Source organism: Salvelinus alpinus, chromosome 15 (assembly GCF_045679555.1).
Source record: "Salvelinus alpinus chromosome 15, SLU_Salpinus.1, whole genome shotgun sequence".
Taxonomy (NCBI): domain Eukaryota; kingdom Metazoa; phylum Chordata; class Actinopteri; order Salmoniformes; family Salmonidae; genus Salvelinus; species Salvelinus alpinus.
The window spans coordinates 46,205,525-46,335,745 of NC_092100.1; the positions used below are offsets into that span (position 1 = coordinate 46,205,525).

At 44.7% G+C, this 130,221-nt stretch overlaps 2 protein-coding genes and 1 pseudogene across 7 annotated transcripts in view; all 3 read right to left on the bottom strand.

Moving 5' to 3' along the window:
- The window catches only part of LOC139540174 (chaperone Ric-8B-like), a 24,336-nt gene extending 6,496 nt beyond the window's left edge, over nucleotides 1–17,840 (bottom strand). The window contains exons 1-10 of one of the 4 annotated variants that reach the window (XR_011668110.1): nucleotides 17,602–17,840; nucleotides 16,811–16,858; nucleotides 16,082–16,702; nucleotides 13,978–14,072; nucleotides 13,157–13,307; nucleotides 12,241–12,339; nucleotides 9,286–9,430; nucleotides 2,983–3,127; nucleotides 2,689–2,846; nucleotides 2,340–2,459 (exon numbers count right to left, since the gene is read on the bottom strand). Coding sequence is in view for 3 of the 4 variants with exons in the window: in XM_071343773.1 (XP_071199874.1) it covers nucleotides 2,340–2,459; nucleotides 2,983–3,127; nucleotides 9,286–9,430; nucleotides 12,241–12,339; nucleotides 13,157–13,307; nucleotides 13,978–14,072; nucleotides 16,082–16,702; nucleotides 16,811–16,858; nucleotides 17,602–17,781 (1,604 nt within the window). In the remaining variant the exon portion in view is untranslated. Of the gene's footprint in view, nucleotides 1–2,339; nucleotides 2,460–2,688; nucleotides 2,889–2,982; nucleotides 3,128–9,285; nucleotides 9,431–12,240; nucleotides 12,340–13,156; nucleotides 13,308–13,977; nucleotides 14,073–16,081; nucleotides 16,703–16,810; nucleotides 16,859–17,601 lie in introns of those variants that run through there. The other 3 variants (XM_071343774.1, XM_071343773.1, XM_071343775.1) reach the window with 3 other exon arrangements.
- Nucleotides 17,841–38,551: 20,711 nt separating this feature from the next.
- LOC139540175 (transcription factor RFX4) lies at nucleotides 38,552–67,079 on the bottom strand. Of its 3 annotated transcripts, none has more exons than XM_071343777.1 (18): nucleotides 66,837–67,079; nucleotides 64,409–64,495; nucleotides 63,823–63,883; nucleotides 61,603–61,726; nucleotides 58,792–58,853; nucleotides 58,159–58,372; nucleotides 54,938–55,015; nucleotides 50,939–51,102; nucleotides 50,226–50,326; nucleotides 49,989–50,047; nucleotides 49,718–49,862; nucleotides 48,857–48,951; nucleotides 48,103–48,220; nucleotides 44,984–45,103; nucleotides 44,422–44,583; nucleotides 43,911–44,037; nucleotides 43,489–43,627; nucleotides 38,552–40,292 (listed from the first exon to the last, which is right to left on the bottom strand). In XM_071343777.1, the coding sequence occupies exons 1-18, from the start codon at nucleotides 66,877–66,879 to the stop codon at nucleotides 40,020–40,022; spliced, it is 2,172 nt and encodes a 723-aa protein (XP_071199878.1). In that variant the 5' UTR covers nucleotides 66,880–67,079; the 3' UTR covers nucleotides 38,552–40,019. The 3 variants fall into 3 exon arrangements, with proteins under 3 accessions (XP_071199878.1, XP_071199877.1, XP_071199879.1); XM_071343776.1 differs by having other exon boundaries at nucleotides 43,911–44,076; XM_071343778.1 differs by lacking the exon at nucleotides 64,409–64,495 and having other exon boundaries at nucleotides 43,911–44,076.
- A 4,919-nt stretch (nucleotides 67,080–71,998) lies between these two features.
- LOC139539335 (DNA-directed RNA polymerase III subunit RPC2-like) lies at nucleotides 71,999–119,915 on the bottom strand (annotated as a pseudogene).
- Between the last annotated feature and the right edge of the window lie 10,306 nt (nucleotides 119,916–130,221).

The following is a 130,221-nucleotide window of genomic DNA, read 5'->3' on the forward strand; positions in this document are numbered from 1 at the left end:
ACCTGCGCTGTTTTGAACCTCAAAACCCTTTGTGTCACGCATTCTACACCTTCTAAAGAGGCCCGTTGTTGAGTGGTGGTGGCACGTCTTTTCTTACATCTGGCGCTCAAGAACCCTGGATGATGACCCGTCCCCCCTTCATTCACTCAAACACATGTGAACACACACACAAACTCTTATTGTTGGTCATCTCCCCTTCCACGCTCTCCTCTGTGGGTCAGTTTAATTACAGGATCAGTGCTCTGTGTAATCTCCTCAAAGCCACACCAGGCCCTCTATCCTAATCCAATTATATCTGCACTGTGTGCCACCAGCTCCCTCTCAGATGTGTTATCACAGAATTAGCCAATCAAAGTCTTAAAACCATGGCTACATTTGCATTCATTTGCACAATTCAAACACAAATTAACATAACTCCTCATTCCTGGTTCCTCCCCCCCAAAAAACAGTAAAGCTCTGGAGGAGGACTATGATAAAGAAGACTTGGAGGTGAGCCATGTAATATGATTGTGCGGTATGAATACGGCATAAAGGAAATTTGAAGATCTTATCTCATGTCCTTTCAGTGAAAAGCACTAAATCATTTGTTTTTATAAAAAAAAAGATACGTAGGCTGGGGCGAGTTCTGACGACTACGCACAACCCTGTTTCACGGTGCCACATCCTCTATCAAATGCGTAATGAAACCATCAACAATAACCAAGAACAAAAAATATTAGAAACACTTGCACTTTCCGTGACATAGATTGACCAGGTGAATGCTATGTTAAATCACCTGTTAAATCCACTTCAATCAATGTAGATGAAGGGGATGAGACAGGTTAAAGAAGGATTTTTAGTGAGACATTGATTGTGTACTGTATATGGCAGGCTATGACGGAAAGATGGCAGGTTAACGGTTATGGGGTGGTGTTGACAGATACGTTTTTGAGGTTTAGCCTCCTTCAGGACACTTCAGTATCTCCAGACAGAGAGAGCCATTCAGCCATCCACCTGTCCCAAGCCAATTCCAATCACATCAACCAGAGATGGGTTTTATAAAGATATAATAAGTTCTAACAGGGTGAAAAACAAGATAATGAGTCTAGAGAAGAAGAAAAAAAACACCCACTCACTGACAACACTCCTACATTGTAGTCCGTTCTACCAATTAATCCCATGGTGCATCCTGTCCTGTTCCCCACTCTGCAGGATCTGAGGACCCAGGCTGAGGACCCAGATATGGTTTGTGTAGGGGGTCAGATTCAGAGCATGTGCTAATTGGAGGAGCAGGTAAGCTGCGAGGGGAAGCACATTCTTGCAGGGCCCTGAGCCATCTCCTGAGAGCCCATCGTGGCATGTTGGATAGGAAGGGCAGCAGCTAGCGACTGTGGTTGCATCACAAATGGCACCCTATTCCCTATATAGTCCCAGCTCTGGTGAAAAGTACTCCACTATATAGGGAATAGGGTGCCATTTGTGATAAAACCTGTGTCATCACCCTCTCCCTTTCACCATGTCTACTTGACACCGACCGACACAGCAGAATAGAGAGCTGGAGGGTTACAGGAGGAGGATCTGGCTTCAGAGGAAAGGATTCAGCCTCTTGTAGACAGGCACACGCGTCTCATTACGACTCAACCCCCTCTCTGTGGCTGAACAATGACAACATCAGCTTTTCTTGTGTCTGTAAACATATTCACCCCTCCACCCCAAAACCAATGCCTCTTCTCTCTAATTGTGCCTATGTCTCAGTCCTACTCCCCTGTCAGTTAGCGTACACTGTTTGGCTCGTGGGCTGAATGAGGAGAAAGGTGAATAAAGGGAAGTAGACACATTATTAAAAACCCTGACATAAAGTACCACATAAAGGAGTAGAAAGGAGCCGAGGGCTTCCGACCCCATAGTGTGGGCCAATTAGGACGCTAATTAACGGCGTTCTGGTAATGATGCAGCAGCGGCACGCCAACGGCGGCGGCTTCCATTGACTCGAGCTGAATGCAGCGGCGGCCGAGGTGGTATGGCCGGGGCCTAATTGAGCACCGGGGCTAACGGCAGGAGATTCTTCCTCAAATGAAATGGTTGGCAGGGAGCGCGCTCAGTGTCGCATCCACATCATTCTCTGAGTAGCGCTAGGTGCTGCTTGCTAAGGAAAGGCCAGTATGAATGAAGACAGCAGACGTTCAGGTTCAGGGGGACAAATAATAAGCCATAGGGAATCATTCAAACAGGATACAAAGCTATATAATTCAGAAAGGTTAATAATCTGGCATTGAGGGTTACAATGAATAGAAACACTGCTGGCAAACACAGTTGTTGTTGCATTCATACATGATGAGGTTGTGTGGTGGTTGGTTTACCTTGACAACTTGTCAAACATGTTGACCAGTTTCTGGGCCTCATACTCTTTCTGCTCCTCAGTCATGTCTTCGATGGGGTTAGGCATGGGCTCCTCCACGTGACCCGTGATGGGGTTGATGCTGAGACAGACAGAGATAGGACAGAGAGAAGACGTAATATGTGTAACCTAGTCAGTTAAGAAGTCAGTTAAGAACAAATTCTTATTTACAATAACAGCCTAATAATGATGGTGAAAATGACCCAATGCTTGACTGTCCTGAATGTTTGGCTAGAACGCAGGGCTGTTCAATTCTGGAAGGCCAAAACACTTCTGTTTTTTGTTAATACCTGGAAGATAATGGCACTCACCTGGTGTCCCAGGTCTGAATAAGTCCCTTTTTAGAAGGAGAGGATGAAAGCCAGAAGTGCACTCCAGAACCAACATCGAACAGCCCTGGCCACTAGAGTCGCACTTAAGTGGTGTCACGTAAAAGTGATTGATGAAACACCCCTTGGTCCAATGGATTCTGTTGTATTAAATAAATGTTGTGGCACTCCCATGACACACCCTAAAGCCAACCCAACATTGAATCCATACATTTAGTAATTCAAAGCAAGGCATGCGAGTCTATGGTCATGTATTCAAAGCTTTTGCCTACTCACAAAGGTTTAGCCGATTTGTACTCTTCGGTGTCAGAGTCTTCGTCGTCTGAGTACAGAGTCTCTCCTCGCCCCCCTGCCAGCAGGCCTCGAGCTACCAGGAGTCCTGCTGCGTTACCGTACCCAGTGTACTTCAACAAGTGGTCCACTGAAGGATTAGAGGGGGAGAAATCAGTACAACACGATGGACAACTGTACTTTATGTAGGGATGGGGGTTTGAAATAATTTCACTATTCGAATAGTATCATGAATATTTGTTGGATATTCGAAAAACCGTTTAAAGACTGTCATAACAAGGATAGTTTTGGTATTTGATTTAGAATTTTAAGACCCCTTGAAGTATATAAAATAGAGTTTCATACATTTTACTTGGCCTTACTGCCATTAGCCCATAGAAACACATTCACTACATGGAACAGAAAAAAATTCCTTTTGATTTTTTTTGGGTGGGACCGAAGTGTCTGTCCTACAGTGCATTCAGAAAGTATTCAGACCCATCGACTTTTTCCATTTTTTTTTTACCTTACAGCCTTATTCTAAAACAGATTAAATATTTGTTTTCCCTTGAAAGTGATTGCCAATTAAAACAAATATATATATATATATAAAAAAAAAAAAACTATTTATATGTATTCAGATCCTTTGCAATGAGACTCGAAATTGAGCTTAGGTGCATCCTGTTTCCATTGATTATCCTTGAAATGTTTCTACAACTTGATTGGGGTCCACCTGTGGTAAATTCAATTGATTGGACATGATTTGGAAAGGCACTGTTTACATAAGGTCCTACAGTTTACAGTGCATGTCAGAGCAAAACCAAGCCATGAGTTCGAAGGAATTGTCCGTAGAGCGCCAAGACAGGATTGTGTCGAGGCACAGATGTGGGGAAGAGTACAAAAACATTTATGCAGCATTGAAGGTCCCCAAGAACACAGTGGCTTCCATCATTCTTAAATGGAAGAAGTTTGGAAACACCAAAACTCTTCCTAGAGCTGGCCGCCCGGCCAAACTGAGCAATCAGCGGAGAAGGGCCTTGGTCAGGGAGGTGACCAAGAACCCGATGATCACTCTGACAGAGCTTCAGAGTTCTTCTGTGGAGATGGGAGAACCTTCCAGAAGGACAGAAATCTCTGCAGCCCGCCACCAAATCAGGCCTTTATGGTAGAGTGGCCAGATGGAAGCCACTTTCAGTAAAAGGCACGACAGACCACTTGGAGTTCGCCAAAAGGCCCCTAAAGGACTCTCAGACCATGAGAAAAAAACATTCTCTGGTCTAATGAAACCAAGATCAAACTCTTTGGCCTGAATGCCAAGCGTCACGTCTGGAGGAAACTTGGCACCATCCCTAAGGTGAAGCATGGTGGTGGCATCATCATACTGTAGCGATGTTTTTCAGCGTCAGGGACTGGGAGGCTAGTCAGGAACGAGAAAAGATGAACAGAGTAAAGTACAGAGAGAAATCCTTGATGAAAACCTGCTACAGAGCACTCAGGACCTCAGACTGGGGCGAAGGTTCACCTTCCAACAGGAAAATTACCCTAAGCACACAGCCAAGACAACACAGGAGTGGTTTTGGGACAAGTCTCCTTGAGTGGCCCTGCCAGAGCCCGGACTTGAATCCGATCGAACATCTCTGGAAAGACCTGAAAATAGCTGTGCAGCGACAATCCCCATCCAACCTGACAGAGCTTGAGAGTATCTGCAGAGAAGAATGGGAGAAACTCCCCAAATATAGGTGTGCCAAGCTTGTAGTATCATACCCAAGAAGACTCAAGGCTGTAATCGCTGCCAAAGGGGCTTCAACAAAGTAAAGGATCTGAATGCTTATCCAAATGTGATATTTCAGTTTTGAATTTTATTACATTTGTAATTTTTTTGGTTGAAAAACCTGTTTCTGCTTTGTCATTATGAGGTATTGTGTGTAGATTGAGGAGGGAAAAACAATATAATCCATTTTAGAATAAGGCTGTAACATAACAAAATGTGGAAAAAGTCAAAGGGTCTGAATAGTTTCCGAATTCACTGTATATCTGAGAGGTAAGAAAGATCAGGAAAAATGTGTTATTATTATGTTATTTTTTACATGTCTGTAACCCCTTATTTCTGCCACTAAACAGTCTCCACAGTACCAGTCAAAAGTTAGAATACCTTTTTATTCTAACTTTATTTATTTGTACTATTTTCTACATTGTAGAATAATGTTGAAGACATTAAAACTATGAAATAACATATATGGAATAATGTAGTAACCAAAAAATATTGGATTAGATTTTAAATTCTTCAAAGTAGCCACTCGTTGCCTTGATGACAGCTTTGCACACTCTTGGTATTCTCTCAACCAGCTTCACCTGGAATGCTTTTCCAACAGTTTTGAAGGAGTTCCCACATATGCTGAGCACTTGTTGGCTACTTTTCCTTTACTCTGCGGTCCAACTCATCCCAAACCATCTCAATTGGGTTGGTCGGGTGATTGTGGAGGCCAGGTCATGTGATGCAGCACTCCATCCCTCTCCTTCTTGGTCAAATAGCCCTTACACCGCCTGGAGGTGTGTCGGGTCATTGTCCTGTTGAAAAACAAATGAGAGTGGGACTAAGCACAAACCAGATGGAATGGCGTCTTGCTGCAGAATGCTGTGGTAGCCATGCTGGTTAAGTGTGAATTGAATTCTAAATAAATCAGACAATTTCACCAGCAAAGCACCTCTAGACAATCACTCCTCCATGCTTCACGGTGGGAACCACACGTGGAGATCATCCGTTCACCTACTCTGCGTCTCACAAAGAGACAGCAATTCGAACCAAAAATCTAGACCAAAGGACAGATTTCCACCGGTCTAATGTCCATTGCTCGTGTTTCTTGGCCCATGCAAGTCTCTTCTTCTTATTGGTGTTCTTTAGTAGTGGTTTTGCAATTTGACCATGAAGGCCTGATTCACGCAGTCTCCTCTGAACAGTTGATGTTGAGATGTGTCTGTTACTTGAACTCTGTGAAGCATTTATTTGGGCTGCAATTTCTGAGGCTAGACACTCTAATGAACTTATCCTCTGCAGCAGAGGTAACTCTGGGTCTTCCTTTCCTGTGGTGAGCCTCATGAGAGCCAGCTTCATCATAGCGCTTGATGGTTTTTGCAACTGCACTTGAAGAAATATTCAAAGTTCTTGAAATTTTCCGTATTGACTGGCCTTCATGTCTTAAAGTAATGATGGACTGTCATTTCTCTTTGCTTATTTGTGCACGACCGGCTCAAAATCGGTCAATTTTCTTTTTCTTTTTAAGTAGAGACTCAGAGCTACAAAATGGTATATCATACACTACAGTTGATGAACAATGGGAAAGTTATTCTGCTTTGAAAGTTAATTAACTTTTAAACTCACTTTTGAGAAAATGGCCTTTGAATGTTTTGTTACTACTATTGGAGAGCCCTTCTTTGTCTACACCCATTCAGCATCGTTCACACCCTCTTAAGCTTTAGCCCCACCCATCTCTTTAAGGGTGGATCCGAAAGTACTAACAGCAGCAGTCAAGCATCCAAGCTAACTTGCTAGCTACTTCCAGACATCTAAGTGAGAGAGAACAGCTCACAGAACATTACTCACCCTAGCAGAGCTGGTTAGGCTGTTATGTTATCCAGAGCGTTGGGGACTGCAACTGTGCTGTCAGATTGTCCGTTCTTAAGTTCAGAACGTTTCGCGTTGAGCAGGGTTGATCCGAACATTCTGACCTCACAACAGCGGTCAAGCACCCAAGCTAACTGGCAAGCTACTTCGACACATAACTAGAGAACACCCCACTCTGACCATTTTACTCGCCCTAGCAGAGCTGGGTAGGCTGTTTTCATGTTATTCAGAGCACTGGTGACTAACTGTGCTGCTGGCAACAATTTAACTACGCTTTTTTGCTGACATTTACTGACACCGGTCATATTCAACGGGTGTTGAGCGTTTGTAAATTCATCAGTTATTCAGCGCTCTGTGCCACACTCAGACTAGAGTGCTCTGAAATCGGAGTAGATGGCCAGACTGAATTTACGAACACACCCGAAATGGTTACTTGCATAGTGGAGTCTTTTATTAAGACCTGTAGCTAGCACGCTAGCTTGGTAATGAACCATAATCCCTACTCATGACATTACTACCCTGCATGAATCTGCAGGTAGCTAACCAACCAGGTTCAATGTTAGCTAGCTAACATTAGTCTATAGCTAGCTAAGTAAATGGCTCTGAGATACAAAAAATAAGGTCATACACGTAACATTAGCTAGCTAGCGAGCCAGCCAGCTAACTTTACATAGCTAGCTAGCTAGGTAAACAATGAACCATAATCACAACTCATGACGTTACTACCCTGCATGAATCTGCAGGTAGCTAACCAATCAATGTTAGCTAGCTAACATTAGGCTATAGCTAGCCAGGCAAATGTCTCTGTTAAAATTAGAAACGTGTAATATCTGAAAACGTAGCTAGCTAGACTATCTTAGCCCTATACATCATTCATGGTTGGACGCGTCTCCTGTCAGATGCCATCGTTGCCCTTAGTTTGAAGATGTAATCCGGAGACAGGTATTTTCTCCCATCTCCTTTGCTATCATACTCAAATTCCACTGATTTCAGTCCTCCAGAATGTGGTGAGCAACACTTATGCAGTTTTAATACAAGATACATGTTTTTTTTTAAAAGCCGTGTTAGACAGGATTACCTAGACATACTGACATACCTAGACATAGCTCAAATAGACAAAAGCATGCTATATGGCAGACCAATCCAAAATCATCTCTCGGCATGTCCAGCCCACTCATCTCAGCCAATCATGGCTAGCGGGAAGGTTGCTCACTTTTTCTGTGTCTAAACCAACTAGGCTCGTAAATTAACAATTGTATTAGTATTTACAGATGGCATACAGGTTTGTTATTAAGGCACATGAAAGTTCACAAGTTTGAGAAGGCATTCCTGGCAAAAAAAATACACATTTTGATAATTAAAGAAATGACGTTCAAACAATTCTCCTCTGAAGTAGTGACCCGCGACATATGCCTATTTTCCTGAAACGGGTCACATTTGAGCTGTTCTTGTCATAATATGGACTTGGTCTTTTACCAAATAGTGCTATCTTCTGTATACACCCCTACCTTGTCACAACAACTGATTGGCTCAAATACATTAAGGAAAGAAATTCCACAAATCAACTTTTTTAACAAGGCACACCTGTTAATTGAAATGCATTCCAGGTGACTACCTTATGAAGCTGCTTGAAAGAATGCCAAGAGTGTGCAAAGCTGTCATCAAGGCAAATAGTGGCTACTAAAATATATTTGGATTTGTTTAACACTTTTTTGGTTACTACATGATTCCATGTGTTATTTCATAGTTTTGATGTCTAAACTATTATTCTACAATGTAGAAAATAGTAAAATAAAGAAACCCCTTGAATGAGTAAGTGTGTCCAAACTTTTGACTGGTACTGTATACTTACATTAATTTTTTCAACTGGTACCAGGGGACATTCAGATGAGTCTTGTGAGGCCTGTAGGCGTCCTAGAGCATAACAACCGACATGTACGTCTCACCTTCCCATAGAGGTGTCATAAATAGTTTATAGGCCAAACCGTTTGGACCCTACAGACAATTTTGTGAAAAGACCAATTTGTGGGATGTCCATGGTCTGACAAACACCGCATTCGATGTAGGATAGCCAGCTATCGATAGCCAGGATAGCCAGCTATCGATAGCAAGGATAGCCAGCCAGCTATCACTAGCCAGGATAGTCGGCTATAGCTAGCCAGCTAACGCTAGCCAGGATAGCCAGCTATCGCTAGCCAGGATAATTGAGGCCACATACTGCACTTTCTCCGCCACCCCATTCAGTTAAATCAACAGCCTACCTGTTGGTTAATTGTTGTAGCCTACTCCTTCTCATTTTTGCTAACTTTTAATTCCGTTATTTTATTCCATCATGCATTGCATTAAGTGAACAGTCACTCCACTTGCTACACATTAAGCATCTTTGCCGCTTTGATTGGCCAACATAAACAACAAGCTACACATTTACGGTGCGCACGTCATAAAACTATGACGTTTGTCGTTTTCTTAAATTATTCATTTTAAAATGTAATGGTATATCCCTGTATGTAACATTAATATTTTAATTTAGAAAAAACCTTTTCAGTGTTAAAATAGGTAAATCATTATTATATATTTTTTATTCTGCAAAACTGAACTCACACAAGTATTCGAATACTAACGTCCGTTCGGCTATTCGAATAACCGTGCACATCCCTATCATACAGCCTGCTCAGTGTCTCTCTCACCACTCTCTTTGCAGAGGACGAAGAGGAACTCTGCAGCGCTCTGCTTCACGCCCATGTCCACATGGGTCATGAGGCGCACCAGCTTGTTCCTAACGGTGGACCCTATCTCCGGCCTGACCTTGACCTCCTTCAGCGGGGGCAGCACCTGGAGACAAATACAGCCAACGGGGGCAGAGCCACAGTGAAAATTAACGCTGTAGTACACTAGACTAGTGAACTGAGTGATCAGGCCAGCTAATGATCCATCTGCCACTGCTGGAGGATATGTTAGAAGAAATGTAATCTAGACAGATTTTATAAGGTATGTTGTAAAATAAGTGAAATAAATACACTGAACAAAAATATAAATGCAACAATTTCACTGAGCTACAGTTCATATAAGGAAATCAGTTAATTTAAATAAATTCATTAGGCCCTAATCTATGGATTTCACATGACTGGGAATACAGATATGCATCTGTTAGTCACAGATACCTATAAAAAAAAAAGTAGGGACATGGATCAGAAAACCAGTCAGTATCTGTTGTGACCAACATTTGCCTCATGCAGCGCGACACATCTCTTTCACATAGAGTTGATCAGTCTGTTGATTGTGGCCCATGGAATGTTGTCACATTTCTCTTCAAAGGCTGTGCGAAGTTGCTGGATATTGGAGGGAACTGGAACACGATGTCATACACGTCGATCCAGAGCATCCCAAACAGGCTCAATGGGTGACATGTCTGATGAATATGTTGTGAATATGATGCAGCTGAAGAGCTACTGTCCCCTTACCCGGGAAAGCACCAAACAGACAGAGACGTTGGACCATCGAAGAGGCGCAAATATGATGAGAACTACATTGATTTGGGGTTCACTTATATTGGGAGTAGTGCCTTTCCTCAGCAACAGTGTGTTATATGTGCAAAAGTACTCTCTCACAACTCAATGAAACCTTCACTCTTGCACAGACATTTAGAACGAAACATGTCAATTTGAAAAATAAGCCACTGGAGTTTGAGCGAGAATTAAGACGACTTTCGAGTAGTAAGACATGTATAAAAGCAACACATACCATTAATAAGAAGGGGCTAAAAGCATCTTATATGGTGAGCTACTGAGTGGCTATGACAGGCAAGCCCCATACTATTGTGAAGGACTTCATTCTTCCTGCTGCCGCAAATATGGCTGGGACAATGCTGGGGGAAAAGGCACAAAAAAATATATACAGACAATGCCTTCAAACACTGTTTCACGACACATCAGTGACATGGCAGGAGATGTTTTAAAACAATTACTGCTTTGCATACAAGCCAGTGAATTCTATGCGTTACAGCTGGATGAGTCAACAGACGTGGTGGGCCTGGCACAGCTCCTGGTACAGTTGAAGTCAGAAGTTTACATACACCTTAGCTAAATACATTTAAGCTCAGTTTTTCACAATTCCTGACATTTAATCCTAGTAAAAATTCCCTGTCTTAGGATCACCACTTTATTTTAAGAATGTGAAATGTCAGAATAATAGTAGAGAGAATGATTTATTTCAGCTTTTATCTCTTTCATCACATTCCCAGTGGGTCAGAAGTTTACATACACTCAATTAGTATTTGGTAGCATTGCCTTTAAATTGCTTAACTTGGGTCAAACGTTTTGGGTAGCCTTCCACAATAAGTTGGGTGAATTTTGTCCCATTCCTCCTGACAGAGCTGGTGTAACTGAGTCAGGTTTGTAGGCCTCCTTGCTCCAGCTTTAACTTCCTGACTGATGTCTTGAGATGTTGCTTCAATATATCCACATAATTTTCTATTTTGTGAAGTGCACCAGTTCCTCCCGCAGCAAAGCTCCCCCACAACATGATGCTGCCACCCCTGTGCTTCACCCCCGTGGTTGGGATGGTGTTCTGCGGCTTGCAAGTCTCCCCCTTTTTCCTTAAAACATAACGATGGTCATTATGGCCAAACAGTTCTATTTTTGTTTCATCAGACCAGAGGACATTTCTCCAAAAAGGACGATCTTTGTCCTCATGTGCAGTTGCAAACCGTAGTCTGGCTTTTTTATGGCGGTTTTGGAGCAGTGGCTTCTTCCTTGCTGAGCGGCCTTTCATGTTATGTCGATATAGGACTCGTTTTACTGTGGATATAGATACTTTTGTACCTGTTCCCTCCAGCATCTTCACATGTTCCCTCCAGCATCTTCACAATGTCCTTTGCTGTTGTTCTGGGATTGATTTGTACTTTTCGCACCAACGTACGTTCATCTCTAGGAGACAGAACATGTCTCCTTCCTGAGCGGTATGACGGCTGCGTGGTCGCATGGTGTTTATACTTGCGTACTATTGTTTGTACAGATGAATGTGGTACCTTCAGGCGTTTGGAAATTGCTACCAAGGATGGACCAGACTGCTATAAAACAACGTTGGAGGCGGCTTATGGATGGTAGAGAAATGAACATTACATTCTCTGTCCAACAGCTCTGTTGGACATTCCTTCAGTCACCATGCCAATTGCATACTCTCTCAACTTTAGACATCTATGGCATTGAGTTGTGTGACAAAACTGCACATTTTAGAGTGGCCTTTTATTGCCCCCAGCACAAGGTGCACCTGTGTAATGATCATGCTGTTTAATTAGCTTCTTGATATGCCACACCTGTCAGGTGGATGGATTATCTTGACAAAGGAGAGACACTCACTAACAGGCATGTAAACAAATTTGTGCAAATAATCTGAGAGAAATGTGCTTTTTGTGGGTATGGAACATTTCTGGGATCTTTTATTTCAGCTCATGAAACCGACACTTTACATGTTGCATTTAGATTTTTGTTCTGTATATATGTATTTCACACTGATGAAGTAGTTTCACTAATTTTGAAGATCTTAATTTTGCATCACTTTTTATGTATAAGGATAGGATAGATTAGAACATGCCCATAAAGTGTATGTTCAAACTCAAGGCCCCTCTAGCTCCAGCACCCTACCTGTGTCTTGATGTATCTGCGGATCTCCCTGTGGTACCTGGAGCCCTCGGTCAGCAGGCTGAGCACTGGGGTCAGCCCCTCTTTGTAGTTGGCACCCTGCTTGGAATGAGACACACATGAGGCGAGTGACGACAGGCATGCCCACAGAGGCACTGTAGCAGTTGGATTGTGGACCATTAGCAAAATAACTATTCAGGAATGTATTAGTAATTAAATTTCTATGTTGTGTGGACAGCTTCTAATAGGATGGCCAGGATTTCCGCATCATTTCATTGGCTTGTTCAGTAGAGAATGACGTTACTACATAAACAGCCATATGAATTTCTGAATGGCCTCTAACAGTTAGATAGTCAGTTCCTTAAATGGTGGGTGAGAAGCCACTGGTGGACTGCATCATTGAGGTTAATTCTACTTTGGCTTGAAACATTGTTTTGTTTAACTTGTTGGTCAAGAGGAAATGCAAAAGTGTTGGCATGGTTTGTAATAGCAGCCACGGAGATCAAGCAATCAGTTTGAAGAAAGACGCAGAATCGGCAAGGCTTGGTTTGTAGATAAGTGATTCTGTGTAGTCTGATATCTCAAACACACACAATGGGGCGAATCCTAACTTCCACTGAAGTCAAATTTTCACTTACACGTGCATTGATGTCAGTGAGAGACATTTAAGTTATTTAACAGATGCTCTTTTCCAGAGCGGCTTACAGGAGCAATTAGGGTTAAGTGCTTTGCACAAGGGCACAGACAGATTTGTTACCTAGTCAGCTCGGGAATTTGAACCAGCAACCTTTCGGTTACTGGCCCAATGCTCTTAACCGCTAGGCTACCTGCCGCCTCAGTGAAAATGTAAGTGACTTTAAGTGAACATTTGACTTAAGTGGAGGGATTCGCCCAATGTCTCTGGTCCACCAGTTCTTACCTTGTCTATCCTCTTCTCCATAAAGTCCAGTAGCACCTCCACAGCGTCCATGTTTTTCCCGCTGTACTCCTCCTGGCCCCCCTGGACCGGCAAGTCAATCAGCACATCCAGACATGACACTGGCAGGTTACTCAGCAGGTTGATGGCGTGGCTGGAGGAGAAGAAGGAAGACATGAGGAAAAATAATGAGAAAGGACAGTGGTTAAGTTGTTGGTTATAGCATGTAGGAAGGATTAACAAATGATAAATATGGTTTCGTTCTTAAGAATAGGCTACATCCATGTCATTGTTTTCTTCCAATCATGAAACTTTTTAAAGACTACTTGTTTGTTAAAAGCACTTTCATCTAGCATGAAGACACGTTTGGGTAGTTATCCCTCTTATTGTTGTGTTTGCGTCAAGACCACAGGGCATTCCATCAGTCTAAACAGACAAGGACCTAAGGTCTACTTTGGATTCTGGACAATGGGCTAACCTCGTGACCAGAGGCACACAACAACATAATCCATAGGACCACAGGGAGTATTATCAATCACTTTTACATGACACATTCTTTACATTCTCGCATGTCCTTCAAAAGAAAGCTTTGTAGTTAATTCGCATCAATGAGATGTCCAGAAAAGACATACTGCCATATGACTTCTAAAAACAGTCTTGGCTTAAAGTTTTAACTTTCTCATGAGCTGGATGCTGTCACTGTTGACTAAAGAGAGTAATCATTGGATGGTGATTAATTCACACAAACCAAATGATGAATGTGTACTTTCAGGATGCAGTTTTGCCCTGTTATGTGGAGAGCAGTGAGGAGAAGGGTTGCCAACCTGTGTGCTTCCTCTGTTTTGTCCTCTGTCTGAGTCTTTAGCATCAATAGATGGCGCATGATGGCGGTGACAAGGCGGAGCTGGTGGTCACCACCCTATCAAATGAAGGATGTAAATCAAATCTAATTTTATTGGTCACATACACATATTAAGGAAGTATTTCATTGCTTCAAACAAAAGGATGGGAGGGACTAAGCAGGTAGGGGTAAGAAGGATCAAATTAGCTATGGAAGAACCGGGAAGGGGAGGCGGTCATGTCAACAAAAAACACATAGGAAGACATTGGTCATAGCTCATAACCTGTATCATTTAGGTAACGTTTATTATGCCAATATAGGGGTAAAATGTTTTTTTTTTTAATTAAAAGACATGAACAGAGAGAGCGAGATTAAGGAGAAAGAGGGAGAGACTAACTATGGAGAGATTGAGGAAAGATGGATTTCCGGACCTGGAAGTCAGACCTAAGAGCTGTGACTCACTGAGCACAGGCTTTCCATTCCATGCAAATGACCATGTGGGATTGACTCATGAGATAAACACAGGGATTTTCTGATCAACGCCACAGATTATCCATTATATTGACCATATACTCAAGTGGCCGCTCTGACAATGGAAAGAAATGGAAGGTAGTCGGGAGGAGGCAAGATCAGGTGGAGCCAATCTAGCCAATGAGAGGGCAGATACGTGTGTGAACAACAGGCACACATTTTTTCTCAATGTTGCCGGGATGTCACGTGTTCCTACTTATATCAGTACACTCGTAACAACCTAAGCGTTACAACATTTCTATTCGATTAATAAGCCATGCGTAGCAAATAAGCCATATTTTTTTGTTAACCAAATTCGACACTCATTGACCTCCATACAAAAACTCCTCGCTTGGTGAGCAAAAAAACTAAACAAAAACGCCACCTGCTGCAGAAGACAGATTTTGGTCCCAGTTATCCCTCTAGCTTCGCCTTTTCCTCTCTGCCAACGATAGGATGGGAGGGACTCAACAAGATGTCAGCTACAATGGTGAGAGGCAAGGGTGACCAGTCCCAATCATGAAAATCCACAGGGTAGCCTAGTGGTTAGAGCGTTGGACTAGTAACCGAAAGGTTGCAATTTCAAATCCCCGAGCTGACAAGGTACAAATCTGTCGTTCTGCCCCTGAACAGGCAGTTAACCCACTGTTCCTAGGCCGTCATTGAAAATAAGAATTTGTTCTTAACTGACTTGCCTAGTTAAATAAAGGCAAAATAAAATAAAACAACTAACATGGAGAAAAACATATTTGGACCAATAGCACTTTGAGGCACAATACGAGCCAGTAGTTAAAGCAGGCAGCTCTCCTGACCAGCCTGAATTAGAGAACTCTTTGCAAATCAATAAATATCAATGACACTTTTTGCGTGTCAAATTATCACCGATAGACATTCAGTACCGGATCCGACAGATTAATATATTTGATTTAGCAGCGGGATGTGCCCCTCTGCTTCATGATGTGATGCTGTGACATTATAGGCTGAGCGAGCTTTGAGGGGAGTGAGCAACATACGATTATTTCATTAACTCCCCCTGGCTAATCAAGAAAGCTGTAAAGGTGCCAAAGGAGCTTAAGCGAGGTCAGATAGCTGATAAACCTCTTATTGCTGCACAGGCTTAGTTAAGGCTTTCTATTTAAGGGATGTCACTCAGTAAAGGCAAGTGTCTTGCTGTTAAACTATCTGTAAATAATAGCCTTCAACCAAAGCATGCAAAGTTTGGTGACTTCAATGCTGAATTCAACATATGCAAGGAGATGCAAAGAATGTATGTTTATGCAGTAACTCTAAACGCTGTGTGATGCTGTGACACTATAGGCCGTGCTCATGGCTGCAGCGTCTAGCCCTCTTTGAGCTCTGAATAATAATAATAATAATAATAATAATAATAAATGCCATTTAGCAGATGCTTTTATCCAAAGCGACTTACAGTCGTGTGCATACCTTCAACTGAGTCATACAGGACCACGTGACTGCCATGTTACAAGTACAGCATACATATCCTCTTTAAAAAGGAAAAAACTCCAAAAGGAGAAAAACATTCTGTAACAGACAGAGGGTGTAACAGTGTAACTCACCTCATCGCTAGTGTCAGACAGCGTGAGGTTGAACAAGGCTTTCAGGGCCTCCATGGCCCTCTCGTTGTCTTCAGCAGGGATAGGCAAGGCCTGGAGGCCTGGATGGGCCACCTCGTAGGGGCCCACCCAGCGTAGGTCCAGGGTACGCTCCAGCACCTCTGTGAGGAGCCCCACGGCATGCAGCTCCCTCTGGAGGCCCCCCCTGACGTCTGGCCGCAGAGCCGAGAGCAGGAAGAGCAGGCGCAGGGAGAACAGGCCCACCTCGTGACACCCGGCACGGGCGGCGTGCATGCGGGCACACAGACCACGTGCCAGCTGCACTTCGGCACCCACCTGCTGTGCTGCCACGCTGTTAAACACCACGTTACACAGGCACTTAAGGGCCTCCACCACCACTCTCTCTTCCTCCTCTGTCTGGGCATCCTCTTGCAGACTGTCACCTCCCTCCTCTCCAGCCTGCAGCCGAGCCAGCCCGGCCAGGACCAGCATGCCCTCCCGGGTGCCCACAGGGCCCAGGACCCGCTTGTCCCGGGACAGGATGCGAAGGGTCTCCAGGCAGGTGCTCTGGCAGCAGGACCCAACCTGCCTCCCCAGCACAGTCAGCAGACCCTGACACAGCCTCTGCACAGTGAGAGAAGGTTGGTTCATCATAAAACACACAGGGGGCAGAAGCATTATCTAGGCTATAAGTGAAAGTGAAGCACCAGACAAGGCAGAGTGTTTACTTACACTTCGTAGGTCCTCCTCTTTTGGGTCAAAGGTGAATGTGCGACTATTCTGAAAAAGATAGTATACATTAGTCTTGCTGAAACAAACTCAGTGTTCCTGGCAGGTCTCCCTCGCTGTGTACCATGTCAGTAACGTCAGCAAAGTTAAGTACTAATGAGAGAAAAGTCAAATGCATATGCTAAATATGCTTTGTCACCTTCATCTGTGCATGACTAAAATATTCTCAGAAATGTTATATAGAATTCATTTGTTTCTATGATACAGTAAATAGCTTGTGCAGACAGATTATACGTATGAGTGCATTAGATAGGATATACGAGTGTAATGCAAAGTATATCGCCATTAGGCTCTGGTCTGGTTATCAGTGACAGCAGCTAACGACGTTAGCTAGCAAACCTACCTAGCTAGCTAGCTCAAGTTACAGCAGGAAGTGCAGCAATAGCTATCACCAAATGGGAGCTAGCTAGAATTGTTCATTATATACGCATGCTGTCATTGTATGCATAGCTAACTACAGTACATGATTAGAAAGTTATACCATACAATGTTTGGCCACAACACTAGCTAACGTTACCTAGCTAGCAACCCAGCTAGCCAGGATGAAAATATGCTTCCTGCAACACAGCAATAGGTTTTAAACTCGTTGATGCCTTTCAAAATGAAAGTTCTAGATAGACATAGTTTTAGTACTAATTTTAGCAGCTATGATTATGTAAACGTTTTTAGATGGCTGGCGAGCTAGCTAATAACTTTGTTTTGGTTGACGTCAAAGCCAGGAGAATTACACCCACCTCTCCGTTGTACTGGTGCAAAAGCCTTTTAATTTCCTCTTCATTGTTAGTCTCGAGCTGAGACAGGATACTGTTTAAATCCATTCTTAAAATATGTCGATAACAATTCAAGAATTGTAACGTTAGAGTACGTTTCTGAATAATTTGCAGCACCCTATTTGTTTCGTATTCGTCTGACATACAGTACACAGCTGGTTCCGGCTACATACACCCTTCTTCCTTGTTTCAACTTTCACCAGTAACGTCACAATCTCATCGAAACCGTGCGAGCACAGCGTGCAAGGTCGGTGATCCGCCTATAGTCCCCCAAAAGTGGACTCGTTATAATACTTATACAACCTAGCATTCAAACAGAATTGGTTCCAATCGTCTTTCCAACATTAATTTTTTTCACATAATGAATTTTACAAATACTTCAAATAAAGTATGTGTTTGGTGTAGGCTTACCTTGGCTTTAGGTTTTGCTAACCGTTTAATTCTCTCTCAGACAAGGTAAGGTTTATCAATATATACGCCTCAATTTACTCTTAAAAATCCAAAATGATAATTTGCAACAGAGAAGACCTCAGCAAGACTACAAATGCCAGCAGGAAGCTCCTGCGCTTCATATTTTATTTTATTTAACTAGGTAAGTCAGCCCTGTCTCCTGGTAGCGCCTCCATGCTCTGGACACTACGCTGACAGACACAGCAAACCTTCTTGCCACAGCTCGCATTGATGTGCCATCCTGGATGAGCTGCACTACCTGAGCCACTTGTGTGGGTTGTAGACTCCGTCTCATGCTACCACTAGAGTGAAAGCACCGCCAGCATTCAAAAGTGACCAAAACATCAGCCAGGAAGCATAGGAACTGAGAAGTGGTCTGTGGTCACCACCTGCAGAACCACTCCTTCATTGGGGGTGTCTTGCTAATTGCCTATAATTTCCACCTTTTGTCTATTCCATTTGCACAACAGCATGTGAAATGTATTGTCAATCAGTGTTGCTTCCTAAGTGGACAGTTTGATTTCACAGAAGTGTGATTGACTTGGAGTTACATTGTGTTGTTTAAGTGTTCCCTTTATTTTTTTGAGCAGTGTATATATATATATATATACCTAACCAGAGTATTTTGTTTCTCATTGTCACGGCTTTCTTCCTGGGATGAAGGAGAGGACCAAAATGCAGCGCGGTTATTGTTCAACATGTTTAATAAGAAGATAAACGATGAACAATTAACAAACAACAAAATAACAAACGTGAAAGCCGAGACAGTCCTATCTGGTGCAGAACACAAACACAGAGACAGGAAACAACCACCCACAATCCCCAACACAAAACAAGCCACCTATATATGATTCTCAATCAGGGACAACGATTGACAGCTGTCTCTGATTGAGAACCATATTAGGCTGGACACAGAAACAGACGAACTAGACACACAACATAGAATTCCCACCCAGCTCACGTCCTGACCAACACTAAACAAGCAAAACACATAAGAACTCTGGTCAGGACGTTACACTCATGGTCCTTTAGGGGCCTTTTGGCAAACTCCAAGCAGGCTGTCAGTGCCTTTTACTGAGGAGTAGCTTCCGTCTGGCCACTCTACCATAAAGGCCTGCTTGGTGGAGGGCTGCAGAGATGGTTGTCCTTCTGGAAGGTTCTCCCATCTCCATAGAGGAAATCTGGAGCTCTGTCAGAGTGACCATCGAGTTTTTGTCACCTCCCTGACCAAGGCCCTTCTCCCCCGATTGCTCAGTTTGGCCGGGTGGCCAGCTCTAGGAAGAATCTTGGTGGTTCCAAACGTTCAATGCTGCGGACATTTTTTGTGCCTCGACACAATCCTGTCTCGGAGCTCTACGGACTATTCCTTCAACCTCATGGCTTGGTTTTTGCTTTGACATGCACTGTCAACTGTGGGACCTTATATAGACAGGTGTGTGCCTTTCCAAATCATGCCCAATCAATTGAATTTACCACAGGTGGACTCCAATCAAGTTGTAGAAGCATCTCAGGGATGATCAATGGAAACAGGATGCACCTGAGATCAATTTCGAGTCTCATAGCAAAGGGTCTGAATACTTATGTAAATAAGGTATTTCTGTTTTAAATTTTTAATAACTGTGCTAAAAATTAAAAATAAACCTGTTTTCATGTGTCGATTGATGATCATTTTTTTCTATTAAATCAATTTTACAATAAGGCTGTAACTTAACAAAATTTGGAAAAGTCAAGGGGTCTGAAAACTTTCCGAATGCACTGTAGGTAGGGGTAAAGTGGCTTGACAATAGGATAGATAATACGCAGTAGCAGCAACGTATGTGATGAGTCAAAAGGTTAAGTGCACAGGGGCTGTGGGGCTGCACAGTAGCAGAGAGAACAGTATGACCTGGGTGGCTGGAGTCTTTGACCATTTATAGGGCCTTCCACTGCCTGTTTTAGAAGTCCTGGATGACAGGGAGCTCGGCCCCAGTGATATACTGGGCCGTACCACTACCCTCTGTAGCGCCTTGCAGTCGGATGCCAAGCAGTTGCCATACCAAGCGGTAATGCAGCCAGTCAAGATGCTCTCAATGGTGCATCTGTATTACTTTTTAAGGGTCTGAGGGCTCATGACAAATATTTTCAGCCTCCTGAGGGGGAAGGGGTGTTGTCGTGCCTTCTTCACGACTGTGTTGGTAAATGTGGACTATGTTAATTCCTCAGTGATGTGGACACAGAGGAACTTAAAGCTCTTAACCCTCTCCACTACAGCTGTCGATGTGGATGGAGGCGTACTCGGCCCTCCATTTTCTGTAGTCCATAATCAGCTCCTTTGTCTTGCTGACATCGTCGTTGGTGATCAGGCCTACCACGTTGCGTCATCAGCAAACTTAATGATGGTATTGGGGTTGTGTGCAGCCACACAGTCGTGGGTGAACAGGGAGTACAGATGGGGACTAAGTACGCACCCCTGAGGGGCCCCTGTGTTGATGGTCAGCGTGGCAGATGTGTTGCTGCCTACCCTCACCACCTGGGGGCGGCCCGTCAGGAAGTCCAGGATCTAGGTACAGAGAGATTTATTCAGTCCTAGGGTCCTGAGCTTAGTGATGAGCTTGTAATCCGTGATAGTTTGCAAGCACTGCCACATCTGACATACATCAGAGCCGGCATAGTAGGATTCGATCGTATTATGTTTGATGGCTTGTCCGAGGTCAAAGTGGGATTTCTTTTAAGCATACGGATTTGTGTCCCGCTCCTTGAAAGTGGCAGCTCTAGCCTTTAGCTCAGTGAGGATGTTGCCTGTAATCCATGGCTTCTGGTTGGGATATGTACATACGGTCACTGTGGGGACGACTTTGTCAATCCACTTATTAATGAAGCCGGTGACTGATGTGGTAAACTCTTCAAATGTGTTGGATGAATCCCAGAACATATTCCAGTCTTTTTCTAGCGAAACAGTCCTGTAGCTTGAGCATTTGCTTCATTGGACCACTTCCGTATCGAGCGCGTCACTGGTACTTCTTGTTTTAGTTTTTGTTTGTAAACAGGAAACAGAAGGATAAAGTTATGGTCAGATTTGCCAAAGGGAGGGCGAGGTAGACCCTTGTCTGTTGCGTTTTTGTGTTTGGAATAAAGGTGATCTAGAGTTTTTCCCCCTCTAGTTGAACAGGTGACATGCTGGTAAAAATGAGGTACTAACAGATTTCAGTGTCCCTGCATTAAAATCACCGGCCACGAGAAGCGCCGCTTCTGGATGTGTATTTTTGTTGGTTACTTATGGCCATGTACAGCTCGTTGGGTGCGGTCTTAGTGCCAGCATCGGTTTGTAGTGATAAATAGATAGCTACGAAAATATATAGATGAAAACTCTCTTGGTAGATATAATATCTCATGATAAGCTGCAGACCATACTAACTCAGGTGAGCAAAAACTTGAGACTTCCTTAACATTAGAGATTGCGCACCAGCTGCTGTTAACAAGGAGACACACCCCTCCGTTAGTCTTACCCAAGGCTGCTGTCTGGACTAGACAATACATTGAGAAACCCGCAAGATACAGTTGAAGTCGAAAGTTTACATACACCTTAGTCAAATACATTTAAACTCAGTTTTCACAATTCCTGACATTTAATCCTAGTAAAAATTCCCTGTTTTAGGTCAGTTAGGATCACTACTTTATTTTAAAGAATGTGAAATGTCAGAATAATAGTAGAGAGAATGATTTATTTCAGCTTTTATTTCTTTCATCACATTCCCAGTGGGTCAGAAGTTTACATATACTAATTGAGTGTTTGGTAGCATTGCCTTTAAATTGTTTAACATGGGTCAAACGCCTTCCACAAGCTTCCCACAATAAGTTGGGTGAATTTAGGCTCATTCCTCCTGACAGAGCTGGTGTAACTGAGTCAGATTTGTAGGCCTCCTTGCTCGCACACACTTTTTCAGTTATGCCCACAAATTCTCTATTGGATTGAGGTCAGGGCTTTGTGATGGCCACTCCAATACCTTGACTTTGTTGTCCTTAAGCCATTTTGCCACAACTTTGGAAGTATGCTTGGGGTCATTGTCCATTTGGAAGACTCATTTGCGAACAAGCTTTAACTTCCTGACTGATGTCTTGAGATGTTGCTTCAATATATCCACGTAATTTTCCATCATGATCCTCATCATTTTCCTGGAATTTTCCAAGCTGTTGAAAGGCACAGACAATTTAGTGTATGTATACTTCTGACGCATTGGAATTGTGATACAGTGGATTATAAGTGAAATAATCTGTCTGTAAACAATTGTTGTAAAAATTACTTGTGTCATGCTCAAAGTAGATGTCCTAACCTGACTTGTTAAAACTATCATTTGTTTACAAGAAATTTGTGGAGTGGTTGAAAAATGAGTTTTAATGACTCCAACCTAAGTGTACGTAAACTTCCGACTTCAACTGTATATATTGTCCATGTTATTGTTCAGCCAAGACTCAGAGAAACATAGAATATTACAGTTCTTCATGTCCCGTTGATAGGATAGTTTAGAACGGAGTACATCCAGTTTGTTTTCCAGTGACTGCACATTCGCCAACAGAACAGAGGGCAATGACAGTCTATTTGTTCGCCGACATAATCTTGTTAGGAGGCCGCCTTGCCTGCCTCTTTTTCACAGCCGCTTCCTTTTTCGAGTCCCTGGGATCCTAATGGATTGTGTTTAGCCGGTAACAAGTTGAAATTTGGAGGAATATGAGTGTTGAAATCATAGGTCAGAGGAATCCCTCATTCTTTCATTTTCATGAGAACCTGCGAGCTGACTGCTCTTTGAAGTAGAAATCTTCATCTAAATCGAGGTTAGTGATATCTGTTTTGATGTTCAGAAGCCAGTCATAGACAAATGATGTCGGAGACATTATGTAAAATTGGTCAGGAGCCCATAAAATGGTCGCTATCCACAGCAATGCCAACAACAACAAAAAACACACAAAATAGCAGAACATCTTTTAATGACAAACATACCCCTCCCCATCTTCACAACAATATGACTTGACCATGATAATTGACCATCCAATGTTATACCTAGGAGATTAGCTTCTTCAACAGAGTTGGTCGCCTCGCTTTGCGTTCCTAGGAAACTATGCAGTGTTTTGTTTATTTATTTATTATTTCTTACATTGTTACCCCAGGAAATCTTAAGTCTTATTACATACAGCCGGGAAGAACTATTGGATATAAGAGCAACGTCAACTTACCAACATTACGACCAGGAATACGACTTTCCCGAAGCAGATCCTCTCTTCGGACCACCACCCAGGACAATGGATCTAATCCCAGCAGCTGACCGAAAACAACGGCGACGCAGAAGGGGCAGACGGAGAGGTCTTCTGGTCAGGCTTCGTAAACGGGCACATCGCTCACCCCTCCCGAGCATACTACTCGCCAATGTCCAGTCTCTTGACAACAAGGTAGATGAAATTCGAGCAAGGGTTGCCTTCCAGAGAGACATGAGAGAATGTAACAACAATTTCAAGGAAACATTGCTCTCTCGGGATATGTTGTTGGAAGATAAATACCTTTCTGGGAAGAGGAAGGGCGGGGGTGTATGCTTTATGAATAACAACTCATGGTGTGATCATAACAACACACAGGAACTCAAGTCCTTCTGCTCACCCGACCTAGAATTCTCGTCAGTTATAGTCAGAGCTGTGTACACAGTACAACATTTAAACATGTTAACCTTCGCAAGGCTGCTGGCCATGAAGGCATCCCTAGCCACCTCCTCAGAGCATGCACAGACCAGCTGGGTGGTGTGTTTACGGACATATTTAATCGCTCCCTATCCCAGTCTGCTGTCCCCATATGCTTCAAGATGGCTACCATTGTTCCTGTACCCAAGAAGGCAAAGATAACGGAACTAAATGACCAGTAGCGTGCCGTGGGCCTGGCGCCTGGGCCTTCAGTGAGGTCCTACACAGTCCCACCCGAATTAATCCACCTGTTATTACCATCATTTAGATGCCATGGCTCTAGACACTATACATTTAGACAGAAACGCAGTATAACCAGGCGTTGCGTCACCTTGAAATTGACATTTTTTTCAGAGAATTGCAGGGGAAGAGTACAATACAGTACAGTTCAACTAATAGGCAAGAACATAGTCGAGTGCAACAGAGTTATATTAATATTCTTCTTCTATCCATTTCTGGTCCACAAACTTTGAGCTTTAAGTCCCCCAAAAAATAAATACAGTGTGTTCACTAAACAGCGCATTGTCGCACCCAAAGCAGTTTCACCGTGATGATAAAGACACATAACTATTCACTGAAAATAAAAGAAAACAAATAATTTGCAACATAGGCTATTTGCCATTTTATTTTGTTAATATATAGGCTATTTAATATTAACGAAATAAAATGCGAAACATACATACACATTTAATAAAAAATAACATGCATTGTATGCCTACTCACCAAAGACTGATTATTAGACAGTTGCGTGCGCTTAGGGGATCGTGAGAAAAATGCTGCAAGGCCATTGAGGTTGGCAAAGAAGACCTTGCATTCTTTAAGCTTTGAGGCTCCTTGAGTCAGTACTAAATTTAGTCGATGTGCATAGCAGTGAATGAATAAGGCCATCGGTGCCCTCTCCTTAACTTTAGCCTGCACCCCATTGAGTCCAGATGCCATGACTGCTGCGCCATCAAAACACTGTGCCACAACTTTATCCAGACTACATTCATTTTCCTCCAAGAAACGGAAAATAAGAGCGGCAATGTCATCAGCTCGCTTGCCGCTTGTCACATCTTCAAACCGGATAAATCGCTCCTTGACTCCCGTGTCCGTCACATAACGCAGGACGAGTGAGAGCTGTAGCTCCACTCTGGTGTCCCCAAACGTTTTCAAAAGCACCATTGCTTGTAAGTGCCCAGCCGTACTTTGGTGTCTCGTTGCTGCCTTGGTTAGACAACTCAAGTTTGCAAAGCCAGTGTGGCTCCAAACACCAAATCGATCACTTGCAAATAATAGGCATTCCCAGCAGTACAGTTTGCAGTGCTTCTCGGAGCCTGTGAGCCATTGACAGCGCTCATAGTTGAAACTTTGAAAGTGGCGAACGAACGAACCCCTTTCCCGCCTGTGACAGGCTTTGTGGCGTCGGGCGACCTCTCCTTACAATGTCTAACTTTTCTTGAAAAGTCCGTCTTGAGAATGGCGTTATAATTATATCCTCGACCAAATCGATATCTTCTCCTCCTTCCGCCATTGTGGGTTCAAAAAACAGTAGAACGCGAATTAATTCGTTTATCAAATTTAGTTTCCTAGATCTGCATAGACCTGCCCATAGGACCTGCCTCTCAATATTGGTAATCCAATCAAAAGACGTGGACGCCCTACGCCTGCTAGCTGGCTCCTGTGTAACACTGGAGCCAGCCAGCAGGCGTACAATAGCCAACTCTAAAGCTGATTGGTTGACACAAAATTTTAATTTCCATTCACTTTAAGCTACAAGCGCCCGCACTGTTGATTCTGAAGGCCTGAGGGCAGATTTTAGACCCCTGGCAACACATGATGGCTGAATATGATTGGATAAAAGATCTAACGTAAAGACCAGCCCTCCAAATCTCAACCTGGGGCTGGAAGCAGTGCAACCAAGAGGAAAGCTATGAAATGAAGAGTATAACTCTTACTCTGGGGAATAATTTAATACATATTTGTGGGAAAATATATTTAAAAAAAAATTATATTCTGATGATGTTTAGGCCAGCAGAGAAGGCCTTGCAGGCCCTGACGGCCCACCACTGTAAATGACTACCGCCCCATAGCACTCACTTCTGTCATCAAGAAGTGCTTTGAGAGGCTAGTCAAGGATCATATCACTGCCACCTTACCGGCCACCCTAGACCCACTTGAGTTTGCATACCGCCCCAACAGGTCCACAGATTACGCAATCGCCATCGCACTGCACACTGCCCTATCCCATCTGGACAAAAATAATACCTATGTAAGAATGCTGTTCATTGACTACAGCTCAGCATTCAACACCATAGCACCCTCCAAGCTGGAGGCCCTGGGTGTCAACCCCTCCCTGTGCAACTGGGTCCTGGACTTTCTGATTGGCTGCCCCCAGGTGGTGAAAGTAGGAAACAACATCTCCACTTCGCTGACCCTCAACACTGGGGCCCCACAAGGGTGTGTGCTCAGCCCTTTCCTGTACTCCCTGTTCACCCACGACTGCGTGGCCATGCACGCCTCCAACTCAATCATCAAGTTTGCAGACAACACAACAGTGGTGGGCTTGATCACCAACAATGACGAGACAGCCTACAGGGAGGAGGTGAGGGCACTCGGAGTGTGGTGTCAGGAAACAACCTCTCACTCAATGTCAACAAAACAAAGGAGATGATTGTGGACTTCAGGAAACAGCAGAGGGAGCACCCCCCTATCCACATCGATGGGACAGCAGTGGAGAAGGTGGAAAGTTTTAAGTTCCTGGGTGTACACATCGCAGACAAACTGAAATGGTCTACCCACACAGACAGTGTGGTGAAGAAGGTGCAACAGCGCCTCTTAAACCTCAGGAGGCTGAAGAAATGTGGCTTGTCACCCAAAACCCTGACAAACTTTTACAGATGCACAATCGAGAGCATCCTGTTGGGCTGTATCACTGCCTGGTATGGCAACTGCACCACCCTCAAGCGCAACGCTCTCCGGAGGATGGTACGGTCTGCACAACGCATCACCGGGGGCAAACTACCTGCCCTCCATGACACCTACAGCACCCGATGTCACAGGAAGGCCAAAAAGATCAAGGACAACAACCACCCGAACCACTGCCTGTTCACACCACTATCATCCAGAAGGCGAGGTCAGTACAGGTACATTAAAGCTGGGACTGAGAGATTGAGAAACAGCTTCTAGCTCAAGGCCATCAGACTGCTAAACAGCAATCACTAACTCAGAGAGGCTGCTGCCTATATTGAGACCCAATCACTGGACACTTGAATAAATGGATCACTAGTCACTTTAAACAATGGCACTCTAAATAATGCCTGTTTAATAATGTCTACATATCTTACATTACTCATATCACATGTACAGTTGAAGTCGGAAGTTTACATACACTTAGAGTCATTAAAACTCCTTTTTCAACCACTCCACAAATTTCTTGTTAACAAACTATAGTTTTGGCAAGTCAGGTTAGGACATCTACATCTACTGTGCATTACACAAGTCATTTTTCCAACAATTGTTTACAGACAGATTATTTAACTTATAATTCACTGTATCACAATTCCAGTGAGTCAGAAGTTTACATACACTGATTTGACTGTGCCTTTAAACAGCTTGGAAAATTCCAGAAAATTATGTCATGGCTTTAGAAGCTTCTGATAGGCTAATTGACAACATTTGCGTGTGTGAGCAAGGAGGCCTACAAACCTTGACTCAGTTACACCAGCTCTGTCAGGAGGAATGGGCCAAAATTCACCCAACTTGTGGTGGGAAGCTTGTGGAAGGCTTCCTGAAACGTTTGACCCAAGTAAAACAATTGAAAGGCAATGCTACCAAATCAAAGTTTATTTGTCACGTGCGCCGAATACAACAGGTGTAGACCTTACAGTGAAATGCTTACTTACAGGCTCTAACCAATAGTGCAAAAAGGTGTTAGGTGAACAATAGGTACGTAAAGAAATAAAACAACAGTAAATAGACAGGCTATATACAGTAGCGAGGCTATAAACGTAGCGAGGCTACATACAGACACCGGTTAGTCAGGCTGATTGAGGTAGTATGTACATGTAGATATGGTTAAAGTGACTATGCATTTGTGATGGACAGCGTAGCAGTAGTGTAAAAGAGGGGTTGGCGGGTGGAGGGTGGCGGGTGGCGGGACACAATGCAGATAGCCCGGTTAGCCAATGTGCGGGAGCACTAGTTGGTCGGCCCAATTGAGGTAGTATGTACATGAATGTATAGTTAAAGTGACTATGCATATATGATAAACAGAGAGTAGCAGCAGCGTAAAAGAGGGGTTGGGGGGGGGCACACAATGCAAATAGTCCGGGTAGCCATTTGATTACCTGTTCATGAGTCTTATGGCTTGGGGGTAAAAACTGTTGACAAGCCTTTTTGTCCTAGGCTTGGCACTCCAGTACCGCTTGCCATGCGGTAGTAGAGAGAACAGTCTATGACTGGGGTGGCTGGGGTCTTTGACAATTTTTAGGGCCTTCCTCTGACACCGTCTGGTGTAGAGGTCCTGGATGGCAGGCAGCTTAGCCCCAGTGATGTACTGGGCCGTACGCACTACCCTCTGTAGTGTCTTGCGGTCAGAGGCCGAGCAATTGCCGTACCGGGCAGTGATGCAACCAGTCAGGATGCTCTCGATGTTGCAGCTGTAGAACCTTTTGAGGATCTCAGGACCCATTTTAGTTTCCTGAGAGGGAATAGGCTTTGTCGTGCCCTCTTCACGACTGTCTTGGTGGGTTTGAACCATTCTAGTTTGTTGTTGATGTGGACACCGAGGAACTTGAAGCTCTCAACCTGCTCCACTACAGCCCCGTCGATGAGAATGGGGGCATGCTCGGTTCTCCTTTTTCTGTAGTCCACAATCATCTCCTTAGTCTTGGTTACGTTGAGGGATAGGTTGTTATTCTGGCACCACACGGCCAGTTCTCTGACCTCCTCCCTATAGGCTGTCGCGTCGTTGTCTGTGATCAGGCCTACCACTGTTGTGTCGTCTGCAAACTTAATGATGGTTTTGGAGTCGTGCCTGGCCATGCAGTCGTGGGTGAACAGGGAGTACAGGAGGGGACTGAGCACGCACCCCTGTGGAGCTCCAGTGTTGAGGATCAGTGTGGCAGATGTGTTGCTACCTACCCTCACCACCTGGGGGCGGCCTGTCAGGAAGTCCAGGATCCAGTTGCAGAGGGAGGTGTTTAGTCCCAGGATCCTTAGCTTAGTGATGAGCTTTGAGGGTACTATGGTGTTGAACGCTGAGCTGTAGTCAATGAATAGCATTCTCACATAAGTGTTCCTTTTGTCCAGGTGGGAAAGGGCAGTGTGTAGTGCAATAGAGATTGTATCATACTATTTGAGTGTGTGTAAACTTCTGACCCACTGGGAATGTGATAAAATAAATAAAAGCTGAAGTAAATCATTCTCTCTTCCATTATTCTGACATTTCACATTCTTAAAATAAAGTGGTGACCCTACCTGACCTAAAACAGGGAACTTTTACTAGGATTAAATGTCAGGAATTGTGAAAAAATTAGTTTAAATGTATTTGGCTAAGGCGTATGTAAACTTCCGACTTCAACTATATACAGTATATTGTATTGAGACCCAATCACTGGACACTTTAATAAATTGATCACTAGTCACTTTAAACAATGCCAATTCAATAATGTTTACAAATCTTACGTTACTCATATCACATGTATATACTGTTTTTTATACAATCTACTGCACCTTGCCTATGCCGCTCGGCCATCGCTCATCCATATACTTATATGTACATATTCTCATTCACCCCTTTAGATTTGTGTGTATTAGGTAGTTTTTGGGGAATTGTTAGATTACTTGTTAGATTTGTGTGTGTTAGGTAGTTGTTGGGAATTGTTAGATTACTTGATATTACTGCACTGTTGTAACTAGAAGCACAAGCATTTAGCTACACTCGCATTAACATCTGCTAACCATGTTTGTGACCAATAAAATCTGATTTGATTTGAATGGTCACACCCTTTATGCACAACTCCAGTTGATAGGCCTACATGAGAGACAAAAAGCCTGTGTCTGTGATATTTTTCTGCATGTCCTGTTATCTGCAGCTATGTTCACTTAAGGTCCAATTTGATTTGATCAATTGTCATTTTCTTTGTCTATCTACACATTGGCATTTCCAATACAGGTCAGTTGACCACTGAATAATAAGGGCATAACACATAATCATTCATAATGTCTGAACAAAGTCAACTTTACACTTATCACCATGGACACAGTTGTGTAGTTTATGATAGCCAAGCATGATAATGATTTACGTCAGCTGTCATTAATTACAGCTTCATGTTTTTATGAATAAAGTCAGAGCTGCCGGAAAACATGTGGCGTGGCGGCATTTGACCCAGTACTTTAAAACTTTTGATTTAGTTTTATCAAATATATCGATGTAAAGTGTTAAAAAGAGTGACCAAGTGCTGTTTTTTTATTTCCCTCTATTTGGGTCATTCCTACAATGCGGGGCCTTTTCTGTACTCGGGAAATATCACTTCTTATTTAATGTAAAATGTGGATTCCAAAAGGCTTTAAATATAAGGTCAGGTGTCTTTTACTTTAAAAATAAAAATACAGTTTTTTTCATGGTTATTGTAGTTTTTTTAGTTTTTAAAAAAGATTTTATGTGTGTCCCTAATATCACTTTCCACCTTTTTTAGTTTGTTGTAATTCTCCATTTAAGAAAACAACACCTTCCTACAATGACGCCACATTCAGGAACTGGCTTTGTTTCCTTGGTGGGAAAACAATGGTGCAAAGCTAAATAAATATAAACACTCCCGTTTGTATCTATTTGTCCATGTTTCATGTTGTTAGTCTGTATGTCCCACTCATGAGCTAAATTATAGAGAAAATTAGCACAATTAAAAAAAAAAATTAAATCTGTTTGATAGAAAAGTTAAAATCCTGTTCAAGTGTTCACCATTATGCTAGCTCAATCTTGTTCACTAACAGAGCTATGGCTAATTTAGGCTCCACATTTCCACTTCGTTAGGTTCCCCCACTGAGGTATAATAAGAACTAGAGACTGCCTCCAAGATGGCCGACCTTTGTTTTCAACATAATTTACTCAAGTTCGCATACATCGTTTTGTGGTTGCTGCCATCTTTCTTACTGTGATTAATCTGCCTGCACACTAGCGCTCAGTGTGCATTGGACAGACAGCAGTATCTTGCTAATGTGCTCTGGGAACTCTGTCAGAGCGTGTGGACAGATTAACAAGCCAACCGGCACTTCCCCTGGCTAGCTGAGGTCATGACCTCATGAATATAAAATGTTAATATCTTCGTCTGTGAGTGATAGAAGAAGAAAAAAAATCGGCCTCGGCAACAATACGTTGAATAATTCAATGGATGTTTTGTACACAAAGTTGATGACTAAAGTGTTACTAGGAATAATCAAATTTGAATTCTCTATGGGGTCGTCAATGAGAATTGTCTTTCTCGGACGTGATTCAGTTAAACTGCAGTACAGAAGCAATACTGTAGGTGCAGTCAAAACTGTGCTTCCAGACTGGAACCCTGGCCCCTTGGGTTCCACCCATTATCTTACATCAGATAGTGCATTCCGCCTGCCCTGATCTGTCTCATATCTCGCAAAGTAATGGGAGAGATCAAAAGTAGTCCGGCTACAATGGGCTGCCATAGCATTCTGAAAATATAACCTAGGTGACATTGTCTGCTGAACCTCATTTCTGCCTCAAAGCTGTCTGAATTAATCTACGCTAAAACAATACATATGTCAATAATGTTGATGGTTTTTTTGGTGAGGAAGTCTTAGTTGCCCCATTTCACATCTAGCTAAGGATGCTGCTACATGCTTCTACATCTGCATTGCTTACTATTTGGGGTTTTAGGCTGGGTTTCTGTATAACACTTTGTGACATCTGCTGATGTAAAAAGGGCTTTATAAATGAATTTGCTTGCTTGATTGAACACTTGATTTGATTTGATTGTTGGGCTACAATTAGCAATATTATTGAGGTCGGGCACAGAAAGCTACTATAAATCTGTCCAACAGCTGAGCCAATCACTGAAATCATCTTTGACTCAAACAATGCTGCTCACCAACCAGCTACAGTGCCTTGCAAAAGTATTCATCCCCCTTGGTGTTTTTCCTATTTTGTTGATTTACAACCTGTAATTTAAATTGATTTTTAATTTGGATTTCATGTAATGGACATACACAAAATAGTCCAAATTGGTGAAGTGAAATATAAAATAAAGCTTGTTTAAAAAATGTCATAAAAATAAAAAACAGAAAAGTGGTGCGTGCATATGTATTCACCCCCTTAGCTATGAAGCCCCTAAATAAGATCAGGTGTGACCAATTACCTTCAAAAGTCACATAATTAGTTATATAAAGTCCACCTATGTGCAATCTAAGTGTCACATGATCTGTCACATGATCTAAGTATATAAACACCTGTTCTGAAAGGCCCCAGACTCTGCAACAACACTAAGCAAGGGGCACCACCAAGCAAGCTGCACCATGAAGACCAAGGAGCTCTCCAAACAGGTCAGGGACAAAGTTGTGGAGAAGTACAGATCAGGGTTGGGCTTTAAAAAAAATATCTGAAACTTTGAACATCCCACGGAGCAACATTAAATCCTTTATTAAAAAATGTAAAGAATTTGGCACCACAACAAACCTGCCAAGAGAGGGCCGCCCACCAAAACTCACAGATCAGGCAAGGAGGGCATTAATCAGTGAGGCAACAAAGAGACCAAAGATAACCCTGAAGGAGCTGCAACGCTCCACAGCAGAGATTGGATTATTTGTCCATAGGACACCACTTTAAGGCGTACACTCCACACAGCTGGGCTTTACGGAAGAGTGGCCAGAAAAAAGCCATTGCTTCTGTAAAAAAATAAGCAACATGTTTGGTGTTCGACTCCCTTAACATATGGAAGAAGGTACTCTGGTCAGATGAGACTAAAATTGAGCTTTTTGGCCATCAAGGAAAATGCCATGTCTGGCGCAATCCCAACACCTCTCATCACCCCGAGAACAACATCCCCACAGTGAAGCATGGTGGTGGCAGCATCATGCTGTGGGGATGTTTTTCATTGGCAGGGACTGGGAAACTGGTCAGAATTGAAGGAATGATGGATGATGCTATATACAGGGAAATTCTTGAGGGAAACCTGTTTCAGTCTCCCAGAGATTTGAGATTCAACTTCCAACAGGACAATGACCTCTAAGCATACTGCTAAAGCAACAGTCAAGTGGTTTAAGGGGAAACATTTAAATGTCTTGGAGTGGCCTAGTCAAAGCCCAGACATCAATCCAATTGAGAAGTTTTGGTATGACTTACAGATTGCTGTATACCAGCGGAACCCATCCAACTTGAAGGAGCTCGAGCAGTTTTGCCTTAAAGAATGGGCAAAAATCCCAGTGGCTAGATGTGCTAAGCTTATATAGACATACCCAAGAAACTTGCTGCTGTAATTGCTGCAAAAGGTGTTTCTACAAAGTATTGACCTTGGGAGGGTGCATGCTCAAGTTCTGTTTTTTTGTCTTATTTCTTGTTTGTTTCACAATAAAAAATATTTTGTATCTTCAAAGTGGTAGGCATGTTGTGTAAGTCAAATGATACAAATCCCCCCAAAATCTATTTTAATTCCAGGTTGTAAGGCAAAACAATAGGAAAAATGGCAAGTAGGGTGAATACTTTCGCAATTCACTGTACCTATTTAAGGCTGCACACACAATGCTGAATCTTTCAACAGAAGCTAGTAAGCTACTGTAGCTAGTAGTGCTAATGCTTACATTATTAGGAGTTTTCATGGAGCAGCTGTTCTTCTTCCATGAGTCATTGCAGTAGCCTGTGTTCAGCTGGCCCAATGATACAATCGTGGAGAAACATACTGATCCACGGACTTATCTGATGTCCGAAAGGCACTGCATAGTGGGAGGAATGACCCATTTGTCAACTTGTGCACACTTTCTCTGTTGTTCACGTCAGTGCTGCTGCAGGCTCTTTGGGAATCTTGACCAATCAGATTCACGGAAATCGCAGGTTGCGCAGGCGTGGCAAAATGCACAAAGCTCAAGGCACGCTTTCCACTTTCCTCCGGTATTTATTTAGCAAGCGTGAATGATAACACATCACCTGACAGACACAAGCATTCACCCTTACGTAAATGTAGCCACCTACACACCTAAACATTAGTGATCCGATTACACACCTGATTCAAATTATCAAAGCTGGATTATTAGTTGATTATTTGAATCCGCTGCGTAGTTGTGCTTGTGCAAAACCCCAACATGTCCACCACTTAGGGTCCCCAGGTTCGAGTTTTGGAAACGCTGCTATAGGTCCTTAGCCGAGGCAGCAGTCCAATCAAACAACTCAGAAAGGTCCTGAAAGATACAGGTGCTTGACAAGTGGGGAGTTGCAGTAGGGTCCAAAAGCAGCTGGTCAGTGGTAGAACAGGACAAGCAGGGTTTTCTTAGATTGACTCAGAATGGACAGCTCTGTGGGAACAGTAGGAATATAATAACAATATTGAGTTAGATGTCAACTGGGCTGCCCAAACCACTTGTTACACAGAACAAGACATTTAAAATGGCATGTTGTTAAGCTATTTCATCAAGCTTATAAACAGGAGTCACACAGTAAAAGGAGGCAAGAGGACTACATGCTGGAACCCAAGCCAATAGCACACGGTTTTTGTTCCTGATTACTTGTTAACTCCTTCCTTGTGCGTGTGTGAATGGATGACAGTGTGTCAATGTGTGTGAATCAGTGCATGTAGTGTTTCTGACCAATATCCCATCATTATGCAGTTTTACATATTCATACGCTTGATCAAGTTGTCACAGGTTTACTTTCATACTTCAAAACATTTTCTTCATACTAATGATCAGATTATCTTGAAACATCATCATAACATGGCCTGTGCACTATTACACAATTAAACCCTCATGTTATTATAGTCAGATTAATGATTTTTACTGATAAAAGTCTTTACAGTATAACTTAGCCTTTTTTTTTTACTGGTAACATTGCCCAACCCCTCAACCTAATGGTGCAACACAATACAGAGAGAGGGAGGGAACTGACAGTAATCATACACGGAATGCATGCATTAACTAGGAAACAAATGTAGCTAAGGATTCACAACAAATGACTTGACTAGCTAGCAATGGAACAGAAAACAGCTAGCTGAATTTGTAACATTTTCAATAAGATAATGTTACAATTTCTTACGCCACACCAGTTGGGAAAGAGTGCTTTGTCCTGCCAAAGCATCAATTGCTTTGTTTAGTCCCTGAAAGAAAACAGATTGAAATATATGATTTGCAACACTTCTCATTAGCTGGCTAGCAAGATCACCAATTCAGGATATTAAAACTGAGTGGTTCTTCAAAATTGACAAATTCCTGAATTAACAAAGCTAACGATCGTCTGCTAGCTAACGGTAGTGTCCAACATTAGCTAGTTAGCTAGCTACAGAGCCTTCAGAAAGTATTCACACCCCTTGACTTTTTCCACATTTTGTTGTGTTTCAAAGTGGGATTAAAATGGATTTAATTGTATTTTTGTCTACGGTCTACAGAAAATACTCTGTAATGTCAAAGTGGAAGACAAATTCTAACATTTGTAATAAAAAAAAAATCATGTAAAATGTAACCCTAATATATTGGTTACATAAGTATTCAACCCCCTGAGTCAATACATGTTAGAATCACCTTCGGCAGCGATTGCAGCTGTGAGTCTTCCTGGGTAAGTCTCTAAGAGCTTTCCACACCTGGATTGTGCAACATTTGCCCATTTTATTATTTAAAAAATTCTTCAAGCTCTGTCAAATTACTTGTTGATCATTGCTAGACAACCATTTTCAGGTCTTGCCAGCAGATTTATGTCAAAACTGTAACTCAGAAACATTCACTCTCTTCTTGGTAAACAACTCGAGTGTAGATTTGGCCTTGTTTTAGGTTATTGTCCTGCTGAAAGATGAATTTGTCTTCCAGTGTCTGGTGGAAAGCATACTGAACCAGGTTTTCCTCTATGCTTTTGCCTGTGCTTAGCTACATTCCATTTCTTTCTTATCCTGAAAACCTAATCAGTTCTTAATGATTATGAACACCCATAACATGATGCAGCCACCACTATGCTTGATAACATGGCGAGTGGTACTCAGTAATGTGTTTTTTTTAATTTTTAATTTAACTTTATTTATCTAGGCAAGTCAGTTAAGAACATATTCTTATTTACATCGACGGCCTACCCGGCCAAACCCGGACGACGTTGGACCAATTGTGCGGCGCCCTATGGGACTCCCAATCACGTCCGGATGTGATACAGGCTGGATTTGAACCAGGGTCTGGCTGCGCCACTCGGAGCCCAAATTTGTAGCCAATTTGTTTGTGAGAGAATGTGATCAAATGTGGTTTATATTCTAACTTGGGCTGACTAGAGTACATAGACTTTTTCAATCCAAAATGATTAACTGGAATTAAGCAATAAACAAAATAGCGTACATAGACTGAGTTAATTTTTCATTAGACCTACAGTTGCATAGGGCAGGAGTGGACTACACAATGCAAACCTGCATAAAGCAAGCTCAGCCCTGTGTTTTATTGTCCAATCATGTTGCTTTCTCTGTGTCTGTGTATAGGAAACCCCCCTAGTACTTAAAAATATAATTCATATGAACAAATACAAGGTTGGTGCAGTTTGACAGGGTTTTAATCCTCCCCAAGGCCAGGAGTTTTTCTAGGAGTTTTGTAAAACCATGTGACCTGATTAGAAAAACAATGGTCCCATCATAGCCCATAATAAACCTTTTTACAAAATATGAATCATGTCAAACCCTATAAGTTCCAGAGTTTTACCTGGTTAGGTTACCAGATCAGGAAAAACTACAGGCCCCAGAATGTTGTTTTCACCACACCACTCTGGGACCTGTGTTGCCACCTCTGGCTCAAGTTAAGTGATGCCTTAATCCTTTCCTTGCGGTCTATTGGCAAGATGTATAGTCAGTCATGAATCATTCCAAGCACTGGAAACTGAATTCAAACCCCATTCTGGAACTGGAAATAGAGATTCTCACAGCTCTAACGTCTACATTAAATCTTGAATTTGGAATTACTCCTCAGAATGCTCCTCTGCATTCTGACACTTCCCAAATGGTCTAAGCTGGTATCAAGTGTTTTTGATCAGGCTTATAGTCTTTCAGAACTGTGTGGTTTTCCCGTGTTCATTGCATTTGTATCCTTTGTATCAAACGAGCCTACAGCATGCAAAGCCTTGGTTGTGAACTTTTATGGTGTGCAGGAAAATGGGCTCACAGCACAGGGGATCTGCGTTCAAATAAATAAAAGAAACCTTGAAAGGGTTAGAGGTCAAAGGTTAAGGGACAGAGGTGCGATGACCCCAGCAGGATCTGCTCTCTATAGAAATGTAATTCTTTCCGCAGTGTCCCTCTCGCTTCTCGCCCAGCCCCCACTGTGTTCCCAGTCTTCCCACTGCTGGCAAGTGATTGGAGTAAAAATCAGCTCAGAGGATTTGAAAAGATTTGGGCTCCTTTGTTTACATCAAACTCAAAATGTAGGTTTAAAGTGGCAATCTGCAGTTTCTACATCCAATTTTGGACTTATAAATTAATGATATGTCCTTGATTTTTGAAGAATATAACTTATAAATGCGTCATTATCTCAGTTTAACTGTCATACATCATTAGAACACAAAATATAATCTTGTTTTACTCCAATGTTAAAGTAAATATAAACAAACACTAAATAGCCTCAAAACATGGTTAAAACTACAATTGTAATATCATGCATGGTCAGTCTTTGCATCCATAGATATGTTTATGAATTTGAGAGGAGTTACATTTCTCCAGCCCCATCCCTCAGCTTTTTACCGAAACATGGGCGTGGAGAATGCTTTGTTATTGTTTCAACTGCTGATTTCCGCTTTAAGGCAGGGGGAGTTGTGCAATGACATGCTACACCAAATATTGAACCAAGAGCTACTATGTGGTGATACTTTCACGCAAGCCAAACTGCAAGTAAATTAAGATGTGTCACGCCCTGACTTTAGTTATATTTGTTTTCTTTATTTTTTGGTTAGGTCAGGGTGTGACAAGGGTGGTTTGTTTAGTTTTTGTTTTTCCTTGTCTAGGGTTTTTGTTTATCTATGGGGATTTTGTATGGTCTAGGAGTATGTAGGTTTATGGTGGCCTGAATTGGTTCCCAATCAGAGACAGCTGTTTCTCGTTGTCTCTGATTGGGGAGCCTATTTAGGTTGCCATTTTCCATGTTGGTTTTGTGGGTAGTTGTTTTCTGTTTTGTGTGAGTACCTGACAGAACTGTTGCGTTTTGTTCCACTTTTGTTTTTTTGTTTCAGTGTTCAGGTTATAATAAACATCATGAACACGTACCACGCTGCGCTTTGGTCTACTCCTTCTTCCTCAGACGAACATCGTTACAAGATGTGTGGTGTCATTGCATTGTAATACTGAACACTCCTCTGAAAATGTATTGATCAACATTTCCAAAGCACGATCAGTGTATCATCAATATCAAGAAATAATAGCAACATTTGTATCAGTCAGGCAAGTTCGTTTGGAGAATTCCAGTGGAAAGAAACTAGCCTGGCCAAAACTATGAGGTTGAACAAGGTTTCTAGGCTATACACAGACTGCAGAACAGTGACATGTTTATTACCAATGGTATGTGTTTGAGAGAAGAGAAGAATGAAGAAATAAGAACACGGTCCACATTTTGATTGGGGTTTTCAAAATTATTTATGTGGCAGCAAATAATTCCACATACATATCAGTTTAAACTGGAACAGTTGTCACCACAGAAGTTGTCGAGTGCTTTTATTTACAGAAAAAAAGTGACTAGAGTTCATATATGTTACACTTTGATATTTGTTCCTTTTTATTCCTACCCATAGGGTAATAGGTCCACAGTAGCTTTGAGTGCATTATGAAACACACAAACCTAGGTTAATGTTTCCTTCACTATCCATACAGAAATGAACAAAATACCAACCGTAACACAGAAAACCAAACAAAAAAAGAACACCATGTTACAAAGTTACAGAAAATACATCTATAGTATCTCCTCCTCCTCTCACAAATACAGCAACAGAGCTTGTGACAAAGCACACAAATAATCTGGCTGAGGCACAGCACTCCAGCGGTGAAACAATAAGGCAATCCATCCTGGGTTGTATTCATTAGCCACCAAACTGAAGAAAACAGACTGAAATAGGGAATGACAACCTGAACCCAATAAGAAACACTATATTAATTTTCCGTTGCAAAATGTATTGCTCTGTTGTGCCGTAATGAATACGACCCTGGTTCTGCAGCAGGCTGAAGCTTGTCTTCTGAACAGCGTCTGAGAGGCCTGCTCTGAGCCCACACAGGCAATGAGGTGGTGCTGACCAAGTGAAAACAGCGTACGTCGTTAAGAGACTGTACTGATGTCAGCCACAGTGGACAACGTTAACAGAGTTACATTGGTTGCGTACATTAGTGGCTGAGTACAGGGAGGGAGGGGTGATGAGTGTTTTTTGACTTGGTACAGATGTAGGATCTTAATTTGACCAGTTTCTCACTGCAGGAAAATAATCCTGCAGCATTTCTTTAAGGTTTGATACATTTTTTTGTTAAGGCAAATCATTTTGAAGTGGAAATTACAAATTCTAGAAGCCTTTTAAAACCTTTTAATACACTACACATTTGCATTTACTACTGTGCAGGATATCTCCTGCAACAACAGGGTGATAAAACTAAGATCCTACATCTGTAGGTCGACTGCAGGGATGGGGGTTCATCGATTGCAAAGGCACAGCTGTGTAGTCCACACTGCACACTTCCATATGTGAGATTATTCCGACTGCCTCCGTTTGCACTGCCATTTTCTGCAAACAGCTCCACCATTGAGATGATTGCTGCCCTGAACAGACTAGGCCTACGCCACAATATTCTGATTGTGTAATGTGAGAAGAAGTCCTGAATCTTAGCTTGGTTCTCTGTGCTGTGGCCTGTGGCTCAGGTAACCCAGTGTTGCTACTCTGCAGCCTCTCTCCCCTACCATTACACTTATACTCCTGATTAGGTGCCTCTGGGTCGTGTTGGAGAAAGGCAGTGGAACGTTTGCATCCATAGGCTTGGCAGGCAGGCTGCATGGGCATGACTGTGCCCAGGGTAGCTCCTCTCTCTGAGGGCTGAATTGAAAGCCTACTTGGCCCAGCCTGTAGTGGCCTCTCCGTTGATGTAGGCGAAACCGGGAAAGTGTTGAGAGTGTTCATACTCAGAGTTCCTGCGAGGGGCCAGGGGGGAGTACATGTCTCCAGAGGCGGCGTAGCGGGAGGAGTGTATAGGGGGACTGGTGTAACAGCTGTTGGCCGGTGAGACATCAGCCCACCGGGGGGTCACAGGCGTAGGGTGCAGCCGAGGAGTACCTCCCATCAAGCAGGGCTCCATCCGTGACATCTGGCTGTTGAGTGGGTACTGCCAAACAGAAGAGAATCTTGGGTGTTAGGGTTATGGTATTATACTGTATGTAACATGTATGTATCATATCTAGGGCTGGGTTTTTCCCTGAACACATGACCTGACCGAAGAAACCCCCCGCCCCTAATAAGGCTATAGCTGGACTCCAGAGTTTTTCCTGGTCACGTAACATTACTGGGCAAAACTACTGGCCCTTATGTAATAAATGATATGTAACATAATACAAATCTTTGATTTCTCTCTAACACTATGAAGTTTATAATTCATAATAAACGTCAACAGTAGAACCCCTATGCACACCAAAACGTTGTAAATGATGGACATAAATAAGTCACTTCCTGAAACTGAGATGAGCGTTGGACTAGGATAAGTGGTCAGCCGGTAGTATTTTCGTTGCCCAGGGTGACTGACGACTAACAGCAAGGACAGAATCAGCTCCTCTTACAAAATATTTGGGACTGGTCAAGAAATCCAACAAAGTGTCCCATTTGTGTCTTCTCCTTCCCTTCCTCTTGAGAGATCCTCTCAGACCCACTCAGACAAAGCGCACACATTGTGCCCGATTTAAGTTCAGAGCAGGGCGGACAAAAGTGGAAGTAAAACTCTTTCCTCTTTATCCCACTAAATATAAACACACAGGCAACAGTCGGTTTGATTATGAGGGATGGTGGAACGGAAAAAGGCTGTCATCACGGGTCAGGGTGGCTCAGCGACCTCTTGTTCATGCTGAAAAGAGACCATTGAATAACAATATTTTAATAAATACCCCCCTAACCTGGTCTATGGGGTCTATGGCCACTGGCTCAGAGAGGTGAAGAGACTATTGAGTGGTGGGAAGGGGAGGCACAGCAGAGCAGAGAACAGGGACCCGGGCCACTGGCTAGACCATCTTTCACTGTCTGCTGCTTCCGCTGGTGTGGATTAGAGGAGAGGGGAGGGGCGGCAGGTTTGAATCGCCAAGCCGACTTGGTGAAAAATCTTTAGATGTGCCTTTGAGCAAGGCACTTAACCCCAATTGCTTCTGTAAAGGTGTCAGCATGCTTCAGTTCGGCTAGGTGAACCGAACAAGTGTGCTTGCATAATCCCTTAAAAGGGAAAATGAGAAAAAAAGCGGCAATAGTACTGTTTGTCCATTTTGAGACGCCGTAGCCAGTATACACTTCTTCGAAATAGTCCAAATTAATCTAAGATAACTCAAGAAATCTGTCATTAATTATGACGTTTCTGCAGAGGAGATCTTAGTCACGCAATTTTACATTAAGTAAGATGTTTGGTGCAGTATTTCTCAATGAAAAAATTTGCATGAAAACGAGTCGTCTCTTGTTGAATGACAACAAAGACTTTATTGAAGAATCCCTATTGTTGACCAATCACCGACGAATGGGCGTAGACTTCGGCTACCACTTCTTGTGTACCTGAACAGCTGAAAAAAACATTACCTAAGTCCAAAACGAACAGAAACGTCACAAAATGTTTTCATAATATATGCATGAACTCTTCCGAACTGTTTGGGCTTGGAAGCATGCGGACGCCTTAAGTCGCTCTGGATAAGAGAGGAGAGGGGGATTCAGACTACTGACGACCAGCTGATCTCCTCCCACTACAAAGACGGGGGAGGCTGGAGGACCCTTGACAGGAAATTACCATCAGAAGGGTCAACTCACACCACTCGCTGCTATGGCTAAAGGCATCAGTATGCTTCAGTTCGGCTGGTGCCTAGCTGAAATCGGCTAGCAGAACTGAGCAAGCGTGCTCGCATAATCCCTTAAAAGACATTCGCTTGAAATATGAGAAAAAAGTGGCAATAGTACTGTTTGTCCATCTTGAGATGCCATAACCACTTCCTCAAAATAGTCCGAATTAATCTAAAATAACTCAAGAAATTGGACCAACATTTTTACGTTTTTTGCAGAGGATTTCTTAGTCGCGCAGTTTTACATCTAACTAAGATGTTTGGTGCAGTATTTCTCAAAGAAAAAATGTGCATGAAAATGAGTCGTCTCTCATTGAAGGACAACAAATACTTTATTGAAGAATCCCTACTGTTGACCAATCACCGATGAGGGGGAGTAGACTTCGGCTACAGACTTCGGTTTGCCTCTAGAAAAAAATGTGTGTGCCCGAACATCCGAAAAAACCCTCACTGAAGTCCAAAATGAACAAAAACGTCACAAAATGTAATCATAATATATGCACAAACTCTTCCGAACTGTTTCAGCTGGGAAGCATGCGGACGCCATAACAGTGTATGAGCTCCACCGACACCAACACCACCACAATGCTGCTGCACCCTCCTCCTCTCTCTCTCTTCTTTCACACTCACTCTTGTATACCCCCCCGGCATGCCATGCTATAGAGTGTGTTTTGCATACTAACGAGCCCCGTTCTCATTTACACATCCTGTTCATATTAACATTCCTCTCTGATTTACCGCCTTGTGTAAAATTCAACCTTACAAAAGCTAGGATAGAATTGACGCCTCGCCTACAACCCAACCAGGAATATCACATCTATATTACATAGGGATGTGAATAGATATCAGAGGGAGGTCTTTAGTGGCACGTTGAAGAAAAATAAACAAGTATGCCTTCTGTGTCATTCTGCCTGATTCAATGCCACATATGTCAGTGGGTATAGCGCCTCTGTAATAATGTACTATGGTTTTTACGTGATTTCACAGCTTTCCTCTGTCAAATAACCCAGCAGACTGTCTAATTTTTCTCTTTGTAATGGATTTGATACAGTGTTTCACTGGCTTTCTTCCCTCTCTGCTCTGACGTCAATGAAATACAATTGAGTCCACTCCAGGACCCAAGCCAAGAACAACTATTGTCACCAACAAAGTCTTGCAGGTGTGGTGAACTGTGTGAAAAGTTGGAATTGTTGACTCTGTGGCAAAATTTCAGCATTATCAAACAGGCCAGAAAGATATATGTTGGATGACAAAGGGTCTAAAAGTGTTGAGCAAATATAAAGTCAATCGGCAACCAGAACCAAATGTTGTGTGTGCTCTGAGAGACTAATATCAAGCTAATGTAAGTTAACGCTTTTCAACTGGATGTGCGTAGTACAGTATAAAGTTACAGAATTTTCTCCACTGTGGTTCCATCCAGTATACACCGTTAGCAGATTCTCAGGTGAATGTAGGTGATATGGTCTGATTTGTAATTTGGGAGTCCAAGTTTGGACTGACCTGTGTAGAAGTGCGGTGGTAGGCGGGATAATGGAGGGGGGCAGGAATGCCCGGTTCATGGGCCAGACTGGGGTACTGGCTCTGGATGGAGTGGGGGTGCTGGTTGGAGTAGCTTCCGTAGTTATAGCTCCCAGTGAACCTGGAGAGCACGCACAAAAACAGGTCAACATCATGTATTCAATGTAGTACTTTAAATGTTTTCCATACATTTTTTTGTAAGAAATCAGATAACCCCTCTATGAGAGCTCATAATGCCCCTATAAGACCTTATAACCACCCTATGAGAGCTCATAACCTCTCTATGACAGCTCATAACCCCCCTATGAGAGCTCACTACCCCTCTATGACAGCTCATAACAACCCTCTATGAGAGCTCATAACAGCCATCTATGAGAGCTCATAATCCCTCTATGACAGCTCACCCGTGCTCATCCCTGTGTGCGTAGACTGGCAGTCGATGGGCGGAGGAGGGAGGGGGCACTGGGGCACCACTGCGCATGCAAGGCTGCTGCTGTCCGCCCTCAGAAGGGGTGCCGCCTGACGTTGTCACTGTGTACGTAAGGGACCAGGTATATGACTGAACAGCTCCTGGCACACACACGTAACACATACACACACAGAGACAAAGGGATTGGCACAGAGGAATCTACCTTGCCATGACCCTTAGAAACCAACCCAATGCATGAGCACAGGCAGGATATGCCCATTCTAATAAATCATTTAATTAAACTGCTATGTATTAATTAATTAATCTGACATGATGTACTTTGTTGGATATAATCGTAACATTACCTACAGAACATGACCACAGACATGTGGGATTGCTTCTATAGTATTGTAGCTCCAGTCTAGTATTAGCTCAATAACCAAGCAACACTCCCCACTTACAGATTCCCTCCCCAGTCCCCCAGTGTTGCTGTCTGTCTCTCTCACCTGTGGTGGCTGTGGCCCCTGTGTACTCTGGGGACTGGGCAGCAGCGGGGGAGCTGGCGGCTGGGACCCCCACTGAGGTGACAGACTTGGCCGGGGAGAAGGGCCCTGGGGACGTGGATGTGGGCGTGGTCTCCGTCAGCATCATCTCTTCCGCTTGCTCAGCTATAAGAAGGGGTCAGAGGTCAATAAACTATTCGAGAGACAGCAGGTTCTTATGTCCTCAAGAGTCAGTGTACTTCATACAGCATTCAATATCAGTACTGTCAAAATACATGTAGTTTTTGTTGTTGTTGTTGTTGTTAAAATGCATTTCTGGTTGTTTTTGTAGCAGCAGCAATACTGATGGTAGTATGACAGGTCATTCCCAAAGTCCTATACAGAAGTATTAGTAATATTATTATTAGTAGTAATAGTAGGAGTAAAAGGTAAAAGTAGTAGAAATTGTAGTACTAGTAATTGTGATTGTAGTAATACTAATAGTTGCAGTGGCAATGCAGTGCTGTAGTAGTAGTAGTATTGGAAGCAGTTCCCTTAGTAGTTGTTGACAGGGTGGGGGTCTGACCTGTGTTGCCCTCTGCCTTCATGGACATCATGAGCTCATTGGCCCTCTCCTGGCAGTGCAGGGACTCCAGCAGGTACAACACATAGTCATCAAACATCAGGTGGATCAGGTGGAACGAGCCTACAAACAGGAAGACAGAGAGAGAGGTGATATTAAAGTTTCTGTATATTGACATACGCAGCTTAACAAAGCTAGTTTCAAGGGCACATTTCAATTATTCGCTTTTATCATCTAGACAGTACAGATGCATCAAAGCTGGGACCGAGAGACTGATAAACAGCTTCTATCTCCAGGCCATCAGACTGTTAAACAGTCCCCACTGGCCGGCCTCCGCCCAGTACACTGTCGTGAACTTTCGTCTATGTTACTAGCCAGCTACCACCTGGTACTCTACCCTGTACCTTAGAGACTGCTTTGCCCTATGTACAGTACGGAAGTTTACATACACCTGAGCCAAATACATTTAAACTCAGTTTTTCACACTTCCTGACATTTAATCCTAGTCAAAATGCAATGTCTTAGGTCAGTTAGGATCACCACTTTATTTTAAGAATGGGAAATGTCTGAATAATAGTAGAGAGAATGATTTATTTCAGCTTTTATTTCTTTCATCACATTCCCAGTGGGTCAGAAGTTTACATACACTCAATTAGTATTTGGTAGCATTGCCTTTAAATTGTTTAACTTGGATCAAACGTTTCGGGTAGCCTTCCACAAGCTTCCCACAATAAGTTGGGTGAATTTTGGTCCATTCCTCCTGACAGAGCTGGTGTAACTGAGTTAGGTTTGTAGGCTTCCTTGCTCACACACACTTTTTCAGTTCTGCCCACAAATTCTCTATAGGATTGAGATCAGGGCTTTGACATTGTTGTCCTTAAGCCATTTTGCCACAACTTGGAAGCATGCTTGGGGTCATTGTCCATTTGGAAGACCCATTTGCGACCAAACTTTAACTTCCTGACTGATGTCTTGACATGTTGCTTCAATATATCCACATAATTTTCCTACCTCATGATTCCATCTATTTTGTGAGGTGCACCAGTCCCTCCTGCAACAAAGCAACCCCACAAAATGATGCTGCCACCCCAGTGCTTCACCCCCGTGGTTGGGATGGTGTTCTTCGGCTTGCAAGCCTCCCCCTTTTTCCTCCAAACATAACGATGGTCATTATGGCCAAACAGCTATATTTTTGTTTCATCTGACCAGAGGATATTTCTACAAAAAGTATGATCTTTGTCCCCATGTGCAGTTGCAAACCGTAGTCTGGCTTTTTTGATGGTGATTTTGGAGCAGTGGCTTCTTCCTTGCTGAGCGGCCTTTCAGTTTATGTCGATATAGGACTCAATTTACTGTGGATATAGATACTTTTGTACCTGTTTCCTCCAGCATCTTTACAAGGTCCTTTGCTGTTGTTCTGGGATTGATTTGCACTTTTTGCACCAAAGTACGTTCATCTCTAGGAGACAGAACGCGTCTCCTTCCTGAGCGGTATGACGGCTGCTTGGTCCCATGGTGTTTATACTTGAGTACTATTGTTTGTACAGATGAATGTGGTATCTTCAGGCATTTGGAAATTGCACCCAAGGATGAATCAGACTTGTGGAGGTCCACAATTATTTTTCTGAGGTCTTGGCTGATTTCTTTTGAATTTCCCATGACATCAAGCAAAGAGGCACTGAGATTGAAAGTAGGCCTTGAAATACATCCACAGGTACACCTACAATTGTCTTAAATTATGTCAATTAGCCTATCAGAAGCTTCTAAAGCCATGACATAATTTCTGGAATTTTTCAAGCTGTTTAAAGGCACAGTCAACTTAGTGTATGTAAACTTCTGAACCACTGGAATTGTGATACAGTGAATTATAAGTGAAATAATCTGTCTGTAAACAATTGTTGGAAAAAATGACTTGTGTCATGCACAAAGTAGATGTCCTAACCGACTTGCCAAAACTATAGTTTGTTAACAAGAAATTTCTGGAGTGTTTGAAAAAACGAGTTTTAATGACTCCAACCTAAGTGTATGTAAACTTCCAACTTCAGCTGTATATAGAGTCATTGAACACTGGTCACTTGAATACTGTTTTCCCCACTTTATATGTATATACAGTATTCTAGTCATGGTTCATCCGATATAACTACTGCTGAACACACCTTTGCTCTGACCTTTCGGGCAGGCTTCGCAAAACTGAGGTACACCATTGATTATTATAGCAGCACACTCAACTGAACAGGCAGTGTGAGGGAGCAGAAAGACTGGGCAGTCATTGTCATCAAAAGAGACGGGGGGCTGTTTCTTGTTTCCTGGTACAAAGTCACTGCCCCAAATATGACAGCTGACCCCTGGGTCTGGTATGGGAGATGACTGAGACTGTCGCTGGGGAAGGAAAGGAGCGTGACACAACCGTGACATTGTGCTGGTCACTCCAGCCATCGTGAGCATAATAAACACCAGCAGCTATTCACGGAATGGAGCAGTGTAATACTGCTTGGTCATAAAATTGAAAAGATAGGCAAACACATTGGGGAAGAGGGGGAGGGGGGGGGTAGCCATTGTTAATTAACTGTTTTTGCACAGAGAGCTGCTTTATCAAAACACTGCAACCAGCTGTGGCTTTGATATTTACAGACAGGCCTGAAGGGGAGAGGATAGGGAAGGGGAGTCATTTTTTAAACATTTTACAGCCCCTATATATTTCAGTGCCTTGGTCATGCACCGCTAGCTAGTAAAGTAAAGGCTAGGGGTGCCATGCCAACAACGCAGCCATCTTACGACCACGCTTTCCCCCTGTTTTGGATTGGGAGAACAATCGGAGGGGATTCTCTGCTGAGTCTGCGCACAACTTTTCTTATTATCATTTCCCAAAAATGGGGTGAGGGCTTAAACTACTTTTGGACCTATGTCCATAGTAGCATATTCATATCTCAGTTCAGCACGTTTTGGGACAATGCCCTGGGTAATCTGTTCGTGTTCTTCAAAGTATTTTCTAGTCAACTACTGTCTGACACTAGTGACACCAGCAACATGCTCCAATAACATTACATAACCCCCCTATAACAAACTTTTTTCCTGTGTCGGCTGATACATGCCCCAGCCCAATGCTAGATCCAACCACTCACCGAAGCTAGGCGCACTGTGGAGGGTCATATCACGGATGACTCGTGTCCCGAAGCACGACCACATGAGCAGGAACTGCTGGGCCACCTTCTTCAGGCACCCAGGCCTCTTCCCTGCCACCTAAAGGGGACATTTCCATGAGAAAAGAAGGGGAAGGGTTGGGGAGGGAGAGAATTAACCCCTGGGTTCGTATTGGGGCTTAACCCTCAGGAACGAAAAACATGTCAACAAGTTAACTATTTAATTTGCCCCTGGGGACAAGCCTTCCCATTGAACCATTGTCTGGGGAGTCCAGGACGTTGCCAGGGCAACAACATTTTACAAGCCCATATCTGGAGCATAATGGCCGCAAATGGGAGCCATGAAGACATCATTAACTAGGAGAGTGGCTCTGCGTCAGCATGGAGAAACGGATGTCATTCAAATGCATAGTTTATTTTTAAAGGGCCATAATCCTTACTGATTTGCTGTATAAATATACTTCAACAATAAAATAACACATCGTCGTCCAGAATGGCCTTGGTAAATGTACGTCACTTACACATACGTCACTGTGGAAATTTTTAGGGGGACAATTGAAGAGGTTATTTCTATAGTTTCCACTTACAAACATCATACCCCATGCTGTAGCAATAGTAGAAAGCACATGCCTCAAGAGGATGTCTGGATGTTTTCTGATGATATATCCTAGATCTTAACAGGGCATAAAAAAATATGTTTTTGTGGAAATATGAAGTCATGAGTTCTTTAACTGACCTTGACAACACAGCGGTCCACCATGGAGTCCAGCCACTCTATGTAGGCCTCTATAGGAGACTGCTCCTCCAACAGACGGTCAAACTCCTGGTACACTGAGAGAGGAAGGAGACGAGAGCTGCATCTAGCCACAGTTTGTCAACACATAGCCTATGTCATCATTCAGGCCACATACATTTGTAACTGGTGAAGAAAGTCCCATACTTGTCTACACAGATGAGAGCCTTGACAGATAGCAATTTGGATCAAATGAAGAAGTGGAAAATTGTAGTGGGTGGACCTAAATAACCATTACTTAAATCAATCAAACTACCAAAACCAGCAGCATATACAGTATGTCTTGTATGTGGCTATGCATCTTATTTGTTGCTATAGTGCATCATTTCTCTCTGTCTAATAGAACAGAATGAGAGTTTTTTATGCGACACCAGCCAATCTGTGACCTGTGACCCTATCACGGCCATTTCAGAGGGATACTGCTGAAATGAATTTGAGATGCTCCACGGGGTGTTTCAGAGCAGAGTCAACTTGCTTAACCTTTCAGCCTCCATCATTACGGCTTGACTTTCCTGGCCGTGGGAATGATTGTCCAATGGGTGACATCTACTGTGTGTTATTGGCAGTTGTGTTGTGTGGGCGTGTGGGTGGGAATGAAGTGCATTTCTCTCCTACAATGCATGAAGGAGAGCAAGCAATTTAAGTAAAGTGTATTGGAGCTCAAGAGGGTTGTTTAGAATGTGGATTCTAGACTTTGGGACTAAACGTAACTTAATGTGAATGCTGTTACAGGGATTGTGTGTGTGTGTGTGTGTACATAAGTCTGTGTCTGCATCCCTACGTGTGTACTTGTCTTGCCCTTACAGTGGATAATGAGCCGCCGTTGCTCCTCCCGTGTGTCCTCCATGGTGTAAAGTGTCTGCTTGGTGATGCTGTTCAGGTCCACGTTCCTCCAGTCCTCCATCATCTGAAAGGTGATGTCTGCACTGTGGATCACCGTCCGCGACGCCTTCCCAGAGACGCAACACACAAATTATTAGATAGTGCATTATTAGATAGTGATACACAGTGCATATACCTTTATCAGTCATATCTTCATATGGATTTCATTACATTGATACAGGGATATAGCTACCTGACATAGATGGTTCAAAGATGTCTGCCGCTTGAGAACCTGAGAAAATCTTCTAGATACTGTGGATAAAAGGGAGAAGAAATATGAACTGTTGTGCTTTATACAGAATACCATTTAGCTATCGGAACCAGTATTCTAAAATCGGCGCTTTATTCGTATTCTAAGACTCAGTATATCATCGTTGTTGTCATAATAGGAGTAAGAGTAACAATGTTATTTTTCAATGCAGACACCTACATTCGAACTTGATATTCCTCAGGTTTTCAGGCAGGTCGTGAAGTGCTACTTTAAGCCACTCATCCAGCTGTTTGGCAAACTTCCGGATCACCTGGGTCAAACTGGATCAACACACATAGAGTACATCTAAATTTCATCACAAATAACGAGGCAAAACGAGAGCTTGGGACTATGAGGTTCTATCTGCATTTTTGCCAAAAAAATGTGTTATTGACATAGCCTTGTTCTGTTCAATGTTCTTTACCCATATACTCTAAATACCCCAATTCATGTTGTTAAGTTAAAAAGAAGATCAAAATCGCTGACAACATTCAAACCAATGAGGGTTCAGAACTTTAAAGCCAATTGTCTCAGAATCATCTTTAGGCAGATAGAACCTTATAGTCCCAACCCACTGGGCACAGATGTAATTTCAACTTCTATTCCACGTTGGGTCAACGTAATTGTATAACGTGGAAACAACATTGATTCAACCAGTGTGTGCCCAGTGGGAAGCTCTCAAAATGGCGCGTTTGCCATGACAGTCTTTTTAAACAAACAATATACAGGTCAAAGTATGTTTAAAACAATTGTGTGGATCTCATGGACTGTCAGTCTTTGCATTCATAGATCTGTCTATGAATTTGAAATGTTGGGCTAAAACACAGGATTGTGGTATTACTCATCCCTGGGATAGGTGGAAAGGATAAGTGGATAGGTGCACACTCACTCACCTATCAGGCAGTGCTTGAAGGACTGTGGGCATGAGAACCCCAGAGATTGCCTTGTAAAGAATGGAGTCACAGACGCCCACAATGTTGACCACAGTGGAGGAGCCCAGGACAGGGAGCATGTGCGGGGGCATGCCCTGCCAAAAGTGCAGCAGGAAGCTCTGGACCTGGAGACACCCAAGAGAGGAGGGTTATAGGAGGGCTATTGTCTTAACATCACATACAATACAACTAAAGAGACTGAGAGACTTAAACAATATTTCTCATGAGATGAATTCAGGTTAGAAGCAGTTTCTTGTGATAGGCTGGTAACATAAACATTTGATTAAGGGTTATGAGATTAGATCATGAAAATGGGAGGTTTTAATTTGGAAGCTCATATTTTTTTTATTTTTTTTACCAATTTCAACAAGTGAATAAAAAAAGTCCACAAAAAAATAACCACAAAGGCCTGTTCCATTTAGTGGGACTGGTAAATAAAGGGGCATAATTTATTTTATTTATTTATTTCACCTTTATTTAACCAGGTAGGCTAGTTGAGAACAAGTTCTCATTTGCAACTGCGACCTGGCCAAGATAAAGCAAAGCAGTGCGACACAAACAGCAACACAGAGTTACACATGGAGTAAACAAACATACAGTCAATAATACAACAGAAAAAGTCTATATACAGTGTATGCAAATGAAGTAGGATAAGGGAGGTAAGGCAATAAATAGGCCATAGTGGCGAAATAATTACAATATAGCAATTAAACACTGGAGTGATAGATGTGCAGAAGATGAGTGTGCAAGTAGAGATACTGGGGTGCAAAATAAATAAAACAAATAACAGTATGGGGATGAGGTAGTTGGATGGGCTATTTACAGTTGAGCTATGTACAGGTGCAGTAATCTGTGAGCTGTTCTGAAAGCTGGTGCTTAAAGCTAGTGAGGGAAATATGAGTCTCCAGCTTCAGTGATTTTTGCAGTTCGTTCCAGTCATTGGCTGCAGAGAACTGGAAGGAAAGGCGGCTGAAAGAGGAATTGGCTTTGGGGGTGACCAGTGAAATATACCTGCTGGAGCGCGTGCTACGGTTGGGTGTTGCTATGGTGATCAGTGAGCTGAGATAAGGCGGAGCTTTACCTAGCATAGACTTATAGATGACCTGGAGCCAGTGGGTTTTGACGACGAATATGAAGCGAGGGCCAGCCAACGAGAGCGTACAGGTCGCAGTGGTGGGTAGTGTATGGGGCTTTGGTGACAAAACGGATGGCACTGTGATAGACTGCATCCAATTTGTTGAGTAGAGTGTTGGAGGCTATTTTGTAAATGACATTGCCGAAGTCAAGGATTGGCAGGATAGTCAGTTTTACGAGGGTATGTTTGGCAGCACGAGTTAAGGATGCTTTGTTGCGAAATAGGAAGCCGATTCTAGATTTAATTTTGGATTGGAGATGCTTAATGTGAGTCTGGAAGGAGAGTTTACAGTCTAACCAGACACCTAGGTATTTGTAGTTGTCCACATATTCTAAGTCAGAACCGTCCAGAGTAGTGATGCTGGATGGGCGGGCAGGTGTGGGCAGCGATCGGTTGAAGTTTTACTTGCATTTAAGAGCAGTTGGAGGCCGCGGAAGTTGAGTTGTATGGCATTGAATCTTGTCTGGAGGTTAGTTAACACAGTGTCCAAAGAAGGGCCAGAAGTAAACAGAATGGTGTCGTCTGCGTAGAGGTGGATCAGAGAATCACCAGCAGCAAGAGTGACATCATTGATGTATACAGAGAAAAGAGTCGGCTCGAGGGTTGAACCCTGTGGCACCCCCATAGAGACTGCCAGAGGTCCGGACAACAGGCCCTCCGATTTGACACACTGACCTCTCTGAGAAGTAGTTGGTGAACCAGGCGAGGCAGTCATTTCAGAAACCAAGGCTGTTGAGTCTGCCGATAAGAATGTGGTGATTGACAAAGTCAAAAGCCTTGGCCAGGTTGATGAGTACAGCTGCACAGTATTGTCTCTTATCGATGGCGGTTATGATATCGTTTAGGACCTTGAGCGTGGCTGAGGTGCACCCATGACCAGCTCGGATACCAGATTACATAGCGGAGAAGGTACGGTGGGATTCGAAATGGTCGGTGATCTGTGTGTTAGCTTGGCTTTCGAAGACCTTAGAAAGGCAGGGTAGGATAGATATAGGTCTGTAGCAGTTTGGGTCTAGAGTGTCTCCCCCTTTGAAGAGGGTGATGACCGCAGCAGCTTTCCAATCTTTGGGGATCTCAGACGATACGAAAGAGAGTATGAACAGGCTAGTAATAGGGGTTGCAAAAATTTCAGCAGATCATTTAAGAAAGAGAGGGTCCAGATTGTCTAGCTGAGCTGATTTGTAGAGGTCCAGATTTTGCAGATCTTTCAGAACATCAGCTATCTGGATTTGGGTGAAGGAGAAATGGGGGAGGCTTGGGCAAGTGCTGTGGGGGGGCGCAGGGCTGTTGACCGAGGTAGGGGTAGCCAGGTGGAAAGCACGGCCAGCCGTAGAAAAATGCTTATTGAAATTCTCAATTATCGCAGATTTATCGGTGGTGACAGTGTTTCCTAGCCTCAGTGCAGTGGGCAGCTGGGAGGAGGTGCTCTTATTCTCCATGGACTTTACAGTGTCCCAGAACTTTTTGGAGTTTGTGCTACAGGATGCAAATTTCTGTTTGAAAAAGCTAGCCTTTGCTTTCCTAACTGCCTTTGTATATTGGTTGCTAACTTCCCTGAAAAGTTGCATATCGCGGGGGCTATTTGATGCTAATGCAGTACGCCACAGGATGTTTTTGTGCTGGTCAAGAGCAGTCAGGTCTGGAGTGAACCAAGGGCTATATCTGTTCCTGGTTCTACATTTTTTGAATGGGGCATGCTTATTTAAGATGGTGAGGAAGGCACTTTTAAAGAATAACCAGGCATCCTCTACTGACAGAATGAGGTCAATATCCTTCCAGGATACCCGGGCCAGGTCGATTAGAAAGGCCTGCTAGCTGAAGTGTTTTAGGGAGCGTTTGACAGTGATGAGGGGTGGTCGTTTGACCGCAGACCCATTACGGACGCAGGCAATGAGGCAGTGATTGCTGAGAAGACAGCAGAGGTTTATTTGGAGGGCAGGTTGGTTAGGATGATATCTATGAGGTTTCCCGTGTTTACGGATTTGGGGTTGTACATGGTAGGTTCATTGATAATTTGTGTAAAATTGAGGGCATCAAGCTTAGATTGTAGGTTGGCCGGGGTGTTAAGCATGTCCCAGTTTAGGTCACCTAACAGCACGAGCTCTGAAGATAGATGGGGGGCAATCAATTCACATATGGTGTCCAGGGCACAGCTAGGGGCAAAAGGTGGTCTATAGCAAGCGGCAACAGTGAGAGAGACTTGTTTCTGGAAAGGTGGATTTTTAGAAATAGAAGCTCGAATTGTTTGGACACAGACCTGGATAGTAAGACAGAACTCTGCAGGCTGTCTCTGCAGTAGATTGCAACTCTAACCCCTTTGGGAGTTCTATCTTGTCGGAAAATGTTATAGTTAGGGATGGAAATTTCTGGGTTTTTGGTGGTTTTCCTAAGCCAGGATTCAGACACGGCTGGGACATCCGGGTTGGCAGAGTGTGCTAAGGCAGTGAATAAAACAAACTTTGGAAGGAGGCTTCTAATGTTAACATGCATGAAACCAAGGCTTTTACGGTTACAGAAGTCAACAAATGAGAGCGCCTGGGGAATGGGAGTGGAGTTTGACACTGCAGGGGCTGTATTAACCTCTACATCACCAGAGGAACAGAGGAGGAGTAGGATAAGGGTACGGCTAAAGGCTATAAGAACTGGTCATCTAGTACGTTCGGAACAAAGAGTAAAAGGAGCAGGTTTCTGGGCGCGATAGAATAGATTCAAGGCATAATGTACAGACAAAGGTATGGTAGGATGTGAATACAGTTTAGGTAAACCTATGCATTGAGTGACGATGAGAGAGATATTGAGATGGACAGATATGAAAAGTGGCTTGCCTCGTCAAAGTTTGCGCGTATTACTGTATCCAGTATCCTCTGGCAGTGAGTTCTGTACATCATGATGAACGTTGACACCTGTGGGAAAATGCAGAGAACGCTGAGTACACAGTGCATTCGGAAAGTATTCAGACTTTTATTGACTTTTTCCACATTTTGTTATGTAACAATCTTATTCTAAAATTGATTAAATGGTTGTTTTCCTCATCAATCTACACACAATACCTCATAATGACAAAGCAAAAACTGTTTTTTAGAAATGTTTGCAAATGTATAAAAAAATTAAAACTGAAATCACATTTACATAAGTATTCAGATCCTTTACTCAGTACTTTGTTGAAGCACTTTTAGCAGCGATTACTGCCTTGAGTCTTCTTGGGTATGACCCTACAGGGTTGGCACACCTGTATTTGGGGAGTTTCCCCCATTCTTCTCTACAGATTCTCTCAAGCTCTATCAGGTTGGATGGGGAGCCTCGATGCACAGCTATTTTCAGGTTTATCCAGAGATGTTCAATCAGGTTCAAGTCCGGGCTCTGGCAGGGCCACTCAAGGACATTCAGAGACTTGTTCTGAAGCAACTCCTGCGTTGTCTTGGTTGTGTGCTTATGTCGTTGCCCTTAGGGTTGTTGTCCTGTTGGAAGGTGAACCTTCGCCTCAGTCTGAGGTCCTGAGCGCTCTGGAGCAGGTTTTCATCAAGGATCTCTCTGTACTTTTCTCCGCTCATCTTTCCCTTGATCCTGACTAGTATCCCAGTCCCTGCCGCTGAAACACATCCCCACAGCATGATGCTGCCACCACCATGCTTCACCGTAGGGATGGTGCCAAATCAAGGCTTGATTACCAACAACGACGAGACGGCCTACAGGGAGGAGGTGAGGGCCCTCGGAGTTTGGTGTCAGGAAAATAACCTCACACTCAACGTCAACAAAACAAAGGACTTGATTGTGGACTTCAGGAAACAGCAGAGGGAGCACCCCCCTATCCACATCGACGGGACAGTAGTGGAGAAGGTGGAAAGTTTTAAGTTCCTCGGTGTACACATCACGGACAAACTGAATTGGTCCACCCACACAGACAGCGTTGTGAAGAAGGCGCAGCAGCGCCTCTTCAACCTCAGGAGGCTGAAGAAATTTGGCTTGTCACCAAAAGCACTCACAAACTTCTACAGATGCACAATCGAGAGCATCCTGTCGGGCTGTATCACCGCCTGGTACGGCAACTGCTCTGCCCACAACCGTAAGGCTCTCCAGAGGGTAGTGAGGTCTGCACAATGCATCACCGGGGGCAAACTACCTGCCCTCCAGGACACCTACACCACCCGATGTCACAGGAAGGCCATAAAGATCATCAAGGACAACAACCACCCGAGCCACTGCCTGTTCACCCCGCTATCATCCAGAAGGCGAGGTCAGTACAGGTGCATCAAAGCAGGGACCGAGAGACTGAAAAACAGCTTCTATCTCAAGGCCATCAGACTGTTACTAACATTTAGTGGCCGCTGCCAACATACTGACTCAACTCCAGCCACTTTAATAATGGGAATTGATGGAAATTATGTAAAAATGTATCGCTAGCCACTTTAAACAATGCCACTTAATATAATGTTTACATACCCTACATTACTCATCTCATATGTATATGTATATACTGTACTCTATATCTACTGCATCTTGCCATCTTTATGTAATACATGTATCACTAGCCACTTTAAACTATGCCACTTTATGTTTATATACCCTACATTACTCATCTCATATGTATATACTGTACTCTATACCATCTACTGCATCTTGCCTATGCCGTTCTGTACCATCACTCATTCATATATCTTTATGTACATATACTTTATCCCTTTACACTTGTGTGTATAAGGTAGTAGTTGTGGAATTGTTAGGTTAGATTACTTGTTGGTTATTACTGCATTGTCGGAACTAGAAGCACAAGCATTTCGCTACACTCGCATTAACATCTGCTAACCATGTGTATGTGACTAATAAAATTTGATTTGATTTGATTAGAAGTTTCCTCCAGACGTAACGCTTGGCATTCAGGCCAAAGATTTCAATCTTGGTTTCATCACTCCAGAGAGTCTTGTTTCTCATGGTCTGAGAGTGCTTTAGGTACCTTTTGGCAAACTCTAAGCGGGCTTTCATGTGCCTTCCGTCTGGCCACTCTACCATAAAGGCCTGATTGGTGGAGTGCTGCAGAGATGGTTGTCCTTCTGGAAGGTTCTCCCATCTCCCAGCTCTGTTAGAGTGACCATCGTGTTCTTCGTCACCTCCCTGACCAAGGCCTTTCTCCCCCGATTGCTCAGTTTGGCCGGGGGGCCAGCTCTAAGAAGAGTCTTGGTGGTTTCAAACTTCTTCCATTTAAGAATGATGGAGGCCACTGTGTTCTTGGGGACCTTCAATGCTGCAGAAATGTTTTGGGTCTGAATACTTATGTAAATAAGGTATTTATTTTAAAAATGTTGTCTAAATTTGCAAAAATGTCAAAAAACCTGTTTTTGCTTTGTCATTATGAGGTATTGTGTGGAGACTGAGGGAGGAAATGATTTAATCCATTTTAGAATAAGTCAGTAACGTAACAAAATGTGAAAAAGTCAAGAGGTTTGAATGCTTTTTAATGTACTCTAAATGCATGGCAATAACGTGGTCCAAGTCGGTAACACACTGCTACTTATCAAAGGGACATACTGTTTCTTAGTGACTTTCTTTGGGAATGACCAGGATGCTGCTTCAGTTAGGATATATTCTAATCAGGGAACTGGATTCAACTACAATATTTATACGGCAGCTAGTGTTTTCAAGTGATATAATACACAAAGGGATTGATACAAAAAACAAGACAATAAATCCCTTCCAAAAGCCTCAGCAGCAATAAATACCTGCAACAGGTCCCACACCAAAACTATGTTACATAAAACCAGCTTTAGAGATCAGCAACTCACAAACCATTGAAAATGATGACCCCCTCTTTTAAAAGCAGGACAGCTAGAGCTTGTCCTTTGTCCCGCACTGGATCTTATTATCTCCCCACAAGATTAAGAGTTAGTGAGAAGCCAGAAACATATAAATCCTCAAGGTCCTTCTTCTCTTAACCCAGACTCAGTGAAGGTCCGGGGCAGATAAAAGGAGAGAGCCAGAGGGTGCAAGAGGGACGAAAGGTTGGTTGGACGAAAGAGGAGGGGGTTGTGGGACGTTTTAGAGTCCTGTTTACCTTCTCTTCTGACAGACTGGCGGGCAGATTTAGGTCTTTGACATTTGGAAATTCTGGCAGGAGCGTCCCCAGTTTGGAGCGTGGTGAATACGCCACTGTTTGCTTGGTGACCTCCTTCTTGCCCGTCTCGTTCACCCACGCCGCCCCCTTCTTGGAGTACATCACATCGTAGTACTGGGAACTCTCCTTCACAGCGATGCCATAGTAGTGGTACCTTTAGGGAATAGTTGTTAGAGATGTGTATAAATGGAAAATAAAGTTTTCACAGTCATCTTTTCTTGCTGTGGATTTATTTGACCAACATTTCCACTAAAGAGCCTTAATCAGGGTGTGAGGGTGTGGCATGTCATCATAGGATTTTGAGGGGTTGCATCCTCAAATAGTGAAGAGTACTGGCTTGAAGAATCCTTAAAAGCAGGCTCTCACTCTTCACTATCTCCATCCAACTTTCATTCTCCGATACTGAGTATTTTTTCGTTGAAAGGTTGAGCTTTTAACTTTCATCATACAAAACAATGGTATTTCTCTTGGATTAATAAAAAAAGTACCAAAACCAATGTGCACAAAGAAGGACATGACAGCTTATGCATTGAGGAATTTTGATCAGAAAAGTAGAAAACAACGTTGACTTACTTTGACTGTCCCCTAGTCCCCAGTCTTCTTGTGGTTAGTTGTGGAAACTGTTGTCTAATAATCTGTTAGAATCAGAGAATTAGAAGTGTATCAATTATTTTTCCTCTGTGAGATTCTTCATGCTTTTTGATGTGTATATCCCCCATGTAAAGCACCTATTAAAAATGCATTATCTCTCTTGACAGGATATCACACTGTAGATGTAAAGGAAGAGATACACTAAAAGGACAACTCGAGAAAAAAGTCCACAATTTCCTCAGCTAGCGGCTGAAGTAACTACCCCATCCAGAATTAATAATATTCTTGTACAGCTCAAAGAATGACAGGAAAATCCATATTGAACATATCAATGAATCAAGTGAAAGTATCTCAAATGTTTTGGGTTAGTATCTGTTTAATGAGGTCTGTTCTAGATGTGAAGAGCTGTGAAGTTCCCAGAGCCTTAATCCCAGGGGGTCTGTATTGGAGAAAAAGGCTTTGGGAACCATACATTTTTTTTACATGTTCAGGGGTATTATTTTTTATATATTAAAAACCCCTACAAATTCTCTCCCCTCCCCCTCTTTCTTTTTGTCCATGAGATTGGCTCCTTGGTTCAGCTCCTGGTGCAGAAACTTTAGCAAACAGTGGAGCTTTCCATTGTGCGGGATGAAAAAAGAGGCCAAGCTGTGAAGTTTCTGTCAGGCCCCGCTTGATAAATGAGCAGACAGGGAGGCAGCCCAGGCCCTTGCTCGTTTTTTTGTCCCGAATCAATGAAGCCTTCCTAAAGGACACCCCACACTGCTCCAGCCACTGATCTAACATTCCGCAACATCTCACCCTTCCAGATTTCCTTTAATTACACATTAATCCAGGCCACTTCTCTTTTTCAATATCCTCTGACAGGAGCTGGGGAGGGATGGGGTGGGGGAGTGGGATGAGGATGGGGCTGGGGGTCAGGGTCCGGGTGTTCGGGGTGGCTAGGAGTAGGTGGGTAAACGGGCTTCTCTGGGTTTCGGTAACAGAGGCGAGCATGTTTACTCTAGCTGTGTAATCAGTCCAGCGGTTTTCAGAGGAACCGACAGTGGGCTGTTCCGTTGACTCTCAATAACTACAGTACTTTCGGAAAGTATTCAGACCCTTTGACTTCTTCCACATTTTGTTAGGTTAGGTTGTTATTCTAAAATTCATTAAATCGTTTCCCCCCCCCTCAACATCTACACACAATACCCAATAATGACAAAGCAAGAACAGGTTTTAAGAAATTGTTGCTAAATTATATATATTAAAAAACTTAAATATTACATTTACATAAGAATTCAGACCCTTTACTCAGTACTTTGTTGAAGCACCTTTGGCAGCGATTACAGCCTCGAGTCTTCTTGGGTATGACGCTACAAGCTTGGCACACGTGTATTTGGGTTGTTTCTCCCATTCTTCTCTGCAGATCCTCTCAAGCTCTGTCAGGGTGGATGGGGAGTATTGCTGCACAGCTATTTTCAGATCTCTCCAGAGATGTTTGATCGAGTTTAAGTCTCTGGCAGGGCCAGTCAAGGACATTCAGAGACTTGTCCTGAAGCCACTCCTGCGTTGTCTTGGCTGTGTGCTTAGGGTCGTTGTCCTATTGGAAGGTTTCCTCCAGATGTGATGCTTGGCATTCAGGCCAAAGAGTTCAATCTTGGTTTCATCAGACCAGATAATCTTGTTTCTCATGTTCTGAGAGTCTTTAGGTGCCTTTTGGCAAACTCCAAGTGGGCTGTCACTAAGGCGTGGCTACCGTCTGGCCACTCTACCATAAAGGCCTGATTGGTGGAGTGCTGCAGAGATGGCTGTCCTTCTGGAATGTTCTCCCATCTCCACAGAGGAACTCTGGAGCTCTGTCAGAGTGACCATCGGGTTCTTGGTCACCTCCCTGACCAAGGCCCTTCTCCCCTGATTGCTCAGTTTGGCCAGGCGGCCAGCTCTAGGAAGAGTCTTGGTATTTCCAAACTTCTTCCATTTAAGAATGATGGAGGCCGCTGTGTTCTTGGGAACCTTCAACACTGCAGAATTGTTTTGGTACCCTTCCCCAGATCTGTGCCTCGACACAATCCTGTCTCGGAGCTCTACGGACTATTCCTTCGACCTCATGGCTTGTTTTTTGCTCTGACATGGGACTGTGGGACCTTATATAGACAGGTGTTTGCCTTTCCAAATCATGTCCAATCAATTGAATTTAGCACAGGTGAACTCCATTCAAGTTGTAGAAACATCTCAAGGATGATCAATGGAAACAGGACGCACCTGAGCTCAATTTTCAGTCTCATAGCAAAGGGTCTGAAAATGTATGTAAATATGGTATTTTAGTTTTTAATAAATTAGCAAAAATGTCTAAAAAACATGTTTTTGTTTTGTTATTATGGGATATTGTGAGTAGATTGCTGAGGATTTTAATTTATTTTATCTATTTTAGAATAAGGCTGTAACGTAACAAAATGTGGAAAAAGTCAAGGGGTCTGAATACTTCCCGAAGGCACTGTACATGTCGATATTACTTTGCAAATATACCGTAACAGGCCATGAGACTGATTTACATACACAATCAGTAAGCATACTTGTTCAATGCTATTTATTTCCCCCCTTCATGTTTTACTATTGTCTATGAAGAAGATAGTTCTGAAAGATGGTCACCTTCCTACGCAGGTATAGCCTACTGCACCAATGGGACTATTTCACTTTCTCTTTCTGTGAAGTACGTATTATGTTCACAACATTAGTTTGGGCTAAACCAAGCAGGCCCTCCTAAGTTTCCTGTTAAACTGGTCAGTGACGGGGCAGAGTGCTGTGTCCTACCTTCCCAAAGCTGGCGGCGTTGACAGGCTGTGTGTCATGCTTCTCACAGAAGTCCAGGTAGTGCATGTAGAGAGCACTGCGGGGGATACAAACCCCTTCTGCAATCTCATAGTTCTCCTCCAGCCTGTAGGTGAAAAGCAGACCTGTCAGTCAATCCCCCCTGAATACCATGGACTTCTTACCGACCTCAAAGACATCTTTAGTCTGGCATCTACCGTATCTACCGGCATCCAAATAAAGTGTTACCCAGTTTACTCCTGTATCTATTCAGTCAAGGGCAGGTTATTTTCTAGTGGACCATATTAGATGAATAATCTAACCTAAATTAGGAGCTACTTTGCGAAATTACATGTGGATTTATTTTTTTACATCTGGGAAAGATGGAACTACAACCATCATGTCAAAGCATAATATCTCTACTGTATAGCATAAATACTCTACTGTATAACACAATATCTCCACTGTATAGCATTATATCTCTACTGTATAGCATAAATACTCTACTGTATAGCATAAATACTCTACTGTATAACATAATATCTCCACTGTATAGCATAATATCTCTACTGTATAGCATAATATCTCTACTGTATAGCATAAATACTCTACTGTATAACATAATATCGCCACTGTATAGCATAAATACTTAACAAAACTAAGCATTACAACATGCGTGAAGAGCTTCAAAGTGCTATAAAACACTTATTGGTTGTGATCAATCACTCTTAGTAGCATACATGTTATACAATTGAGGATGATAAAAAAAGTTATTTTGAACATCTCATGAACATAAAATGAACTGTGATGTCTGCTATTACTCATAAGTATCAAGAGGCTATGTACACCTGTATTTTAAGTGGAAAATAAAGCAACGACTATTATTTTATCTGTCCTATTACAGAGCAGCGTTAAATAAGAACATTTCACAAGAATCCTCAATATTATGACTCGTGAACACCTCCCTCAAGCAATAAACCACAACAAAAAGGACAATTTCAGGAGTGAGATGATAATGGGAAGTTCCCTCACTGCTGTTGAAATGTGAATGACTGTGTAATTCCTGGGTATTTACAACGCTCCTCTATATTCCCATAGACCAGGTATATCTATCTAAATAGGAATCTATGTGTATGACAACAACACTATGAACGTTTGAACATCTTGAAGAACGATCTGGCCTTATTGGCCATGTACTCTTATAATCTCCATCTGGCACAGCAAGAAGAGGACTGGCCACCCCTCAGAGCCTGCTTCCTCTCTAGGTCCGGCCTTTCTAGGGAGTTTTTCCTAGCCACCGTGCTTCTACATCTGCATTGCTTGCTGTTTGGGGTTTTAGGCTAGATTTCTGTATAGCACCTTGTGACATTTGCTGATGTAAAAAGGGCTTTATAAATACATTTGATTGATTGATTGAACACTACACAAACCAACCTGCTTCAACTACAGTGGCATGAAAATGACTGATAAACACATATTCACCACCCTTCAAAAAATGACATCTCCAACAAACAGACCGATCAAGTGTTTTCACCATTGTGTTTTCACCAGAAGGAATGAAATATCAGGTACAGACAACAAATAATTAAATGAAGGAGAATGTCTTGACATAGCCAGCTTACTGTTTAAATTGTGTCTAATGCATATTATTCCCTTCTGATCATAAAAGGTGCAACTACACAGGTCTCTGGTCCTATGAATGCATGAAAATATGTATTTTTGGTGAAAAAGCCATTATACTAATAAAACCATCCTTCCAGCTCAACAGCGGCATCCATGTCATATTGTAAATGCAAACTGTAAGCACCCTTACAATGCTCACTAAAGCTGATAAGTTGATAGTTCGCTTCTTAAAAGGTGCTGTTTGATGTTACAATTATGTCCTTCATCTTTACTTGATTACATTTTAAAACTGTATACAAAGAATCCTCAAACATATTTTTGCAAACAATATAAGAACAAAATAGGGAAATGCACTTGTTCATTTGATCAACAAACAAAAAGCTAAATTGCAAATGCATCAAATAATACAAAATAAATGTGCAGAATAGTTCATGCGTAGAGAACATTGAATTAGCATTGCATCTCTAGAATTACAGCTTTAGGACAATGCAACATTATGCAAATCTGATTGAATTTTGTTGGACCAAGTTCCATACTTTCACCAAAAAGTACATAATGAAATAAACGGGTCAGGAAAGAGGTGAATATACGAACACTTACCATTGTAGGGTAGCTGGTGTTGAATGTGGTTTAGATGCCCTGTTGTTTTCTTTCTCCTCATCTTTCACAGACAAAAAAGGAATGTGTCAACTATTTTCAACCATCACACCTCTTCAATTAAGTATCTAGCCAGCGCAATATAACATTTTAATAAATAACCAGTTGCTGTGAATAAAAAATAAAAAAATAAATCTAAACTGATTAAAACCAGACAAAAGATTGATGCTTGATGCAGTACACTAAAACTAAAAAAGTGATAATTTCTCTCTTTATCCAACTATTCTACTCTGCAACAATATTATGATTATGATAATCAGTGGATTATCAGGGACATTTGTTTTTGACAAGTTTTGTGAATAAAGTTGTGTGCTTTATTTGAACAAATTCCAATCCTACAAGTGCACTGACTTTTGCCATATTTTACGCATCTTATTATTGCGCACCTTTTTATAGCAAATATCAATTTAATCAATAGCACTCTTAATTTAGCCCCATGACAATATATTATTTCAAGAGATATTTATCCATTACTTTATGAGTTGGAGTAATAAATACAACATTAAAGCGTTATACAGTCACTGCTTACTTTCGTCATTGGACGTATTCCCCAGGGACGTGTGACTGGAATACCGCTTGCTCTCGTTCTCGTTGAGACATCTTTCAATCCAGCTCTCTAGAAAAATGCAAGATGGCCCACAGATCAGGGAAAAGCCTACAGAAATTTACAATTGTAGGTTTCTGTCAGTAGCCCACATGAGTATTAATTATTTAATAATTTGCGCTATGGCCCATCAAAATGTGGCAACAATTGGGTGGTCAGATTTGTCCAATATTTGGTTAGCCTACTCTATTGGCCCTAATCAATATAGGGCCTATTTTAAAATGTGGTTCACAAAAAAAGTAATCTAAATAAATCATAAATAAATCACAATCTAACAATCAGGTTTGTTTATCAAAAGTTGACTTTACTTAAAGCTGCAGCTGCAACAGGTGGCCTTTTTATAACTTCATTTTAAGACACATTTTGCCAAATGCAAAAAAAAGGCCATAGACTCAGTCTAGCTCACGTCTAAACAGTGCACAACCAGTTGCATATCACTGCCTACACACACTCATTTGGTCACCTAATGTGACAGAGCAATTCGACTACAATCTATTGTTGGGGCCTAGCGCAGCTGTGCTTCTATTTGAAATGTTTTCACCAACACTGCAGGAATCATTCATTGTTCTTGAGGGGACTACAAGCGCGCACACTTGCCCAATTGAGCCCGCGCTCATTGCTAGAGCAGCCTCGCGACACAGACGCCTTTGTCCCATTCTAATTTCTACTTAGAAATAGCTCAACTGGTGTCCTTTCTTGGGACAGAAACACTTCTAATATTTCTCGTAGTCCTGTAGATCCTGTTGCCCGCATGACAACAATCACCATAGTAGCAGTTGCCAGGTTTGACTGTTGGCAAGGCAACCTGTTCCATCCCATCAGAAGGGGTTAGAGAAGAGGTCATGGAAATAGAAAAGTTAGAGACTCCGAACTATAAGGATAAATTAACATTTGGTTGATGAGTGGCACGCGCTGTTACAATAAATAGCCTAAGAAATGAGCTAGAATGCTTTATCTCATGAATAAAAGCAAACGTGGAGGCTATGCCTAATTTATCTTTGATCTTTGCAAAGCTCTCCTATTCTATAGCCTTAGGCCAGGCATTCGTTTTTAATTGTAAGAACAGAACAGTATGCCTAACTTGGTTTACAACCCACAAGTTGACCAGAGAACACGTGCTGTCATCAGGTCCATAAAGTTTAAAGGAATTATCAAATGAATAAACAGAAATAATCATTATTGTCATCATCATAATTATTTATAATAATATCACCATCATTACATCACATTACATTATATCATTACAATTAATACCAGTACATTATTAGGCTGACGTGTAACTTATTTAACTGTATTGTGCACTAGACTAGCTGATACTTTAAAATGTTTCCCCAGTCATTGATGAAGTTAGTCCACTGAGGTGAAAATAATTCTCCATTGTAGCACTGATCCTTGGGCTGTAATTGAATCATTTGCCATGAGCACAGATAAGGTAGAGCTCTGAATAATTGGATTAAATTCGATCAACGGGCTAAACGGATCTCTGATAATTTTATAGGCACACTCTTTCATGTTAACCAACTCCCCACCAGACAGCGAATTACCATAAACAGCAGGGGAAAAACTCCCCGACGATTATACAGTAAAGTAAATAAATTAGTCGAATAAAATTAAGTATGACGTTAGATTAAGAACACAATTAGAAAAACGCATAGCTAAAGCCGCAACATTCATTCTAACTAATTATTGCCTACATCTGCATATTATGGCTGTTTCGTATAATCGCCTTATTTGAACATTTTAAGAGCCCACTTTTCAGAAGAAGGCTTTTTTCTGTTACTTTTGCGATACAATACGTTTACCATAAATATTTAGTTTTTGATATTACATCGAATTTACTTTAGGCTGCTTCTTGGGTCATGCCGTGCGACTTTATCCTGCTGCCGGCGACTGGTCGCTTATTTCCCCCAGAAGTTGTTTACAAGAAGCAGGTGCGTCACAGGCTACACGCGCCTCGAAGGCTTAGAAGATACTTTTTTCCCAAAGAGATTGAAAACTTTTAGGAATCCTGCTGTAATTTGCTGAATGTAGTCTAATAGTTGACATTTCATTCATGCTCCTTAATCAACGTTTAGGCACAAAATAAATGGCCTAATGTCATTCCATAATCAAACCACCCCTAAAACCTGCTTTTTGTTGGTATATATGTGTCATGAGTTAATGGCACAAAACCACAATGCCTCTTTTGTTGACATCTTAAAGAAACTAAAATCTAACACATGGCTCTAAACTGGCTGTAGAGAAAGTCACAAATTCCCAGGGGCCCAGTGGCTATAGTGATCCACAACAGAAAGTGGTTCCCCATGCATCCTGATAAGGCAAGTCGGCAGTGTTGCAGGACAGGATGACCAACCTGTGGAATCCATATCAGGCTCCTCCAGCAGCCCACAATGCATCCTCTTCCCATCAACGGCACACTGGCTCCTCCAAGAAAATGGCTCTGTGCACGTCTCCCCCTCCTCAGTAGGTTTCCTCTTGTCTAGCTCCGTGTCTCCGTGACCGCTGCCTATCCGTGGCAGGAGATGGTGAGGCTCTGGGCTCTGCCGAGAGAGGGGTGGTGTTGGTGGTGAGGGGAGGTGGTGGGGGTGAGGGGGGGTGGGGGGGGTAGAGACTCCAGAAATCCAGCGGGGGGAAAGCCAGACCCGTCAAAATGTTTGCTGATGTTTCATGGGAAAGGGTCTGATTTTATAGGAGCCCTGATGGGGACATGTCATTGATAGGCTCAGAAGGCTGATGAATGGCCTCAAGTCAGATGGGGATGTGGCAAGGCTCACTGGAAGTCTTTTGTGGGGCTGCTTTGAATAAGAAAGGCTCCCTCCCCAAGAAAAAAAGAGGCTTAGATCTATGCAATCCTAGCACTGTGGCCTCCCCGTCTTCCATTATAGCATTTAATACGTTTTTATACCCCCCCACCTCGGTCCTACACACACACAAACCCACCGCCTCCTCCACCCCTCTTATTTAAAGTCCAAGCTCCCATGAACACTTGTTGGCCCGTTTCAGAACTTTTTTGATGTCTGTCTTCCTCCATTGGCCATGGGAACTGCAACATGACCACTGGAGCAAGTTTTTAGGAAACTACTTAAAGAGAGTGCTACTATATTTATTTTTTCCCACACATTCCAATCACTTTCTTATTTCAAAACACCCTCTTTACTATGATGCCTTTATAAACATTTTAAAAATCACAATGTTGCCTAGTCTAAAATGGCACAAGTGCGAAGTTTGTAGGGGGGGTCTTTTCCCCCATCTCCCCCTCTCCTTGAGGCAACCTTATTTTAGTGTGCCTCGGAGGAGAGCACTGGCCACAAAGGGAGGAAGTTGGGAGGGCTCTGATGGAGTGCCTGTGAGCTGGAGAAGGGAAAGCTGTGATTAGAATATGAATAGAACCACAGGAGAAGGGGGAGAGAGGGAGTGAGGAGAAAGGGGGATTATGGCTGAATTACTCCCCACCACACTGTGGATGGCACTGGAAGACTCTGCTCTTCTTCAGAGTTGCCGGTGCGCAGGCGTAGGGACACTGTCGGTGTTGGTGCTCTTACCATGCGTCCAGGACAGTTGGGAAAGAACACGTGGTGCCCATGAGAGTACAGGTCATACATGAGACACTGACTGACATGCAGCACAACACTATACAGTGCATTCGGAAAGTATTCAGACCCCTCAACTTTTTCCACACTTTGTTACGTTACAGCCTTATTCTAAAATCAATTAAATTGTTTTTCCCCCTCATTAATCTGCACACAATACCCCATAATGACAAAGCAAAAACAGGGTTAGAAAGTTTTGCTAATTTACGAACAACCAAAATTACGGAAATATCTAAATTTCATAAGTATTCCGACCCTTTACTCAGTACTTTGTTGAAGGACCTTTGGCAGCAATTACAGCCTTGAGTCTTCTTGGGTATGACGCTACAAGCTTGGCACACCTGTATTTGGGGAGTTTCTCCCATTCTTCTCTATAGATCCACTCAAGCTCTGTCAGTTTGGATGGGGAGCGTCGCTAGACAGCTATTTTCAGGTCTCTCCAGAGATGTTAAATCGGGTTCAAGTCCGGGCTCTGGCTGGGCCACTCAAGGAGACTTGTCCCGAAGCCACTCCTGCGTTGTCTTGGCTGTGTACTTAGGGTCGTTGTTCTGTTGGAAGGGGGTCCTGAGCTGTCTGGAGCAGGTTTTCATCAAGGATCTCTGCATTTTGCTCTGTTCATCTTTCTCTCGATCCTGACTAGTCTCCCAGTCCCTGTCACTGAAAAACATCCCCACGAAAAAAGACACATGACTCTAACCCAGTAATTTGTTCACATTCTTAGGATCTGGAAACGGATGAGGTATTTTCTTAACATACATTAGTATACATTGACAGCCCAATTTGCCTGAATCATGCTTTCCACCCTGCATTGGATGATATGGTGTTTTCACAGTGGAGGGAGAAGGGGCTCACAACAATTGGTAATTTATACATAGATGGTCAGTTAGCTTCATTTCAACAATTACAGGGTAAGTTTAACATGCCAGCAACACATTTTTTCAGATACCTCAAAATCAGGAATTTCTTAAAGGACACATATCCCACAGTATGACATTAAGCCAAATAATCCTACATTAGATAGCCTGACCCTTGTCAAACCCCATTCAAAAGGGTCGGTCTCTACACTGTATGATGTGCTACAGGCCCACATAGAGGTATCCACAGACCCTATTAAAAGGGCTTGGGATCAGGAACTTAGTTCAGAAATCTCAGATGAGGACTGAGTAGAAGCTCTCAGGAATATAAACCACAGTTCAGTGAATGCCAGACACAACCTTGTTCAGTGTAAGGTGATACACAGGTTAGATTACTCAAAAGTTAAACTGCATAAAATATTCCCAGACACCTCACCACTGTGTGAGAGGTGCACGCAGGATGAGGGAACTTTGAACCACTTATTTTGGACATGCTTTCTGGGCTCTAATTTTTGTTTACTTATCTAAAGCCTTTGATAGAGTTATAGGCCCAGACCAATTGATCGCTCTGTTTAGTACAGTTGATGGGAATAACCAGGAAGGGAAGGCTGTCTCTCTTTGTACTCTATTAGCCAAAAGACTCATATTACAGCTACCTTTGAAATTAGGTTATGGGATTTAGGGAATGTCATTTATATGGAAAAGATTTGATACAATACCTCCAATAGAAGTCCAATGTTTTACAAAATATGGCAGCTGATACAGGATAAATGGTCTATTACCCCTTCATAGCTGGGTTGATGATCTGCTGCTACTCTGTGCTGTACTCAATATTTATATTTGGTTTAACTACACTGCTTGTAATGACTATACGCTGTCTTCTTATAAAATGTACCACCTAATAGGATTTTTTTATTTTTGTATGTGTGAGTTAATAGTTTTGAACTCTAAATTTGCCATCCAATTCAACACTACAATGAATGTCAATGTTTGTATCTCTGTCTTCTTTTTTTATTGGAAAATACTAAATATACTAAATATATTATAATATATTTTTTTAAACATCCCCACATGCTGCCACCAGCATGCTTCACCGTAGCGATGGTGCCAGGTTTCCTCCAGATGTGACGCTTGGTATTCAGGCCAAAGAGTTTAATCTAGGTTTCATCAGACCAGAGAATCTTGCCTTTCGGTAAACTCCAAGTGGGCTGTCATGTGCTTTTTACAGAGGAGTGGCTTCCATCTGGCCACTCTACCATAAAGGCCTGAGTGGTGGAGTGCTGCAGAGATGGTTGTCCTTCTAGAAGGTTCCCCCATCTCCACAGTGGAACTCTGGAGCTCTGTCAGAGTGTCCATCAGGTTCTTGGTCACCTCCCTGACCAAGGCCCTTCTCCCCCGATTGCTCAGTTTGGTTGGGCGGCCAGCTCTAGGAAGAGTCTCGGTGGTTCCAAACTTCTTCCATTTAAGAATGATGGAGGCCACTGTGTTCTTGGGGACCTTCAATGCTGCAGAATCTTTTTGGTACCCTTCCCCAGATCTGTGCCTCGACACAATCCTGTCTCGGAGCTCTACTTACAATTCCTTCAACCTCATGGCTTGGTTTTTGCTCTGACATGCACTGTCAACTGTGGGACCTTATATAGACAGGTGTTTGCCTTTCCAAATCATGTCCAATCAATTGAATTTAGCACAGGTGAACTCCAATCAAGTTGTAGAAACATCTCAAGGATGATCAATGGAAACAGGATGCACCTGAGCTCAATTCCGAGTCTCATAGCAAAGGGTCTGAATAGTTATGTAAATAAGTAATTTCTGTTTTTAATTTTTGTATACATTTGTAAAAAAATTCTCAAACCCTGTTTTTGCTTTGTCATTATGGGGTATTGTGTGCAGATTGATGAGGATGTTTTTTTTATTTAATCAATTTTAGAATAAGGCTGTAACATAACAAAATGTGGAAAAAGTCAAGGGGTCTGAATAATTTCCGAATGTACTGTACAAGTAGCTCTACAGCATACACAGATCAGGATGTGTATAGATCCCAGTAGCTCTACAGCATACACAGATCAGGATGTGTATAGATCCCAGACACTATAAGTGAGTTACAACACAATAATATATGAAGTAAAACCGCTATGTATGTACAGACAATCTATGGGATTACAGATCTCCAAGTAATCCACAGGACAGTATAAGGAGTGGGCTACTATAGAAACCCATTGTCTAATCAATGTATGTACTTATAGTCTGCATTCAATCACAGCCATTGAGAGAATATCTGCTCGGTCAGCAGTCTGTTCTGATGAGAGAATAGGAACTGGATCCCCAATAAATCGTAAATAACCCATTAGCAATAAGTAACTCCTAATTAAGGTGTCTACAAGAGCCTGTACAAGGCTGCAGCATTGTCAGAACATCCTAGGACAGCCTAACACATCCACATCAAACGGGCCAAGAGAATGGGTCACGGGAAGCTACGGCCCCAAATGAGGATCTAATTAATTTGAGTTTAAAAAAGGAACGAGGATGCGGGGTCTTATCTCTCCCTCCGCAGACATCCTTTTCCCATCCTGCCCGTCACTGGCTCATTAGAGCCTCATTAGCTAGGACAGGTGCAGCCGCCCCAAAAGAGCCCACTCTACGCTCCACGTCGTCCTACTGATGTTCGCTGCTTTTGTCCAATCAAAGAGCTCCAATTCAGCTTTGTGGGTGGGGGCATGCTTTGAGCTGTGTATTGGTGGTGTTAAAGCTTTGGAGTGAAAGGGGAAAGAGGATGACACAAAATAGCCTGCTGTCAATGCTGTCAATGTATTACTGTGTTGCGGTAACACAATCAGAGAAGGATAATACCTTTCTTTAGCGTTCATACACTGAACACGTCTTCAGCAGTGTCTGGTATTCAGTGTGAAGTGTCCAACTTATCTACCCACACATGTTGGGTCATCGTGTGTCTCTGAAATGTAAATGGTTTTGTCTTCACTGTTCTGTTAACATCAGTAACAAAAGACTGCTAAATGACATTATCCAATTCTCATTTCTAATGTAGCTTTTATTGACGAATCATGGCCATATTTTAGTGTCCAAATCTTCCTGCAATTACAAAAACACTTCAAATGTAATTTCCAATATACATTCAGATTAGTTTTGTTGATGTAATTTTCAACCATGTCTCGATCAACTATTTGACAAGTCGTTCTCAGGTCCACAACAAAAATGTAAAATGAAAAAAAATAAACATTAAATAATATGTGTTGTTTATTATGTACACAAAAAAGGGTGAAAGCACAAATGTAGCTAAACATACATTCAAAACTCTTGAAATGTTTTAGAAATATAAAAATAATATATTTTTTAAACAAAATCCAAACAAAAATGGTATACCAGTATCTCACTTGCAGTAGCCTACATTTGGCTATTTTAGCAAACAACTGCCTTTTGTATGCTTTGGCATTTAACTCATCTATCATCAGGGTTCGTACAGAGAGTGGCAAGTCAAATTCAAGGACTTTCAAGTACCTTTTCCAGCACTAATATTTATTTTCAAAGACCATCTATTTGTAATAGTTCCTATTATGCAATTGTTTCTAGTCGCCAACAGATGGCAGTATAAAGTCACAACCTCGTGAAAAAAACCAACTAACTGACTATTCAAGTTCTACTCAATAATACATGTTTCACTACTTATTTACTACATACATGACTGGTAAGTCAGGACCGATGTTGACTGATTTCCTTATATGAACTGTAACTAAGTAAAAACTTTGAAATTGTTGCATGTTGCATTTATAGTTTTGTTCAGTTTACATAATATTAAATTGTCTTTATACTTAAATTGTCTTTACATTTCACAACATTTTAGGTCCCACAGACTGTCCCAACACATTATTAATATGTTTGAAAAGATTAGACTCTCTCAGGGGACCCTATTACAATTTTAGGGGACCCCACATGGGTTCCGGACCCCAAGTTTGGGAACCACTGTACTACTAACCTCTCTCCCTGCTTGCTTCAATGTTTCCTCTCTCTGTGTATCTCTTTTGCCTCCTTCATTGCAGCCTGACTCACCACTGTCTGTCTCACTACTCTCTATAAAGAACATGTATTTTGTTATGAGAACTTATAAGCCCATCCTTTGATTATAGCTAGCTTAATTTCAGTCATCTGCTCCTGCTGTGGTCAGGCTCCGTTCAACGCTTCATCCTTCTAGTTTCCTGCAGGACAGAGTGGTGAATGAATGCGCTGCTAACAACGCAAATCCGGGGAGCAGGCGAACATAACAATCATACATGAATCAATCATTCATGATTCCACTCTCTCGCAGAGGAAGGCGCGATTAGAAACCTGTCTGAAAATTGGGAGCCCTGTATCATTTTCTGATATACTATAGCCATTCCATTATTGTAACAGTGCTATAGTATTTCCTGAAACATTATATTGACAGTTGTCAATTTGAGTATTCAACGTTGCTTGTTGTCCTTCTCACATTTCTAGCTCCACCCTCTGTCAGTTCATCTCCATCTCACCCTTTTCATACTCTTGTCCACCAGCGGGCTTTCCCTCTCAGTCGAACCCTATATTTGGTAGCGATTAGCCTGGGCATGAGGTTACTCGTAGCATGTTAGTTTAAGGCGGGGGACAATGTTCATGGACTGCAGCTCCTGGGCTGTTTGCAGGCGTAGGGATCTGCAACGAGGACATGTGACAAGAGGACTTATAGTAGTGGCACCTGGAATAGAGAGAGGGAGAGAGACAGGGGAGTGGGGGGCCTCTATAATACTGTTTAACAGAGGATAGAAAAGGTGCTTAGTTCAGTCTACTGGTCTTTGCATAAACAACCTTTACATCTGATTAAAGGGAAACATCAGGATGAGGCCCTTTATCTACTTCCTCAGAGTCAGATGAACTCATGGATACCATTTTTATGTCTCTGTGTCCAGGATGAAGGTAGTTTTGTGAGCCAATGCTAACTAGCGTTAGCGCAATGACTGGAAGTCTATGGGTATCTACTAGAACGCTAGCAGATACCCATAGACTTCCAGTCATTGCGCTAATGCTAGTTAGCATTGGCTCACAAAACTACCTCTAACTTCCTTCATACTAGACACAGATACATAAAAATGTTGCCAAAATCCCAAAGTGTCCATTTAAGTCAACTGGTTATGCTAATCACATTCAGAGCAGACACACACACGTCACATACTTTATTGGTTGTAAGCACAGTAAAAATCTACAGCTGCAATACAAGGAAACTGAACTTTTGGTATCAAGTTCGATTCTAACTACTATTCTCCGGTATTACAGGTGGACCAAAAAGGACACTCAGCACCCAGAATATCCCAACAGGCCACACTGGCCACACACATCCACCTCGAAGGCATCACTGGAGATCATGAGGCGCTCCAGCGGCAGCATGCTGGCTCCGTAGCCAATCAGACAGTCGCCCTCAATCTCCCCCAGACGCAGGCCTCTGTCTCTAGAGCGCCCCTCCATGGGCTGTCTGTGGTGGGGCGCCGGCACGGACAGGACAGCAGCAAACAGGTAAGGGGGGGGGGGGGGGGGGGATCAGGTCAGGTATGGCTTGAGGATGACTTTCTGTACTTAGCCGGACAAATATTAAATTGAAGTGTCAATATGACACAATGTAGTACAATACTGTAATATTGGATAGGGGAGGTATCATACAACCACAGCCATGTAGACCTTCAAGGAGCTCTGGTATTGTTACATCACCAACAGCTTGAGAAAAGGTGCTAACATGGCATTCTGTGTAAAAGTTGACCAAACTCTGTATATGGTTCTGCACATAACGTTCCTGGGTTTATCTGACCTGGTGATCACAGCTCTGGGGCCTCGGGCTCTGGCATGCATATGCTTCAGCTTCTCAAAGTACACTGGTCCAAATATAGGCCTCAATTGGCTCTCTGAAGGAGAGAACACAAGACCATCAAATTCTAGGGCTTACAGGTAGATCAGTGTTTCTCCATCCTAGTCCTGGGGACACAAAGGGGTGTATATTTTTGTTTTTGCCCTAGAACTCACCTGATTTGAAATTAAAGGCCTGATGTTGAGTTGATTACTTGAATCAACTGTGTTAGTTCTGGGGCAAAAATTAAAATGTACATCCCTTTGGGTCCCCAGGACCAGAATTGAGAAACACTGAGCTAGAGAATGGCTATAATACTGTATAATACTGTTAAATTAGTGGCCGCAGAAGTCATGTCCGTAGCCATAGTGTAATGCTCATACGTGACGTATACATTCTTAAATACAACTATCAGGTTAAATCAGACTGAACAATGTGCTCACCAATGTTTCACTTATCAAACAGTCTGATTTAACCAGGCTGACATACAACACTCCTCCATTCCATGTCTTTAATTCAAAATGTGTTTACACAGTGATGCTCGAGGTGATGTAGTCCTTGCCCTGGTAGTTGTACCCGTAGCAGATCAGGTCCTCACACACAGCCTTCACCTTGCTGCCACCGAAGGCGGTGCTGTAGTGGAACCTTCTGTCCAGCACCCCTGCTTTCCCAGCCAGCAGCTCGATCAGCTTCCCCACCTGGTGGAGGAGACATGCTATTCAATAGGCACCAAACTGGACAAAACACCGACTGAAATAGGGAGGGACAACCTGAACTTGTCCAACAATAAATTGTTGTTTGCAAAACGTTTTGCAACAGTGTGCCCTAATGAATAACTCCCGGGAGACAGGTCGCGCCATCCTTCAACTCATCACAATCCATTTCAAAACAACACATACAATACCAGTCAAAAGTTGACACACCTACTTATTCAAAGGTTTTTCTTTAATGTAGCCACCCTTTGCCTTGATGACAGCTTTGCACACTCTTGGAATTATCTCAACCAGCTTCACCTGGAATGCTTTTCCAACTGTCTTGAAGGAGTTCCCACATATGCTGAGCACTTGTTGCCTGCTTTTCCTTCACTCTGCGGTTCAACTCATCCCAAACCATCTCAATTGGGTTGAGGTTGGGTGATTGTGGAGGCCAGGTCATCTGATGCAGCACTCCATCACTCTTCTTCTTAGTCAAATAGCCTTTACACAGCCTGGAGGTGTGTTGGGTTACTGTCCTGATGAAAAACAAATGATAGTCCCACTATGCGCAAACCAGATGGGATGGCATATCGCTGCAGAATGCTGTGGTAGCCATGCTGGTTAAGTGTGCCTTGAATTCTAAATAAATCACTGACAGTGTCACCATCAAAACACCTCCACACCATCACACCTCCTCCTCCATGCTTCATAGTGGAAACCACACATGCAGAGATCATCAGTTCACCTACTCTGCGTCTCACAAAAACACGGCGGTTGGAACCAAAATTCTCAAATTTGGACTCATCAGACCAAAAGACAGATTTCCGCCGGTCTGATGTCCATTGCTTGTGTTACTTGGCCCAAGCAAATCTCTTCTTCTTATTGGTGTCCTTTAGTAGTGGCTTCTTCTTTCAATTTCGACCATGAATGCCTGATTCACGCAGTCTCCTCTGAACAGTTGATGTTGAGATGTGTCTGTTACTTGAACTCCGTGAAACATTTATTTGGCTGCAATTTCTGAGGCTGGTAACTCTAATGAACTTATCCTCTGCATCAGAGGTAACTCTGGGTCTTCCTTTCCTGTGGCGGTCCTTATGAGAGCCAGTTTTATCATGGCATTTGATGGTTTTTGCAACTGCACTTCAAGAAATGTTCCGCATTGACTGACTTTCATGTTTTAAAGTAATGATGGATTGTCGTTTCTCTTTGCTTATTTGAGCTGTTAATTCCATAATATGGACTTGGTCTTTTACCAAATAGGGCTATCCTCTGTATACCACCCCTATCTTGTCACAACACAACTGATTGGTTCGAACGCAATAAGAAAGAAAGAAATTCCACAAATTAACTTTTAACAAGGCACACCTGTTAATTGAAATGCATTCCAGGTGACTACCTCATGAAGCTGGTTGAGAGAATGCCAAGAGTGTGCAAAGCTGTCATTAATCAATCAATCAAATGTATTTATAAAGCCCTTCTTACGTCAGCTGATGTCACAAAGTGCTGTACAGAAACCCAGCCTAAAACCCCAAACAGCAAGCAATGCAGGTGTAGAAGCACGGTGGCTAGGAAAAACCCCCTAGAAAGGCCAGAACCTAGGAAGAAACCTAGAGAGGAACCAGGCTATGAGGGGTGGCCCGTCCTCTTCTTGTAACGGCGTTCTAAATCTGCCTCCTCCTCGGACGAGGAGGAGCATGGGTCGGACCAACACGCAGCGAGGTATGATGACATAAATGATATTTATTGAAATACGAAACGAACACGAAAACACTTGAAAATTACAAAATAACAAACACGACGTAGACAGACCTGAACATGGAACTACATACTACACGCAGAACTCACGAACAGGAACAGACTACATCAAACGAACGAACAGCCAAAACAGTCCCGTGTGGTGCACATACACTGAAACGAAAGACACAGGAGACAACCACCCACAACGAACACTGTGAAACAACCTACCTAAATATGACTCTCAATTAGAGGAACGCCAAACACCTGCCTCTAATTGAGAGCCATACCAGGCAACCCTTAAACCAACATAGAAACAGACAACATAGAATGCCCACCCAAACTCACGTCCTGACCAACTAACACATACAACAAACTAACAGAAATAGGTCAGGAACGTGACATAACCCCCCCCTTAAGGTGCGAACTCCGGGCGCACCAGCACAAAGTCTAGGGGAGGGTCTGGGTGGGCATCTGACCACGGTGGTGGCTCAGGCTCCGGACGCTGTCCCCACACCACCATAGTCACTCCCCGCTTCTGTATCCCCCTCCCAATGACCACCCTCCAACTAAACCCACCTAAATGAAGGGGCAGCATCGGGATAAGGGGCAGCAGCTCCGGGATAAGGGGCGGCAGCTCCGGGCTGAGGGACTCTGGCAGGTCCTGGCTGGACGGCTCTGGCCGATCCTGGCTGGACGGCTCTGGCCGATCCTGGCTGGACGGCTCTGGCGGGTCCTGGCTGGACGGCTCTGGCCGGTCATGGCTGGCTGACGGCTCTGGACGGTCATGGCTGGCTGACGGCTCTGGACGGTCATGGCTGGCTGACGGCTCTGGACGCTCATGGCTGGCTGACGGCTCTGGACGCTCATGGCTGGCTGACGGCTCTGGACGCTCATGGCTGGCTGACGGCTCTGGACGCTCATGGCTGGCTGACGGCTCTGGACGCTCATGGCTGGCTGACGGCTCTGGACGCTCATGGCTGGCTGACGGCTCTGGACGCTCATGGCTGGCTGACGGCTCTGGACGCTCATGGCTGGCTGACGGCTCTGGACGCTCATGGCTCACTGGCGGTTCTGGACGCTCATGGCTCACTGGCGGCTCTGGCAGATCCTGTCCGGTTGGCGGCTCTGGCAGATCCTGTCTGGTTGGCGGCTCTGGCAGATCCTGTCTGGTTGGCGGCTCTGGCAGATCCTGTCTGGTTGGCGGCTCTGGCAGATCCTGTCTGGTTGGCGGCTCTGGCAGATCCTGTCTGGTTGGCGGCTCTGGCAGATCCTGTCTGGTTGGCGGCTCTGGCAGATCCTGTCTGGTTGGCGGCTCTGGCAGATCCTGTCTGACGAATGGCTCTAGCGGCTCCTGACTGACTATCGGCTCTGACGGCTCGGGACAGACGGGCGGCTCTAATGGCTCGGGGCAGACGGATGGCTCAGACGGCGCTGGGGAGACGGATGTCTCAGATGGCGCTGGGGAGACGGATGGCTCAGATGGCGCTGGGGAGACGGATGGCTCAGATGGCGCTGGGGAGACGGATGGCTCAGATGGCGCTGGGGAGACGGATGGCTCAGATGGCGCTGGGGAGACGGATGGCTCAGATGGCGCTGGGGAGACGGATGGCTCTGGCCGGATAAGGCGCACTGTAGACCTAGTGCGTGGTGCCGGAACTGGAGGCACCGAACTGGATACACGCACTACAGGGAGAGTGCGTGGAGGAGGAACAGGGCTCTGGAAACGCACTGGTGGCTTAGTGCGTGGTGCCGGAACTGGAGGCACCGAACTGGATACACGCACTACATGGAGAGTGCGTGGAGGAGGAACAGGGCTCTGGAAACGCACTGGTGGCTTAGTGCGTGGTGCCGGAACTGGAGGCACCGAACTGGATACACGCACTACATGGAGAGTGCGTGGAGGAGGAACAGGTGGTACTGGGCTGGGGCGGGGAGGTAGCGCCGGAAATACCGGACCGTGCAGGCGTACTGGCTCCCTTGAGCACCGAGCCTGCCCAACCTTACCTGGTTGAATGCCCCCCGTCGCCCGCCCAGTGCGGGGAGGTGGAATAACCCGCACCGGGCTATGTAGGCGAACCGGGGACACCATGCGTAAGGCTGGTGCCATGTAAGCCGGCCCAAGGAGACGTACTGGTGGCCAGATATGTAGAGCCGGCTTCATGGCACTTGGCTCAATGCTCAATCTAGCCCTACCAGTGCGGGGAGGTGGAATAACCCGCACTGGGCTATGCACACGTACAGGAGACACCGTGCGCTCTACTGCGTAACACGGTGTCTGCCCGTACTCCCGCTCTCCACGGTTAGCCTGGTAAGTGGGCGCAGGTCTCCTACCTGCCCTTGGCCCACTACCTCTTAGCCCCCCCCCAATACATTTTTGGGTAGTACTCACGGGCTTTTCGGGCTTCCGTGCTAGACGCGTCCCCTCATAACGCCGGTTCCTCTCTTGCGTTTCCTCCGCTCTCCGAGCTGCCTCCAGCTGTTCCCATGGGCGGCGATTCACTCCAATTTTAGCCCATGGTCCTTCTCCGTTAAATATTTGCTCCCAACTCCACGAGTCCTGTATACTTGCCCGTTGCTCGAAATTACGCTGCTTGGTTCTGGATTGGTGGGTGGTTCTGTTACGGTAGTCCTCCTCCTCTTCAACCGAAGAGGAGGAGTAGTGATTGAACCAAGGCGCAGCTTTGTGAAATGACATGATTTAATAAAGACACGACCAAACAACTAAGACAGAAAACGAACTAGACTTGCATAAACTAACAAAATAACAAAACGAATGTGTAGACAAACCTAGACATACGAACTTACAATAAAACACGAAGAACGCACGAACAGGGAAAAATAGACTACACAAAAATGACGATGTAGAAACATACCGAACAGTCCCGTATGGTGCGACAAACACTGAAACGAAAGACACAGGAGACAACCACCCACAACGAACACTGTGAAACAACCTACCTAAATATGACTCTCAATTAGAGGAACGCCAAACACCTGCCTCTAATTGAGAGCCATACCAGGCAACCCTTAAACCAACATAGAAACAGACAACATAGAATGCCCACCCAAACTCACGTCCTGACCAACTAACACATACAACAAACTAACAGAAATAGGTCAGGAACGTGACACTTCTGGCTGTGCCGGGTGGAGATTATAACAGAACATGGCCAAGATGTTCAAATGTTCATAGGTGACCAGCAGGGTCAAATAAAAATAATTACAGTGGTTGTTGAGGTTGCAACAGGTCAGCACCTCAGGAGTAAATGTCAGTTGGCTTTTCATAGCCGATCATTCAGACTATCTCTACCGCTCCTGCTGTCTCTAAAGAGTTGAAAACAGCAGGTCTGGGACAGGTAGCACATCCGGTGAACAGGTCAGGGTTCCATAGCCGCAGGCAGAACAGATGAAACTGGAGCAGCAGCGCGGCCAGATGGACTGGGGACAGCAAGGAGTCATCAGGCCAGGTAGTCCTGAGGCATGGTGCTAGGGCTCAGGTCCTCCGAGAGAGAGAGAAAGAAAGAGAGAAAAAGAGAGAGAGAATTAGAGAGCATACTTAAATTCACACAGGACACCAGATAAGACAGGAGAAATACTCCAGATATAACAGACTGACCCTAGCCCCCCGACACATAAAGTACTGCAGCATAAATACTTGAGGCTGAGACAGGAGGGGTCGGGTGACACTATGGCCCCGTCCGACGATACCCCCGGCCAGGGCCAAACAGGCAGAATATAACCCCACTCACTTTGCCAAAGCACAGCCCCCACACCACTAGGGGGGTATCTTCAACCACCAACTTACCATCCAAGGCTGAGTATAGCCCACAAAGATCTTCGCCACGGCACAACCCAAGGGGAGGCGCCAACCCGGACAGGAAGATCAAGGCAAAGGGTGGCTACTTTGAATTTGTTATTTAACCTTTATTTAACTAGGCAAGAATCTCAAATATAAAATATATTTTTTGATTTGTTTAACACTTTTTTGGTTATGTGTTATTTCATAGTTTCGATGTCTTCACTATTATTCTACAATGTAGAAAATAGTAAAAATAAAGAAAAACCCTGGAATGAGTAGGTGTGTCCAAACTTTTTTACTGGTACAGTACATGCAGTGTACAAAATGGGATGATAATGAACTAAACCTTGATGTTTAAGATGAGATGAAAGTACAGCAGCAATAACAATCAGTGTGGTGGTAATGTTAACTGCTCTACAACACAACTCGGTAAACAGTCAACAGGCCTACTGGTTCAGTGGTTTATGCCCTTGTATTAATGAGACAAATTTATAACAGGCTAACCAGTGTGCATTCTCTAGATAATCAATAACAGTGATTGATCAATTAAGTGCCAGAGAGAAAAATAAATTCAGCATGAGTGTTGCTGTTGAGGGTAATGTACGGTGCACCCCCTACTCCAGACCATTCCACTGAAAAGCAGTAGCCATCACTAAGGTCACAGGAAGGAAGAGCTCTGACCTCTAACCTCTGACTTTAGCACACATGATCATCCTCTCTTGCCAAACATTGCTGTGTCCTGTCCATGACAACCTCCGACAACACTAGCCAATAATAAGGAACCACTCTCTCAAAAAGACGGATCAAATTGAACTGTATCTAAAACAACGTATGTGTAACAGAGACCGTAAGTACACTGATAGATCAAAGGCTGGGACATGTGTAATGCTGCTGAACAGTCCACACCTTTATATCAAATAAATACCATTGCAACATATGACATAGGTTTCATCGTGTGTCATTTAGGTCCATTGTAAAATCTAGTTTTCTATTCTATTCTAAACTCAGAAAGAAAGAAAAAAGTCGGAATACCAGTAGCTACGAAGCTAGCGACTTCCTTAACAGCGGTTTCCACAGCAACCGATATCTGTTCGTGAACAATAACATTGACTGCTTAGTGTTGTCAATGGACGTGTGTTCTGGAAGCCCATGATAACCCAGCCAATGGAGTAGGGGGGATAATGAGCGCTTTGTCTCAGAAGAGCTAATTCAAACCTGTGAAGAGTGAGGGTCAACACAGCAGTCTTGTTGGGCTTCTGCTTCTGTTGGATATCAGAGAGAGCAAAATGGAGAAAGTGAGGGATAATTGTCGAAGGATTTGGAGGGTAGGTATCAAACAAAACTAAAGTTGATTCATTTTCTCCATAAGTAGTTCGGGGGGGCTAGGTTTCAAACTGTATCAAAACAAAAGTTCATTAATTTTCCCCATGAGTTAGAAGAAGCCACGTGAAACTTGGGATACTTTGATAAGTCTCATCTTCCACATCCAGTTCCCTAGCTAGCAGATTGTGACGGGCGGATGTGATGCTCCATTAGCCGTTACAGGATAGGTACAGTTTGGAGTAGCACAGAGAATTTTTGACCAACCTTAACTTGCTGTCACTATCTTCGTCCACATTAGCCTGTTAAAATCTGCTAGCTACCAGTTCCCTTGAGTGGGACTTTGTACCCCCCAAAGCAAAGAATAGGTCATGTTGAATTGTGTGGAGGTACTGTATCGTCATTCTGGCGTGGTAGTCGTGAGGGTTCGTGATGATAACACAGAAAGGCATGTCCTCCTGAGGAACGATCAGGCCACACACACCTGTCACACACCACAGAGAGGGAGATTGAGTTAAAGTGGTCCAAGTGCAGGTACAAATTATATACTGGACATGGGGATGAAAAGGACCCAATGTAATCAATGAGCCATGCTACAGCTGCGAGTGAGTGAAGTCTTTATACATTTCAAGTTTATTTCAAGAGTTTCTATGCACGTCTCTGAAGCGTTATCAATTGATAGTGGCTTGAGATTTTGATTTCTGCCTCAGTTTGCTGCTTCTGGTGGAGCATGCTAAAAAACAACACTAACTGAAGGAAAACGTGACACTTGCATGTTCCACACTAAGTTACCCCCAGTGCAGCATACACTGCCATGCTGCTGTTGTCTGGTGGGGCCCTCTTTAGATTCACATGATGTGAGAGGCAAGGGCCCCGGGCCTCCGGGAGCTGCCTGGGACTGGAGGCCTTAAGTGTGAGGGCAAATGTTTGCCCAGGGGCTGAGGCACTCTTCCATCCCTGGCTAGAGCAAACAGATTGTAGGCCCATTTGCAAACCAAAAAAGAGAGGGAGAGAAGTGAAAAGAAAGAGAGCAGGAAGTGGAGAGAGGTGCTTAGCCTGACAGTGAGACCAGGATTACACACACATGACTTTCAGTCAGTCCAGCCCAGAGAGGAAGTGGAGGGGGATCAACTCAACTCGAGAGGGGAAATCAAATCAGTGCATGTGGGAAAATTCTGTCTAACAATACACTGTAACTGTAGGACCTGTTGGTCACTAGATGGGGAACGCTAAACGATACACCCTAAATACGCTGTGCCTAACATCACCCAAACAAATGTTCCTGTAGTTTTGTGTATACTATATGTGAGGATAATAAAATAAAGTTCCAATTGGACATAAGAGAAATGCCTTCAAGGTAAATTCATTTGAATTCAATCACTTTTTGACACCACCCCTTTGATTTGAACAAAACCTTTCATTCATATTTGTCCATATTGGAAGCGCTCAAAAAGTAACTTTTTGGACCTGAATGACAAATAATTCAAGAGATAAAGGTGCTCAAAGTTGACCTATTTTGCATACCCCACCATATCATCACTATCTGGGGTTTTTGTGTTGTGCTCGCCATCGGCTGAGGCACAACATGCTCTTGAATACAAGGTGGATGTTTTGGCTGATAAATGTACTAAATCAAATGGTCCAAAATGGGAATCAAATTGAAATGTCAACTTTCAAATGGTACCACAAAGATGGTTGGAGGTCCAGACATCAGAGACTGTTGACTTGAATGGGAATATCTGTTCTAAATAATAATGTCAATCCTCCACAGGAAGCCTATTGAAATCATAGAAATATAGATAACAGAATAGACATGACCATTTAAGTTGACATTCAATGGTGGGTGGACCAGCAGCCATCTTGTTGGTAGTAATTAGAAGAAAACATTTCTCAATTCAATTTGAATTTCAATGGTGTACCTGCTACATTACAGTGGTCTGAAGGGATAGATCAATTCTGTGAATTGTATTTCTAAGATTGAAATGACACCCACCCTGTGGAGCATGGTGTGTCTCAACCGATGGCGAGCGCAACACAAAAAACTCAGATTATGTCATGTCTAAGCTAATGTACAACAGACCCGTTTTTAGATCATTGATGTTAAGGTAAAAAAACGTCAACTTTTATTTAAAAAAATTTACCAAGAAATTATAAAATAGTTTGACAACCCTTTTTGTAAGCTTTTTAATGGTATCGAACTCGTTTATCTTTTCCAGTGATGAAGACATGGATGTCTCATGGTATTGTGGGGTATGCAAAACGGGTAAATGCCGTTTGAATTCAAATGGATTTACCCTTTAACCCATTTCCCTGCAATGACATATACCAGTAAGATGATGGGTAGTAGTATTTCTGAATGTGGTATCAGTCATTCACTTGTTTATGACGGGGTTTCGTCATAGAATAAAAATGTGTATTCCATAGGTCTACATTCTATTTCTATGGTTGTTACCTCTACTGGCGTCACTGTTCTACAGATAGTCATGAGCAAAGTTCAGGCAGATCTGTTAGTGTTAGCCACACTTAGTGGTCCATTAGTGCCATAGACCCCTGCAAGAGGGTAGCTCCTGCTCAGCCCAGTCAAAGCTCTTCTCTGTCCTGGCACTCCAATGGTGGAACCAGCTTCCCACATCAGAAACCTTACCTCTTCAAACAGTATCTTAAATAATCCCCCCCAAAAAGCATGCCTTTCGTGAACTAACACTCGCACTTGACTATTCCCCCCACTAGCACTGACTTTGCTGATAGCTACTTTATTGAGGAATAATTAACTTACTATGACTGAGATATGTGGTTGTACCTCTTAGCTGTCTCAGGATAAGAGCGTCTGCTAAATGACTAAAATGTAAATGTAAAATGTTTTGATTGGGAACAAGAACAGTGCTTTTCTAAGGACTAAGGAGGCCCATGCCTGATTGAGAGTGAGCCCCATCCAACAGCAGGAAGGAGAGGACAGGAAGAGCGAAAACCAAGAAAGGGCAAACGTCTAATAGGCTATACAGAGGGAGAAAGAGAGAGAGGATATTGGAGGGAAAAACAGGAGTGGAGGGAAGTGTGAGGGAGGGAAAGGGCAGAGCAACAGGAAAAAATAGACCATAGGGCAAAGGAGAGAAAGGCATAAAATGAGAGAGGGAAAATGGAGAGAGAGAAGGAGCAGGCGAGAGAGAGAGAGAGAGAGAGAGAGAGAGAGAGAGAGACTAGTTCCCATAGCAGACGTCCTCTGTGTTGTTTGTTTTGTGTGAAAGTGAATGATAAAAGAGGCATGAAATCGGCAGAGAAAGCCAAGACAACAGCGAGGGTCCAGAGCCCTCCATCACGCCTTATACAGCTCCACACTGGCGGCAAGGACAATGGGCCCCCAGCACTCACAACCACACACACCAACCCCCGCCCGCCACCCCTGGCCTGTAGCTGTGTGTGTGTGTGTGTGTGTGTGTGTGTGTGTGTGTGTGTGTGTGTGTGTGTGTGTGTGTGTGTGTGTGTGTGTGTGTGTGTGTGTGTGTGTGTGTGTGTGTGTGTGTGTGTGTGTGTGTGTGTGTGTGTGTGTGTGTGTGCGCTAAATCATTTACTTAATTTTTTTATTTAACTAGGCAAGTCAGTTAAGAACAAATTCTTATTTACAATGACGGCCTACCGGGGAACAGTGGGTTAACTGCCTTGTCCAGTGGCAGAACGACAGATTTTTACCTTGTCAGCTCGGGGATTTGGGCCAGTAACCGAAATACTGGCCCAACGCTCTAACCACTAGGCTGCTGCCCAAACCTATTCTGCTCTGATTACAATAACGTATGAGACTAGTCATGACCAGCTAAACGTAGAATTGAATACATTTGCCAAAACTCAGCTAAACACATTTTTTTAACTAATACAGAATTGCTTTTTGAAAGTCGATTCTCTGTATCTTATATAACAAATATATAGCCTGCTTCACAAAAAACGAAGTAATTTGCAACACTTATACCACCCCTACAGTATATACAACAGTACTAACAGTCCGTCACTCCGTACAAAATCCTTGTGAGGATGGCAGCGGGGGAAAAATCCAGATAACTCTTTAGTGCACCAACATGAAACAACACAAGAACACACTCCAGCATTGCCACAGTACATCACTACTCTCAGGTTGTTCACTTGTAGCTCCATCCCGGGCCTTTCCCCAGTTCTAGCATTCCCCCTCTCCTGCTATGCCTAACCCCTTGGTGACCCCTCACTCCTGTAAGAGACAGAGGACATTGTCCCATGACTATACTGACCGGCCAGCCCCAGCAGCGACCCCGTTTAATGAAGTGAGTAAATTATGCATGGCGCCAGTTAGCTTTCCGATTAAAACATCATACAGGCCCTCTTTTCTAGAGGGAGGTGCAGCAGCAAAACAATGGCGGTTGTAAACACTTTTCCCAGGAGCGGCAGTGTACTGCTGGGGTGTAATACATTTGCATAGTCTGGCGCAGGACAAAGAGCCAATTAATTGAAAAGCAGAGCCCCTCGAAAGACGAGGAGAGAGGCCCTCACTGGAACTACTGGCAACACTGGGGCCTGACTCAACACACACAAATGCACACGTGCACACACACTAATGCGCGCACACGCTCTCACACACACACAAAGTCTTGCAAAGGAATCTACCATTTCAGTTGGTCAACACTGTGTTAGATTACATCTGTATATTCTCCCGTCACTAAATGTTGACATGGCGCACTGAGACTCTGCAGTTCATGCAGACTACAGACACTTCAGGCCTGCGACAGATCAGTTGCTTTCCCGATCATAAGTATCATATGGCCCTGAGAGGGCAGATAAGGGAGGGTCAGTAGTACCTTTCTGTCAGTGCCGACTGCTGAACTCTCCTATCTCTGGTCTCTTGGTCTGTCTCAGCAGGATCTTGATGAGGAAAGCATCGTCTGCGTTGGAGGAGATAATCACCTTCTCGATGTAGGAGTCTGTGGAGCCCCTGTAGGGAAGAGAGGGAAGCACAGGCATCAGCTGACCTGATCTGACAAGGCTGAATCGCTGAAAGAGACCTGAAAGGACTTGGTTGTTTGACGTCATATAGTGGACACTAAGTATTTTGCTCAAAGGTCAGAAGAGATAGTAGATGAGGAACGAACGTTATATTTAAGCAATATGGCCAGTGGAGGTGTGGTATATTTCCAATATACCACACCTCCACGCCACGGCACCTCCACACCACTCATACCACGCCAATCAGCATTCAGGGCTCGAACCACCCAGTTTATAATAATAGTTCTGTGTGGGGGCAGGCAGGGGTGTATGAATGGTGAGGGGAGGAGGCTGGCTGACCCACCTGATGGGCATGTGTCTGTACTGGGGCTGTCCTGGCTGGGCACTGCCCTCCAGTGGTGTCTGGGTGACGGTGGGCATGGACGTGTTCACCAGCACCTGTTTGTTCTCCACCTTCTCACCTGGGACACACACAATTACTTACGTATCTCTCACATTATTTCCATATTTGCTAGTTCTTTATGTATGAATGTCAAATCTCAGATATATTATACACATTTTAGGTTGCATAAAACACAAATACATCCTTCAACGTGTTTCTATAGGGAGATGGATGTAACCAACAGGTTGTAACAATACAATGGGTGACAGTGAGGTTCTAGTAATAGTTTGTGGGTTACTCACCTGGGCAGCAGATGCTGTCAGTGTCCAGGATACTGTGCCTCCAGATGGGCTTGTGTGTGGCCGCTTCCAGCATGGGACCCATCACCTTGTCAAAGGTCTGATTGGTGTAGAGCCTCAATGTGCACTTGGCTTTCTTGTAGACCAGGCACCTTCCCGAACCCTGGGGAGGAATGAATGGAAGAAGAGGGACAGAGTTCAGTATTGCAAATAAGTATCAGTCTGGTGGTATTAGACTGCCACTAAAAAGTGAACCAGAAGAGTGAAGTCTGTATTTAAATAGAGTAACACAAAACATAGAATGCCCACCCCACATCACACCCTATAGCTTAGCTGTCCCCTTCCTACTTTCCTTGTCAATTCACTATCTTAGCCTACTTTCGCAAAGCCTAAGGTAGGTCAAGGTTTTTTCATACGTTTTAAGGAAAGGAGAAATATTTGCTTGTGTCCGACTTACGCTAATGGCTTTGATTGGCAGGTGCTTTTATGGGGGTGTGCGTGTGTGAGTTTGTTGATTCTCTCAGTAGGCCTTATATTATGTCCATCGAGAAAGCTTCCTAAAGTAGCCTATCTGGACGCCATCTCTTTAATAAGAATCGAACATTCCTTTCATGATTTAATCTCGTAAAAGGCCAATTTTCTGTAGTTTAGGCTACATTATTTCTCTCATTATGGCGTCCTCTCTTTGAAGAACGGTCGAATGACCACAGCAGGGTTTGTGACTTTATGCATATATTTCGGGAAAAGGGGGAAAACTTTGTTTGAATGGTTTTTGCGTCGAAATAGGATCAATTATATGCAGAAAAGACAACAGACAAAGCCAATGTAGGCATATCTTTATTTTGACTCTGTTAATGTTGTGTCAATACAAACGTGACAGATCCTCTCCAACCTGCCACTTCTTCATTTGTTAATTAATATGTAGAAGTAATAAACTGAATAATAATAAGGAAATTACATGATAATAACGAAGTGTAATGGCTCGTTTCAAATGTTTTTATTAAGAAGCATATCCATGTAAACAAGTGTACAAACAGAATTGAGACTTTAACCCCTGCAGAATACAATACAATTTGCCTGCTCAGCTCATAGACATACATTAACGTAGATCAGTAATTCACCTCTGTCTAGAGAGGCCTTGTTGAGGATCAGAGCATCCTCTATGTCATTAGCACTGTATCTCATCACAGCCACTGTGGCGTTCTGTCCTGCAGGTAGCTTCTCAAAGTCTATCAGCTCTATGGTCTTAGTCTTGACCATGGGTTTCAGGAGTTAACCCAGCAGATACAGTTGAAGTCGGAAGTTCACATACACTTAGGTTGGAGTCATTAAAACTCTTTATTCAACCACTCCACAAATTTCTTGCAAACAAACTATAGTTTTGGCAAGTCGGTTAGGACATCTACTTTGTGCATGACAAGTCATCTTTCCAACAATTCTTTACAGACAGATTATTTAACTTATAATTCACTGTATCACAATTCCAGTGGGTCAGAAGTTTACATACAATAAGTTGACTGTGCCTTTAAAAATCCCAGAAAATTATGTCATGGCTTTAGAAGCTTCTGAGGCTAATTGACATCATTTGATGGATAACCTGTGCATGTATTTCAAGGCCTACCTTCAAACTCAGTGCCTCTTTGCTTGACATCATGGGAAAATCAAAAGAAATCAGCAAAGACCTCAGAAAAAAATTGTAGACCTCCACAAGTCTGGTTCATCCTTGGGAGCAATTTCCAAACGCCTGAAGGTACCACGTTCATCTGTACAAACAATAGTAAGCAAGTATAAACACCATGGGACAACGCAGCCGTCATACCGCTCAAAATGGAGACGCATTCTGTCTCCTAGAGGTGAACGTACTTTGGTACGAAAAGTGCAAATCAATCCCAGAACAACAGCAAAGGACCTTGTGAAGATGCTGGAGAAAACAGGTACAAAAGTATCTATGTCCACAGTAAAACGAGTCCTATATCGACATAACCTGAAAGGCCGCTCAGCAAGGAAGAAGCCACTACTCAAAAACCGCCATAAAAAAGCCAGACTACGGTTTGCAACTGCACATGGGGACAAAGATCGCACTTTTTGGAGAAATGTCCTCTGGTCTCATGAAACAAAAATAGAACTGTTTGGCCATAATGACCATCGTTATGTATGGAGGAAAAAGGGGGATGCTTGCAAGCCGAAGAACACCATCCCAACCATGAAGCACGGGGGTGGCAGCATCATGTTGTGGGCGTGCTTTGCTGCAGGAGGGACTGGTGCACTTCACAAAATACATGGCATCATGAGGTTGGAAAATGACGTGGATATATTGAAGCAACATCTCAAGACATCAGTCAGGAAGTTAAAGCTTGGTCGCAAATGGGTCTTCCAAATGGACAATGAACCCAAGCATACTTCCAAATTTGTGGCAAAATGGCTTAAGGACAACAAAGTCAAGGTATTGGAGTGGCCATCACAAAACCCTGACCTCAATCCTATAGAGAATTTGTGGGCAGAACTGAAAAAACGTATGAGAACAAGGAATTTTTACTAGGATTAAATGTCAGGAATTGTGAAAAACTGAGTTTTAAATGTATTTGGCTAAGGTGTATGTAAACTTCCGACTTCAACTGTACATCAGTGTCTATACGGTTCCTCTGGTTGTAGCCAATTGTACCTGACAGGAGAAACCATAGAAATACAATTAGAATGGACATACCTATATTCAAGTCTTTAAAACTTTCCAAAGTATTTGATTAATTAATTGTCTGAGAAATCTTTCAAAACTCATTCAGTTCAGAGCAAAGACAAAGCAAAAATAAGAACACATTTTCACCAAGAAACACCAAATTTTTCTCTATGTCAATGCTTGAGCCACTTAACCAAGCAGTGTCTCAGAGCGTATCCTAGGGTGGCTGAGTTGTTTTAATCTTGCTTCTCCATGGGCTGGGGTTGAGCCAGGGCCAACAGGGCCAGCTCTGTGCTACAGACAGGGGAGAGGAGCTGGGCAGGGCAAGTTATGGCATAATGACTGCCCTCCCTGGAGGCCTTGACATTTGTCAGATGCTATTACTTCACAATCAGGCTACAAGAAACAGAGCCCTGTGATAATAGGCCCCCGCCCATAGAGCCACATTTGCACATGTATAGGCCTGGCCACACAAAACAGACACGGCAGAGGATATTGGGCCAAATATAGTGCCACTAGCAGTGTTTTTGTGTAAAGATGGGGGAAGGGAGGAGGAGGGGGTGGATGGAGACAGGGAGGGGGATGGGGTTGACTAGGTCTTTGCGAATGTTAGTGGTGTCTTTTGGAGAACTTTTGGTTACCAGGGAGCTCCTGGGTGTGCACTCTGGTCTCTCCCTAGCAGCTGAGCACACTGACCCCCTGAGCACAGCGACCAGCAGACACAATGAATTGCTAATGACACTCTGGGTGACTGGCAGGGAAAGGGCCTCCACACACACAGGGCACAAAGGAGGGCCTACGCAAGCACCCCATGTTTGATGTCCATGCGCGTACACACACTGACACACACACAAACACTCCATCACACACACACACACAAAATGCAGTCTGACAAGAAATGTGTGTGTGTGTGTGTTCACAGCGGTACACAGTGCTCCTGTGGAGGATGTTTGATGAGTACTGTTGCCTGATCTTCAAAGGTGCAGCTTAAAACAGCCACCCTTTACAGACAGTAGCAGAGGACTGGAGCGGTGTCTCACCCATGGCCTGCTTGCCCATAGCACACAGGTATGTATTCCTGAGGGACTGGTTGTGATGGGGGTAGGGGATCAGGCCAGCACAGACTCCTAGTAGTACAAAATCAAATCAAGTTTTATTGGTCACAGACACACAGTTAGTAGATGTTAATGCGAGTGTAGCGAAATGCTTGTAAACAAGAGCATTAGGACTGATAAGAATCATATCCATCAGCAGAGAATATTAGGTACAAAAAAAAACTACGCAACAAGTCAAAAGAGGCCTAACGTTTCAAGCAGTAGAGAGCCATGGTAGAGAGCCATGGTAGAGAGCCATGGCAGAGAGCCATGGTAGAGAGCCATGGTAGAGAGCCATGGTAGAGAGCCATGGTAGAGAGAAAAGGTGGAGAGCCATGGTAGAGAGCCATGGTAGAGAGCCATGGTAGAGAGCCATGGTAGAGAGCCATGGCAGAGAGCCATGGTAGAGAGCCATGGTAGAGAGCCATGGTAGAGAGCCATGGTAGAGAGCCATGTTAGAGAGCCATGGTAGAGAGCCATGGTAGAGAGCCATGGTAGAGAGCCATGGTAGAGAGAAAAGGTGGAGAGCCATGGTAGAGAGCCATGGTAGAGAGCCATGGTAGAGAGCCATGGTAGAGAGCCATGGTAGAGAGCCATGGTAGAGAGAAAAGGTGGAGAGCCATGGTAGAGAGCCATGGTAGAGAGCCATGGTAGAGAGAAAAGGTGGAGAGCCATGGTAGAGAGCCATGGTAGAGAGCCATGGCTTACTCACATATTAATCATGTGCTCATAGAGGGCGATCTGAGTCGTTCTCCTCGTTCACATTCAGGTATTCCACCAGGCTCCTCAAAGGTTCTGACAGCAATGAAATAAAAGATCATCAACATGTAAACATTTAAAAAATCCACAACTTCCACCACTAATGTTAACATGTTACCCCTCTAAAAAAGTACACTTGGCTGAGTTCATTGCTCATATCAGAGCTAAATTCATTGGCGGTAGATGACGCTAGTTTCTTAGTGTTGAATAACGTTTGCTGTATGAGCTGATGATCTGGAGCCCACCTGGGTCAACTCCTGGGTCAACTCCTTGATGTGCTTGTTCTTGACCATTGGCTGCTCTGCTCTTGACCTTCACAATGATGTACGGTCTGCCAGGAGAAATAGCACCATTTTAAAAAAGGTGGGTGCTAGCGAGAGATGAAGGAGTGAACTAGTATAAAAAAATGTGTTCAAACCGTTTTGGTGCAGAACCCGGGCTGAGTCATAAGGAGATGTAGACACAGCAGTCGGTCAGGTTGGTGGAGATGGACACAAACTCGTTGATGAAGCCGGCCCAGCGCATCAGTCTGAAGGTGTACACCAGCCTTTGGTGGTCTCGGATCACACCCAGGATGTTACCTGTGGACAGGATGGACACACCCAGAGAGGCCGACTATAAGGCAGAGTTCCTTACTCTCAATTCTTACTGTCGTGACTTTATTAGGGGTTGTTTGATCAACGTGCACAGAAATAATGCATAGAACAAAACGTCCAGCTGGCTACTGTATCTATCACACAATTTGCAGAGCCACAGACTCCAGCAGGGGTTCTGTGCATATTGAACTTGAGGAAATGGAGGAGCCACAGTGAAATGGCTCCGTGTGTGTGGAAGGATTTGCGCTCGCTCTGTGGCAGTTTGACACCCGCTGTTACTAATTAATTAAGCCTGGTGGCAGACAGTCAACATAATTTGACAGTTATCAGTGGCTTGAAAAATATACACTAATTAATGAACCCAGTCCAGACTTTTTCGTGGCACATTAGTAGCACTAAATTAATAGCTTATCAGACACACTGTATGAAGCACAACATATGCTTCTGTAAACTGGACATTCCATGTTCTTTCCCTTCATGTTTGTGGCATTGTATTGAAAAGCAGAGGAAGGCTTAAGAAGAGAAGCAGTTTGTAAGTAATCAAACACAAGGGAAAAGCCACCAGCAACAATCCTGGCTTGAGAGCCTACTGCTGGTTATGTGTATCAAGTGCTTATGTGTATGCCTCTGGATGTCTGGTGTGTGTGTGTGTGTGTGTGTGTGTGTGTGTGTGTGTGTGTGTGTGTGTGTGTGTGTGTGTGTGTGTGTGTGTGTGTGTGTGTGTGTGTGTGTGTGTGTGTGTGTGTGTGTGTGTGTGTAACGTCCTGACCAGAGTTCTTATGTGTTTTGCTTGTTTAGTGTTGGTCAGGACGTGAGCTGGGTGGGAATTCTATGTTGTGTGTCTAGTTTGTCTGTTTCTGTGTTCAGCTTAATATGGTTCTCAATCAGAGGCAGCTGTCAATCGTTGTCCCTGATTGAGAATCATATATAGGTGGCTTGTTTTGTGTTGGGGATTGTGGGTGGTTGTCTTCTGTCTTTGTGTTCTGCACCAGATAGGACTGTCTCGGTTTTCACGTTTGTTATTTTTGTATTTTGTATAGTGTTCACGTTATTGTCTCTTCTTTATTAAATCATGTTGAACACTAGCCGCGCTGCATTTTGGTCCTCTCCTTCACCCCAGGAAGAAAGCCGTTACAGTGTGTGTGTGTGGTCACCATTGAGGAAGACCAGGAAGACACTAGGGTAGGGGAGCTCCTCTCCACACAGCAGGTTGACGTCCTCCATTCCCAGGTTGAAGGCCAGCTTGACGATGGGGCCGTCCTCCATGTCTGTGGTGATGTGGGTCATCAGTGCCAGGTTCTTCACCAGAGGACAGGTCTAGGACACGACAGGACAAAACCACTGATCAGAAGCTGATATACACAGGCCAAGGCAATACCATCTAGAACTGGGATTAGGGTTAGGGTTGTCCAGGACAAAAAACAAATAGCACTTGTTTGAGCAGCAGTTCAATATTCACACATACAGTGCCTTGCAAAAGTATTCATCCACGTTGGCGTTTTTCCTATTTTGTTATTTAAATAGATTTTTATTTGGATTTCATACAATGGACATACACAAAATAGTTGAAATTGGTGAAGTGAAATGAAAAAAATAACTTATTTCCAAAAATTCTAAAATATAAAAAACAAAAAAGTGGTGCGTGCATATGTATTCACCCCTTTGCTATGAATCCCCTAAATAAGATCTGGTGCCACCAATTACCTTCAGAAGTCACATAATTTGTTAAATAAAGTCCACCTGTGTGCAATTTAAGTGTCACATGATCTGTCACATGATCTCAGTATATACAGTTGAAGTCGGAAGTTTACATACACTTAGGTTGGAGTCATTAGAACTCGTTTTTCAACCACTCCACAAATTTCTTGTTAACAAACTATAGTTTTGGCAAGTCGTTAGGACATCTACTTTGTGCATGACACAAGTCATTTTTCCCAACAGATTATTTCACTTATAATTCACTGTATCACAATTCCAGTGGGTCAGAAGTTTACATACAATAAGTTGACTGTGCCTTTAAACAGCTTGGAAAATTCCAGAAAATTATGTCATGGCTTTAGAAGCTTCTGATAGGCTAATTGACATAATTTGAGTCAATTAGAGATGTACCTGTGGATGTATTTCAAGGCCTACCTTCAAACTCAGTGCCTCTTTGCTTGACATCATGGGAAAATCAAAAGAAATCAGCCAAAACATTTGTAGACCTCAAGTCTGGTTCATCCTTGGGAGCAATTTCCAAATGCCTGAAGGTACCACGTTCATCTGTACAAACAATAGTACGCAAGTATAAACACCATGGGACCACGCAGCCGTCATACCGCTCAGAAAGGAGACGCGTTCTGTCTCCTAGAGATGAACGTACTTTGGTGCGAAAAGTTCAAATCAATCCCAGAACAACAGCAAAGGACCTTGTGAAGATGCTGGAAGAAACAGGTTGAAAAGTATCTATATCCACAGTGAAAAGAGTCCTATATCGACATGGCCTGAAAGGCCGCTCAGCAAGGAAGAAGCCACTGCTCCAAAACCACCATGTACTTTTTGGAGAAATGTCCTCTGGTCTCATGAAACAAAAATAGAACTGTTTGGCCATAATGACAGTCATTATGTTTGGAAGAAAAAGGGGGAGGCTTGCAAGCCGAAGAACACCATCCCAATCGTGAAGCACAGGGGTGGCAGCATCATGTTGTGGGGGTGCTTTGCTGCAGGAGGGACTGGTGCACTTCACAAAATAGATGGCATCACGAGGAAAGAAAATTATGTGGATATATTGAAGCAACATCTCAAGACATCAGTCAGGAAGTTAAATTTTGGTCGCAAATGGGTCTTCCAAATGGACAATGACCCCAAGCATACTTCCAAAGTTGTGGCAAAATAGCTTAAGGACAACAAAGTCAAGGTATTGGAGTGGCCATCACAAAACCCTGACCTCAATCCTATAGAGAATTTGTGGACAGAACTGAAAAACCGTGTGCGAGCAAGGAGGCCTACAAACCTCTCAGTTACACCAGCTCTGTCAGGAGGAATGGGCCAAAATTCACCCGACTTATTGTGGGAAGCTTGTGGAAGGCTACCCGAAACGTTTGACCGAAAGGCAATGCTACCAAATACATTCAATTAGTATATGTAAACTTCTGACCCACTGGGAATGTGATGAAAGAAATAATAGCTGAAATAAAATAAAAATTCCTATTATTCTGACGTTTCACATTCTTAAAATAAAGTGGTAATTCTAACTGACCTAAGACATTGAATTTTTACTAGGATTAAATGTCAGTAATTGTGAAAAACTGAGTTTAAATGTATTTGGCTAAGGTGTATGTAAACTTCCGACTTCAACTGTATACACCTGTTCTGAAAGGCCCCAGAGTCTGCAATACCACTAAACAAGGGGCACCACCAATCAAGCGGCACCATGAAGACCAAGGAGCTCTCCAAACAGGTCAGGGACAAAGTTGTGGAGAAGTACAGATCAGGGTTGGGTTATAAAAAAATACCAGAAACTTTGAACATCCCACGCAGCACCATTAAATCCATTATTAAAAAATGGAAAGAATTTGGCACCACAACAAACCTGCCAAGAGAGGGTTGCCCACCAAAACTCACAGACCAGGCAAGGAGGGCATTAATCAGAGAGGCAACAAAGAGACCAAAGATAACCCTGAAGGCGCTCTCCACAGCGGAGACTGGAGTATCTGTCCATAGGACCACTTTAAGCTGTACACTCCACCGAGCTGGGCTTTATGGAAGAGTGGCCAGAAAAAAAGCCATTGCTTAAAGAAAAGAATATGCAAACACGTTTGATGTTCGCCAAAAGGAATGTGGAAGACTCCCTAAATATATGGAAGAAGGTACTCTGGTCAGATGAGACTAAAATTGAGCTTTTTGGCCATAAAGGAGAATGCTATGTCTGGCGCAAACCCAACATCTCTCATCCCCCCGAGAACACCATCCCCACAGTGAAGCATGGTGATGGCAGCATCATGCTGTGGGGATGTTTTTCATTGGCAGGGACTGGGAATCTGGTCAGAATTGAAGGAATGATGGATGGCGCTAAATACAGGGAAATTCTTGAGGGAAACCTGTTTCAGTCTTTCAGTGATATGAGACTGGGATGGAGGTTCACCTTCCAGCAGGACAATGACCCTAAGCATACTGCTAAAGCAACACTCAAGTGGTATAAGGGGAAACATTTAAATGTCTTGGAATGGCCTAGTCAAAGCTCAGACCTCAATCCAATTGAGAATCTGTGGTATGACTTAAAGATTGCTGTACACCAGCAGAACCCATCCAACTTGAAGGAGCTGGAGCAGTTTTGCTTTGAAGAATGGGCAAAAATCCCAGTGGCTAGATGTGCCAAGCTAATAGAGACATACAGTGGGGCAAAAAAGTATTTAGTCAGCCACCAATTGTGCAAGTTCTCCCACTTAAAAAGATGAGAGAGGCCTGTAATTTTCATCATAGGTACACTTCAACTATGACAGACAAAATGAGAAAAAGAAATCCAGAAAATCACATTGTAGGATTTTTTTATGAATTCATTTGCAAATTATGGTGGAAAATAAGTATTTGGTCAATAACAAAAGTTTATCTCAATACTTTGTTATATACCCTTTGTTGGCAATGACAGAGGTCAAACGTTTTCTGTAAGTCTTCACAAGGTTTTCACACACTGTTGCTGGTATTTTGGCCCATTCCTCCATGCAGATCTCCTCTGGAGCAGTGATATTTTGGGGCTGTTGCTGGGCAACACGGACTTTCAACTCCCTCCAAAGATTTTCTATGGGGTTGAGATCTGGAGACTGGCTAGGCCACTCCAGGACCTTGAGATGCTTCTTACGAAGCCACTCCTTCGTTGCCTGGGCGGTGTGTTTGGGATCATTGTCATGCTGAAAGACCCAGCCACGTTTCATCTTCAATGCCCTTGCTGATAGTAGGCTTTGTTACTTTGGTCCCAGCTCTCTGCAGGTCATTCACTAGGTCCCCCCGTGTGGTTCTGGGATTTTTGCTCACCGTTCTTGTGATCATTTTGACCCCACGGGGTGAGATCTTGCGTGGAGCCCCAGATCGAGGGAGATTATCAGTGGTCTTGTATGTCTTCCATTTCCTAATAATTGCTCCCACAGTTGATTTCTTCAAACCAAGCTGCTTACCTATTGCAGATTCAGTCTTCCCAGCCTGGTGCAGGTCTACAATTTTGTTTCTGGTGTCCTTTGACAGCTCTTTGGTCTTAGCCATAGTGAAGTTTGGAGTGTGACTGTTTGAGGTTGTGGACAGGTGTCTTTTATACTGATAACAAGTTCAAACAGGTGCCATTAATACAGGTAACGAGTGGAGGACAGAGGAGCCTCTTAAAGAAGAAGTTACAGGTCTGTGAGAGCCAGAAATCTTGCTTGTTTGTAGGTGACCAAATACTTATTTTCCACCATAATTTGCAAATAAATTCATTAAAAATCCTACAATGTGATTTTCTTTTTTCATTTTGTCTGTCATAGTTTAAGTGTACCTATGATGAAAATTACAGGCCTCTCTCATCTTTTTAAGTGGGAGAACTTGCACAAATGGTGGCTGACTAAATTATTTTTTGCCCCACTGTACCCCAAGAGACTTGTAGCTGTAATTGCTGCAAAAGGTGGCTCTACAAAGTATTGACTTTGGGGGGGTGAATAGTTATGCACGCTCAAGTTCTGTTTTTTGTCTTATTTCTTGTTTATTTCATAATAAAAAATATTTTGCATCTTCAAAGTGGTAGGCATGCGGTGTAAATCAAATGATACAAACCCCCCAAAAATCTATTTTATTTCTAGGTTGTAAGGCAACAAAATAGGAAAAATGCCAAGGGGGGGCGAATAATTTCGCAAGCCACTGTATTAGTTTTAAACAGTAGGAGTGATTGCATAAGTGTGTGTGAGCATGGATGTAATGGGGTTTATGTGTGTGTGTGTGTGTGTGTGTGTGTGTGTGTGTGTGTGTGTGTGTGTGTGTGTGTGTGTGTGTGTGTGTGTGTGTGTGTGTGTGTGTGTGTGTGTGTGTGTGTGTGTGTGTGTGTGTGCTTGCTCATTTATGTGTTCGTGATTGCCAATATATACAGTATCTATGTGACTGTCTAACTGTCCGTCCATGTGTGTCTCTCTCTCGCTGACTGACCTCTCCCTCAGGGGTGTCGGAGGGGCACAGCATGCCCCACTGGGAGGGCTGCAGGGAGCGGGGTCCCCTGACCTTCCTGGTCTTCTCTAAACTGGGAGGAGATCCTGGTCATCATGCCCCACTGGGAGGGCTGCAGGGAGCGGGGTCCGCTGACCTTCCTGGTCTTCTCTAAACTGGGAGGAGATCCTGGTCATCATGCCCCACTGGGAGGGCTGCAGGGAGCGGGGTCCCCTGACCTTCCTGGTCTTCTCTAAACTGGGAGGAGATCCTGGTCATCATGCTCCACTGGGAGGGCTGCAGGGAGCGGGGTCCGCTGACCTTCCTGGTCTTCTCTAAACTGGGAGGAGATCCTGGTCATCATGCCCCACTGGGAGGGCTGCAGGGAGCGGGGTCCGCTGACCTTCCTGGTCTTCTCTAAACTGGGAGGAGATCCTGGTCATCATGCCCCACTGGGAGGGCTGCAGGGAGCGGGGTCCCCTGACCTTCCTGAGCTTCTCTAAACTGGGAGGAGGTCCTGGTCATCATGCCCCACTGGGAGGGCTGCAGGGAGCGGGGTCCGCTGACCTTCCTGAGCTTCTCTAAACTAGGAGGAGGTCCTGGTCATCATGCCCAGAGCCGAGATGAAGGAAAGACTGGATAACACCTGTGTCACACCCTGACGGTCCATCTTAAACCTCTTCAGGGACCAGTTCCCCTGGGGGCACAGAGAGAGGGACAGGTCAAATCCCCTTTTGCAATATGTCAAACCATTTGGATACCACATCCTCTGTCTGGCATAAGGGACCAGATCTTGATACAGGGGCAGCACTCACGGCGGAGATGGCGTTGACCATGCCGTTGGTGATCTGGTCCTGGCGCATGCTTTTGACTATGTCGAACTGGGCTGCTTGGGGATGATCTGGTCTGATATCTTCTTCAGCTCTGAAGTGAACAGAGGGGGAGAGAGAGTGGTGAGGCTTGCACCGAATGTAGATCTAGCGTTCGTCTGCCGATCGTTCAGCGCGATGTTTCAGGGACCACCCACTGTCGATGTCTGACTGACAACATTTTTCATGCGATTCTACATGTAAAATCGGTGCACGCTTGGTTCGCAAATTACACTCAAAGGTGCTATATACTCTCGGCCAGCAAACGCTATTGGTGTGTCTGAGCTCTTAATACAGTCAGAACCTATGGGCCCATATTTATTAAGTGTCTCTGAGAAAGAGTGCTGATCTAGGATCAGGTCCTCCCTGTCCATAACAATTTGATTAATTATGATCTAAAAGGCAAAACTGACACATTGGAAACATCAAAACTCAACACTGGAAGTTACAGACCGAGTATCTGATGCAACGAACTAGATGTGAAACAACAATACTCCGAGAGATAGTCGTATCAAACCCTCTGTTCTCCCAGTCTCTTGGCTTCTGCTGCCAGTTGTTCTGTTCCTCTCCGTTATCAGCTCAGAGAAAATGACCAAAGAAACAGATTTAATAACCAGGTGTGCCAACCCTGAGATAAGCCTGACCTGGCCTCTCTCCCAGGTCTCTCTTCTCTCCTTTCCTCTACCCAGTAAGGCTTTCACTGGGGAACCTCTCTCTTCTCTTTCTCTTTCACTCAACCCCCCACCAACCCTCCCGACACATTTGCATACATCAAAACAAACAAGCAGCACCGGCAAAATTAATAATAAAGAAATTAAGCTTCCGTTGCACAGCCGGGCCAATTAGTTGAATGTCAGGGAATCATAATTGGAGAGAGAGGAGATTGCTGGGCGTTCTAAGTGCATAAGCCCCCTATTGAAAGGAGGCACTGTACCCCCCTCCACCCCCACCTCGCCCCCACTCCTCAGCCAGAGCAGGTCGGGATGGGGGGAAATTAAAGGCCTTAAGACAGCCATAATTACATTATCAGACCTGGGGCCTGCAGGATTAGCTCAATCGCTCCAGTCAAGGCGGCCATTCTTTTGTCATAGCGTGGAAAAAATCCCTCCGCTTCCCCGGCCCTGGTATTTTGGTGCGGCTGCTGCGTATCTCTCCCCCTGACAAAGCCAGTCAAGGCGGGAATACAGAGCGAGGCGGGGAAGGAGGGATGAGGGTGGGGGGAGGATGAGGAAAACAAAACAGGCAACAACAAAGCGGGAGGAAAATAATGAAGGTATTAATAAAGGAGTGAGAGAATAAAGACGCAGGTGAGGGCATGCGGAGGCTGTATCCACTAGCGCAGGCCTGGGATCAGGGCATGGGGAGGCTGGTGCAGAGTCTGTCTCAACTACCAGCGGCCTGGGATCAGTTCTCAGATAAGTACAAAGTACGTAGAGATTTAGCATTGCGTATAGAGACCATCGTTTTGACTGGGGAGGAGGAACGGATTAAAAGTCATGATCTAAAGTCAGTTTGGGGTTCCACCGCTAAAGATTAAGGTTGGGATTAGAGGATGGTAAAATGACCAAGATCTGTGAATACAGGCAACTTCTACCTGGGAGAAGTCGGGCATGTACTGTATTTACATATTGTAGCATTAAGATTTCCCTTCACTGGAACTAATTGGTCCTAATTGGTCCCCGAACCATGAAAAAAAGCCCAAACCATTATTCATTCTCCACCAAACCTTACAGTTGGCACTATGCTTTTGGGCAGGTAGCGTTCTCCTGGCATCTGCCAAACCCAGATTGTGAAGTTTAATTAATCACTACAGAGAACGTGTTTCCACTGCTCCAGAGTCCAATGGCAGCAAGCTTTACACTCCTCCAACCGGCGCTTGGCATTGCACATGGTGATCTTAGGCTTGTGTGCGGCTGCTTGGCCATGGAAACCCATTTCATGAAGCTCCTGACCAACAGTTCTTGTGCTGAAGTTGCTTCCAGAGGCAGGTTGAAACTTGGTAATGAGTGTTGCCACTGACAGAAGATTGTTACGCACTGAGCGCTTCAGCACTCGCAGGTCCCGTTCTGTGAGCTCGTGAGGCCTGCGGCTATGGAACCCTGACCTACATGAGGGAGGATGAGGGAAGCTCTCTAGCCTCCTCCATCTTGGTCTTCTTGGGCCCTCCCCACACGTGCTGTCGCCGCACTTTATTCCCAATGTATTTCAGAGCCTAGGTAACACACACATGCAGAGGGATATTAGTACAAACTCTGAAACTGCCCAGCAATATAAAACAGGCAAGCTGTATCTCAGATCACAAAGTGACAAACTTTAAAAGAAAGAACCGGAGGCGTAATTCTAAAGTAATGAAAATGTGAGATGTACGTTTACTATCACAATAAGAAAAGGACACAAGTTAACATTCTGAGGGATCAAAGTTGCAGCAGGCCAAGTGACTCACAAAAGCCACGACCAGGGATGTGTCAGCCTTTATGCCCCACCCCCCTTGACACCCACACTACACAAACACACCACCGTCACACCTGAGTCAGCAATAGTCTGTGTCGTGCTCTAGAGAGATGGTCAGTGAGACTGAGCACGTCCTCCCAGACCAACCACCCTGCAGGCTATAACCATTGGCTACTGAGGACGACCAGTGAAGAGTCAACCATGCCAGCCTGTTCAACTATGTCCTGTCCTGTGTTTTACGCTACAATAATGGCAAATGTAAAAACAGTAAATGTGAAGTCCATTTGTGAGCTTTATGAAATGCATGTACAATGGAACATGGACATTTGTAAAGCTTATTTGCTTCAACAAACGACATATTTGCCATTTAAATAGACATACTTACAGTATATAGTAGGGAGCCAAACTACGGCCGATTAAAAGCGGCCTGCAGTGGATTTAGCATAAACAATTTAATCAAAACTAATTGTAGTTAACTAAATGCGCCGCTTGGTTCATAGACCCGTGGTTACGTGAGTAGCCTTCGATATACACTGAGTATACCAAACATTAGGAACACATTTCTAATATTGAGTTGCACCCCCCTTTTTTGCCCTCAGAACAGTCTCAATTCATCGGGGCATGGACTCTACAAGGTGGCAAAAGCGTTCCACAGGGATGCTGGCCCATGTTGACTCCAATGCTTCCCACCGTTGTTTCAAGTTGGCTGGATGTACGTTGGGTGGTGGACCATTCTTGATACACACGGGAAACTGTTGAGCGTGAAAAACCCAGCAGCGTTGCAGTTCTTGACATAAACCGGTGCACCTGGCACCTACTACCATACCCTGTTCAAAGGCAGTTAAATCTTTTGTCTTGCCCATTCACCTTCTGAATGGCACGCATATACTATCCATGTCTCAATTGTCTCAAAGCTTAAAAATCCTTCTTTAACATGTCTCCTCCCCTTCATCTACAGTACACAGATTGAAGTGGATTTAACAAGTGACATCAATAAGGGGTGATAGCTTTCACCTGGATTCACCTGGTCAGTCTGTCATGGAAAGAGCAGGTGTTCCTAATGTTTTGTATAGTCAATGTTCTTCATACTTCAGAAAGTATTAACACCCCTCGACTTTTTCCACATTTTGTTGTGTTACAGCCTGAATTTAAAATGATTGCAATGAGAGATGTTTTGTCACACACAATATCCCGTAATGTCAAAGTGGAATTGCATTTTTTTTTACAAATTAATAAAAAATGAAAAGCTTGAGTCAATATTCAACCCTTTTATTATGGCAAGTCCAAATAAGTTCAGGAGTAAAAATGTGCTTAACAAGTCACATAAGTTGTCTGTGTGCAATAATAGTGTTTTACATGATTTTACAATGACTCTCTCAACTCTGTACCCCACCACACATATAGATAATTGTAAGGTCCCTCAGTTGAGCAGTGTATTTCAAACACAGATTCAACCACAAAAACCAGGGATGTTTTCCAATGCCTCGCAATGAAGGGCACCTATTGGTAGATGGTAACAACAACAAAAAGACATTGAATATCCCTTTGAGTATGAAGTTATTAATTACCCTTTGGATGGTGTATCAATACGCCCAGTCACTATAGAGATGCAGGCGTCCTTCCTAACTCAGTTGCCGTAGAGGAAGGTAACCACTCAGGGATTTCACCATGAGGCCAATGGTGACTTTTTAACAGTTACAGAGTTTAATGGCTGTGATAGGAGAAAACTGAGGATGGATCAACAAGCATATTGTTACTCCACAATACTAACCTAATTGACAGAGTAAAAAGACAGAAGCTTTAACAGAATAAAAACTATTCCAAAACATGCATTCTGTTTGCAACAAGGCGCTAAAGTAATACTGCAAAAAATTGTGGCAAAGCAATTAACTTTTTGTTCTGAATACAAAGTGTTATGTTTGGGACAAATCCAATACAACACATTACTTATGTATTATGTTGTTCAGTTTTGTCATTCTTTAGTTTTTTTGTCTTATGTCTGTTGTGTAGTAAATATTTCAGCTTTTATTTTCATTGTTTTTATTAGTTTTTTCCTGTGAAGCACATTGTGTTGCATTCCATGTCTGAAATGTGCTGTATAAATAAAGCTTGATTTGATTACTGAGTACCACTCTCCAGATTTTCAAGCATTGTGGTGGCTGCATCACGTTATGGATATGCTTGTAATCATTAAGGACTGGGGAGTTTCAGGATAAAGAAACAAACTGAATGGAAGCAAAATACTAGAGGAAAACCTGGTTCAGTTTGCTTTCCACCAGACATTAATTTACCTTTCAGCAGCACAATAACCTTAAACGCAAGGCCAAATCTACACTGGGGTTGCTTACTTTGGGGCGGCAGGTAGCGTTGTGGTTAGAGCGTTAGGTCAGTAACCGAAAGGTTGCCGGATTGAATCCCTGAGCTTACAAGGTTAAAAATCTATTGTTCTGCCCCAGAACAAGGCAGTTTGCTCACTGTTCCCTGGTAGGCCGTCATTGTCAATAAGAATTTGTTCTTAACTGACTTGCCTAGTTAAATAAAGGTTAAATAAAAAATGACCAAGAAGAAAGTGGTGGCTGGGTTACAGTTTTTAATTATATCTGCTTGAAAATCTATGGCAAGACCTGAAAATGATTGTCTAGCAATGATCAACTACCAATTTGACAGAGCTTGAATAATTTTTTAAAGAATAATGGGCAAATGTTGCACAATCCAGAGACTTACCCTGAAAGACTCACAGCTGTAATCGCTGCCAAAGATGATTCTGTAACGATTCTCGTGGGCTGAAGGAAGAGTGGACCAAAGTGCAGCGTTTAAAGTGTTCATGATTTAATCCAAAAAACCAAATCGAACGAAAACAACAAACAGGAGAACGAAAGCGAAACAGTTCTGTCTGGTGCAGACACAAAAACAGAAAACTACCCACAAAACACAGGTGGGAAAGGGCTACCTAAGTATGGTTCTCATTCAGAGACAACGATAGACAGCTGCCTCTGATTAAGAACCACACCCGGCTAAACACATAGAAATAGACAACATAGAACAAAAACATAGAATGCCCACCCCAACTCACACCCTGACCAACCAAAATATATAACATAAAAAGGATCTCAGGTCAGGGTGTGACAGTACCCCCCCAAAGGTCCGGACTCCGGCCGCAAAACCCAAACATATAGGGGAGGGTCTGGGTGGGCATCTATCCGTGGTGGCGGCTCTGGTGCCGGACATGGACCCCGGACAGGGGGGGAGACTCTGGCGGCTCCGGACAGGGGGGAGACTCTGGCGGCTCCGGACAGGGGGGGAGACTCTGGCGGCTCCGGACAGGGGGGGAGACTCTGGCGGCTCCGGACAGGGGGGGAGACTCTGGCGGCTCCGGACAGGGGGGGAGACTCTGGCGGCTCCGGACAGGGGGGGAGACTCTGGCGGCTCCGGACAGGGGATCGTCGCTGGAGGCTCCGGGCTGAAGGGCGTTGCTGGAGGCTCCGGACTGAAGGGCGTCGCTGGAGGCTCCGGACTGAAGGGCGTCGCTGGAGTGGAGAGACAGACAGGAGGCTTCGTGCCATGGATCATCACTGGAGGCTTCGTGCCATGGATCATCACTGGAGGCTTCGTGCCATGGATCATCACTGGAGGCTTCGTGCCATGGATCATCACTGGAGTGGAGAGACACACAGGAGGACTGGCTCTGGGAGAAGGCACAGGACTCACCAGGCTGGGGAGACATGCAGGAGGCCTCTTCCTTGGCCGAGGCACCGGATACACTGGGCCGTGGAGGCGCACTGGAGGTCTTGAGCTAAGAGCCTGCACAACCTGTCCTGGCTGGATGGTGACTTTGACCCGGCACGTATGGGGTGCAGGCACAGGACGCACTGGGCTGTGCAGACGCACTGGAGATACAGTGCGCAGAGCCGGCGCAGGATATCATGGGCCGTAGAGACGTCCTGGAGGTCTGGAGAGCAGGGCTGGCACACTCCGTCCTGGCTCGATGCCCACTCTAGCCCGGCCGATGCGAGGAGCTGGGATATAGCGCACCGGGCTAAGAACACGTACTGGAGACACCGTGCGCTCCACCGCATAACATGGTGCCTAACCAGTACGACGCCCGCCACGGTAAGCACGGGGAGTTGGCTCAGCCAATCTCCCTGTGTGCCCCCCCCCCCCAAAAAAAATGGGGAGTGGCCTCCAGGTCTTTAGTGCCAGTCTTGTTCCCGTGTAATCCCTGGCCCTTTTCCTAGCTGCCTCCGCCTTCCTTGCTGCTTCGACCTGCTCCCATGGCAGGAGATCTTTTCCAGCCAGGAACTCCTCCCACGTGTAGGATCCTTTGCCGTCCAGGATGTGCTCCCATGTCCAGTCCTCCTTACCCCGCTGCTTGGTCCTTTGGTGGTGGGTAGTTCTGTAACGATTCTCGTGGGCTGAAGGAAGAGTGGACCAAGGTACAGCGTTTAAAGTGTTCATGATTTAATCCAAAAAAACAAATCGAACAAAAACAACAAATAGGAGAACGAAAGCGAAACAATTCTGTCTGGTGCAGACACAAAAACAGAACACAACTACCCACAAAACACAGGTGGGAAAGGGCTACCTAAGTATGGTTCTCATTCAGAGACAACGATAGACAGCTGCCTCTGATTGAGAACCACACCTGGCCAAACACATAGAAATAGACAACATAGAACAAAAACATAGAATGTCCACCCCAACTCACGCCCTGACCAACCAAAATAGAGACATTAAAAGGATCTTTAAGGTCAGGGCGTGACAGATTCTAACATGTATTGACTCAGGGGGTTGAGTACTTATCTAATCAAGATATATTTGTGTTTTATTTTTCATATATACTAAACAAAAAATATAAACGCAACATGCAAAAATTCCTAAGATTTTAATGAGTTATAGTTCATATAAGGAAATCAGTCAATTTAACTAAATTCATTAGGCCCTAATCTATGAATTTCATATTATTTTCCTCATGCAGCATGACACATTTCCGTCACATAGAGTTGATCAGGCTGTTGATTGTGGCCTGTGGAATGTTGTCCCACTCCTCTTGAATGGCTGTGTGAAGTTGCTGGATGCTGTTGTACAAGTCGATCCAGAGCATTCCAAACATGCTCAATGGGTGACATGGCTGATGAGTATGCAGGCCATTGAAGAACTGGGACATTTTCAGCTTCCAGGAATTGTGTACAGACCCTTGCGACATGGGGCAGTGCATTATCATGCTGAAAGATGAGGTGATGGAGGCGGATGAATGGCATGACAATGGGCCACAGGATCTTGTTACAGTATCTCTGTGCATTCAAATTGCCATCGATAAAATGCAATTGTGTTCGCTGTTTGTAGTTTACGCTGCGGTTGGTCTGCAGTTTGCAGTTGTGAGGCCAGTTGAACGTACTGCTAAATTCTCTAAAACAACGATGAGTCAGCATATGCTAGAGAAATTAACATTAAATTCTCTGGCAACAGCTTTGGTGGACATTCCTGCAGTCAGCATGCCAATTGCATGCTCCCTCAAAACTTGAGACATCTGTGGCAGTGTTGTGTGACAAAACTGCACAATTTAGAGTGGCCTTTTACTGTCCCCAGCACAAGGTGCACCTGTGTAATGTCCATGCTGTTTAATTAGTTTCTTGATATGTCACACCTGTCAGGTGGATGGATTATCTTTGCACAGGAGAAATGCTCACTAACAGGGATGTAAACAAATTTGAGCCCAACATTTTAGAGAAATAAGCTTTTTGTGCATATGGAACATTTCTGGGATCTTTTATTCAGCTCATGAAACATGGGAAACATGTATATATTTATTTATTTTTACAAATGTTAAAAATTATCTTCCACTTCGACATTAGAGTATTTTGTGTAGCTCGTAGACAAGAAAATTACAATTAAATACATTTTAATCCTATTTTGTTACAACAAATGTGGAAAAAGTCAAGGGGTCTAAATACTCTAAATCTGAATGCACTATGTACAAATTCTAATGGACCTATATATGTTTTAATAAATGCCCTTTTCCTGGCCCACAAATAGATTTTGAACAACAAATTAGTCCCCCAAAAATCTGTGCGGCCCTCCGTTGAATTTCTAAATCTCAAGTTTTTATTTTATTTTCAATTGAACCTTTATTTAACTAGGCAAGTCAATTAAGAACAATTTCTTATTTACAATGACGGCCTACCCCGGCCAAACCCTAACCTGGACGACGCTGGGCCAATTGTGTGACGCTCTATGGGTCTGTAGTGACGCCTCTAGCACTGAGATTCAGTGCCATAGACGGCTGCGCCACCCAGGAGCCCACCCCTGGTCTAATATCTATTTAAGGCTATATGTCTACTGAGGCATAGTTTGACGTATCAAACATCAAAGGTATAATGAGAACAACACTGAAAAGGCATCAACAACATGCATTCAAATCTGATCCAACGGCCGTTGCTAGGATGCTAATATGGCCCTCGTCAATGCATTGCTGGTTCCTCCTACAAAAATAAGGGTCTTTATTCAGACAAATTGGGGCATTGCATTAATCAACACATATCAAAAAGGACACGTTGGCCTATTGAGAAATGACTTGAGGAGGATTATTCTTTAATTACTAGGCAAGACAAAGGCTGTGTCCCAAACGCAAGACTCATCTCCTCTTGCTAGAATACATTCTATTCTTCAGTCAAAGTCCTAGTCCTCAGGAAGACATTATTAGAGGGTGAGGTATGAACAAGATTACGTGTGGGTGGGAGGGATGGAGGGAAGGTATAAGGGCAAAATAGAGGAGAAACGTGGAGGAGGTGGTTTAAGGGCAAGGATTGAGGTGGATGACGGAGGTATCAGGGAAGTTTGGAGGGGTGAGGACATATGGTGGAGATGTATAAGTGAATGGATGATGATGAAGTGGAGGAGAAAGAGGTATAAAGGATGTGATGTGACAAAGAGGATGGGAGAGGTGGATGGCGGAAGAAAAGAGAGGTTGGCAGGAGATGGAGAGGTGAGGAAGTGGGTGGAGGAAGGGGTTGTGTGGGTGTACACAGAGTGAAAGGTTGAAAAGATAAAGGGAGAGGTACAGACAAGAGAAGTCAGGGAGAGGTGAGGCAGGTTCTCTGACATTTGCTTATGCTATTGAGGAGCTGTGGGAACAGGGCTGGCTGGCCCACAATGCATCTGGGGCCATGCTGGTTGGCAGCATTGCAGAGTGCGGCGAGGGCCAGGAGGAATTCACCCAGGATGCATGAAGGCAGAGCAAACAAACCAGGCAGGCCAACACTCCACACTGGTGATTACTCAAAATGCTACAAGGCCACATTGGACATGTTTGGAGAGGGCTGGCCAAGAGGTCATCAGCGGTGCTACTGCTGCCAACAGGTTAATAGAGCAATTTTAATCTGGGTGTCACGGATATGGACCTTATTGAGTGATAAAGATGCCCAAATGTTTAACAGTAGAGGGTGACTGAAAGCTAAGACAACTCACTGAGTTTTTAAAAAATGTGTTCTGCTGTTGCTTGAATGAATCCAATCAAATTTTCAGCTCAAAAATTAGTACCAATTGTTATATAATGGTAATAGATGCAGCATGTTCACAAACTGAAATTAGCTAAAACATTAGATTAGCTCATTTTTATATTACATTAGCAAATCAGGTCTTAAATGAGTAGCACAAGTGGGTTCCACTACCAACGCATTGAACAACAAGGCTGAACAGGGTAGAGAGGTGGAAGAGCTTGGCATTATCTGTATTCTGTTGGCATATTTTAGTCAGACAGCGCCCTCATGTGGACTCAGGTGACATTCTTACCTTGAACATAATGGCGATGGGGGCGTCCTCTGACAGTGTGTTGTGTCTCAGGTAGAATCGTCCCCGCTTAACGATCATATTGGTCCTGCTCTTATTTTCATGGGTAGAACTGTAACCACATTACACAGCAGTTTGAGTTGAGTGTGGTGGCAAGTGAACTGACGTTTGGATAAACAGACATGCGAACACAGTCTTACAATGATAAAGGACTAAAGTAAGCAATAAATCAGAAAACATTCACATAATGAATCAAACATGAAAGAAGGCAGGTATGGAAATATCAATAGGAGCAAAGCATTTACACCAAACTGTAGCTAGAGCCTAACTAGGGAGACTCACAATCTGGTCGAGTCATTCTGGATATGAGTGACAGCACAGAGGCTCCCACTGCTCCCTTCCTGTCCTGACCCACAATGATGTGGTTCTTTGACAGCTGCTCCTGGACCAGAATGACCTTCTCCTGACCTTTGACAATGAAGTGGCCCCCTGTGGATGTAGAGAGAATGACACAAGTTCACACACACACACACACACACACACACACACACACACACACACACACACACACACACACACACACACACACACACACACACACACACACACACACACACACACACACACACACACACACACACACACACACACACACACACACACACACACACACACATACACACATTCTAGGCTACTAGGGATGGGCCACCGTGTGTGCATGTTTTTATGTTCTAGCCTATACTATACAGCACATACTGCAGGCAGCCCTCCAGAAGTAGAGTGGCCACCATGTAAGGTGTTCAGCTAGGTTTTGCCTACCAGGGCCCAGAGGGCACTCATTGAGTTTGGAGTAGTCCATGACCATCTTCCCTGTGAGGACACAGTTAGAGAGCTGTGCAGCATCGTGGGCATCCTGGGTCGAATACAGTTCAACGCACCGTTAGTAGGACAATCTCAGAAAGAGTAGCCGCTCTAGCTCTTTTCAAGGTACGCCGACAGCGGCGGACGAACATCTGGACTGAAGGTATGTTGACCTCAACTTCTTGCTTTGGGAAGTGTGGGGGCTGATACGCCATGGAGCATTCGAAGGGGGATAGTCCAGTAGCCGAGCAGGGGAGAGTGTTCCTGGCATATTCCACCCAGACCAGTTGCTGACTCCAGGTGTTGGGGTTACTAGCAACAAGACACCGGAGTGCCGTCTCCATATCTTGATTGGCTCGCTCCGACTGGCCGTTAGATTGGGGATGAAACCCAGATGACAGGCTGGCTGATGACCCAATAAGAGTGCAGAACGTCTTCCAGAATTGGGACGAGAACTGAGGACCCCGATCCGAGACAATGTCAACCGGGAGTCCATGGATTCGGAAGACGTGCTGCACCATAAGCTGGGGCGTCTACTTGAATGATGCCTGGTGAACCGATCTACCACCGTCTACCACCTCTGACGGAGGAAGCCCAGTGACAAAATCCAGGGAAATATGGGACCAGGGGCGATGAGGGACAGGCAGTGGCTGTACGGAGCTTGCCGCGGAGTCTTGCTTTGCGCGCACACCATGCATGCGGCAATGAAGGCCGAGATGTCAGGAACCATGGTGGGCCACCAGAACCATTGACGAAGGAAAGCCAGAGTTCGACGAGTGCCAGGACGACAGGTAAGCCTGGAAGAGTGAGCCCATTCCAGGACCTGAGGCCGGACCGAATCAGGAACAAACAGACGGTTAGCCGGGCCCCCCCCAGGGTCCAACTGGGAAGGCTGTGCCTTGCGGACCAGAGCCTCGGTTTCCCAAACAACAGAAGCCACCAAACAAGAGGCAGGGAGGATGGTCTCAGATTCAGAGGGAGTGGCAGTGGAACTGTACAGACCGGTTAGAGCGTCTTGCTTCACGTTTTTCGACCTTGGGCCGTAGGAGATGGTGAAATTGAACCTGGTAAATAACAGAGCCCAACGACCTTGCCTTGGGTTGAGAAGCCTGGCAGTGCGGAGGTATTGTAAATTCTTATGATCCGTCCATACCAGAAATCGATGTTCCGCACCTTCCAGCCAGTGTCTCCACTCCTCCAGAGCCATCTTAACCGCTAGGAGTTCCCGGTTCCCAATCATAATTCCTCTCCGCAGAGTTGAGACGATGGGACATGAAGGCACAGGGATGAAGCTTTTGGTCCTGGACGGATCGCTGGGAAAGAACGGACCCTAATCCCACATCGGAAGCATCAACCTCCACCACAAACTGACGAGTTGGGTCCGGATGGATGAGGATGGGAGCAGTAGTAAATCGCTGCTTTAGATCCCCAAAAGCCTTGTCCACTGCTGGGGACCATGTGAACGGTACCTTGGGAGAGTTGAGTGCAGAGAGGGGAGCCGCCAGGTTGCTGAGCCCTGAATGAAACGGTGGTAGCAAAACCCAGAAACCGTTGGAGCTGCACCTTGGATGTGGTCTGGGGCCAATCCACCACCGCTCTCACCTTCTCCGGATCCACCTGTACATTCCCCTCAGCAATAATGTATCCCAGAAAGGAGATAGTTGAGTGGTGGAACTCGCACTTCGCAGCCTTTACAAACAACTGATTCTCCAAGAGGCGCTGTCGAACATGGAGAATGTGTTCCTGGGCAGAACGAGAGAAAATCAGAATGTCGTCGAGGTAGACAAAAATAAAACAATTCAACATGTCCCAGAGCACATCGTTGACCAGAGCCTGGAAGACAGCAGACGCGTGAGTCCAAACGGCATAACCAGGTACTCATAGTGTCCACTGGCAGTGTTGAAAGCTGTCGTCTACTTGTCTCCTTTGCGTATCCGCACAAGGTGGTAGGCATTCCGAAGGTCCAATTTGGAAAAGATAGTAGCCCCCTGGAGAGGTTCGAAAGCTGAGGAGAGGAGTAGTAGAGGGTACTGATTTTTAATCGTAATATCATTGAGGACCCGGTAATCAATACATGGACGCAGGGTCTTGTCCTTCTTCCCCACAAAGAAGAATCCTGCGCCGGCAGGAGAGGCAAAAGGGCGAATGCTCCCAACAGCCAGTGAGTCCTCGATGTACTCCTCCATGGCCTTGGTCTCAGGGCCAGACAGGGAATATAGCCGGCCTCGAGGCGGTGTGAAGCCTGGGAGGAGGTCAATAGCACGATCGTAAGAACGGTGTGGAGGAAGGGAGGTAGCACAAGCCTTGCTGAAAACCTCCAGGAGGTCATGATACTCTGCGGGCACGGCAGAGAGATCCGAGGCCATACTTTATCCTGGAGACAGACGTTTCGGAGATGGCTGTGCCGCCTTTAGGCAGTGTGAATGGCAAAATGAGCTCCAACACAGAATGGAACCCGTAGTCCAGTCAATATCTGGGTTGTGTTTTTGGAGCCAAGAAAACCCAAAAACATCAGGTATGTGGGGGGACTTATTGAGGAGGAGCTGAATTGACTCACTGTGGTTTCCAGATACCCGCATATTAATTCCTTGGTATGGGGCATTGGAAAATGCTCATTGTTTAGATCAATTAGGATATCATTTAGAATCACTGGTAAATTAACCACTTGAGGATTTTCGATAATAAGACAGAATTGCAAGCCGCTTGCCGCACGGCCATACAGAATAGGGTAGCGCTTGACATGTTGCTAGCACCTGGAGGGGGGAGTGTGCAAAATGATAGGTGACCATTGCTGTACATTCATACCCAGGGGTGAGGGTAACTTGACTATGGTAGTGGAACATCTGAAAGAGCTCAGCGGTGATCTCGCAAACGAACACCAACCAGACAACGATTGTAATCTGTTTGGATGGGTTCAGTCAGTCTGTTTACTTCCGGCGCCGAACCGAGATGGCCGCCTCGCTTCGCGTTCCTTGGAAAATATGCAGTATTTTGTTTTTTTATGTGTTATTTCTTACATCGGTACCCCAGGTAATCTTAGGTTTCATTACATACAGTCGGGAGGAACTACTGAATATACGATTAACGTCAACTCATCATCGTTCCTACCAGGAATATGACTTTCCCGAAACGGATCCAGTGTTTTGCCTTCCACCCAATACAATGGATCTGATCCCAGCCGGCGACCCTGTGCGACGCCGTAAAAGGGGCAAACGAGGCGGTCTCCTGGTCAGGCTTCGGAGACGGGCACATCGCGCTCCACTCCCTAGCATACTACTCGCCAATGTCCAGTCTCTTGACAATAAGGTTGATGAAATCCGAGCACGGGTAGCATTCCAGAGAGACATCAGGGATTGCAACGTGCTCTGCTTCACGGAAACATGGCTAACTCAAGAGACGCTAACGGAGTCGGTGCAGCCAGCTGGTTTCTTCATGCATCGCGCCGACAGAAACAAACATCTTTCTGGTAAGAAGAGGGGCGGGGGGGTATGCCTCATGATTAACGAGACGTGGTGTGATCATCATAACAACACACAGGAACTCAAGTCATTCTGTTCACCTGATCTAGAACTCCTCACAATCAAATGTCGACCGCATTATCTACCAAGGGAATTCTCTTCGATCATAATCACAGCCGTATATATTCCCCCCCAAGCAGACACATCGATGGCCCTGAACGAACTTTATCTGACTCTTTGTAAACTGGAAACCACACACCCTGAGGCTGCATTCATCGTAGCTGGGGATTTTAACAAGGCTAATCTAAAAACAAAACTCCCTAAATTCTATCAGCATATCGATTGTGCTACCAGGGCTGGAAAAACCCTAGATCATTGTTATACTAATTTCCGCGACGCATATAAGGCCCTCCCCCGCCCCCCTTTCGGAAAAGCTGACCACGACTCCATTTTGTTGATTCCAGCCTACAAACAGAAACTAAAACAACAAGCTCCCGCGCTCAGGTCTGTTCAACGCTGGTCCGACCAATCTGATTCCACGCTTCAAGACTGCTTCGATCACGCGGATTGGAATATGTTCCGCATTGCGTCCAACAACAATATTGACGAATATGCTGATTCGGTGAGCGAGTTCATTAGGAAGTGCATTGACGATGTCGTACCCACAGCAACGATTAAAACATTCCCAAACCAGAAACCGTGGATTGACGGCAGCATTCGCGTGAAACTGAAAGCGCGAACCACTGCTTTTAACCAGGGCAAGGTGACCGGAAGCATGACCGAATACAAACAGTGTAGCTATTCTCTCCGCAAGGCAATCAAACAGGCTAAGTCCCAGTACAGAGACAAAATCGAGTCGCAATTCAACAGCTCAGACACAAGAGGTATGTGGCAGGGTCTACAGTCAATCACGGATTACAAAAAGAAAACCAGCCCCGTCGCGGACCAGGATGTCTTGCTCCCAGACAGGCTAAACAACTTTTTTGCCCGCTTTGAGGACAATACAGTGCCACTGACACGGCCCCCTACCAAAACCTGCGGGCTCTCCTTCACTGCAGCCGAGGTGAGTAAAACATTTAAACGTGTTAACCCTCGCAAGGCTGCAGGCCCAGACGGCATTCCCAGCCGCGTCCTCAGAGCATGCGCAGACCAGCTGGCTGGTGTGTTTACGGACATATTCAATCAATCCTTATCCCAGTCTGCTGTTCCCACATGCTTCAAGAGGGCCACCATTGTTCCTGTTCCCAAGAAAGCTAAGGTAACTGAGCTAAACGACTACCGCCCCGTAGCACTCACTTCCGTCATCATGAAGTGCTTTGAGAGACTAGTCAAGGACCATATCACCTCCACCCTACCGGACACCCTAGACCCACTCCAATTTGCTTACCGACCCAATAGGTCCACAGACGACGCAATCGCAACCACACTGCACACTGCCCTAACCCATCTGGACAAGAGGAATACCCATGTGAGAATGCTGTTCATCGATTACAGCTCAGCATTTAACACCATAGTACCCTCCAAACTCGTCATCAAGCTCGAGACCCTGGGTCTCGACCCCGCCCTGTGCAACTGGGTCCTGGACTTCCTGACGGGCCGCCCCCAGGTGGTGAGGGTAGGTAACAACATCTCCACCCCGCTGATCCTCAACACTGGGACCCCACAAGGGTGCGTTCTGAGCCCTCTCCTGTACTCCCTGTTCACCCACGACTGCGTGGCCATGCACGCCTCCAACTCAATCATCAAGTTTGCGGATGACACTACAGTGGTAGGCTTGATTACCAACAACGACGAGACGGCCTACAGGGAGGAGGTGAGGGCCCTCGGAGTGTGGTGTCAGGAAAATAACCTCACACTCAACGTCAACAAAACAAAGGAGATGATTGTGGACTTCAGGAAACAGCAGAGGGAGCACCCCCCTATCCACATCGACGGGTCAGTAGTGGAGAAGGTGGAAAGTTTTAAGTTCCTCGGTGTACACATCACGGACAAACTGAATTGGTCCACCCACACAGACAGCGTTGTGAAGAAGGCGCAGCAGCGCCTCTTCAACCTCAGGAGGCTGAAGAAATTCGGCTTGTCACCAAAAGCACTCACAAACTTCTACAGATGCACAATCGAGAGCATCCTGTCGGGCTGTATCACCGCCTGGTACGGCAACTGCTCCGCCCACAACCGTAAGGCTCTCCAGAGGGTAGTGAGGTCTGCAGAACGCATCACCGGGGGCAAACTACCTGCCCTCCAGGACACCTACACCACCCGATGTCACAGGAAGGCCATAAAGATCATCAAGGACAACAACCACCCAAGCCACTGCCTGTTCACCCCACTATCATCCAGAAGGCGAGGTCAGTACAGGTGCATCAAAGCAGGGACCGAGAGACTGAAAAACAGCTTCTATCTCAAGGCCATCAGACTGTTAAACAGCCACCACTAACATTTAGCGGCCGCTGCCAACATACTGACTCAACTCCAGCCACTTTAAAAATGGGAATTGATGGAAATTATGTACAAATGTACCACTAGCCACTTTAAACAATGCCACTTAATATAATGTTTACATACCCTACATTACCCATCTCATATGTATATACTGTACTCTATACCATCTACTGCATCTTGCCATCCTTATGTAATACATGTACCACTAGCCACTTTAAACTATGCCACTTTATGTTTACATACCCTACAGTACTCATCTCATATGTATATACCGTACTCTATACCATCTACTGCATCTTGCCTATGCCGTTCTGTACCACCACTCATTCATATATCTTTATGTACATATTCTTTATCCCTTTACACTTGTGTGTGTATAAGGTAGTAGTTGTGGAATTGTTAGGTTAGATTACTTGTTGGTTATTACTGCATTGTCGGAACTAGAAGCACAAGCATTTCGCTACACTCGCATTAACATCTGCTAACCATGTGTATGTGACTAATAAAATTTGATTTGATTTGATTTGATTATTTGGTGTTATGGGAGCTACAATATCTTTCATTGGTTGATTTATGGCTTAGTTATTTTTTTACAATAGTGTTTATTATAACTTGTGTTAAGAAATTGTGCAGCAAAGCCATTGAGACTATTCTTGCCATACCATTACTGACCCCCGAAGGAGACGCCTTAGAACCCTATTTGTGTCACGCCTTGATCTGTTTCACATGTCCTTGTGATTGTCTCCACCCCCTCCAGGTGTCGGTTATTTTCCCTGGTGTATTTATCCCTATGTTTCCTGTCTCCCTGTGCCAGTTCGTCTTGTCTAGTCCTCCTGGTTTTGACCCTTGCCTGTTTCTGGACTCTGTACCCACCTGCCTGACCATTCTGATGGCTTGAACTCGAGCCTGCCTGCCACACTGTACCTCCTGGACTCTGAATTGGTTTTGACCTTTTGCCTGTCCACGACCATTCTCTTGCCTACCCTTTTGGAACACAATAAATATCAAAGACTCAAACCATCTGCCTCCCATGTCTGCATCTGGGTCTGGCCTTGTATCCTTATAGTACGAACTGACCATAACAGACCCAGCAGACCTGGACCAGCTCAGCCACGCTGTCTCCCTGCAGGGAGCCACCATTGGGAGGCATGAGGAGCTACTACAGGACCTTCTGGAAGGACTTCGTTCCCTGACTGAACGCCACGACCAAGGGTTTAAGGCTATTATGGAGCAAATCAGGGAGTTAGCTCATAGGCAGCCTGCCACCTCTGAGAACCCCCAACCACCCAGTAACTTTTTCCCTATGAGTGGTGAGTGTGTACAGCCTACCCCGGCTCTCCAAGAACCCCGCTTACCTCCTCCGGAGCAATACTCTGGGGATCCGGGTACCTGCTGGGATTTTCTTTCTCAATGCTCCAATATTTTTTGAGCTACAGCCATCAAAAGATGGCTCAAAGATAGCGTATATTATTACGATAATTTTTAGGAAGGGCGCTCTCCTGGGCTACGGGAGTTTGGGATCAACAATCCGCCATTTGTCGTCATCTGGAGGATTTCATGGCAGAGGTGATGTAACGATCGTCTGTTGAAGAAGGTGTGAACCAAAGCGCAGCGTTGTAAGTGTTCATGCTTTGATTTCAGAACTGAACACTATAACAAAAATAACCAGAGAATAAATGAAAACCGAAACAGTCCCGTCAGGTGCAGAAACACAAAACAGAAAATAACTACCCACAAAAACCATGTGGGAAAAAGCTACCTAAGTATGGTTCTCAATCAGAGACAAAGTTGGACAGCTGCCTCTGATTGAGAACCACACCCGGCCAAACAACAAAGAAATACAAAACATAGAAAATGAACATAGAATGCCCACCCAAATCACACCCTGACCAAACCAAAATAGAGACATAAAAAGCTCTCTACGGTCAGGGCGTGACAGGTGAGGAAGGTGTTCGATAGAGGTCCGGTTTTCTAACCACCCCCGCTGCTCCCTGCTCACTTGTGTTTCGACACTTTCTAGAAAAATGTCCTTCTTTTCCACAGTTATAACAAACAAAGTTCCTGTCCTGTTGTTGCTGCTGTCTGGCCCAGCAATCAGCACTGGCTCCCCCTCCTCATCCTCTACCTCTTCCTCTTTCCCTCTGTCCATCATTTTGAGATCTTTCCTGAGCCTGCCGCTGCTGGCCCTGTCCTTGATAAAAGCCAGCTGTGCAGCTTGTAACTTCACTCCTTCTTTTTCTATTCTCTGTTTTGTCTTGTCTTCTTGAGACAGTTGCTGCCTCTCAGCATGTTTACAGTGTTCAATAACCGCTTGTAGACTGGTAGTTTCCCAGCCGATGCAAGTCGTTTAAAACTGTTTATCAAGGGCTGGCAAAAGTCCATTCATTAAGGCAGCTTTAAAGAGGTTGTCGTAGTCATCATTGTGACAGTCATCAGTCATTGGTTTGAGCCCGGTATGCTTACGGTAGCAGGTCTCCAGTCTGTCTGTAGTCTTCCAGTTACTCCTTAGCTTTCTGCATGCAACTATGGATAGCTGCCCAATCGGTCATGGGTGGGTAATGTTATTTTATGCGATCACACAGCATAGCCAGTTGGGTCTGATAGGCTTTACCCTCTTCCCATTGATAGTTTTCATCAAAGCCTCCCTCCACGTCCGCCCATCGCAGCCTCATCTTGATACGGCAAATGTGTACGATCTCAGCTGCAGATGGCTTGTTCAGCCGGGCCATCTTAAGTAGCTGTGTGGTAAAATCACCAGCGTCCTTTGTAGAATCTGGAAGTTCTTTAGCAATGTCCTTCATTTTGTCCTGTCTCCAAGTCTTCTGGATGTTGGCAAGTGGGTGCCATTCGTGATGGCCCTCCTCACCGTCCGCAGGTTGCGGTTGTGGATTAGGGAACATTACCAGAGGTGCCTGGAGAAAGGTTGTGTTTGGGTCCCCTTTTTCACCTGTTCTGGTCATGACTGTTGCGGGTGAGGGACTTAGCTGCGTGGTAGGGGTCGACGTCGATGGTGGACTATATTCCCAGAGTCCATTAAAACTTCTTAGTGATCCCTTCGCGCGCCAATCCCATTAACGGGATTGATTTGACAACACCCAGTGAAATAGCAGCGCGCCAAATTCAAAAACAGAAATACTCATAATAATAATTCATAAATCATACAAGTGTTATACATTGGTTTAAAGATGAACTTCTTGTTAATCCAGCCACAGTGTCAGATTTCAAAAAGGCTTTACGGCGAAAGCAAACCATGCTATTATCTGAGGACAGCGCCCAGCATACCAACACATGAAAATCAGATTTAAACTCGCTAGGCGCAACACAAAAGTCAGAAATAACGATATAATTCATGCCTTACCTTTGAAGATCTTCTTCTGTTTGCAATCCAATATGTCCATTAAACATCATAAATGGTCCTTTGGTTCAATAAATTCCGTCGTTATATCTCCAAAATGTCCATTTATTTGGCACGTTTGATTCAGAAAATACACCGGTTCCAACTCGCACAACATGACTACAAAGTATCTAATATAGTTACCTGTAAACTTGATCCAAACATTTCAAACAACTTTCCTAATCCAACTTTGGGTATTTTTAAACGTAAATAATCGATAAAATTTAAGACGGAATAAACTGTGTTCAATACAGGACGAAAACAAAGTGGAGCGAACTTTCAGTTCATGCGCCCCAACCACAACAGTACACTAGACTCGACCCTCGTTCTGAACAGCCATACTTCTTCATTACTAAAAGGAAAAACATCAACCAATTTCTAAAGACTGTTGACATCTAGTGGAAGTGATAGGAACTGCAAGCAAGTGCCTCAGAAATCTAGATCCACATAGAAACCCCATTGAAAAGAGAGTGACCTAAAAAAAAATATTCCTGGATGGTTTGTCCTCGGGGTTTCGCCTGACAAATAAGTTATGTTATACTCACAGACATAATGTTAACAGTTTTAGAAACTTTAGAAACGTGTTTTCTATCCACATCGACCAATTATATGCATATCCTAGCTTCTGGGCCTGAGTAGCAGGCAGTTTACTTTGGACACACTTTTCATCCGGACGTGAAAATAGTGCCCCCTAGCCTTAAGACGTTTTAACACCAGAGACGGGACTCCATGTGGGCGGTGTATGGATTTCCATTGCTCATGGGCCACCTCTGAGGGGTCTGCTGGTAGAGCTGCGGTAGGGGAGACGGCTGAGCGAGCTGCTCTCGGACAACCAGGGCTGGTGCTGGTACAGTGGATACAGGGGTATAATAGGGGGGTGGAAAGTCATTATCATCATCATCCCTGTTTCTCCTAACTTTCTTTCACCATTATTCCTTTAACTTTCCTGTCTGACTGTCTTTTGGCTTCCCTCTCCCACTTTCTCAACTTACCCCAATCTATTAGACATGTCTTGCTTTTCTTGGTTTCCTCAAACTTCTCTAATATCTTTCTATATTCTGCTAATAAAATTTCACTCAATGTGCCTTTTAAGGGAAAATCTGCTACTTTGTGCCAGAGTGGTGCCTGTTCCAGAATATCCCCACCCCATTTATCCACCATGACCTTCACTGGTCTGGTTAGTGGATCGGGCAGGCAAGGTTCTCTCTTGCTGCTCATGGCTCCCATTGTGAAACTCCGCTATACACACACACTCAAACACAAACATACAAACAACAGTGTTTAATTAGGAACATCTTCCTTCCTTCCTTTTAATTTTTTTAAATAAAATTGTTTTATGTAAAGGTTTTCAAATGTATAGCTGGTTTCCCAATCATAACTAAATGTTTTACCAGTACACTAATTCATTTTAATTTTAATTATCACAATGTATTTATTTCTATCTCAGGATTGTACCCTAGGATCACATAACTTGTAACCGTGTCCCATCATCCCATGTCTGCCACTCTGCTTCAACAGAGAAACACAACCCCTGTCTCTAATCAGGATACTTCTGCTTGAACAAAAAGATTCCAATTGGAGATCACCCTGCTTCAACAGGATGTTTGCCCTATAATTACTTTCAGGACTTCCCCTATTCAGAAATAACTCTGCTACAACTAGGGGTGTCTTTGCTACAACAAAGACATCATGTGCACAACCTGTCCCAGAACAGGATTTTTTTATGGTGTTTAAAAGAAAATCAGTCTCACCCTTAATCTATTTCGTCTGTCTGGAATGGCGTATCCACTCACTGACACTCCCAGCCGGTCCGAGGCGGGTCCATTTCTGCTCCGTTTTAGTCAGAGTGTGGGCTCCCGAGCCACATCTAACGCAGCCCTGTGCGTAGGTAACCTTGGTCTCCTCAGGAACAATCAGCAAGCTCAGTTAGCCATCCCATCCTCGTCGCCAATTTTGTCAGGGTAATTCTATAGGAAGAGAGAGACTGTAAATTCTTCCAACAACAGCTTTATTATAAGATTTGCAAAATGAAGCAATCAACATCACCAAGAATGGTTCAGAGTTGAAAGCTTAACAAACATAGCCAGGTATCTGCATTTATAGAGAAAATACAACCCCTTTCTGTATATGTGGCAGTCAGCAGATAGTGTGTAAAAGGAAATTAGTTGTCTGTGCAGACTTTAAGATAGCACGAGGTTGCTAGCCCGAGGGCTCAACCGTCTAACTGCATTCAAAACAACAAACACTATTGTACTCCTTTCTGCAAGGTTCCATACATGTGACTTTCTTAGATAGTAAACCCACATGCTGCGGTTGCACCCAATCATCACTTACCTGTAAGCCCAGTCTTATGAATAAGTCACACCAAGAGAAGTTTGTATCTTGTTAGAATAAACACTAGCATATAACAATATACTATTCATTAAGCAGTAAAACACGGGATAGCATGACTAATTATGTGACTGATCAATATCTCAGCCTCCCCTCCCCCTGTCAACTTCCCAATAGTCACCCCTGAAACCCGGCTCTCCGAAATCGCCCACATTGACTCTCCATATATCTCAAAACTCATGACATCTGTAACGGTCCTGACCTGTTTTATGTTGTTTTTGTATGTGTTTAGGTCAGGGCATGTGTTTTGGGTGGGCAGTCTATGTTATCTGTTTCTATGTTGGTTGTGGTTGCCTGGTATGGCTCTTAATTAGAGGCAGGTGTTTTGCGTTCTCCTCTAATTAAGAGTCATATTTAGGTAGGGTGTTCTCACTGTTTGTTTGTGGGTGATTGTCTCCTGTGTCGTCGAATGTATGTACCATACGGGACTGTTTGGCTGTTCGTTTATTTTGATGTCGTCTGTTTCCTGTCCGTGAGTTTACGTTTAGTTATGTAAGTTTATGTTCAGGTTTCGTCGACGTCGTTTTCTTGTTTTTGTAAATTTGAAAGTGTTTTGTTTTTCGTGTTGCCATCGTCGTATTGAAATAAAAGATGGCTTATTTCCCAAATGCTGCATTTTGGTCTGATGATCCTTCTCTCCTCTCCTCGTCCGAGGAAGAGGAGAACGACAGCCCTAACAGAATCACCCACCACGCTAAGACCAAGCGGCAAGGGAATGCTCAACAGAGCAACAAGGACTCCTGGACTTGGGAGGAGATCCTGGATGGTAGAGGACCTTGGGCTCAGCCAGGGGAATATCGCCGTCCCAAGGAGGAGTTGGAAGCAGCGAAGGCTGAGAGGCGCTGGTATGAGGAGGCAGCGCGTCGACGCGGTTGGGAGCCCGTGAGTCAGACCCAAAAATTTATTGGGGGAGGGCACACGAGGAGTGTGGCAAAGCCGGGTAGGATACCCGAGCCAACTCCCCGTGCTTACCGTGGAGGTAGAAGGCGTCGTACTGGTAAGACACCGTGTTATGCGGTAAAGCGCACGGTGTCCCCAGTACGCGTGCTTAGCCCAGTGCGGGCTATTCCACCTTGCCGCACTGGGAGGGCTAAGTTGGGCATCGAGCTGGATGTCATGAAGCCGGCCCAACGCATCTGGCCACCAGTGCGTCTCCTCGGGCCGGCAGACATGGCACCAGCCTTACGAATGGTGTCCCCGGTTTGCCAATATAGCCCAGTGCGGGCTATTCCACCTCGCCACACTGGCAGGGCTACGGGCACCATTCAACCTGGTAAGGTTGGGCAGGCTCGGTGCTCAAGAGCACGTGTCCTCCTTCACGGTCCGGTATACCCGGTGCCACCTCCAAGTACCAGTCCACCGGTGGCAGCCCCCCGTACCAGGCTGTCTCTCCGGGTTCTCTCTCCAGCTGTTTCCTCCTCTCCAGCGCAGCCAGTGCCTAGACCACGCACCAGGCTGTCTCTCCTTCTCCTCCCTACAGAGCCGTCCTGCCATGACCAGCCAGAGCCGTCCTGCCATGATCAGCCAGAGCCGTCCTGCCATGACCAGCCAGAGCCGTCCTGCCATGACCAGCCAGAGCCGTCCTGCCATGACCAGCCAGAGCCGTCCTGCCATGACCAGCCAGAGCCGTCCTGCTATGACCTGCCAGAGCCGTCCTGCTATGACCTGCCAGAGCCGTCCTGCTATGACCTGCCAGAGCCGTCCTGCTATGACCTGCCAGAGCCGTCCAGCCGGGACCTGCCAGAGCTGTCCAGCCGGGACCTGCCAGAGCCGTCCAGCCGGGACCTGCCAGAGCCGTCCAGCCGGGACCTGCCAGAGTCCCTCAGCCGGGACCTGCCAGAGTCCCTCAGCCGGGACCTGCCAGAGTCCCTCAGCCGGGACCTGCCAGAGTCCCTCAGCCGGGATCTGCCAGAGTCCCTCAGCCGGGATCTGCCAGAGTCCCTCAGCCGGGACCTGCCCCTTGTCCCGGTGCTGCCCCTTGTCCCGGTGCTGCCCCTTGTCCCGGTGCTGCCCCTTGTCCCGGTGCTGCCCCTTGTCCCGGTGCTGCCCCTTGTCCCGGTGCTGCCCCTTGTCCCGGTGCTGCCCCTTGTCCCGGTGCTGCCCCTTGTCCCGGTGCTGCCCCTTCTCCCGGTGCTGGCCGTTCATTTAGGGGATGTTAGTTTTAGGGTGGTCATTGGGAGGGGAAGACAGAAGCGGGGAGTGACTATGGTGGTGTGGGGACAGCGTCCAGAGCCGGAGCCACCACCGTGGTCAACTGCCCACCCAGACCCTCCCCTGGACTTTGTGCTGGTGCGCCCGGCGTTCGCACCTTGAGGGGGGGGTTCTGTAACGGTCCTGACCTGTTTTATGTTGTTTTTGTATGTGTTTAGGTCAGGGCATGTGTTTTGGGTGGGCAGTCTATGTTATCTGTTTCTATGTTGGTTGTGGTTGCCTGGTATGGCTCTTAATTAGAGGCAGGTGTTTTGCGTTCTCCTCTAATTAAGAGTCATATTTGGGTAGGGTGTTCTCACTGTTTGTTTGTGGGTGATTGTCTCCTGTGTCGTCGAATGTATGTACCATACGGGACTGTTTGGCTGTTCGTTTATTTTGATGTCGTCTGTTTCCTGTCCGTGAGTTTACGTTTAGTTATGTAAGTTTATGTTCAGGTTTCGTCGACGTCGTTTTCTTGTTTTTGTAAATTTGAAAGTGTTTTGTTTTTCGTGTTGCCATCGTCGTATTGAAATAAAAGATGGCTTATTTCCCAAATGCTGCATTTTGGTCTGATGATCCTTCTCTCCTCTCCTCGTCCGAGGAAGAGGAGAACGACAGCCCTAACAGAATCACCCACCACGCTAAGACCAAGCGGCAAGGGAATGCTCAACAGAGCAACAAGGACTCCTGGACTTGGGAGGAGATCCTGGATGGTAGAGGACCTTGGGCTCAGCCAGGGGAATATCGCCGTCCCAAGGAGGAGTTGGAAGCAGCGAAGGCTGAGAGGCGCTGGTATGAGGAGGCAGCGCGTCGACGCGGTTGGGAGCCCGTGAGTCAGACCCAAAAATTTCTTGGGGGGGGGCACACGAGGAGTGTGGCAAAGCCGGGTAGGATACCCGAGCCAACTCCCCGTGCTTACCGTGGAGGTAGAAGGCGTCGTACTGGTAAGACACCGTGTTATGCGGTAAAGCGCACGGTGTCCCCAGTACGCGTGCTTAGCCCAGTGCGGGCTATTCCACCTTGCCGCACTGGGAGGGCTAAGTTGGGCATCGAGCTGGATGTCATGAAGCCGGCCCAACGCATCTGGCCACCAGTGCGTCTCCTCGGGCCGGCATACATGGCACCAGCCTTACGAATGGTGTCCCCGGTTTGCCAGTATAGCCCAGTGCGGGCTATTCCACCTCGCCACACTGGCAGGGCTACGGGCACGATTCAACCTGGTAAGGTTGGGCAGGCTCGGTGCTCAAGAGCACGTGTCCTCCTTCACGGTCCGGTATACCCGGTGCCACCTCCAAGTACCAGTCCACCGGTGGCAGCCCCCCGTACCAGGCTGTCTCTCCGGGTTCTCTCTCCAGCTGTTTCCTCCTCTCCAGCGCAGCCAGTGCCTAGACCACGCACCAGGCTGTCTCTCCTTCTCCTCCCTACAGAGCCGTCCTGCCATGACCAGCCAGAGCTGTCCTGCCATGATCAGCCAGAGCCGTCCTGCCATGACCAGCCAGAGCCGTCCTGCCATGACCAGCCAGAGCCGTCCTGCCATGACCAGCCAGAGCCGTCCTGCCATGACCAGCCAGAGCCGTCCTGCTATGACCTGCCAGAGCCGTCCTGCTATGACCTGCCAGAGCCGTCCTGCTATGACCTGCCAGAGCCGTCCTGCTATGACCTGCCAGAGCCGTCCAGCCGGGACCTGCCAGAGCCGTCCAGCCGGGACCTGCCAGAGTCCCTCAGCCGGGACCTGCCAGAGTCCCTCAGCCGGGACCTGCCAGAGTCCCTCAGCCGGGACCTGCCAGAGTCCCTCAGCCGGGATCTGCCAGAGTCCCTCAGCCGGGATCTGCCAGAGTCCCTCAGCCGGGACCTGCCCCTTGTCCCGGTGCTGCCCCTTGTCCCGGTGCTGCCCCTTGTCCCGGTGCTGCCCCTTGTCCCGGTGCTGCCCCTTGTCCCGGTGCTGCCCCTTGTCCCGGTGCTGCCCCTTGTCCCGGTGCTGCCCCTTGTCCCGGTGCTGCCCCTTGTCCCGGTGCTGGCCCTTCTCCCGGTGCTGGCTGTTCATTTAGGGGATGTTAGTTTTAGGGTGGTCATTGGGAGGGGAAGACAGAAGCGGGGAGTGACTATGGTGGTGTGGGGACAGCGTCCAGAGCCGGAGCCACCACCGTGGTCAACTGCCCACCCAGACCCTCCCCTGGACTTTGTGCTGGTGCGCCCGGCGTTCGCACCTTGAGGGGGGGGTTCTGTAACGGTCCTGACCTGTTTTATGTTGTTTTTGTATGTGTTTAGGTCAGGGCATGTGTTTTGGGTGGGCAGTCTATGTTATCTGTTTCTATGTTGGTTGTGGTTGCCTGGTATGGCTCTTAATTAGAGGCAGGTGTTTTGCGTTCTCCTCTAATTAAGAGTCATATTTAGGTAGGGTGTTCTCACTGTTTGTTTGTGGGTGATTGTCTCCTGTGTCGTCGAATGTATGTACCATACGGGACTGTTTGGCTGTTCGTTTATTTTGATGTCGTCTGTTTCCTGTCCGTGAGTTTACGTTTAGTTATGTAAGTTTATGTTCAGGTTTCGTCGACGTCGTTTTCTTGTTTTTGTAAATTTGAAAGTGTTTTGTTTTTCGTGTTGCCATCGTCGTATTGAAATAAAAGATGGCTTATTTCCCAAATGCTGCATTTTGGTCTGATGATCCTTCTCTCCTCTCCTCGTCCGAGGAAGAGGAGAACGACAGCCCTAACAGAATCACCCACCACGCTAAGACCAAGCGGCAAGGGAATGCTCAACAGAGCAACAAGGACTCCTGGACTTGGGAGGAGATCCTGGATGGTAGAGGACCTTGGGCTCAGCCAGGGGAATATCGCCGTCCCAAGGAGGAGTTGGAAGCAGCGAAGGCTGAGAGGCGCTGGTATGAGGAGGCAGCGCGTCGACGCGGTTGGGAGCCCGTGAGTCAGACCCAAAAATTTCTTGGGGGGGGGCACACGAGGAGTGTGGCAAAGCCGGGTAGGATACCCGAGCCAACTCCCCGTGCTTACCGTGGAGGTAGAAGGCGTCGTACTGGTAAGACACCGTGTTATGCGGTAAAGCGCACGGTGTCCCCAGTACGCGTGCTTAGCCCAGTGCGGGCTATTCCACCTTGCCGCACTGGGAGGGCTAAGTTGGGCATCGAGCTGGATGTCATGAAGCCGGCCCAACGCATCTGGCCACCAGTGCGTCTCCTCGGGCCGGCATACATGGCACCAGCCTTACGAATGGTGTCCCCGGTTTGCCAGTATAGCCCAGTGCGGGCTATTCCACCTCGCCACACTGGCAGGGCTACGGGCACCATTCAACCTGGTAAGGTTGGGCAGGCTCGGTGCTCAAGAGCACGTGTCCTCCTTCACGGTCCGGTATACCCGGTGCCACCTCCAAGTACCAGTCCACCGGTGGCAGCCCCCCGTACCAGGCTGTCTCTCCGGGTTCTCTCTCCAGCTGTTTCCTCCTCTCCAGCGCAGCCAGTGCCTAGACCACGCACCAGGCTGTCTCTCCTTCTCCTCCCTACAGAGCCGTCCTGCCATGACCAGCCAGAGCTGTCCTGCCATGATCAGCCAGAGCCGTCCTGCCATGACCAGCCAGAGCCGTCCTGCCATGACCAGCCAGAGCCGTCCTGCCATGACCCGCCAGAGCCGTCCTGCCATGACCAGCCAGAGCCGTCCTGCTATGACCTGCCAGAGCCGTCCTGCTATGACCTGCCAGAGCCGTCCTGCTATGACCTGCCAGAGCCGTCCAGCCAGGACCTGCCAGAGCCGTCCAGCCGGGACCTGCCAGAGCCGTCCAGCCGGGACCTGCCAGAGCCGTCCAGCCGGGACCTGCCAGAGTCCCTCAGCCGGGACCTGCCAGAGTCCCTCAGCCGGGACCTGCCAGAGTCCCTCAGCCGGGACCTGCCAGAGTCCCTCAGCCGGGACCTGCCAGAGTCCCTCAGCCGGGATCTGCCAGAGTCCCTCAGCCGGGACCTGCCCCTTGTCCCGGTGCTGCCCCTTGTCCCGGTGCTGCCCCTTGTCCCGGTGCTGCCCCTTGTCCCGGTGCTGCCCCTTGTCCCGGTGCTGCCCCTTGTCCCGGTGCTGCCCCTTGTCCCGGTGCTGCCCCTTGTCCCGGTGCTGCCCCTTCTCCCGGTGCTGGCCGTTCATTTAGGGGATGTTAGTTTTAGGGTGGTCATTGGGAGGGGAAGACAGAAGCGGGGAGTGACTATGGTGGTGTGGGGACAGCGTCCAGAGCCGGAGCCACCACCGTGGTCAACTGCCCACCCAGACCCTCCCCTGGACTTTGTGCTGGTGCGCCCGGCGTTCGCACCTTGAGGGGGGGGTTCTGTAACGGTCCTGACCTGTTTTATGTTGTTTTTGTATGTGTTTAGGTCAGGGCATGTGTTTTGGGTGGGCAGTCTATGTTATCTGTTTCTATGTTGGTTGTGGTTGCCTGGTATGGCTCTTAATTAGAGGCAGGTGTTTTGCGTTCTCCTCTAATTAAGAGTCATATTTAGGTAGGGTGTTCTCACTGTTTGTTTGTGGGTGATTGTCTCCTGTGTCGTCGAATGTATGTACCATACGGGACTGTTTGGCTGTTCGTTTATTTTGATGTCGTCTGTTTCCTGTCCGTGAGTTTACGTTTAGTTATGTAAGTTTATGTTCAGGTTTCGTCGACGTCGTTTTCTTGTTTTTGTAAATTTGAAAGTGTTTTGTTTTTCGTGTTGCCATCGTCGTATTGAAATAAAAGATGGCTTATTTCCCAAATGCTGCATTTTGGTCTGATGATCCTTCTCTCCTCTCCTCGTCCGAGGAAGAGGAGAACGACAGCCCTAACAACATCCAAGACTACAACTTGCTCCCTGGATTCTCTCTCCACTCAAAGTCTGACTTCCTGCTCTCTGTCCATATATCCCACACATCGTCAACCAGTCACTCGCCCACAGAACTGTCCCCTACAAAACAGCTGCAGTCACCCCCATCTTAAAAAGGCCAGTACTGGACACCACCATCCTCAATAACTTCCGAACCATTTCCAACCTCCCATTCCTTGCCAAGACTATGGAACGTACTGTTGCCTCCCAATTACATACCTGTTCGAGCCCCTCCAGTCTGGTTACCGCCCCCTCCACAGTACTGAAACTGAACTCCTCAAAGTTG

What these genes read in the sequence shown, in the direction of transcription:
- LOC139540175 (XM_071343776.1), bottom strand. Translation starts at nt 66,879, where the DNA reads ATGCATTGTGGGCTGCTGGAGGAGCCTGATATGGATTCCACAG. An exon ending in CTTCAAGCACTGCCTGATAG is followed by an intron (nt 50,327 to 50,938) that starts GTGAGTGAGTGT and finishes GTGTTGATCCAG; the next exon opens with TTTGACCCAGGTGATCCGGA. An exon ending in GAAGGCAGAGGGCAACACAG is followed by an intron (nt 44,584 to 44,983) that starts GTCAGACCCCCA and finishes CCCTTCTTATAG; the next exon opens with CTGAGCAAGCGGAAGAGATG.